Raw genomic sequence first — 144,179 nt, forward strand, 5'->3', positions numbered from 1 at the left:
GGACTATGCCACTCGTTACCCGGAAGCCGTCCCTTTGCGTAACACAGCTACCAAGACGATCGCCAAGGAATTGGTACAAGTGTTTAGTCGGGTGGGAATTCCAAAACAGATACTCACCGACCAGGGGACCCCCTTTATGTCGAGGGTAATGAAGGAGCTCTGCAGGCTCTTACAAATAGACCCGTTGCGTACGTCTGTCTATCACCCTCAAACAGATGGCCTGGTTGAGCGCTTCAACAAAACCTTAAAACAGATGCTCCGGAAGGCGATAGACAAAGATGGGAAGAACTGGGATTACTTGTTACCCTATTTGCTGTTTGCCATTAGGGAAGTTCCCCAGTCTTCCACAGGATTTTCGCCTTTCGAACTGTTGTACGCCCGTCGTCCCCGGGGACTGCTGGACGTCGCAAAAGAAACCTGGGAAGGTCAAGTCACTCCCTTTAAAACGGTGATCGACCATGTAACACAAATGCAGGATCGTATTGCCGCTGTCATGACCATTGTTAGGGACCATATGTTACAGGCCCAGGGAGCCCAGAGGCAAAGTTATGATAGAGGCGCTAAGGTCCGTACATTTGCACCCGGCGATAGGGTGTTGGTCCTAATCCCTACGGTGGATAGTAAATTCCTGGCGAAATGGCAGGGCCCATTTGAGGTCCGAGAAAGAGTTGGTGAAGTGAACTATAAAGTGTACCAGCCGGGTAAGAGAAAACCGGAACAGATTTATCATGTGAATCTGATAAAATCCTGGAAAGACCGCTCTGCCCTAACGGCGGATCTGCCCCGTCCGGTTTGTTCACCTACTGTACCAGAGGTGCAGGTTGCTGAGACTCTCTCAGAACGACAAAAATCTGAGGTTAAGCAATTTTTGTTACAGAACCGACAGTTTTTCTCCGAAAAACCTGGCCGGACGAAGTTGGTGAAACATGAGATTGTCACAGAGCCTGGCGTCACTGTTCATGTGAAGCCCTACCGGATTCCGGAAGCCCGCCGTGAAGCCGTCTCCCGGGAAGTGATGGCAATGTTGGACTTAGGAGTCATTGAGGAGTCACACAGCGCCTGGTCCAGTCCAATTGTGTTGATACCTAAACCGGATGGCTCCATCCGGTTTTGTAATGACTTTAGGAAACTGAATGCAGTTTCTAAATTTGATGCGTACCCTATGCCCCGGGTCGATGAGTTGATCGACCGGCTTGGTAAAGCCCGATACATTACGACCCTGGATTTAACAAAGGGGTACTGGCAGATTCCTCTGGCCGAGGCGGCCAGAGAGAAGACGGCATTTGCTACACCGGAAGGTCTGTTCCAGTATGTCTATATGCCGTTTGGACTTCACGGAGCTCCCGCAACGTTCCAGAGATTGATGGATCGAGTCTTGAGGCCTCACAGACAGTACGCTTCTGCCTACCTGGATGACATCGTAATTTACAGCATGGACTGGGAAACTCATCTCCAGAAGGTACAAGCCGTGATTGATGACCTGCGAGATGCAGGTTTAACGGCAAACCCCAAGAAATGCCACATCGGGGTTGAAGAAGCCCGATACTTGGGCTACGTGATTGGCCGAGGAGTGGTTAAACCCCAGATCGACAAAATACAGGCAATTCAGGGCTGGCCACAACCAGTGAACAAGAAACAAGTGCAGGCTTTCCTGGGGATTGCCGGCTATTATCGCCGGTTCATACCCAATTTTGCAGCCATGGCTACTCCCTTGACGGATCTTACCAAGGGGAAGGGTTCCGTCATGGTAAAATGGACCTCAGCTGCTGAAGAGGCCTTCCACAGCCTGAAACGGGCTTTGTGCTCTCAGCCCGTACTAGTGACTCCTGATTTCAGCAGCGAGTTTGTGGTACAAACTGATGCCTCTGATACTGGTGTCGGAGCTGTACTTTCCCAGGTGAGGGACGGAGTCGAACACCCGGTCCTCTATCTCAGTCGGAAACTGAATGTACATGAGCAGAGGTATGCCGTGGTTGAAAAAGAGTGCCTAGCCATTAAATGGGCTCTCGACTCCCTCAAGTATTACCTGGCTGGTAGGAAGTTTAGGCTGGTCACAGACCATGCCCCTCTCAAGTGGATGCACCTCCACAAGGACCGTAATAGTCGGGTAACCAGGTGGTTCCTTGCCCTGCAGGCTTACTCTTTTACGGTGGAGCACCGACCTGGGGTGCAGATGGGGAACGCCGATGCCCTATCCCGAGTGCACTGTTTCAAAAGTGTTCTTGCTCGACCGGAGTGGTCTGAGCAAGGGGGGGGGATATGTAAGACTCATGCTGGTGTGGTAGATGGAGGCAGGTATATCTCGCCCAGGTGTTTGTCCTATGTGAATTAGGCCACTCAGTATCTTCAGGGTGCTAATGGGTTAATGATTGCAGGAATAAAAGATGACCAGCTGGGTGTTTCCAGTGTCTGCCTGGGGCACACAGATTGCCTGCCTGTGTGAGACAAACGTGAGTGAAGAGCTCTGCTCAAGATCTGTATGATGTTAGCTGGGTGGGAGAAGCCCCCCCAGTTGTTGAGATAGCAACGTATTTGTTTAGTTAGTGCCGGACAGGCTAGGGTTTATTTTTATGTTTTGTTTTTTGTGTTGCTTTCACGTTAATAAATCTGACCTGAGGTCAGCCTGCTCAGAAACCTGCTGTACGCCTCAGATTCAATGCACAAACCACGTGTCCTTTGACCCCAGCAAAGGCGATCCCAGAGTGTTTTGTCACATCCCCTAGACATTTGGGTGATTCTGGACACAGGTGTGGACATGGATATTCAGGGTCTGTGCTCTTCAATGGATAATCTCGTTATAAATGTACAAAAAATTCAAGATACTATTGATCAGAAATCTATGTTAGAACCAAGAATTCCTATTCCTGATTTGTTTTTTGGAGATAGAACTAAGTTTCTAAGTTTCAAAAATAATTGTAAGCTATTTCTGGCCTTGAAACCTCATTCTTCTGGTAATCCTATTCAACAGGTTTTGATTATTATTTCTTTTTTGCGCGGCGACCCTCAAGACTGGGCATTTTCTCTTGCGCCAGGAGACCCTGCATTGAGTAGTGTCGATGCGTTTTTCCTGGCGCTCGGATTGCTGTACGATGAGCCTAATTCAGTGGATCAGGCTGAGAAAAATTTGCTGGCTTTGTGCCAGGGTCAGGATGATATAGAAGTATATTGTCAGAAATTTAGGAAATGGTCAGTACTCACTCAGTGGAATGAATCTGCGCTGGCAGCTTTGTTCAGAAAGGGTCTCTCTGAGGCTCTTAAGGATGTCATGGTGGGATTTCCTATGCCTGCTGGTTTGAATGAGTCTTTGGCCATTCAGATCGGTCGACGCTTGCGCGAGCGTAAATCTGTGCACCATTTGGCGGTACTGCCTGAGGTTAAACCTGAGCCTATGCAGTGCGATAGGACTATGACTAGAGTTGAACGGCAGGAATACAGACGTCTGAATGGTCTGTGTTTCTACTGTGGTGATTCCACTCATGCTATTTCTGATTGTCCTAAGCGCACTAAGCGGTCCGCTAGGTCTGCCGTCATTGGTACTGTACAGTCCAAATTCCTTCTGTCCATTACCTTGATATGCTCTTTGTCGTCGTTTTCTGTCATGGCGTTTGTGGATTCGGGCGCTGCCCTGAATCTGATGGATTTGGATTATGCTAAACGTTGTGGGTTTTTCTTGGAGCCTTTGCGGTGTCCTATTCCATTGAGAGGAATTGATGCTACACCTTTGGCCAAGAATAAACCTCAATACTGGGCCCAGCTGACCATGTGCATGGCTCCTGCACATCAGGAAGTTATTCGCTTTCTGGTGTTGCATAATCTGCATGATGTGGTCGTGTTGGGGTTGCCATGGCTACAAACCCATAATCCAGTATTGGATTGGAATTCCATGTCGGTATCCAGCTGGGGTTGTCAGGGGGTACATGGTGATGTTCCATTTTTGTCGATTTCGTCATCCACCCCTTCTGAGGTCCCAGAGTTCTTGTCTGATTATCAGGATGTATTTGAAGAGCCCAAGTCCGATGCTCTACCTCCGCATAGGGATTGTGATTGTGCTATCAATTTGATTCCTGGTAGTAAATTCCCTAAAGGTCGATTATTTAATTTATCCGTGCCCGAACACGCCGCTATGCGCAGTTATGTGAAGGAATCCCTGGAGAAGGGACATATTCGCCCATCGTCATCACCACTGGGAGCAGGGTTCTTCTTTGTAGCCAAGAAGGATGGTTCGCTGAGACCGTGTATTGATTACCGCCTTCTTAATAAGATCAGTTAAATTTCAGTATCCCTTGCCATTGTTATCTGACTTGTTTGCTCGGATTAAGGGGGCTAGTTGGTTCACTAAGATAGATCTTCGTGGTGCGTATAATCTGGTGAGAATCAGGCAAGGAGATGAATGGAAAACTGCATTCAATACGCCCGAGGGTCATTTTGAGTATCTAGTGATGCCGTTCGGACTTGCCAATGCTCCATCTGTGTTTCAGTCTTTTATGCATGACATCTTCCGTGAGTATCTGGATAAATTCCTGATTGTTTACTTGGATGACATTTTGATCTTCTCAGATGATTGGGAGTCTCATGTGAAGCAGGTCAGAATGGTTTTTCAGGTCCTGCGTGCTAACTCTTTGTTTGTGAAGGGATCAAAGTGTCTCTTCGGTGTGCAGAAAGTTTCATTTTTGGGGTTCATCTTTACCCCTTCTACTATCGAGATGGATCCAGTTAAGGTCCAAGCCATCCAGGATTGGATTCAGCCGACATCTCTGAAAAGTCTGCAAAAGTTCCTGGGCTTTGCTAATTTTTATCGTCGCTTCATCTGTAATTTTTCTAGCATTGCCAAACCATTGACCGATTTGACCAAGAAGGGTGCTGATTTGGTTAATTGGTCTTCTGCTGCTGTGGAAGCTTTTCAGGAGTTGAAGCGTCGTTTTTGTTCTGCCCCTGTGTTGTGTCAGCCAGATGTTTCTCTTCCGTTCTAGGTCGAGGTTGATGCTTCTGAGATTGGAGCAGGGGCGGTTTTGTCACAGAGAGGTTCTGATTGCTCAGTGATGAAACCATGTGCTTTCTTTTCCAGGAAGTTTTCGCCCGCTGAGCGTAATTATGATGTGGGCAATCGAGAGTTGCTGGCCATGAAGTGGGCATTCGAGGAGTGGCGTCATTGGCTTGAAGGAGCTAAGCATCGCGTGGTGGTATTGACTGATCATAAGAACTTGACTTATCTCGAGTCTGCCAAGCGCTTGAATCCTAGACAGGCCCGTTGGTCGTTATTTTTTGCCCGCTTCGACTTTGTGATTTCGTACCTTCCGGGCTCTAAAAATGTGAAGGCGGATGCTCTGTCTAGGAGTTTTGTGCCCGACTCTCCGGGTTTATCTGAGCCAGCGGGTATCCTCAAGGAAGGAGTCATTGTGTCTGCCATCTCCCCTGATTTGCGGCGGGTGCTGCAAAAATTTCAGGCGAATAAACCTGATCGTTGTCCAGCAGAGAAACTGTTCGTCCCTGATAGGTGGACTAATAAACTTATCTCTGAACTTCATTGTTCGGTGTTGGCTGGTCATCCTGGAATCTTTGGTACCAGAGAGTTAGTGGCTAGATCCTTCTGGTGGCCATCTCTGTCACGGGATGTACGTACTTTTGTGCAGTCCTGTGGGATTTGTGCTAGGGCTAAGCCCTGCTGTTCTCGTGCCAGTGGGTTGCTTTTGCCCTTGCCGGTCCCAAAGAGGCCTTGGACACATATTTCGATGGATTTCATTTCTGACCTTCCCGTTTCTCAAAAGATGTCAGTCATTTGGGTGGTCTGTGATCGCTTTTCTAAAATGGTCCATCTGGTGCCCTTGGCTAAATTGCCTTCCTCCTCTGATTTGGTACCTTTGTTCTTTCAGCATGTGGTTCGGTTGCATGGCATTCCTGAGAATATTGTTTCTGACAGAGGTTCCCAGTTTGTTTCAAGGTTTTGGCGAGCCTTTTGTGGTAGGATGGGCATTGACCTATCCTTTTCCTCGGCTTTCCATCCTCAGACTAATGGCCAGACCGAACAAACCAATCAGACCTTGGAAACATATCTGAGATGTTTTGTTTCTGCAGACCAGGATGATTGGGTGTCCTTTTTGCCGTTGGCTGAGTTCGCCCTTAATAATCGGGCCAGCTCGGCTACCTTGGTCTCTCCATTTTTTTGCAATTCTGGGTTCCATCCTCGTTTCTCTTCAGGACAGGTTGAGTCTTCGGACTGTCCTGGTGTGGATTCTGTGGTGGATAGGTTGCAGCAGATCTGGACTCAGGTAGTGGACAATTTGATCTTGTCCCAGGAGAAAGCTCAACTTTTCGCTAATCGCAGACGCCGTGTGGGTCCCCGACTTCGTGTTGGGGATCTGGTTTGGTTATCTTCTCGTCATATTCCTATGAAGGTTTCCTCTCCTAAATTTAAACCTCGTTTTATTGGTCCGTATAGGATTTCTGAGGTTCTCAATCCTGTGTCTTTTCGTTTGACCCTCCCAGACTCCTTTTCCATACATAATGTATTCCATAGGTCGTTGTTGCGGAGATACGTGGCACCTATGGTTCCATCTGTTGAGCCTCCTGCCCCGGTTTTGGTGGAGGGGGAATTGGAGTATATTGTGGAGAAGATTTTGGATTCTCGTGTTTCTAGACGGAAACTCCAGTATCTGGTTAAATGGAAGGGTTATGCTCAGGAAGATAATTCCTGGGTTTTTGCCTCTGATGTTCATGCTTCCGATCTTGTTCGTGTCTTTCATGCGGCTCATCCTGGTCGGCCTGGGGGCTCTGGTGAGGGTTCGGTGACCCCTCCTCAAGGGGGGGGTACTGTTGTGAATTCTGTGGCTGAATTCACTCCTGTGGTCACAAGTGGTACTGCAGCTTCTGAGCTTCCTCCCTCAGGTGTTCTGGTGAGCTCGTTAACTGCTTCATTACTTAACTCCGCCTGATGCTGCTATCCTTGCTACTTGTCAATGTTTCAGTGTTGGATCTGAGCTTCTCCTGATTGTTCCTGTGACCTGCTGCTCTGTATAGCTAAGTGCTTTTTGCTTTTTTGTTGCTTTTTTTCTGTCCAGCTTGTCTTTTGTTTTGCTGGAAGCTCTGAGACGCAAAGGGTGTTAGTTCGGCACGGTGGGTTTTTTTTTGCCCCCTTTGCGTGGTTTTGCTTTAGGGTTTTTTGTAGACTGCAAAGTTCGCTTTACTGTCCTCGCTCTGTCCTAGAATATCGGGCCCCACTTTGCTGAATCTATTTCATCCCTACGTTTTGTCTTTTCATCTTACTCACAGTCATTATATGTGGGGGGCTGCCTTTTCCTTTGGGGAATTTCTCTGGGGCAAGTCAGGCCTATTTTTCTATCTTCAGGCTAGCTAGTTTCTTAGGCTGTGCCGAGTTGCCTAGGTAGTTGTTAGGCGCAATCCACAGCCGCTTTTAGTTGTGTTTAAGATAGGATCAGGTGTGCAGTCTACAGAGTTTCCACGTCTCAGAGCTCGTTCTTGTATTTTTGGGTATTTGTCAGATCACTGTGTGCGCTCTGATCGCTAAGCACACTGTGTTTCTGGATTGCCTTCATAACAGAAGGCATTAGCAAACATAACAGCACTGTATATGATGTCCCTGTGTATATACTATATATGTAGCACTGTATATGATGTCCCTGTGTATATACTATATATGTAGCACTGTATATGATGTCCCTGTGTATATACTATATATGTAGCACTGTATATACTGTCTCTGTGTATATACTATATATGTAGCACTGTATATGATGTCCCTGTGTATATACTATATATGTAGCACTGTATATGCTGTCCCTGTGTATATACTATATATGTAGCACTGTATATGATGTCCCTGTGTATATACTATATGTAGCAGTGTATATGCTGTCCCTGTGTATATACTATATATGTAGCACTGTATATACTGTCTCTGTGTATATACTATATATGTAGCACTGTATATGATGTCCCTGTGTATATACTATATATGTAGCACTGTATATGATGTCCCTGTGTATATACTATATATGTAGCACTGTATATGATGTCCCTGTGTATATACTATATATGTAGCACTGTATATACTGTCTCTGTGTATATACTATATATGTAGCACTGTATATGATGTCCCTGTGTATATACTATATATGTAGCACTGTATATGATGTCCCTGTGTATATACTATATATGTAGCAGTGTATATGCTGTCCCTGTGTGTATATACTATATATGTAGCACTGTATATGATGTCCCTGTGTATATACTATATATGTAGCACTGTATATGATGTCCCTGTGTATATACTATATATGTAGCACTGTATATGATGTCCCTGTGTATATACTATATATGTAGCACTGTATATACTGTCTCTGTGTATATACTATATATGTAGCACTGTATATGATGTCCCTGTGTATATACTATATATGTAGCACTGTATATGTCACTGTGTATATACTATATATGTAGCACTGTATATGATGTCCCTGTGTATATACTATATATGTAGCACTGTATATGATGTCCCTGTGTATATACTATATATGTAGCACTGTATACGATGTCCCTGTGTATATACTATATATGTAGCACTGTATATGATGTCCCTGTGTATATACTATATATGTAGCACTGTATATGATGTCCCTGTGTATATACTATATATGTAGCACTGTATATGATGTCACTGTGTATATACTATATATGTAGCACTGTATATGATGTCCCTGTGTATATACTATATATGTAGCACTGTATATGATGTCCCTGTGTATATACTATATATGTAGCACTGTATATGATGTCCCTGTGTATATACTATATATGTAGCACTGTATATACTGTCTCTGTGTATATACTATATATGTAGCACTGTATATGCTGTCCCTGTGTATATACTATATATGTAGCACTGTATATGATGTCTCTGTGTATATACTATATATGTAGCAGTGTATATACTGTCCCTGTGTATATACTATATATGTAGCACTGTATATGATGTCCCTGTGTATATACTATATATGTAGCACTGTATATGATGTCCCTGTGTATATACTATATATGTAGCACTGTATATACTGTCTCTGTGTATATACTATATATGTAGCAGTGTATATACTGTACCTGTGTATATACTATATATGTAGCACTGTATATGATGTCCCTGTGTATATACTATATATGTAGCACTGTATATGCTGTCCCTGTGTATATACTATATATGTAGCTCTGTATATGCTGTCCCTGTGTATATACTATATATGTAGCTCTGTATATGCTGTCCCTGTGTATATACTATATATGTAGCACTGTATATGCTGTCCCTGTGTATATACTATATATGTAGCACTGTATACGATGTCCCTGTGTATATACTATATATGTAGCACTGTATACGATGTCCCTGTGTATATACTATATATGTAGCACTGTATACGCTGTCCCTGTGTATATACTATATATGTAGCACTGTATATGATGTCCCTGTGTATATACTATATATGTAGCACTGTATATGCTGTCCCTGTGTATATACTATATATGTAGCACTGTATATGATGTCCCTGTGTATATACTATATATGTAGCACTGTATATGATGTCCCTGTGTATATACTATATATGTAGCACTGTATATGCTGTCCCTGTGTATATACTATATATAGCACTGTATATGATGTCCCTGTGTATATACTATATATGTAGCACTGTATATGATGTCCCTGTGTATATACTATATATGTAGCACTGTATATGATGTCCCTGTGTATATACTATATATGTAGCACTGTATATGATGTCCCTGTGTATATAGTATATATGTAGCACTGTATATGCTGTCCCTGTGTATATACTATATATGTAGCACTGTATATGATGTCCCTGTGTATATACTATATATGTAGCACTGTATATGATGTCCCTGTGTATATACTATATATGTAGCACTGTATATGATGTCCCTGTGTATATACTATATATGTAGCACTGTATACGATGTCCCTGTGTATATACTATATATGTAGCAGTGTATATGATGTCCCTGTGTATATACTATATATGTAGCACTGTATATGATGTCCCTGTGTATATACTATATATGTAGCACTGTATATGATGTCCCTGTGTATATACTATATATGTAGCACTGTATATGATGTCCCTGTGTATATACTATATATGTAGCACTGTATATGCTGTCCCTGTGTATATACTATATATGTAGCACTGTATATGATGTCCCTGTGTATATACTATATATGTAGCACTGTATACGATGTCTCTGTGTATATACTATATATGTAGCAGTGTATATGATGTCCCTGTGTATATACTATATATGTAGCACTGTATATGCTGTCCCTGTGTATATACTATATATGTAGCACTGTATATACTGTCCCTGTGTATATACTATATATGTAGCACTGTATATACTGTCCCTGTGTATATACTATATATGTAGCACTGTATATGATGTCCCTGTGTATATACTATATATGTAGCACTGTATATACTGTCCCTGTGTATATACTATATATGTAGCACTGTATACGATGTCCCTGTGTATATACTATATATGTAGCACTGTATATGCTGTCCCTGTGTATATACTATATATGTAGCACTGTATATGATGTCCCTGTGTATATACATGTAGCACTGTATATGATGTCCCTGTGTATATACTATATATGTAGCACTGTATATGATGTCCCTGTGTATATACTATATATGTAGCACTGTATATGCTGTCCCTGTGTATATACTATATATGTAGCACTGTATATACTGTCCCTGTGTATATACTATATATGTAGCACTGTATATACTGTCCCTGTGTATATACTATATATGTAGCACTGTATATACTGTCCCTGTGTATATACTATATATGTAGCACTGTATATACTGTCTCTGTGTATATACTATATATGTAGCACTGTATATACTGTCTCTGTGTATATACTATATATGTAGCACTGTATATACTGTCTCTGTGTATATACTATATATGTAGCACTGTATATGCTGTCCCTGTGTATATACTATATATGTAGCACTGTATATACTGTCCCTGTGTATATACTATATATGTAGCACTGTATATACTGTCTCTGTGTATATACTATATATGTAGCACTGTATATACTGTCTCTGTGTATATACTATATATGTAGCACTGTATATGCTGTCCCTGTGTATATACTATATATGTAGCACTGTATATACTGTCCCTGTGTATATACTATATATGTAGCACTGTATATACTGTCCCTGTGTATATACTATATATGTAGCACTGTATATGATGTCCCTGTGTATATACTATATATGTAGCACTGTATATACTGTCCCTGTGTGTATACTATATATGTAGCACTGTATATACTGTCCCTGTGTATATACTATATATGTAGCACTGTATATACTGTCTCTGTGTATATACTATATATGTAGCACTGTATATACTGTCCCTGTGTATATACTATATATGTAGCACTGTATATGCTGTCCCTGTGTATATACTATATATGTAGCACTGTATATACTGTCCCTGTGTATATACTATATATGTAGCACTGTATATACTGTCCCTGTGTATATACTATATATGTAGCACTGTATATGATGTCCCTGTGTATATACTATATATGTAGCACTGTATATACTGTCCCTGTGTATATACTATATATGTAGCACTGTATATGATGTCCCTGTGTATATACTATATATGTAGCACTGTATATGATGTCCCTGTGTATATACTATATATGTAGCACTGTATACGATGTCCCTGTGTATATACTATATATGTAGCAGTGTATATGATGTCCCTGTGTATATACTATATATGTAGCACTGTATATGATTCAAGATTCAAGATTCAAAGAAGCTTTATTGGCAGGACCAAATACACATCAGTTTTGCCAAAGCAAGTGTATAGAGGCAATAGGGATAGGGACTGAGGGGATGTTGGGTAGGAGCTGTGGGGGGAGGTGGATGGGGCAGATCCAGGTTGGGGGCTATAGTCCATGGCATAGGGGAGGTGGATGGGGCAGATCCAGGTTGGGGGCTATAGTCCATGGCATAGGGGAGGTGGATGGAGCAGGTTCAGGTTGGGGGCTATAGTCCATGGCATAGGGGAGGTGGATGGGGCAGGTCCATTGTGGGGGCTATAGTCCATGGCATAGGGGAGGTGGATGGGGCAGATCCAGGTTGGGGGCTATAGTCCATGGCATCATAGTTCTCTTTCTCGCAGTCTATGGCATTCGCTCACATACCGCGCTGCTATCTCCACCGCTCTCTCTTCTTCTCCCAGCAAGATATATGTTTTCTCTTCCTCCTTCATATATGATGTCCCTGTGTATATACTATATATGTAGCACTGTATATGATGTCCCTGTGTATATACTATATATGTAGCACTGTATATGATGTCCCTGTGTATATACTATATATGTAGCACTGTATATGCTGTCCCTGTGTATATACTATATATGTAGCACTGTATATGATGTCCCTGTGTATATACTATATATGTAGCACTGTATACGATGTCTCTGTGTATATACTATATATGTAGCAGTGTATATGATGTCCCTGTGTATATACTATATATGTAGCACTGTATATGCTGTCCCTGTGTATATACTATATATGTAGCACTGTATATACTGTCCCTGTGTATATACTATATATGTAGCACTGTATATACTGTCCCTGTGTATATACTATATATGTAGCACTGTATATGATGTCCCTGTGTATATACTATATATGTAGCACTGTATATACTGTCCCTGTGTATATACTATATATGTAGCACTGTATACGATGTCCCTGTGTATATACTATATATGTAGCACTGTATATGCTGTCCCTGTGTATATACTATATATGTAGCACTGTATATGATGTCCCTGTGTATATACATGTAGCACTGTATATGATGTCCCTGTGTATATACTATATATGTAGCACTGTATATGATGTCCCTGTGTATATACTATATATGTAGCACTGTATATGCTGTCCCTGTGTATATACTATATATGTAGCACTGTATATACTGTCCCTGTGTATATACTATATATGTAGCACTGTATATACTGTCCCTGTGTATATACTATATATGTAGCACTGTATATACTGTCCCTGTGTATATACTATATATGTAGCACTGTATATACTGTCTCTGTGTATATACTATATATGTAGCACTGTATATACTGTCTCTGTGTATATACTATATATGTAGCACTGTATATACTGTCTCTGTGTATATACTATATATGTAGCACTGTATATGCTGTCCCTGTGTATATACTATATATGTAGCACTGTATATACTGTCCCTGTGTATATACTATATATGTAGCACTGTATATACTGTCTCTGTGTATATACTATATATGTAGCACTGTATATACTGTCTCTGTGTATATACTATATATGTAGCACTGTATATGCTGTCCCTGTGTATATACTATATATGTAGCACTGTATATACTGTCCCTGTGTATATACTATATATGTAGCACTGTATATACTGTCCCTGTGTATATACTATATATGTAGCACTGTATATGATGTCCCTGTGTATATACTATATATGTAGCACTGTATATACTGTCCCTGTGTGTATACTATATATGTAGCACTGTATATACTGTCCCTGTGTATATACTATATATGTAGCACTGTATATACTGTCTCTGTGTATATACTATATATGTAGCACTGTATATACTGTCCCTGTGTATATACTATATATGTAGCACTGTATATGCTGTCCCTGTGTATATACTATATATGTAGCACTGTATATACTGTCCCTGTGTATATACTATATATGTAGCACTGTATATACTGTCCCTGTGTATATACTATATATGTAGCACTGTATATGATGTCCCTGTGTATATACTATATATGTAGCACTGTATATGATGTCCCTGTGTATATACTATATATGTAGCACTGTATATACTGTCCCTGTGTATATACTATATATGTAGCACTGTATATGATGTCCCTGTGTATATACTATATATGTAGCACTGTATATGATGTCCCTGTGTATATACTATATATGTAGCACTGTATATACTGTCCCTGTGTATATACTATATATGTAGCACTGTATATGATGTCCCTGTGTATATACTATATATGTAGCACTGTATATGATGTCCCTGTGTATATACTATATATGTAGCACTGTATATACTGTCCCTGTGTATATACTATATATGTAGCACTGTATATGATGTCCCTGTGTATATACTATATATGTAGCACTGTATATACTGTCCCTGTGTATATACTATATATGTAGCACTGTATATACTGTCTCTGTGTATATACTATATATGTAGCACTGTATATACTGTCCCTGTGTATATACTATATATGTAGCACTGTATATACTGTCCCTGTGTATATACTATATATGTAGCACTGTATATGATGTCCCTGTGTATATACTATATATGTAGCACTGTATATACTGTCCCTGTGTGTATACTATATATGTAGCACTGTATATACTGTCCCTGTGTATATACTATATATGTAGCACTGTATATACTGTCTCTGTGTATATACTATATATGTAGCACTGTATATACTGTCTCTGTGTATATACTATATATGTAGCACTGTATATGCTGTCCCTGTGTATATACTATATATGTAGCACTGTATATACTGTCCCTGTGTATATACTATATATGTAGCACTGTATATACTGTCCCTGTGTATATACTATATATGTAGCACTGTATATGATGTCCCTGTGTATATACTATATATGTAGCACTGTATATACTGTCCCTGTGTGTATACTATATATGTAGCACTGTATATACTGTCCCTGTGTATATACTATATATGTAGCACTGTATATACTGTCTCTGTGTATATACTATATATGTAGCACTGTATATACTGTCCCTGTGTATATACTATATATGTAGCACTGTATATGCTGTCCCTGTGTATATACTATATATGTAGCACTGTATATACTGTCCCTGTGTATATACTATATATGTAGCACTGTATATGATGTCCCTGTGTATATACTATATATGTAGCACTGTATATGATGTCCCTGTGTATATACTATATATGTAGCACTGTATATACTGTCCCTGTGTATATACTATATATGTAGCACTGTATATGCTGTCCCTGTGTATATACTATATATGTAGCACTGTATACGATGTCCCTGTGTATATACTATATATGTAGCACTGTATATGCTGTCCCTGTGTATATACTATATATGTAGCACTGTATATACTGTCCCTGTGTATATACTATATATGTAGCACTGTATATGCTGTCCCTGTGTATATACTATATATGTAGCACTGTATATGATGTCCCTGTGTATATACTATATATGTAGCACTGTATATGATGTCCCTGTGTATATACTATATATGTAGCACTGTATATACTGTCCCTGTGTATATACTATATATGTAGCACTGTATATAATGTCCCTGTGTATATACTATATATGTAGCACTGTATATGATGTCCCTGTACACGATGCAGCCTGTCAGGTGTGGCCGCGGGCAGGAGGTTGGGGAAGGTGAGCTGTCCGTGTCGCTCCCTGAGGTAACCACCTCTGCAGGCAGCCATGTTGGGCGCACGCTGTCTCTCCGGCATTGTCGCCCCTCCTCGCCGCGGCCCGTACACAGGAGGCGGCTCCTCCGCGCTCACAGACACCAACCACTGCCGGCAGCGGCCACCCCGTGCTGTATTATTGTGCCGCCCCTGCAGCCAGTCCTCATCCGCGTCCTCCGAGTCTCCGCCTCTTCCCCGCCCCCTGGACTGTTGGGAGGAGGGTGGGAGAAATCACAGGACCGGACCCTGGTGTGTCAGCCTGGCGGAGGTGGGGAGAGAGCAAAGTGCACGGCCCGGGGCTGCAGTACCGACATGGAGTGATTACCGCCGGACGTCCGCTGACCATGGCCGCCGTGTCCCTCAGAGAGTGAGGCGGACGTGTCCCGGCATCAGCCCTCGGAGGAGCAAGCAACTTATGTGAGGCCGGGGCTCGGAGGACACCCAGGTAAGGGCAGAGCCGGCAGCTGTCCCCGGCCGCCTCCCTCCCGCACCCGGCAGCTGTCCCCGGCCGCCTCCCCCCCGCACCCGGCAGCTGTCCCCGGCCGCCTCCCCCCCGCACCCGGCAGCTGTCCCCGGCCGCCTCCCCCCCGCACCCGGCAGCTGTCCCCGGCCGCCTCCCCCCCGCACCCGGCAGCTGTCCCCGGCCGCCTCCCTCCCGTTGTCCCCGGCCGCCTCCCTCCCGTTGTCCCCGGCCGCCTCCCTCCCGTTGTCCCCGGCCGCCTCCCTCTGACACCCCGCGGCCGTCTCCAGCCGTACATTTCGTTATTGTGCTGGGAAGCCTGACACCAGGCCCGCACCCCGCCGTCCCCGCCCTCCTCCAGCCGTCAGGATGCAGCCTCCCCGGGCCGGGCTGTGGCCGAGGGCTCCCAGGATGGCTGCTGGCAGGAGGCAGAACTTCTCCACAACTTGCGCCCTCCCCGGCTGTCTGGCTGATGTGCTGGAGCCCGGGTACCGTGACGTGCCCCTGCAGGCAGCCACCGCCTCGGTTCCGGATTGCTCAGGTTCACTGGCACTTGCCCTTACTACGCCAGTGGGCTTCCTTATTGGTGTAGCCTGGGTGGTCTAGGACCAGGCATGCGCCCCTAACCCAGTAATAATGCCTCCTGTGTCATCACTGAATAGACCGCAGTCCCCTAATCCAAGCCTGCGCGCGCTGCACCCCTCTCCGCAGAGCGGCTGGCACAGTGACGGCGCTGCACCCCTCTCCGCAGAGCGGCTGGCACAGTGACGGCGCTGCACCCCTCTCCGCAGAGCGGCTGGCACGGTGACGGCGCTGCACCCCTCTCCGCAGAGCGGCTGGCACGGTGACGGCGCTGCACCCCTCTCCGCAGAGCGGCTGGCACGGTGACGGCGCTGCACCCCTCTCCGCAGAGCGGCTGGCACGGTGACGGCGCTGCACCCCTCTCCGCAGAGCGGCTGGCACAGTGACGGCGCTGCACCCCTCTCCGCAGAGCGGCTGGCACAGTGACGGCGCTGCACCCCTCTCCGCAGAGCGGCTGGCACGGTGACGGCGCTGCACCCCTCTCCGCAGAGCGGCTGGCACGGTGACGGCGCTGCACCCCTCTCCGCAGAGCGGCTGGCACGGTGACGGCGCTGCACCCCTCTCCGCAGAGCGGCTGGCACGGTGACGGCGCTGCCCCCCTCTCCGCAGAGCGGCTGGCACGGTGACGGCGCTGCCCCCCTCTCCGCAGAGCGGCTGGCACGGTGACGGCGCTGCCCCCCTCTCCGCAGAGCGGCTGGCACGGTGACGGCGCTGCACCCCTCTCCGCAGAGCGGCTGGCACGGTGACGGCGCTGCACCCCTCTCCGCAGAGCGGCTGGCACGGTGACGGCGCTGCACCCCTCTCCGCAGAGCGGCTGGCACGGTGACGGCGCTGCACCCCTCTCCGCAGAGCGGCTGGCACGGTGACGGCGCTGCACCCCTCTCCGCAGAGCGGCTGGCACGGTGACGGCGCTGCACCCCTCTCCGCAGAGCGGCTGGCACGGTGACGGCGCTGCACCCCTCTCCGCAGAGCGGCTGGCACGGTGACGGCGCTGCACCCCTCTCCGCAGAGCGGCTGGCACGGTGACGGCGCTGCACCCCTCTCCGCAGAGCGGCTGGCACGGTGACGGCGCTGCACCCCTCTCCGCAGAGCGGCTGGCACGGTGACGGCGCTGCACCCCTCTCCGCAGAGCGGCTGGCACGGTGACGGCGCTGCACCCCTCTCCGCAGAGCGGCTGGCACGGTGACGGCGCTGCACCCCTCTCCGCAGAGCGGCTGGCACGGTGACGGCGCTGCACCCCTCTCCGCAGAGCGGCTGGCACGGTGACGGCGCTGCACCCCTCTCCGCAGAGCGGCTGGCACGGTGACGGCGCTGCACCCCTCTCCGCAGAGCGGCTGGCACGGTGACGGCGCTGCACCCCTCTCCGCAGAGCGGCTGGCACGGTGACGGCGCTGCACCCCTCTCCGCAGAGCGGCTGGCACGGTGACGGCGCTGCACCCCTCTCCGCAGAGCGGCTGGCACGGTGACGGCGCTGCACCCCTCTCCGCAGAGCGGCTGGCACGGTGACGGCGCTGCACCCCTCTCCGCAGAGCGGCTGGCACGGTGACGGCGCTGCACCCCTCTCCGCAGAGCGGCTGGCACGGTGACGGCGCTGCACCCCTCTCCGCAGAGCGGCTGGCACGGTGACGGCGCTGCACCCCTCTCCGCAGAGCGGCTGGCACGGTGACGGCGCTGCACCCCTCACCGCAGAGCGGCTGGCACGGTGACGGCGCTGCACCCCTCTCCGCAGAGCGGCTGGCACGGTGACGGCGCTGCACCCCTCTCCGCAGAGCGGCTGGCACGGTGACGGCGCTGCACCCCTCTCCGCAGAGCGGCTGGCACGGTGACGGCGCTGCACCCCTCTCCGCAGAGCGGCTGGCACGGTGACGGCGCTGCACCCCTCACCTCAGGGGCCTTGATGAATTGTAGACCATCGGCCTACAGCTCAGGACACTGGTGGGGCAGGCGGCCGATATTGGTCATGTTTGGGCCTATACACCTCAAAGTGGCAGTTTTCCTGGAGATCAGGACCCCCAGCCAGAAGTCCGGCTCATGTGCGTGGCTGTGGCTCTTCATCACGAGCGATGTCACTTCTTAGGGTTGAGGTAGCAGCAAAGATGAAAGTTGGTAGAATAATAAAATATGGGGAACATAATCCAACAAAACAATCCACATAGTGCTCTGTAAAATCAGTGCTCATCTAGAAAATGGTTTGGGCTCACTGATTCTGATGTGCTGGATGAGCCATCCAAATCTTAGCAAGTGGGGTAAGGGGTAGTAAATATGACTGACCTCCCCTGTCGTGCTCCGCGTATGTCCCCCAGTGTGGTCCTGGCCTCCCTAATGTCTCTCTACTCTTTAATGACCTCTGATACGTTTTTTAACGGCGCTGAGAAATAATTGTATAGCCCCCCCAGCATCAGAAAATGATAAGGTTAGGGGTGTGTTGGCTTAGGGTTGGGTTTAGCGTTGTGCTAGAATTAGGGGGTCCACTGTTTAGGCACATCAGTGGGTCTCCAAACGTGACATGGTGCTCACCATCGATTCCAGCCAATTCTGCATTCAAAAAGTTAAATTGTGCTCCCTCCTGAGCCCTGCCGTGCGCCCAAACAGTGGCTTTCCTTCATATATGGGGTATTGGTGAACTTAGGAGAAATCGCACAATAAATTTGGGTGTCGATTTTCTCCCGATACACTTGTGAAAATAAAAAGGTTTGGGTCTAAAGTACTTTTCACTTTTTTCACAAAAAAAAAAATGTTTGTTTTTTTTTTCCTTCCACATTTCATTAAAGGTAACCTGTCACCCCGTTTTTTCAGTACGAGATAAAAATACTGTTAAATAGGGCCTGAGCTGTGCGTTACTATAGTGTATTTTGTGTACCCTGATTCCCAACCTATGCTGCCGAAATAACTTGCCAAAGTCGCCGTTTTCGCCTGTCAATCAGGCTGGTCAGGTCATATGGGCGTGGCGACATCGCTGTTTCTTCCCCCAGATCTTGCATATCTTTCCGTTGGTGGCGTAGTGGTTTGCGCATGCCCATCTTCTGAATCCACTGGGCAGGAGAAGAAAAAACGCGCAATCTGCGCTATTTCCCTGGTGATCTTTGGGGGCGGCCATCTTCCGGAGGCCGCGCGTGCGCATATGGAGTCCTCTGCTGCCCGGGGCTTCAGGAAAATGGCCGCGGGTGCGCAGATGGAGATCGCGGCGGCCATTTTCCTGAAGCCGAGATGACTCAGAAGATGGGCATGCGCAAACCACTACGCCACCAACGGAAAGATATGCAAGATCCGGGGGAAGAAACAGCGATGTCGCCACGCTCATATGACCTGACCAGCCTGATTGACAGGCGAAAACGGCGACTTTGGTAAGTTATTTCGGCAGCATAGGTAGGGAATCAGGGTACACAAAATACACTATAGTAACGCACAGCTCAGGCCCTATGTAACAGTATTTTTATCTCGTACTGAAAAAACGGGGTGACAGGTTCCCTTTAATTCCTGTGAAGCACCTGAAAGGTTAATATACTTTTTGAATATGGTGGTTTTGAGCACCTTGATGGGTGACGTTTCTAGAATGCTGTCACTTTTGGGTATTTTCTGTCATATTGACCCCTCAAAGTCACTTCAAATGTGAGGTGGACCCTAAAAAAAAAAAAAAAAAAAAAAAAAATGGTTGTGTAAATTTTGTTGGAAAAATGAGAAATCGCTGGTCAACTTTTAACCCTCATAACAAGTTTGAAAATTGCAAAATGTTCAAAATTTTTGCCAAATTTCAGTGTTTTTTCATAAACACAAGCCTTGTCGAATAAATTTTACCTCTAACATGAAATATAATATGTCACGAAACAACAGTCTCAGTCAGTGGGATCCTTGGAAGCGTTCCAGAGCTATAACCTCATGACGTGTCACTGGTCAGAATTGTGAAAATTGGCTCGGTCATTCAGTCCCGACGCGTTTCGTCCACCTGTTAATGTGGATTCATCAGGGGAGATTTAAGTAAATCTTGGAAACTGTAATGAAGATAAGGGGACATAAGTCCTGGGGGGTAACTGTGATCAAGGCAACCCTTCTCCGCATGCAGAGTGCTGTACACTAAACAGAATAATAATAATCTTTAATTTTTTTTATATAGCGCTAACATATTTCGCAGCGCTTTACAGTTTGTGCAAACTTCATCCCGAGGTTCCCATGAAATGCACTTATAAGAAGGGTGCAGGACACTAGAGATGGGAAGTGCACCAATCCGGTAATATCTAAGAGCTTCTGACTGATCATTGTAGGTGAGCTGTGGTTTTCGGCCATTAGTGGTCATTAAAGTGTACTGAGCTGTACTCTTCCGCTCCATACAGTTTACATCCTGCCAGGGTCTAACAGCTAATCGGGCCCCCACCATTGTGAAATTGATGACCTATCCAATGCATAGGCCTTAAATATTCGAGGTTTCCAACAAGTTTGGAGCAAAAGAATATAAATCCTTTATTCGTTATATAGGTATTGATCAGATCTTTCTGTGTTGTGTTTTCATACTATGGCGGACAAGTGTCCAGGATTCGGTTCCGGTCCTGAATTGCTGGCAGTATCCTGCAACGTAGGGACACAATCGTTCTTTCTCTGTGCTGATCTGACTGTAGATCCTGTGACACAGGAAGACGCGGTTAGTCCCTGTAGTGACGCTGCTGACTGTTTGCGTGTAAGTTCCTGTTGAAGGCACAGGAAGCTCATAGAACTGATCCCATTCTTGACAAAATCCTATTTCCTGTGCAGTGCTATTTTTTTATGACCTTTTCATGTGTCCCAGAAACTTCTGCCACGATTCTTCTCCATGTGCACATGCACTAGTCTCCTATGTATGGTCTTGTCCCAGCTCTCGGGGATCTATAGTGCTGTTACTTTGGGTCATTAGGCTCGCAAACCAGCCAGGACTCGTGAACCTAGGCCAAATGTGATTTATATTTTTTTGCATATTGGAGCATATTTATCGATACTGTCTAATTAGTGTACTCTGAGACTAGACAGTGGTAAAATGTGCTGGGTTTATTACAATGGTTAATGCTGTTTGATACATTTGGAACTTCCTTAAAGGGAACCAGACTGTCCATAACCTCTGCTATAGACAATTCCTATAGTCTGAAAGGGTAATTTATGTGCCGTATTATTATTATCTATGCTATTGAACCAGGGCAAGTCCAGCAGGACGTCTCTTCCCCCAGCCTAGTCCTGCCCCGTATCCTTTACTCACTTCGACCCTGGCTTGATTGACCGCTTTATACACTTCTGGTCATGGCAGAAACCCTGGAAATATCATACATGCATGAAAAGTGCTGGCGACGCTACCATGAGCAGGAGGGCATGGAGGCTGCCGGTCATGCCGAGTCAGGTGTGATTATGTTATTCAATTATATAGCGCCATTAATTCCACAGCGCTTTTATAGACATCATCACTGTCCCCATTGGGGCTCACCATCTAAATTCCCTATCCGTATGTCTTTGGAGTGTGGGAGGAAACCGGAGAACCCAGAGGAAACCCACGCAAACACGTAGAGAACATACAAACTCCTTGCAGATGTTGTCCTTGGTGGGGTTTGGACCTCAGCGCTGCAAGGCTGCAGTGCTAACCACTGAGCACCATGCTGCCCGTGATTAGAGGGTCCATGGCACGTGTAGCTGAGTAATTCGGCCCTATTGTTTCCTTACTACACAGACAGGGTGGCAAAGCTATGCAGCCGTGTAGGATGCCGTGGTTTTCATGGTGGATGTTACAAAAATTGATCGTTTGTTGCAGGGCTGTGGAGTCGGAGTCTACATATTTTGGTGGAGTTGGTGTAAAATGAGCCAACTCTGACTCCTAAAATATATAATAAATTGAGTACAGTAGCACAGCGCAGGATGTGCTGTAAATGTTTTCATAATCATTTGGTAAAGCTATGAAATGTCCCTTTATGAACATGCTCACTGGTGGGGTTGGAAGTCAGGGAAATTGAGGAGTCAGTGGGAATCGGTGGTTTGGCTTACCGACTCCACAGCCCTGGTTTGTTGGACAATCCACAGAAAAACTCAAGACCGTTAAACAATTCATTGTTAAGAGTCAATTTGAAAACGGAAGCGACTTCCTTGTGTCCATACCTTTCCAGGAATCGCTAAGTGTTTAGCAGTGGCATGGTTTTTTTATTTTGTGTTTAACACAAGATGGCCCACATTCACCACTAAAATTCTGCACTGGTTTACGTGGTGGCAAGAGTAATGGCACAACACAGGGTGCAATAATCACACACTGTACATGCTGACATCGCTACTGCACTCATAGATTAGAGCGGCAACTATAGGATCGGGACAGTGGCCGCCTCATAGAAATCGGTCTATTTATCGCTGAAATATTTGTAGATTGATTTGTGTACTTCACCAGTAACCGTGCACGTGCCCTGATATTTCAGCCATATTTCTCTAAAGCTATAGAACCTCAAGTTACCTGTGTTTTGCTAATGTCTCTTAAGAGGTTAATAGCTCTGCTTGTTGGAAGAGGAAATAAATCCTGTAATCCTGCTTTTGACCCTCTTCCACATGAATAGTCATAGAGAAGGAGGAGGAAAGGAATTCATTGCCAGGCGCCCCCTCCCTCCTCGCACATCCCTTCATACAAACGCACTGCTGTCCTGTCTGATGACGGCCGAGAACAACTGTTTGGAAGCACTGTGGCTTCTTTCTTCTCCATCTTATTGAATGATTGAAGATGACAGCATGACCATGTTGGTTGGTGACACGGAGGTACAACAGTGACTTGTCAATGGGAAGCCTCCCCTCCAGTGAACCCATGCTTATAAGTTTGGGGCAGGCACTAATATACATTTATTTATTACACCGAGCTTGGCCTAATGCAAACACCATCAACTAATAATCAGAAAAGGGGATCTCCTTATGTACATATTATTTAGAAACAACCATACAGAAAAAGTATGTACATCAGAAAAAGGGATCACCACAACAATCTATAAAGTTCAAGAATATAACAATATTTATTTTAAACACCACACAAAAAACAGTTAAACGGTTAAAAAAAAACCCAACAAAGTGGGTAGAGGTTATGGGTCCACATGAATATATGGTTAATACCAAGAAAGAACACTGCACAGCAAAATTTAAATCACAATTAGTATCCACATAGTCCAATTTTCAGCAACTAGTTATATGCATGCTGTTATATACAAAAAGTGCCAAACCCCAGCACGTTATGCTGATATAAATATCTATCCAAAAAAACTGCATTTATACCCAGGTTGTATACTAGTATCAGGGAAAACCAAAAGTAAGTGAATAATCATCAAGGTTCTCACCCAGAGAAGACCCTCTCCTTTTTACCCAACCTAACAAACAGGTATCCCTTCTGGTATTGGTATGGCAGGCATAGTGGACGTAGTAGGCTGTGTCGGTATTCAGACACCTGCACTTTAGGTGCCTCCGCAGTCCTGGTGCGTCGCTCTGGGGTTGTGATATTTTTTGTGGACAAAAATACTGCATCATCAAGGGAGCAGTGTGAGGAGTTGGAGGCATGAATGGGGCTGGGTGCGGGTGCTCCGCGTCATTCGTGTGGTTGTGGTGGCAGGTTGTTAGGAATACGTGGGGTATGAATTTGTAGTAATGGCATGCGCGGTTTACAAGAGCAGGGCAGCTCTAGTAGAGATTGGATATTATTATTATTATTCATTTTCATAGCACCATTTATTCCATGGCGCTTTACATGTGAATTAATTGTAGGCCAGATTTGTTCTGCAGGCCTGAGTTTGACATGTAGGGGTTAGAAGAAAGCCTTGGTCCAATCTTAGTGTGGCATATTACCTCCACAGCAAAACCGAAGGTGTCAATACTGAAATAGAAACGTTTACATATATCCTCAGTGGGGGGTCTACAGAGACCAGAAGAGGACACGGCTTAGGTGAGCACCATTTCTTTATTTACTTCTAGAAGATTTCTGCCTCAAATCCGACCTCTGTAAATTTACCTTCACACTGGGTTTCCGAAAAGTCCACAGTGTCAAATCCACCCATTTACATCTTGCTATATCCTATTACCACACAACAACAGAGTACGAGGACATGTTGGCTTTGTTGTAGTAGTTCTGGACCCTTCTGTTGAGTTACTTCTTTTCCAGGCCACCTGTATAGAGTTTGATGGATGTGGTTATACTAGACCGGACATCACTTGCATCCACCACAGCCATAGCCATCACATTCCTGCCATCTCACATTTCCCTGCCAGGTTATTGTTTTAGAACTAAATCTTTGAAGTGAGTTCTTTATGAGAACATATTTCATGGTGATCCATCACCATCCTGATTCTGAGACATAAAACACTATTGACTAGCTGCTTTGGGGAAAAGACCTCTTGCAGGTACATGATGGAGGTTCAGCTGGGCATTTCTCAGTAACAAAGAGAACAATTTGACTTTCATGGGACAATAGTAAGAACTTCCATTATGGTATATCAAAAGGCAACCACCTAAATTCCCACTGAAAGTTGCTGCAGTGCATTAGGGCTTGTGCACACGTTGCAAATTTGGTGCGTTTTTGCCGTGCAGATTTGCTAGCAAAATTTGAAGCAATCCTGATGCCAGCAAAGTGAATAGCTTATTTGTGACATGCAGAAAATAATTTGCAGCAGGTCAATGTTCTGTGTTTTTGCCCTGCGTTTTTCACCATTGACTTCACTCAAATCAGTCAAACGCAGGGCAAAACGTGGGTATTCGCAGCTGCGTTTTTCCTGCCAATAGATGCAGACATTTTTGCACTCATTAATTTAATGAGTGCACATAGCCTTAGATGCCATGGCTCTCAGCTGTACTACTCTTCCGGCATAGTGCCATGGCTTCCATTATGGATAGAAAATACAGTAACTTGTACTGCTATGAATGGTGACTACCTGGCAGACTTGTATTTAGCTAATCATTTCTAAATAGTTTTGAATTTAATAATTGTATTAATACAGTTTTTAAATATTAGAATTTCGGTAAAATGAAATCCAAGAATGTCTTCAGTGTTCTATTTTTCCTTTTAATTATGTGGCTGCCTCAATCGCTTTCTGCCTGACAAGTGGTGTGATGTGACCATCCATTCATCCTCACCACACATTGCTGCTTGGTGTGACACTAGCTGCTTATTAATGGTTTTATTGGTATACTGTGTGTTTCAGGTTTTGTGCCGGGATTGTGGCTGTTATCTATTTAATTCCCAGAGTTGACGTATCTATAATTGATTATTTGGAATATACTGGTCTACATATGGTCATAGAGGAAACAGATGGTTCATTTATGTCCGAGAAGAAGAACGTAGATGGGACTTTTGCTGCTGAAAAGTGTGGATGTGGCTGGGAGCGTTGCCAGCCAGGAGTAAAAGCCGACTTTTCAGTTGTGTTAACCTGGTGATCACCCGCATCATTATTTAGCATGGGCTGGAGCTATATTGTTAGTTGTAATTTGGTCCTGAATCACCTGGGCCTCTCTATTACTTGCTAGCGTAGAGGCCTAAATCTGTCTTTTATGTAAATTGTTTTGTTTTTTAAACCTTGTTTTTAATGTGTTTTTATTTCTGTAGCAAAAATGCTTTGGTCGTACATTTTTGTATGAGTCAGTAGGGAAATATCAGATGAAATCATAAACTGCTTTTTTTTTTTTTTTTGTTAGTGGCTGCTTTCACTTGCCTGCTCATCCATTTGAGTTTGCCTCTTGCAGATATATTTTCATACAAACTCAAATGGATGAGCACTAATCTTGGTGTGTTAGATATATTTGACTTTCTCCATGTCTAATCGACCATTGATACTGTGAAATTGGGGTAAAGTGGTTATTGAGACTATGGATGTATATCTGTATTGCTTTAACAATTGAGTCTACAAATAGAGGTAATTTACTATAGTTTTGTCCTACCTGTAACTAAATGTTGGTGTTTGATTCCTAGGATAATGGAGCAATAGCCTACGGTGACAGGTTAATTTTGGTTATTAGGGTTGGGATTGGTGCTCTCCAAGATTAACGTGTCATAAATACTTGTCATGTATCCTTTCTGATCTTTAACTTTGGGTATGGTTGTCTTATGTAATCCCCTTAGTGCTGTAGGAATGATCCTGTATAGTGTGAGCAGCTCCCTATGTGTATACTCGCGGTTACACATTGTTATACAGTATATAGGGCACCTTAGGGACAGCCGTGAGGATGCCAACCTCCGCTGTAGGCAGAGTTTCAGTATAGGAGATGTCAGGGTACATATATAACATCCCATTTTACTCAATCGTTTGCACTTTGTGTTGTTTGTCAATGCACACCATTTTTATAGGTGATTTAAATAGTTAATGTATTAAAAATAAGGTCCCCATTTGATTCCCTACTGATTGAGACCTTGTAACTCAATTTTTCTCCTCCTTTTATACAGACACTAGATGGTGGCCCGATTCTAACGTATTGGGTATTCTAGAATATGTAGGTAGTATATAGCACAGGATACGTACTATATTGCACAGTGACGTAGTATATAACACAACCGACGTAGTATATAACACAACCGACGTAGTATATAGCAGAGCTACGTAGTATATTGCACAGCCACGTAGTATATAACATAGCCACGTAGTGTATAGCACAAGTATGTAGTATATTGGCCAGCCACGTAGTATATTGCACAGGCACGTAGTGTATTGCACAGCATAACAGAGCCCACGCAGTATGTAACACAGCCCACATAGTATATAGCAATGTGGGCACTATACAGTGGGGCAAAAAAGTATTTAGTCAGTCAGCAATAGTGCAAGTTCCACCACTTAAAAAGATGAGAGGCGTCTGTAATTTACATCATAGGTAGACCTCAACTATGGGAGACAAACTGAGAAAAAAAAATCCAGAAAATCACATTGTCTGTTTTTTTAACATTTTATTTGCATATTGTGGTGGAAAATAAGTATTTGGTCAGAAACAAAATTTCATCTCAATACTTTGTAATATATCCTTTGTTTGCAATGACAGAGGTCAAACGTTTTCTGTAAGTCTTCACAAGGTTGCCACACACTGTTGTTGGTATGTTGGCCCATTCCTCCATGCAGATCTCCTCTAGAGCAGTGATGTTTTTGGCTTTTCGCTTGGCAACACGGACTTTCAACTCCCTCCAAAGGATTTCTATAGGGTTGAGATCTGGAGACTGGCTAGGCCACTCCAGGACCTTGAAATGCTTCTTACAAAGCCACTCCTTCGTTGCCCTGGCGGTGTGCTTTGGATCATTGTCATGTTGAAAGACCCAGCCACGTTTCATCTTCAATGCCCTTGCTGATGGAAGGAGGTTTGCACTCAAAATCTCACGATACATGGCCCCATTCATTCTTTCATGTACCCGGATCAGTCGTCCTGGCCCCTTTACAGAGAAACAGCCCCAAAGCATGATGTTTCCACCACCATGCTTTACAGTAGGTATGGTGTTTGATGGATGCAACTCAGTATTCTTTTTCCTCCAAACACGACAAGTTGTGTTTCTACCAAACAGTTCCAGTTTGGTTTCATCAGACCATAGGACATTCTCCCAAAACTCCACTGGATCATCCAAATGCTCTCTAGCAAACTTCAGACGGGCCCGGACATGTACTGGCTTAAGCAGTGGGACACGTCTGGCACTGCAGGATCTGAGTCCATGGTGGCGTAGTGTGTTACTTATGGTAGGCCTTGTTACATTGGTCCCAGCTCTCTGCAGTTCATTCACTAGGTCCCCCCGCGTGGTTCTGGGATTTTTGCTCACCGTTCTTGTGATCATTCTGACCCCACGGGGTGGGATTTTGCGTGGAGCCCCAGATCGAGGGAGATTATCAGTGGTCTTGTATGTCTTCCATTTTCTAATTGTTGCTCCCACTGTTGATTTCTTCACTCCAAGCTGGTTGGCTATTGCAGATTCAGTCTTCCCAGCCTGGTGCAGGGCTACAATTTTGTTTCTGGTGTCCTTTGACAGCTCTTTGGTCTTCACCATAGTGGAGTTTGGAGTCAGACTGTTTGAGGGTGTGCACAGGTGTCTTTTTATACTGATAACAAGTTTAAACAGGTGCCATTACTACAGGTAATGAGTGGAGGAAAGAGGAGACTCTTAACCCCTTCCCGACCTGTGACACAGCGTATGCGTCATGAAAGTCGGTGCCAATCCGACCTGTGACGCATATGCTGTGTCACAGAAAGATCGCGTCCCTGCAGGCCGGGTGAAAGGGTTAACTCCCATTTCACCCGATCTGCAGGGACAGGGGGAGTGGTAGTTTAGCCCAGGGGGGGTGGCTTCACCCCCTCGTGGCTACGATCGCTCTGATTGGCTGTTGAAAGTGAAACTGCCAATCAGAGCGATTTGTAATATTTCACCTAAAAAAATGGTGAAATATTACAATCCAGCCATGGCCGATGCTGCAATATCATCGGCCATGGCTGGAAATACTAATGTGCCCCCACCCCACCCCTCCGATCGCCCCCCCAGCCCCCCGATCTGTGGTCCGCTCCCCTCCGTCCTGTGCTCCGCTCCCCCGTCCTCCTGTCCGCTCCCCCGTGCTCCAATCACACCCCCCCGTGCTCCAATCAAACCCCCCCGCACTCCGATCCCCCCCCGTGCTCCGAACCACCCCCCCTGCACACCGATCCCCCCCCCCTGCACACCGATCCCCCCCCCTGCACACCGATCCACCCGCCCGCACACCGATCACTCTCCCCCATGCTCCGATCCCTCCCCCCCGTGCTCCGACGCCCCCCCGTGCCCTGATCTCCCCCCCCTGTGCCCTGATCTCCCCCCCCTTATACTTACCGATCCTGGCGGGGTCCGTCAGTCTTCTTCCCCGAGCGCCGCCATGTTCCAAAATGGCGGGCGCATGCGCAGTGCGCCCGCCGAATCTGCCGGCCGGCAGATTCGTTCCAATGTGAATTTTGATCACTGTGATATAATCTATCACAGTGGTCAAAATAAAAAAACAGTAAATGACCCCCCCCATTTGTCCCCCATAGATAGGGACAATAATAAAATAAAGAATTTTTTTTTTTTTCACTAAGGTTGGAGTTAGAACTAGGGTTAGGGTTAGGGGTAGGGGTAGGGGTAGGGTTAGGGGTAGGGTTAGGGGTAGGGTTAGGGGTAGGGTTAGGGTTAGGGGTAGGGTTAGGGTTAGGGTTAGGGTTTCGGTATGTGCACACGTATTCTGGTCCTCTGCGGATTTTTCTGCAGCGGATTTGATAAATCCGCAGTGCTAAACCGCTGCGGATTTATGGCAGATTTACCGCGGTTTTTCTGCGCATTTCACTGCGGTTTTACAACTGCGATTTTCTATTGGAGCAGTTGTAAAACCGCTGTGGAATCCGCAGAAAGAAGTGACATGCTGCGGAATGTAAACCGCTGCGTTTCCGTGCAGTTTTTCCGCAGCATGTGTACAGCGATTTTTGTTTCCCATAGGTTTACATTGAAATGTAAACTCATGGGAAACTGCTGCGGATCCGCAGCGTTTTCCAAAGCGTGTGCACATACCTTTAGAATTAGGCTATGTGCACACGGTGCAGATTTGGCTGCGGATCCGCAGCGGATTGGCCGCTGCGGATCCGCAGCAGTGTTCCATCAGGTTTACAGTACCATGTAAACCTATGGAAAACCAAATCCGCTGTGCCCATGGTGCGGAAAATACCGCACGGAAACGCTGCGTTGTATTTTCCGCAGCATGTCAATTCTTTGTGCGGATTCCGCAGCGTTTTACACCTATTCCTCAATAGGAATCCGCAGGTGAAATCCGCAGTAAATCCGCAGGTAAAACGCAGTGCCTTTTACCCGCGGATTTTTCAAAAATGGTGCGGAAAAATCTCACACGAATCCGCAACGTGGGTACATAGCCTTAGGGTTAGGGTTGGGTTGGAATTAGGGTTGTGGTTAGGGTTAGGGGTGTGTTGGGGTTAGGGTTGTGGTTAGGGGTGTGTTGCGGTTAGGGTTGTGGTTAGGGTTACGGCTACAGTTGGGATAAGGGTTAGGGGTGTGTTGGCGTAAGAATTGAGGGGTTTCCACTGTTTAGGCACATCAGGGGGTCTCCAAACGCAACATGGCGCCACCATTGATTCCAGCCAATCTTTTATTCAAAAAGTCAAATGGTGCTCCTTCCCTTCCGAGCCCCGACGTGTGCCCAAACAGTGGTTTACCCCCACATATGGGGTATCAGTGTACTCAGGACAAACTGGGCAACAATTACTGGGGTCCAATTTCTCCTGTTACCCTTGAGAAAATAAAAAATTGCTTGCTAAAACATCATTTTTGAGGAAAGTAAAATAATTTTTTATTTTCACGGCTCTGCGTTGTAAACGTCTGTGAAGCACTTGGGGGTTCAAAGTGCTCACCACATATCTAGATAAGTTCCTTGGGGGGTCTAGTTTCCAAAATGGGGTCACTTGTGGGGGGTTTCTACTGTTTAGGCACACCAGGGGCTCTGCAAACGCAACGTGACGCCCGCAGACCATTCCATCAAAGTCTGCATTTCAAAACGTCACTACTTGACTTCCGAGCCCCGACATGTGCCCAAACAGTGGTTTACCCCCACATATGGGGTATCAGCGTACTCAGGAGAAACTGGACAACAACTTTTGGGGTCCAATTTCTCCTGTAACCCTTGGGAAAATAAAAAATTCTGGGCTAAAAAATTATTTTTGAGGAAAGAAAACGTATTTATTATTTTCACTGCTCTGTGTTATAAACTTCTGTGAAGCACTTGGGGGTTCAAAGTGCTCACCTCACATCTAGATAAGTTCCTTTCGGGGTCTAGTTTCTAAAATGGGGTCACTTGTGGGGGGTTTCTACTGTTTAGCCACATCAGGGGCTCTGCAAACGCAACGTAACGCCCGCAGAGCATTCCATCAAAGTCTGCATTTCAAAATGTCACTACTTGACTTCCGAGCCCCGACATGTGCCCAAACTGTGGTTTACCCCCACATATGGGGTATCAGCGTACTCAGGAGAAACTGTACAACAACTTTTGGGGTCAAATTTCTCCTGTTACCCTTGGGAAAATAATAAATTGCAGGCTAAAAAATCATTTTAGAGAAAATAAAATTTTTATTTTATTTTCATGGCTCTGCGTTATAAACTTCTGTGAAGCACTTGGAAGTTCAAAGTCCTCACCACACATCTAGATTAGTTCCTTTGGGGGTCTAGTTTCCAAAATGGGGTCATATGTGGGGGATCTCCAATGTTTAGGCACACAGGGGCTCTCCAAACGTGACATGGTGTCCGCTAATGATTGGAGCTAATTTTCCATTTAAAAAGCCAATTGGCGTGCCTTCCCTTCCGAGCCCTGCCGTGCGCCCAAACAGTGGTTTACCCCCACATATGGGGTATCAGCGTACTCAGGACAAACTGGACAACAACATTTGCGGTCCAATTTCTCCTATTACCCTTGGCAAAATAGGAAATTCCAGGCTAAAAATCATTTTTGAGGAAAGAAAAATTATTTTTTATTTTCATGGCTCTGCATTATAAACTTCTGTGAAGCACCTGGGGGTTTAAAGTGCTCAATATGCATCTAGATAAGTTCCTTGGGGGGTCTAGTTTCCAAAATGGGGTCACTTGTGGGGGAGCTCCAATGCATAGGCACACAGGGGCTCTCTAAACGCGACATGGTGTCCGCTAACAATTGGAGCTAATTTTCCATTCAAAAAGTCAAATGGCGCGCCTTCCCTTCCGAGCCCTGCCGTGTGCCCAAACAGTGGTTTACCCCCACATATGAGGTATCGGCGTACTCGGGAGAAATTGCCCAACAAATTTTAGGATTCATTTTATCCTATTGCCCATGTGAAAATGAAAAACTGAGGCGAAAAGAATTTTTTTGTGAAAAAAAAAGTACTTTTTCATTTTTACAGATCAATTTGTGAAGCACCTGAGGGTTTAAAGTGCTCAATATGCATCTAGATAAGTTCCTTGGGGGGTCTAGTTTCCAAAATGGGGTCATTTGTGGGGGAGCTCCAATGTTTAGGCACACGGGGGCTCTCCAAACACGACATGGTGTCCGCTAACGATGGAGATAATTTTTCATTCAAAGAGTCAAATGGCGCTCCTTCCCTTCCGAACCTTACCATGTGCCCAAACAGTGGTTTACCTCCACATGTGAGGTATCGGTGTACTCATGAGAAATTGCCCAACAAATTTTAGGATCCATTTTATCCTGTTGCCCATGTGAAAATGAAAAAAATTGAGGCTAAAAGAATTTTTTTGTGAAAAAAAAGTACTTTTTCATTTTTACGGATCAATTTGTGAAGCCCCCGGGGGTTCAAAGTTCTCACTATGCATCTAGATAAGTTCCTTGGGGCGTCTAGTTTCCAAAATGGGGTCACGTGTGGGGGAGCTCCAATTTTTAGGCACACGGGGGCTCTCCAAACGTGACATGGTGTCCGCTAAAGAGTGGAGCCAATTTTTGATTCAAAAAGTCAAATGGCGCTCCTTCCCTTCCAAGCCCTGCCGTGCGCCCAAACAGTGGTTTACCCCCACATATGAGGTATCAGCGTACTCAGGACAAATTGGACAACAACTTTCGTGGTTCAGTTTCTCCTTGTACCATTGGGAAAATAAAAAAAATGTTGCTAAAAGATAATTTTTGTGACTAAAAAGTTAAATGTTCATTTTTTCCTTCCATGTTGCTTCTGCTGCTGTGAAGCACCTGAAGGGTTAAAAAACTTCTTGAATGTGGTTTTGAGCACCTTGAGGGGTGCATTTTTTAGAATGGTGTCACTTTTGCGTATTTTCATCCATATAGACCCCTCAAACTGACTTCAAATGTGAGGTGGTCCCTAAAAAAAATGGTTTTGTAAATTTCGTTGTAAAAATGAGAAATCGCTGGTCAAATTTTAACTCTTATAACTTCCTAGCAAAAAAATATGTTGTTTCCAAAATTGTGCTGGTGTAAAGTAGACATGTGGGAAATGTTATTTATTAACTATTTTGTGTCACATAACTCTCTGGTTTAACAGAATAAAAATTCAAAATGTGAAAATTGCGAAATTTTCAAAATTTTCGCCAAATTTCTGTTTTTATCACAAATAAACGCAGAATTTATTGACCTAAATTTACCACTAACATGAAGCCCAATATGTCACGAAAAAACAATCTCAGAACCGCTAGGATCCGTTGAAGCGTTCCTGAGTTATTACCTCATAAAGGGACACTGGTCAGAATTGCAAAAAACGGCCAGGTCATTAAGGTCAAAATAGGCTGGGTCATGAAGGGGTTAAAGAAGAAGTTACAGGTCTGTGAGAGCCAGAAATCTTGATTGTTTGTTTCTGACCAAATACTTATTTTCCACCATAATATGCAATAAAAATGATAAAAAAACAGACAATGTGATTTTCTGGATTTTTTTTTCTCAGTTTGTCTCCCATAGTTGAGGTCTACCTATGATGTAAATTACAGACGCCTCTCATCTTTTTAAGTGGTGGAACTTGCACTATTGCTGACTGACTAAATACTTTTTTGCCCCACTGTATGTGTGGTTAAAAAATACTTAAAATAAAAAATAAACATATACTCACCTTCCGAAGGCCCCTTGAAGTCCTGGCGCCTGAGTGCAACAGCTTCCAGTCCCAGGGTTGGTATGAGCGCAGGACCTGTGATGACGTCGCGGTCACATGACCGTGATGTCATGGCAGGTCCTTCTCGCATAGCATCCTTAGCACTGGAACCTGCCGTTTGCACTGCCGAGGACAGCGCGCCACGTCGGAGTGTGAGAATAACTTTTTATTTTTTAATAATTATTATTTGGCACATTAGATCTTTTTACTATTGATGCTGCATTGCCCAGCCCGCGTAGTATGTTGCCCAGCCCACGTAGTATGTTGCCCAGCCCGCGTAGTATATAGCAATGTGGACATCATACCCCTGTTAAAAAAAAAATAAAAAATAAAATAAAAAATAGTTATATACTCACCTTCCGTTGGCCCCTGGATTCAGGAAGCATTTACCGACGCTCCTCGCGCGCTCCGGTCTCAAGAGTGCATTGCGGTCTCGCGAGATGACGTAGTGATCTCGCGAGACCGCTGTCATCATCTTGCGAGATCGCAATGCATGGACCGGTCACTGGAGCGTCGCGAGGAGCGGGAAAGGCGCTGGAAGGTGAGTATATGACGATTTTTTATTTTTAACATTAGATCTTTTTACTATTGATGCTGCATAAGCAGCATCAATAGTAAAAACTTGGTCACACAGGGTTAATAGCGGCGGTAACGGAGTGAGTAACCTGCGGCATAACGCGGTCCGTTACCGCTGGCATTAACCCTGTGTGAGCACTGACTGCTGGGGAGTATGGAGCTGGCGCCGGGCACTGACTGCAGGGGAGTAGGGAGGGACTAATCGGACTGTGGCCGTCGCTGATTGGTCGCGGCAGCCATGACAGGCAGCTGGCGAGACCAATCAGCGACTTGGATTCCATGAGAGGCCGCGACCAATGAATAACCGTGACAGACAGGACAGACAAAGACGGAAGTGACACTTAGACAATTATATAGTAGATTACCGCACAAGATCACAGCTGATTCTTTTTCAGATAAAACATTGCTTTAAAACAGGCAGTGAAATGTTTTGCCTCTTTACGGTCAGACACGGCCATTACACAGTACACAGCAGGGCACATTTATAAGATTATCTCAACACAGGAAAAACATTTTCTTTTAAATCACATCCAATTATGTATATTTTTTTAATTCCAAGATCTAGTGAAGAAAATGAATACATCCCCCAGAGGAAGCTGTGAACTCCATGTGAAACGCATGTTGGGGCTCTATTCTTTTGTCCTGGTAACTTTTTGGCTCCATATGTCTGAGTGCAGTATTAGAGATATTACTTGCTTAGAATAATAGAAATGGCACATGTATCCATAGTGATAGTTACATTCACTTTACAGGCAATGCCCGTTTTGCGTTTTTTAACCCTATAGTTTTTCTGCTGTACTTGTCTCCACTGGGACCTGCAATTTTGTCACATTATATAACTTTTCATGCATCTGTCGCTCAGGTATTGTTTTTTTGTTGTTGTCCCTTTTTTATTGTGTGTATTTTATATAGTTGTCAATGTGTATATTTATTTTGCTAAAAACTTTTGTCTTATTGCTACATATTAATTCTTTGGAGGGGCATTAATATCCACCCCCATTTTGGGCCATAATATAGTTTAGGTGGACCTTTTGTAAAAATCTCGCTAATCTATTGCTATTTATAAGATTCTCAGCACATGAACATTTTATTTTAATCACATCCAATTGTTGAAGTTATTATTATTCCTAGATGTAGTGAATAAAATGATCTGTTCATGGGGAAAATAGTTTTAATGCTTCATTTGCATATTAATTCAAATGCTATTTAATGGGGAATAGGGCAACAGAATATGTCAATATGTCAATGGTTTTGCATTTCAAAGACCTCCATGCATGTATATGGGGGAATTGATATTAACCCCTCTGTGACCTTAGACGTACTATCCCGTCGAGGTGCCCTGGGCTTATCTGACCCTGGACGGGATAGTACGTCATAGCCGATCGGCCGCGCTCACGGGGGGAGCGCGGCCGGGTGTCAGCTGCTTATCGCAGCTGACATCCGGCACTATGTGCCAGGAGCGGTCACGGACCGCCCCCGGCACATTAACCCCTGGCACACCGCGATCAAAGATGATCGCGATGTGCCGGCGGTGCAGGGAAGCACCACGCAGGGAGGGGGCTCCCTGCGGGCTTCCCTGAGACCCCCGGAGCAACGCGATGTGATCGCGTTGCTGCGAGGGTCTCACCTCCCTCCCTGCTCCCTCCAGCCCCGGATCCAAGATGGCCGCGGATCCGGGTCCTGCAGGGAGGGAGGTGGCTTCACAGAGCCTGCTCAGAGCAGGCACTGTGAAGCCTGCAGCGCTGCATATCAGATCAGTGATCTGACAGAGTGCTGTGCAAACTGTCAGATCACTGATCTGTGATGTCCCCCCCTGGGACAAAGTAAAAAAGTAAAAAAAAAATTTTCCAAATGTGTGAAAAAAATAAAAAAAAATATTCCAAAATAATGAAAAAAAAAAAAAATATTATTCCCATAAATACATTTCTTCATCTAAATAAAAAAAAAAACCCAATAAAAGTACACATATTTAGTATCGCCGCGTCCATAACGACCCGACCTATAAAACTGTCCCACTAGTTAACCCCTTCAGTAAACACCGTAAGGAAAAAAAAAAAAAAAACGAGGCAAAAAACAACGCTTTATTATCATACCGCCGAACAAAAAGTGGAATAACACGCGATCAAAAGGACAGATATAAATAACCATGGTACCGATGAAAGCGTCATATTGTCCCGCAAAAAACGAGCCGCCATACAGCATCATCAGCAAAAAAATAAAAAAGTTATAGTCCTGAGAATAAAGCGATGCAAAAATAATTTTTTTCTGTAAAATAGTTTTTATCGTATAAAAGCGCCAAACCATAAAAAAATGATATAAATGAGGTATCGCTGTAATCGTACTGACCCGAAGAATAAAACTGATTTATCAATTTTACCAAACGCGGAACGGTATAAGCGCCTCCCCCAATAGAAATTCATGAATAGCTGGCTTTTGGTCATTCTTCCTCACAAAAATCGGAATAAAAAGCGATCAAAAAATGTCACGTGCCCAAAAATGTTTTCAATAAAAACGTCAACTCGTCCCGCAAAAAACAAGATCTCACATGACTCTGTGGACTCAAATAGGGAAAAATTATAGCTCTCAAAATGTGGTAACGCAAAAAATATTTTTTGCAATAAATAGGGTCTTTCAGTGTGTGACGGCTGCCAATCATAAAAATCCGCTAAAAAACTCGCTATAAAAGTAAATCAAACCCCCCTTCATCACCCCCTTAGTTAGGGAAAAATAAAAAAAAATGTATTTATTTCCATTTTCCCATTAGGGCTAGGGTTAGGGCTAGGGCTAGGGCTAGGGCTAGGGTTAGGGCTAGGGTTAGGGCTAGGGTTAGGGCTAGGGTTAGGGCTAGGGTTAGGGCTAGGGTTAGGGCTAGGGCTAGGGTTAGGGCTAGGGTTGGGGCTACAGTTAGGGTTGGGGCTAAAGTTAGGGTTAGGGTTTAGATTACATTTACAGTTGGGAATAGGGTTGGGATTAGGGTTAGGGGTGTGTCAGGGTTAGAGGTGTGGTTAGGGTTACCGTTGGAATTAGGGTTAGGGGTGTGTTTAGAATAGGGTTTCAGTTATAATTGGGGGGTTTCCACTGTTTCGGCACATCAGGGGCTCTCCAAACACGACATGGCGTCCGATCTCAATTCCAGCCAATTCTGCGTTGAAAAAGTAAAACAGTGCTCCTTCCCTTCCGAGCTCTCCTGTGTGCCCAAACAGGGGTTTACCCCAACATATGGGGTATCAGCGTACTCGGGACAAATTGGACAACAACTTTTGTGGACCAATTTCTCCTGTTACCCTTGGGAAAATACAAAACTGGGGGCTAAAAAATAATTTTTGTGGGAAAACAAAAAGATTTTTTATTTGCATGGCTCTGCGTTATAAACTGTAGTGAAATACTTGGGGGTTCAAAGCTCTCACAACACATCAAGATGAGTTCCTTAGGGGGTCTACTTTCCAAAATGGTGTCACTTGTGGGGGGTTTCTACTGTTTAGGTACATTAGGGGCTCTGCAAACGCAATGTGACGCCTGCAGACCATTCCATCTAAGTCTGCATTCCAAATGGCGCTCCTTCCCTTCCGAGCCCTCCCATGCGCCCAAACGGTGGTTCCCCCCCACATATGGGGTATCAGCGTACTCAGGACAAATTGGACAACAACTTTTGGGGTCCAATTTCTCCTGTTACCCTAGGGAAAATACAAAACTGGGGGCTAAAAAATAATTTTTGTGGGAAAAAAATGTTGTTTTATTTTTATGGCTCTGCATTATAAACTTCTGTGAAGCCCTTGGTGGGTCAAAGTGCTCACCACACATCCAGATAAGTTCCTTAGGGGGTCTACTTTCCAAAATGGTGTCACTTGTGGGGGGTTTCAATGTTTAGGCACATCAGTGGCTCTCCAAACGCAACATGGCGTCCCATCTCAATTCCTGTCAATTTTGCATTGAAAAGTCAAACGGCGCTCCTTCCCTTCCGAGCTCTCCCATGCGCCCAAACAGTGGTTTACTGCCACATATGGGGTATCAGCGTACTCAGGACAAATTGGACAACAACTTTTGGGGTCCATTTTCTCCTGTTACCCTTGGTAAAATAAAACAAATTGGAGCTGAAGTAAATTTTTTGTGTAAAAAAGTTAAATGTTCATTTTTATTTAAACATTCCAAAAATTCCTATTAAACACCTGAAGGGTTAATAAACTTCTTGAATGTGGTTTTGAGCACCTTGAGGGGTGCAGTTTTTAGAATGGTGTCACACTTGGGCATTTTCTATCATATAGACCCCTCAAAATGACTTCAAATGAGACGTGGTCCCTAAAAAAAAAATGGTGTTGTAAAAATGAGAAATTGCTGGTCAACTTTTAACCCTTATAACTCCCTAACAAAAAAAAATTTGGTTCCAAAATTATGCTGATGTAAAGGAGACATGTGGGAAATGTTACTTATTAAGTATTTTGTGTGACATATCTCTGTGATTTAATTGCATAAAAATTCAAAGTTTGAAAATTGCGAAATTTTCAAAATTTTCGCCAAATTTCCGTTTTTTTCACAAATAAACGCAGGTACTATCAAAGAAATTTTACCACTATCATGAAGTACAATATGTCACGAGAAAACAATGTCAGAATCACCGGGATCCGTTGAAGCGTTTCGGAGTTATAACCTCATAAAGGGACAGTGGTCAGAATTGTAAAAATTGGCCTGGTCATTGACGTGCAAACCACCCTTGGGGGTAAAGGGGTTAATGACAGTGGAACTGTAATTGTTGTTTTTTTTTTTTTTTTTTTTTTTTATTATTACACCTATTTCTGATCAGGCTGTCTCCCCAGGAATGTGGGCATAGCTTTATTTAATATGGCACGGAAGTGGGAACACTAGGCTACAAATAGCCCTAGTATGTATGACTATTAGTCAGCTGTAGACTTCCTGCAGTAACAGGACAAGATCTCCTTCTCCCAGGCAGGGTGTGGAGTTCCTGATTGTTTTCCTGCTTGCTGTGGTACTGCTTTCCATGCTGACTGCTTGCATGTTACACCAGAGTAAAGGCAGATTTCTTCTGTCTCCCTGGAGTATGTTTCTAACCATGAACTTCGCCTCAGATAAACATTTCTGGCTACACCTTGTTTATTTTGTAGCCTTGTGCTTTTGTTTCCGCTCTTGTTCTGTTTGTTCTTTGTTTGAACACAGCCGTTTCTTTAAGCTCTGTTTCTCTTCCTCCTTCCCCTTTTCTTGTCTATGGTTACTATTACCGTATATACTCGAGTATAAGCCGAGATTTTCAGCCCAAATTTTTGGGCTGAAAGTGCCCCCCTCGGCTTATACTCGAGTCACGGTAGCGGTGGGGTCGGCGGGTGAGGGGCTGAGGGCGCTGGGGTATACTTACCTAGTCCCAGCGATCCTCGCGCTGTCCCTGCCGTCCCACGGGCTTCGGCGCTGCAGTTTCTTCCTCTCTTCAGCGGTCACGTGGGACCGCTCATTACAGAAATGAATAAGCGGCTCCACCTCCCATAGGGGCGGAGCCGCTTATTCATTTCTCTAATCAGCGGTGCCGGTGACCGCTGATAGAGAAAGAAGCTGCAGCGCCGAAGACAGGAGGGGACAGCGCGAGGATCGCCAGGACTAGGTGAGTATAGCATATTCACCTGTCCTCGTTCCAGCCGCCGGGCGCCGATCCATCTTCCCGGCCGGCGCCTCCATCTTCCCGGCGTCTGCGCTCTCTGACTGTTCAGGCAGAGGGCGCGATGACGCATATAGTGTGCGCGGCGTCCTCTGCCTGATCAGTCAGAGCAGAGACGCCGGGAAGATGGAGGCGCCGGAACGAGACGCCGGGAGCTGCAATCAAGGGAGGTGAGTATGTGTTTTTTTTTCTTTATTGCGGCAGCGGCGGCACAAATTTATGTGGAGCATCTATGGGGCACAGTGAACGGTGCAGAGCACCGGATATGGCACAGCACATCTATGGGGCACAGTGAACGGTGCAGAGCACCGTATATGGCACATCTATGGGGCACAGTGAACGGTGCAGAGCACCGTATATGGCACAGCACAGCTATGGGGCACAGTGAACGGTGCAGAGCACCGTATATGGCACAGCACAGCTATGGGGCACAGTGAACGGTGCAGAGCACCGTATATGGCACAGCACAGCTATGGGGCACAGTGAACGGTGCAGAGCACCGTATATGGCACAGCACAGCTATGTATGGGGCACAGTGAACGGTGCAGAGCACCGTATATGGCACAGCACAGCTATGGGGCACAGTGAACGGTGCAGAGCACCGTATATGGCACAGCTAGGGGGCACAATGAATGGTGCAGAGCACCGTATATGGCACAGCACAGCTATGGGGCACAGTGAACGGTGCAGAGCACCGTATATGGCACAGCTATGGGGCACAGTGAACGGTGCAGAGCACCGTATATGGCACAGCTATGGGGCACAGTGAACGGTGCAGAGCACCGTATATGGCACAGCTAGGGGGCACAATGAACGGTGCAGAGCACTATATGGTTCACACCTATGGGGAAATATGAACGGTGCAGAGCACTATATGGCACAGCTATGGGGAAATAATGATCTATTTTTATTTTTGAAATTCACCGGTAAATGCTGCATTTCCACCCTAGGCTTATACTCGAGTCAATAAGTTTTCCCAGTTTTTTGTGGCAAAATTAGGGGGGTCGGCTTATACTCGGGTCGGCTTATACTCGAGTATATACGGTAATATATTTTCACACATTTCTGTGCTTTAATGGTAACCTGTCAAATGTTTCTTTTTTACCGGTAGCCATAGTGGTAGTTTGCAGGTTATGTGAGTTTGTGCACATGTTGGGTGTTTGCCTACAGAAATTTCTTCAGGGTATGTGCACACGTCCGGATTTTTAGCGTTTTTTTTGCGGAATTTCGCTATAAAAACGCTATAATTCCGCATCAAAAACGCTAAAAATATGCATCCTATCATTTAGAATGCATTCCGGATTTTTTGTTCAGATGGATGCGTTTTTTTCCGCAAAAAAAACGCATTCCGCAAAAAAAATGGACATGCTCATTCTTTTTGCGGATTTTTGGCGGATTTCTAAGCCAAAATGACTTTCAGGAAAAAAAAAAAAAAAATCCGCAAAAAACGCGAAAAATCCGCGCGGAAAAAAACGCGATTTTCTGCCAGAATTCTGACGTGTGCACATAGCCTCAAGGTTTATGCATCGCTTACATGCATTTTTTTGCATGCATTTTTGTACAGCAATGAATGCTTTTTTGAGCTAAGTAAAAATATTTGGGAGGAAAAAATGTTTTGTGATGTAATTTCCTGGTTCAACACCCTTTTCATTCACTGGCATCAGGGTAATGGGATTAGGGCCTGGTGTCAGCAGCAGTCCCTGACACCAAGCCTTTGGTTTAGGGTACCGTCACACTATAACATTTCGATCGCTACGACGGTACGATTCGTGACGTTCCAGCGATATCGTTACGATATCGCTGTGTCTGACACGCAGCAGCGATCAGGGATCCTGCTGAGAATCGTACGTCATAGCAGATCGTTTAGAACTTTCTTTCATCGCTGGATCTCCCGCTGTCATCGCTAGATCGGTGTGTGTGACACCGATCTAGCGATGCGATCCAGCGATGCGTTCGCTTGTAACCAGGGTAAACATCGGGTAACTAAGCGCAGGACCGCGCTTAGTTACCCGATGTTTACCCTGGTTACAAGCGTTAAACTAAAAAAAAAAAAACAGCACATACTTACATTCTGGTGTCCGTCAGGTCCCTTGCCGTCTGCTTCCCGCACTGTGACTGCCGGCCGTAAAGTGAAAGCAGAGCACAGCGGCTGTGCTTTCACTTTCACTTTACGGCCGGCAGTCACTGAGTGCGGGAAGCAGACGGCAAGGGACCTGACGGACACCAGAATGTAAGTATGTGCTGTTTGTTTTTTTTTTAGTTTAACGCTTGTAACCAGGGTAAACATCGGGTAACTAAGCGCGGTCCTGCGCTTAGTTACCCGATGTTTACCCTGGTTACCCAGGGACCTCGGCATCGTTGGTCGCTGGAGAGCTGTCTGTGTGACAGCTCCCCAGCGACCACACTACGATTTACCTACGATCACGGCCAGGTCATATCGCTGGTCGTGATCGTAGGTAAATCGTATAGTGTGACGGTACCCTTAGTAATGAAGAGGTATCAAGTGGGTTGATAGTACTGGCAGCTGACATGAAGCCCAGGTTAGTAATGGTGAGGCGTCTGTAAGATACCCCATAGTAAATGTTTGTAAATAAAATACACCCTGAATAAAGTCCTTTATTTGAAAAATAAAAACACACTCCTTTATTAAAACTAAATGTACTATACTCACCAAACGCTTAATCTCCGGTGCCCGTGTCCCCTGTAAAGTCAAAAATAACAAACAACCATGTACTCTTCTGTCCGTCTTAGTCCACGTAATCCAGAGTGTACCGCGGCAATATCTCTTGTAGGACAGTCACATCAAGAGATGTGACTGCTCTAACCAGCCGTCGGCGATACAGTGACAGGAGCGTCATCGCTCCCGCAGTGTATAACGCTGGGCTGCTGTGAGAGGTTACACGAGTTCATCCGCTGATGAGCTTCGGTGATCTGACGGCACCAGAAAGTTCTCACACAGTGGTGGTGGCGTAAGTGAGCTCACTGGAGCTCCTCAACTGATGAACTTGTGACCTCTTTTACGGCAACTCGGCGTTATACACTGTGGGAGCGATGACGCTCCTGTTAGAGTATCGCCGGTGGACGGTTAGCGCAGTCTTATCTCCTGATGTGACTGTTCTACAAGTGATATTGCCATGGTACGCTCTGTGTGTGTATTGCCGATGATCTCACCATAATCGCTCCCCATGCTCCTTTACGGATTTCATGTCCGCCCACATACTGCAGAGTGTCGATCAAGGATTAGTGATTGCAGTACGCTGACTGTTAACAGACTTGGCGTCGCACCAGAGACTTAAGGTCTTCTTAAACTAAATGTTTGGCCCCAATAAAATAATAAAGCCTGTACTCGTCTTCTGTGCTGGCTCCATTCCAGCGTTGTCAGCACTCGCGGGCCTGGGGCTCCTGTGCTGCTGTTGTGACACCGGCACCCATTCAGTGCTGATGTCACTGTCTCCGCCTTCACATAAACTGAACATGAAGAGGAAATCCGGGCTGCAGATGATCCCTGGCTTCCTCTTCATGTTCAGTTTGTCCGAAGGCAGAGACATTGACACTAGCTCTGATTGTGTGCTAGCAGCACATCACAGGCCCAGGGAGAGAGTGCCAACACCGTGCGAATGGCACAGGAGAGGAGTATAAACATAATTATTTTATCAGGGCTGAACATTTAGTTTAAGAAGGGGTTGTCCTAGTAGTGGACAAACCCTATAAGGCACAGGCAGACAGCCTATAAATCAGACCACAGTGATGTCTGTGGGCTCTGCCAACCCGAGCGTGAAAGCTTCATATATTTCTATTCAGCTCTGGTCCAGAGAGCAGCTGCCAGTCCGAGCATTTTGGTTCGATTCATACGGTCGTCCGACTGCACCCTAAAAGCAAGCAGCAGCAGGGAGAATATAATGTCATTTTCGCCCTGTAGTTGCACTTCCAACTAGAGTACTGCAGATTATCAGCAGATTAGCACTGTCAGCAGGTAAATACCATTTCCCTTTAATGGGTGACTATTAAATGTTCACTGCACTGTCAGATGGCTTGGTGTCATTTGAAAGATATTTTGGTAAATGGCATGATTTGTAAGCCGTGACTTGTAGATTCTTTTTTTTTATACCTGAAAAATCTGCACATTATGGCCACTAATTATCTCTTCCTACTGCCTGTTGTCAAGTGTGATCGGTCTCTATTCAGAGAGACCTCCTAGATGGATTCTAAGAGGGCAGGAATTTGTGTCTTCTCTCCTGCCTAATGAACTTTCAGTTCAAGGCAGACAACTATTGGATAATGGTCGGCTCAGTACCGCTGAGATGTGACAGAAGTGAAGTTCTAGCACCTATAAAGATGGCAGAATACTGATGAAGGAACTGCACATGAAAAATAGAATGGATTAGATGTTCCAGACAATAACCGTAGGGATAATTCTTGCTGTTGGGATGAAGGATGTAAGAGCTTAATTTTCTTCAGATTTTGTGTGAACTGACAAATTGACTTTCGTTATTGTGACCTCTCCAAAGCATCAAGATATTTGTCAAATTAGTTGTTGACCTGCTGCATGATCACTATAATGGGGGGTATGTGTATCCCCATGATGTTGGGGTTCCCTTTTGATGGAAGAAGTTAAACTTTGTCCCGTTGTCTAAACAATGGTTTACATTGATCCAAATACTGATGTGGGGTTTACCGGTATCAGTGGTAGCAGTTGGCAGTCCCCACACTCCACACAAATTGCCACACTGGCTTTTTTTTTTCTTTCTGTTACTGCACTATTTGTATAGGTAACGCTAATATTGTATGACAAATCCGATACTTGTCCAGTGGAATCACCATTCTGTATAACCAATAAAGAATACAGGCAGAGGAGTACGAGGCGTCACAGGGAAATTTTGCAGATTCCATAACTTCCTTCCTTTTTTTTCCAGGCTGATTAAAAAAGACAATGAGCGTGCAGGCTTTTTTATTTTTTTTTTATATCCTTCTTGTGGTTGTTGTTTAATCCTTATTTTCAGTTTTGAGTTGAAGGGAATCTGTGAACCCAAAATTGGCCTATAAACTAAGGCCACCAGCATCACGGGCTGGTCTACAGCATTCTGAAATGCTGTAGATAAACCCCCGATGTAACCTGAAAAACAAGTTAGATTATACTCGCCCAGGGGCGGTCCAGTCCCATGGGCGTCGCTGTCCGGGTCCAGCGCCTCCCATCTTCGTACAATGTCTTCCTCTTTTTGTCTTCCTGCTGCAGCTCCTGTGCAGGTGTACTGATTTTCCCTGTTGAGGGCAGAGCAAAGTACTGCAGTGCGCAGACGCCGGGCCTCTCTGACTTTTCCCTGCGCACTGCAGTACTTTGCTCTGCTATGAATATTTTTTTTTTACCTGACGTCTTAAGATTTTTTTTTTATTTTTTTGAAGTACAACTTTAGTTAATTACAAATTATAGGGTTTGAATGTTTTTCTTCATTAGTTAATTTTTTACAGACTTCTAAAGTTTTGAAAAAGCGCAAATTTTGGCCTGGTATCGCTTTACATTGTTTATCATATCTCGGGCTAGAATTAAATAGAATCCGTCACCCCAAAAATCGTATATGAGCTAAGGCCACCGGCATCAGGGGCTTATCTACAGCATTCTGTAATGCTGTAGATAAGCCCCCGATGTAACCTGAAAGTTAAGAAAAACAGATTAGATTATACTCACCCATGGGCGGTCCCGGTTCTGTTCGGGTCCGATGGGTGTCGCGGTCCGGGTCCAGCGCCTCCCATCTTCATACGATGACGTCGTCTTCTTGTCTTCCTGCCACGGCTCCTGCGCAGGCGTACTTTATCTGCCCTATTGAGAGCAGAGCAAAGTACTGCAGTGCGCAGGCGCTGGGCCTCTCTGACCTTTCCTGGCACCTGCGCACTGCAGTACTTTGCTCTGCCCTCAACAGGTCAGACAAATTACGCCTGCGCAGGAGCCGCGGCAGGAAGACAAGAAGAGGACGTCATCGTATGAAGATGGGAGGCGCCGGACCGCGACGCCCATGGGTGAGTATAATCTAACCTGTTTTTCTTACCTTTCAGGTTACATCGGGGGCTCATCTACAGCATTACAGAATACTGTAGATAAGTCCCTGATGCCGGTGGCCTTATCTCATATACGATTTTTGGGGTGACAGATTCCCTTTAAGATAAAGAGGTGGGAGAGGCATCATTTTTCTCAGAACAGTAGCGGCTTTCATTTGATATTTCACAAGACTATATTTCTTTATATTTTGTTTTAGAAATCAAATTCAAAATTTTGATGCTCAATTGTGAAAAAAACGTATATTTTAAATTTGTGAAAACATGCATGTGCGTTACTTGTGTTCTTGTTTATATTTGTGCAGGGATTCAACTTGGGACCGATCACATTTTTAGTTATTTTTTTTAAAGTCTTGAATCATTTGATCTTATGTTTGTGCGAGTTTCTTTCCTTTTCCTTTTCAAATTACAACTTATTGAATTCAAACATTTATATGCAACAATAAAGAAACACAAAAAACAAATACCAAAGTGCCAGAATAAATACATCTTAATCATCATAACACAACTTGCGCAGCATTTTCAACCTGAATGCATTGAACAAACTAAAAGAAAAAAAGGTGATCATATCGTCAAGTGTGATTTTCTAAATATAGTCTCATCCTAATTATATGTTAAAAACAAGATTAATAGAACCAATATTTTGACCACCTATTTATACATGTAACTATTTTTTTTCTATCACTAAACATGTCATTTATGAAGTGTTTAAGAATAGTACAGTAGTTACCGTAAATCCTCATTTTATAAAATATGAACTAATCAAACAATAGTAGGTTTTTACACTGGCCCTTCATCATTAATTTGTCCCTTCTAGTGGGTGAAATGTCATCTTGTCCATAAGCACTTACTAGCAATGGCCATTTCCTTTTGTGTCAGAGTATGTACGGCCTGTCATGGTGTTTGGCTCCATCGTTAATATCTGACTTTTGTAACTTTTACAATGTCTGGTTTTCTTGGATACACAAAGGATGGCGCTGGACCAGAAGGTGCAAAACAGTCAATTCTATTACCGTATATACTCGAGTATAACCCTTCCCCCCCCCCCCCCCCCCTAATTTTGCCACAAAAAAACTGGGAAAACTTATTGACTCAAGTATAAGCCTAGGGTAGGAAATGCAGCAGCTACCGGTGAATTTCAAAAATAAAAATAGATGCTCCATACCGTTCATTATTGCCCCATAAGATGCTCCATATAAAGCTGTGCCACATATAATGCTCCATACATTTCATTATGGCCCCATAGATGATCCATATAAAGTTGTGCCATATATAATGCTCCATACTGTTAATTATTGCCCCATAGATGATCCATATATAGCTGTGCCATATAGAATGCTCTGCACCGTTCATTATTGCCCCATAGATGCTCCTTATAAAGCTGTGCAATATATAGTGCTGCTGCTGCAATTAAAAAAAAAAAAAAAATGACATTCGCCTCTCTTGCTGCCCGCAGCTCCTCAGCGTCCCTCCGCACTGACTGTTCAGGCAGAGGGCAGCGCGCAGATTAGTACGTCATCGCGCCCTCTGACCTGAACAGTCAGCAAGAGGATGGGAAGACGGAGCGGCGCCCGGCGGGTGGAACGTGGACAGATAAATATGTAATACTCACCTGCTCCCGGCGTCCCTGGCTCCTTCTCCCGGACAGCTGGTCTCTGGGTGCTGCAGCCTCTTCCTCTGTCAGCGGTCACCGTTACCGCTCATTAGAGGAATGAATATGCGGCTCCACCCCTATGGGAGTGGAGTCCATATTCATTACTTTAATGAGCGGTCCCACGTGACCGCTGAACAGGGGAAGAGCTGCAGCACCCAAAGACCATGGGACAGGCAGGGGTAGCGCCAGGAGCCCCGGAAGCAGGTGAGTATGCGACAGAACTCTCCCCCCCTCACCCGCCGACCCTGTCGCCGACCGTGACTCGAGTATAAGCCGAAAGGGGAACTTTCAGCCCAAAAATTTGGGCTGAAAATCTCGGCTTATACTCGAGTATATACGGTACTTCATTTTCACAATCCTTGGAGAGTCTAGTAGCCGCCACCAGCGCCAATCATATTCACAGGCTGCCTTCTACCACTTCATGGACTTCATTGTCTTTGCTGAATGGAATAATCCTTGTTTTTATTTTTCCCTATATGGAATGACAGTCCGGTATTGCAGAATCCCTTTGATGGGTTCTGCTTCCTGTAACCGATGTTTTCACAAACTCTCCTCCTCTTTGTAGTCCTGGTTCGTACAATATATGATCTGGATGTTAAGAATATGTTTCTCCCTCCATTTGAGGAGTTTCCTTGGTATTAAGATTTGATGTGAATATGGCCTCTGGAGGCCCGAGCTGCCGGCCTGTCATCTGCTCTGCAGTCACTGTCCACCCCTGGTCATTCTCAGGTTGAGCCCTAACACAGCTTTCTCCTCTGTCCTCTCCTGCTTCTAAGGCTACTTTCACACTAGCGTTTTTTGCAATACGTCGCAATGCGTCGTTTATGGGAAATAACGCATCCTGCAAAGTTGTTTGCAGGATGCGTTTTTGCCCCATAGATTAACATTAGCGTCAGTGCAGAGGACGAGGAAGACACAGCGGCGCCTGGTGGTGGAATGGGGAAAGGTGACTATAGCAAGTGACAGGGACCTGAGCGACGAAAGGCGAGTGCCATTTTTTTATTTTTTTTTTTATTGCGCTTAGTAACCCGATGTTTACCCTGGTTACCCGGGGACCTCGGCATCGTTGGTCGCTGGAGAGCTGTCTGTGTGACAGCTCCCCAGCGACCACACAACGACTTACCAACGATCACGGCCAGGTCGTATCGCTGGTCGTGATCGTTGGTAAATCGTATAGTGTGACGGTACCCTAAGTCACTGTTAGGACTGACCACTGGACTGAAAATGCCAGGAAGAGCAGGGACATAAATGAGTAAAACAAGGGTCATACTGAATCTTTCCTCAGAAAACTATATATTAATCTATTCAGCTCTGTAACATGTCTGCATTTTCATAGTGACCGGTTCCCTTTTCAGTACATAATAATGTATTGATTGATTTTTGAGCAGAGTATGACAAGATTTGCAGTTCCACAACTATATTTTTTTTCGCTTTAACCCCTTGACGATGTATCGCGTAAAAGTACGTCATAAGTTGCCTCCCTGTTTGATGTGGCCTGTTAACATGTTAAATGTCGCTGTCAATCTCTGACAGCGGCATTTAGCATGGTTGCATTGGAAGCACATCACTAAATCCATCCATCGGCACCTGTGCCACATGACTGCGGCTTGCCATTATAACCCGGGGTCTGCAGGAGACCCCTGTGGTTGTTATTGCCGGATTGCTATGAGCTCTTTACTGGCCGGTGCTCATAGCACATGAGCATCTTAGCTACCATATAGCAGGGCTTCGGATCGGATGCGATCAGGTGACCGCAGCTTCTGGTCTCCCATAAAGACTATTGAAGCCCAGTAAAAACTACCAAAAAAAGTAAAAAAAAAATTCACCCTATTCAAAATAAAACAACAAAAAATATACATATTTCGTATCCCAGCGTTCAGAGTTGTTAATAATACAATCTATCAATGTATAAAAAGAATCAATCTGAACAGTAAACAGCGTAGCGTAAAAAAAAAAAAAAAATTAAAACACCAGAATTTTTTTTTTTTTTGTTCGCCGCAACATCGCATTAAAATGCAATAATGGGTGATCGTATCTACCTCCAAAATATCAATAAAGACGTCAGCTCGGTACACAAAAAATAAGCCCTCACCCAGCCCCAGATGATGAAAAGTAGAGACACTATGGGGCTCGTAAAATGGTGACAATTATTTTTTCTTTGACGAACTTTGTATTTTTTTTTCTTCATTAATAAAGAACCAATGCATGTTTGCTATGACCTGAAGAATCATAATGTTAGGTCAGTTTTAGCATTTAGTGAACATAGTAAAAAAATAAATAAATAAAATAATTGTGGTATGGCACTTTTTGTTTTTTGCAATTTCACCGCGCTTTGAACTTTTTCCTGTTTTCCAGTACACTATATGGTAAAAACCAATGGTGTTGTTCAAAAGTACAACTTGTCCCGCAAAAAACAAGCCCTCACTCATCACTCAGCCATATTGACAGAAAATTGAGAAAAAGTTACAGCTCTGGGAAGGTGAGCAAAACCTAAAACTGAAAAATCCAAGGTGATAAAGGGTTAATCTATTTCAGTAGGATCAACCCTCCTAAGCCGTCTATATGGACATGCAGGTCATTGGAAGCTGAATAAAGTGATATCCAGATATCTGCAATCCATGTCTTATTCCAGAGAAATCGTCAATTTCTAATATGTAAATGAGGTGTTCCAGGCTCGTAGCCGATCACTGATCTGCATGAGAAGGGGGAGTTACCAGTGTATTGGCCTCTCTGCTCTCCTGATCTCACTGCAGAGCTGTGTGTGATTATACCAGACACATCTGCAGGTTCCTCCCGGCTTCCATCTCACAATCAGACAGGCTGCAATATTGTTACTATACAGCAGAGCTGCAGCAAATGTGTTTGTAAAGAGACAAAGTTCAGTTCCACTGTTCTGTTGGTTACTAATCTCACACTGGTAACGCCCTCTTTTATTAAAAATAATCTCCGGAGGCAGATTCTCATGCAGATCAGTGTCCGGCTCTGGCACATAGATCTTAACAGCTCATTTACATATAAGAAATATGTAAATTTCTCTGGAATAAAGGTACCGTCACATTAAGCGACGCTGCAGCGATATAGACAACGATGCCGATCGCTGCAGCGTCGCTGTTTAGTCGTTGTGTGGTCGCTGGAGAGCTGTCACACAGACAGCTCTCCAGCGACCAATGATGCCGAAGTCCCCGGGTAAACATCGGGTTACTAAGCGCAGGGCCGCGCTTAGTAACCGATGTTTACCCTGGCTAACATTGTAAATGTAAAAAAAAAAACACTACATACTTACATTCCGGTGTCTGTCGCGTCCCCCAGCGTTAGCTTCCCTGCACTATGTAAGCGCCAGCCGTAAAGCAGAGCGGTGACGTCACCGCTGTGCTCTGCTTTACGGCCGGCCGGCACTGACACAGTGCAGGGAAGCTGACGTCGGGGGACGCGACAGACACCGGAATATAAGTATGTAGTGTTTTGTTTTTTGTTTTTTTGTTTTTTTTTACATTTACAATGGTAACCAGGGTAAATATCGGGTTACTAAGCGCGGCCCTGCGCTTAGTAACCCGATGTTTACCCTGGTTACAAGAGAAGACATCGCTGGATTGGCGTCACACACGCCGATTCAGCGATGTCAGCGGGTGATCCAGCGTCAAAATAAAGTTCTGGCCTTCTAGCTCCGACCAGCGATGTCACGGCAGGATCCTGATCGCTGCTGCGTGTCAAACACAACGATATCGCTATCCAGGACGCTGCAACGTCACGGATTGTTATCGTTCTAAAGTTGCTCAGTGTGAAGGTACCTAAGACAGGGGTGTCAAACTGCATTCCTGGGGGGCTGCAAACAGGTCATGTTTTCAGGATTTCCTTGTACTGCACAGGTGATAATTTAATCACCTACACAAATAATGAGTTGGTGATTAAATTATCACCTGTGCAGTACAAGGAAATCCTGAAAACATGACCTGTTTGCAGCCCTCGAGGAATGCAGTTTGACACCCCTGCCAGAAAATTGGATAAGCCTTCAGTTCAATTACATAGCTAAATCCATAGCAATTTTTAATGTAGAGATTGGCTTGCTGTGAATTTCTAATCTGCTGTGCCGATAAATTTATTCTGCTGGTTATTCACAATACCCCTACTGTAATAAATGCAACTTGCCCATTTGTATAGACCAATGGGGACATACCCCTTATGTGCCACATCGGAGCCACAGTGCGTTAACACGAGGACACTAATATCAAGTCTATGTTTCATGAACACGCATATCACCAGCAACTAATTGATAGTTTCCAACTTCCAAAAACGTTGAACTGCAGCCCGCTGACATTGATTTGACTTGTGCTCTTTCTTTCACATCTAGGTTTCTGTTGAGATTATAATATGTAATGAGGTATTAGATCATTTGAACTATTTACTCAGTGAAAACAAATGGCGTTTGTTCTTGCTCAGTAGCATGTAATCTGCGGTTGGTGATGTACTTTGCACTCAGGTTTTTCTTTAATGCTAATAAGTTGCCATTAATGACTTCCACTTTCTTACTAATCACGTGTCATCGAGCAGTAAAGACTTAACCGGCCGTTTTCTGCACCCTACTTGCTGTTTGCTACATCTAGGAATGTTCATTTTTACCAGTCAAAACAAAGTTATTTCCCACTATTTATAGTAGAACGCAACTTTTTCCTTTTTTTTCTTTTCTTATTTGATAAAAAATGACATGCAGGACTGAACAGGTGTTGGCAAACAATCTTGGGTCTATTCTCCCAATCCTCTACAGGCTTCAGACATGTAAAGGCTTAAAGGGACACTGTCACCTGAATTTGGAGGGAACAATCTTCAGCCATGGAGGCGGGGTTTTTGGGTGTTTGATTCACCCTTTCCTTACCCACTGGCTGCATGCTGGCTGCAATATTGGATTGAAGTTCATTCTCTGTCCTCCGTAGTACACGCCTGCGCAAGGCAAGATTGCCTGGTGAAGGCATGTACTACGGAGGACAGAGAATGAACTTCAATCCAACATTGCAGCCAGCGGGTAAGGAAAGGGTGAATCAAAAACCCCGCCTCCATGGCTGAAGATTGTTCCCTCCAAATTCAGGTGACAGTGTCCCTTTAAGTCTCCAAGTAAGACTGAAGGCAGAGGGGATGATGCATACCTCCCAACCTTTGAAGATGGGAAAGAGGGACAAAGTTTGCGGGACACAACGCTCGCCATGGCAAATTTTAGGTCACGCCCCTGACCACACCCATTCATAATTAGTCACACCCATATCCACGTCCCAACCACACCCATTTAGCACTGCTGATCACACTGTTTCATATACAATAATTATAAACAAAATATGGCCACACAGTGCTCCATACTGTATGACCACAGATGATGCTCCATACTGTATGACCGCACATGATGCTCCATACTGTATAATGACCCCACATGATCAATACTGTATAATGACCGCACATGATGCTCAATACTGTATAATGACCGCACATGATGCTCCATACTGTATGACCCCACATGATGCTCCATACTGTAATGACCGCATATGATTCCATACTGTATAATGGCCCCACATGATGCTCCATACTGTATAATGACCACACATGATGCTCCATACTGTATAATGGCTCCACATGATGCTCCATTCTGTATAATGACCACACATGGTGCTCCATACTGTATAATGGCCACACATGATGCTCCATACTGTATAATGACCACACATGATGCTTCATACTGTAATGACCGCATGTGATTCCATACTGTATAATGGCCCCACATGATGCTCCATACTGTATGACCACACATGATGCTCAATACTGTATAATGACCGCACATGATGCTCCATACTGTATAATGGCTCCACATGATGCTCCATTCTGTGTAATGACCACACATGATGCTCCATTCTGTATAATGACCACACATGATGCTCCATACTGTATAATGACCACACATGATGCTCAATACTGTATAATGACCGTACATGATGTTCTTACTGTATAATGACCGCACATGATGCTCCATTCTGTATGACAGGCCCCACAGTGCTCGATACTGTATAATGACCGCACATGATGCTGCATACTGTATAATGGCTCCACATGATGCTCCATACTGTATAATGACCACACATGATGCTCCATACTGTATAATGACTGCACATGATGCTCCATACTGTATATTGGCTGCACATGATGCTCCATACTTTATAATGACCCCACATGATCAATACTGTATAATGACCGTACATGATGCTCCATACTGTATAATGACCGTACATGATGCTCCATACTGTATAATGACCGCACATGATGCTCCATACTGTATAATGACCGCACATGATGCTCCATACTGTATAATGACCGCACATGATGCTCCATACTGTATAATGACCGCACATGATGCTCCATACTGTATAATGACCGCACATGATGCTCCATACTGTATAATGACCGCACATGATGCTCCATACTGTATAATGACCGCACATGATGCTCCATACTGTATAATGACCGCACATGATGCTCCATACTGTATAATGACCGCACATGATACTTCGTACCATATAATGGCAACACATCGCTACTCCTACACACGCGGCTGCGCTCCGTACAGTTTGCACACGCGGCTGCGCTCCGTACACCTCGCACACACGCGGCTCCGCTCCGTACACCTCGCACACACACGGCTCCGCTCCGTACACCTCGCGCGCACACACGGCTCCGCTCCGTACACCGCGCGCACACACGGCTCCGCTCCGTACACCTCGCGCACACACGGCTCCGCTCCGTACACCTCGCGCACACACGGCTCCGCTCCGTACACCTCGCACACACACGGCTCCGCTCCGTACACCTCGCGCACACACGGCTCTGCTACATCCACACTGTACACCTCCTGACCCCACACAAGGCAGCATACTTGCCTCATCCTGCGGCTGCAGCACCATGTGGCAAGTTGGCAATCGGCACAAGCAGCCGAGTCCTGCAATCCACGGAGGTCCCGATCATGTGACCACTGACTCCTCACCTCCTGTGACTTCATCACAGGTCCTGTGTACAGAAAGCAGGCAGCCATACGGAAGGGTAAGGGCCTGGGGCATGGCTTAACACAAGGGGGCGTGTCGGTCCTGCTGTGTGCGGGATCAGAGCGTCCCGTGCTGGACAGCAGGGCAAAGGCTCAAAACCGGGACAATCCCGCACAATGAGGGACGATTGGAAGCTATGGATGATGTGCTGCAGAACCCCTTATGTAAACCGGTAGTGCAACCCCTATCAATTGGACATTTATGGCATGTCTACCCTTTCAGCTTTAACTATTTTAACCCATTCACATCCTTTCATCTACCCTTACGTCATAGTTGGGGAGGGGTTCCTGACCACTGGTGTGTGTAGGTCATGGCGATCATGCGACCACCATGTCTGAACACATGCTGATCGTGTGAAGGTGCCTGTTGTTTAACCCCCCTCCCTCGCAGCTACGATCGTTTGTGATTAGCTGTTCAATTCTGAACAGCCAATCATAGAAATTTCAATGTTTCTGCAAAAGAAATTGCCAGAAGCATTGAAGTCCAACTATGATCTGTTAACCTTTCCCTCATCCCATTCCCGACATTGTGTCTTGCAGCTGCCGAGTGACTGATCGGTGACACACATCGCTGATCAGCATCCGTGCTCGCTTTTGGCTTAGGACTTATTTTCCTCCCCCTTATGCACCACCTCTGTATGTGCGACCTGCAGCCGCTAATCGGTGGCACACACCGCTGATCGGCATCCCTGCTTGCTTTTGGCTTAGGACTTTTTTTCTTCCTGTGCACCACCTTCGTGCATGTGTCCTACAGCCTTTGATTTTTGACTCACATTACTGATCTGCATTCCAGTTATTTTGTATTTCAAAAAGTGTAAAAAAAAATAATAATAATAATTCAAATTTAGAATAATTTTAAATTAGTTGATAGGGCTAGATTAGGGACAGTAGAAATATACAGTAGTAATTCAATTATACTAAGTGTTTTTTTATTAAAATATAATCGCGATTCGCATTAGTTAATTGTGGGCATTCAGTAATTTGTTTTAACTGACCTCAAATTAGCAACTGTAGTTTCAGAATGTTTTTTTATTTACCCAAATTTTTATGTTTTTATATTTTTATTTATAGATTCTTTTCTTCTATTTTCTTTTTTTTCCCCTTCTATTCAAAATTTAATAAATAAAAAAAAGGTTAACACTAAACAAACAGCTAAATGAAATTTGGTTATCCAACACGCGTACATATATGGAAAACACAGTAGACCCTCACACCACCCACCTGAAAAATAAAATGTCCTGCCCTTCGTATTTAGCCGAGGAGGCATACGCATTGTCTGACACCGATGGTGAGGGAGAGGATGCCGCCTTCCTCTACTTTTCCTCCTTTCTTCCTCCAGTGATGATGAACCCCCATGCAGATGCCCCAGGACAGTAAATGAGGCAACACCCACTTTTAGATACTGATTCTGTGACCCCAACAGGAATCTAATTGGACACTGCCAGCCTAAAAAAAAAACATTTTTTAAAGTCTTCTGCTCTGATGATTTTTTTTTTTTTTATTTAACTTTTTGGTGGCCTAGACAAATGCCTGCGCCCAACTATTTATTGACCCAAATCACACCTAGTCATATGCTAATTGGACCTGACTATCCTGAGAAATCCCAGCGCTGTGTGACTGGTGCGAGAAGTCTGCCATCTACGGTCCAGACTGGACAATGTGGAACGAAGAGGAAGAGTTGCAGGGAGGATGAGTTTGGATGTAGCACCTAGTCAGGTGCCATTAATGACTGGGTTGCTGAGTATAAATGGTCTGCACGCCAAATCGGAGCCTCTTGGTACCAGGAAGGAAAGTGGACTAAGCAAGCACAGGGGAAGACACTGCTTCTGGGTTGACAGACTTTTATACATATTAGTCCATATAAATCTTAACAGAACACATTCAAAGATCTGATACAACAAAAAGGCCCCCCAAGAATATTATTCAGGGCACAGGAATGTTTAGTTCAAACATATAAAGTTTATTTATCCATAAGTAAAACTTCATTTTTTTTAAAAAACATTCATGATACAAAACTTGTGCAAGTACCTCCAATCCAAGTAAGCAACCGGTTTATATGTGCTTAATAATTGGTCCTGACATACATACTGACAGCTGATTTAATACATAACTTATTTTAAGTCAGATTGTTTCATAACATGCTATGCAGGCTCTGAATATATCCTTGCAAGGAGACAGTTTCTAAAGTGCCAATGTGCATAAGTACATGTCTATGTGCAGAGATTTACAGAGAGCTGGCTACAATAATGCTTATATGCGATGGAGTAGTAAATATAACGCTACTACTTTAGCTCATATCTAAGTAAAAAAAATCCCTTCATGATCAGCACATGCCTAATTAGAACAAGAGTTGGTAAGTATATCAAGACATATTCACCTTGCTGAAGCACACACAACACCAGGGACCCCTACGCGCGTTTCTTCTTCGTAACAGGGCTTCATCATTTCCCAGGTGTGGTCCTTCAAACTACAAAGAAAGGAAGGTCACAAAGTTGGAAAGAGTTATAAGAAAGGACACCACTTTGCAATACGACCCCTGGCCTGTGCACAGGACTGTCAAACTGTACCACTCATTCATGGATTACTAATTTTATTTCACATTTACTCTAATTTATTGCATGACTTGATTTACTCTGCACAACTCGCACATGCTGACCTGATGCACTCTACACAACTTACATATGCAACCAGATTATAAAATTCACATACCAGGAAAACACTGGATCAATTCCAATATAGGGTCACTTGTGGGAGGGTTCTACTGTTTTGGCAACTCAGTGGCTTTGCAAATGTGATATGGCGCCCGCAAACAAATTCCATCAAAGTCTGCGCTCCAAAATGTTGCTCCTTCCTTTTGGAGCCCGACAGAGTGTCCAAACAGTAGGTTTCCACCATACATGGGGTATCTGCGAACTCTGGAGAATTTGCACAACAAATTGTATGATCCATTTTCTCCTGTTACTACCCTTGTGAAAATGAAAAATTTGGGGATAAGCAACGTTTTTGTGGGAAAAAATAAAATGTTCATTCCTGTGAAGTAGCTGAAGGGTTTATAACCTTGTTGAATGTGGGTTTGAGCACCTTCAGGGGTGCAATTTTTAAAATGGTTTCACTAGGTTTTTTTTTTTTTTATAATTTACGCCTCTCAAAGTCGCTTCAAATGTAACGTGGTCTCCAAAATAATTAATTTTGTAAATTTTGTTGAAAAAAAAAATTAGAAATTGATCAACTTTTAACTCTTCTAACTTCCTAACAAAAAATATTACCATATGTTTCAAAAATGATACCTTTGTAAACTAGACTTGTTATTTAATAACTATTTTGTGTGACATAACTCTGGTTTAAGGGCATGGAAAATTGCGGCATTTCACTTTTTTTTTTTTTTGCCAAATTTCCAGTGTTTTTATAAAAAAAAAAATCCTAAATTTACCACGAGCATAAAGTACAATGTGTCACAAAAAAACAATCTTTGAGTCAGTGGGATCCGTTGATGTGTTCCAGAGTTAAAACCGCATAAAGTGACAGTGGTCAGAATTGTAAAAGTTGGCCTGATCAGGAAGGTGAAAACAGACTTGCGGGTGAAGGGGTTAAAGAAATAGATATCCTGTATATGAGGGGCAGTCATTAAAGATTTCCCCTGTGAAGATTGTCTTGGATGATTTTTATCCATAGACCACACTCTAATGTTGACATTATGGTGTGTTCATCAATAGCAGAGGGGGGTTGCCCGGGAATTGGAGCTGTTTGCACCAAAGTCCGACCACATTTGAACTGATGCCAGTTCTTGACTATATCATATGATGGGGAATTATTACCATAAACCACTTTCACCTCATCGAACATCTCCTTTGGTGTGCGGCCTTTCAAGTAAAGGAACTTGATGACTGCTCTGCTTTCCACTGGGTCCATTATTTCTCACCACTTTAGCACCTGAAAAATCAAGACCGTTATCAGTTCTGAGCTGCAAATTGGCACGTAACCTATAGAGACTTATATCTTTACATATGTGCAGTTTCAGCATCCTGTGATTAATAGTGGGTCAGGGGAAATATTTCATGAACGCCCCTCGTAATTGTAGATGGGAGAATTCAACCTTATTACTCCGGTGTACAATATTATTTTTTTTTCTAGTTTTCTGTCTAGAAATGTCAAACGAAATCCGTAAGAATCGTAACTTGATTTACAATTTCTTTAAAACCAGGAGTCGACCCCTAGAGAAGTTAGAATAGAAGCTGTTAGTTTCCCATTAGAGCCTGTAGTTTGGCCTGGTCATACAAGCTCCCATTCTTCGCGTAGCAGGTCACTAGGTTAATGTGTTTGTGCGCTTGGTTTCTTATGTTTTTGCTCTATTAATTGTGAGTTTTGAACAAATGTCTTTGCTATTTATAGGCCTGGACTTTTATTAACATTTAATTTGATTTGTTATTTGTGACGTTCTGAACATTGCACATTGAACCAGCTAACGCGCCCTCCCCGCTCTAAATAACACTGCATGCAGATGGAGACCAGACTCCAGATATGTAACACAATGAAACTGGATCCTTCAAGATCTATAGTTTTGGCTTAAAGATCACACATGCAGTACCACCAGTGGTTTCGTTTAAAGTACTGGATTACTGCTATTAGGGGAGCTCGTCATCATGTTTATACATCTAAAAGTAGGGATATTGTATATGTTTTTGTGAATACCCCTGGCACTGACAGACCGCATTCAAGCAGTCCTCGTTCAGAATTACTGGGTAATTGCATCTTCTAGTAGGCTTCCTATCTGAGTCATTTTAGGAATAGCATTTTAGAATAGAGAAGCAGATGATAAAATGTATTCGTCTTCAGCTATATTAATATATCAGTTTTAGATTTTTTTTTCCCTTCTTGTATTCATCATCTGAAAGGAAACTTGACCTTTTATGGCAGGAATATTGGCAAATGCTTGATGATGATGCTTAGCCTACCGTCAGCTTGTCAATCATAACGCATTTTCATAAAAAGCATGCCAGCCAAAAAATATGGTTTCCATAGCAACCTTCATGCCTTTATTTGCTGTGCAAGAAGTTTGATATCTTCATGAGCAGTTATGGTTCTTGTCGGCGGTGCCCTTTTCAAGTGCCAAGTCATTGAACTTTTGTGGTCTTTGCCCTCTGTTCCTTGCAGCCTCAATATATTCAGTCTGAAAAATAGATAAACAAGATGTGTAAAAATACTTTTTTTATATTTTTTTTTTTTTTTTTATGGATTGCGGATGGAATGGATAGAAATGTGACCAGTGGAAAAAGCCCAGATTTGACAAGTCAGCTATATGGCGGGCTCGTTAACTATGAGCAGATGTGAGCGATGCCATCATGTATTTTTTATTTTGCACAGATGTTAATGTCTGCATGGCTGGCATGATAGCAGGATGGTTGGTTTTCTGTGATGAATCGCCCTTGTTCCGCACTTTATTTAGGTGACCCATGAGATAATTGCACAATGTACACTTGGGATTTTGAGCTACTCTCTGTAGTTTGTATAACAGGCTAAATATATTATTTGAAGAATTGTCCAATGATGCTTTATAACTTATGCGTCATTCACAGAGTGCATCGCGGGCTCTAAGGCTCCCAACCAAGGCTTTGAAGATGAGCTGTGAATTCTTGTCCAGTGCGGGGCCAAAACTATTATTTTTCATGAACCCTTAGAAGCCAAACCACTAACATGGCACTTGTTTCTTTATGGTGATGGACAGTAGTTTGTGTCTTGGCAGCACGGCACCTGTGGGGAGTTAGTACGCGAGTCAGGATATGTGCACACGTTCAGGTTTTTTCGCGTTTTTTTCCGCAATAAAAAAGCTATAAAAACACATTTAAAAACGCCTACATATGCATCCTATCATTTAGAATGCATTCTGCAATTTTTGTGCACATGATGCGTTTTTTTCCGAAAAAAAAAAAAAAAAGCAGCATGTTAGTTAATTTTGCGGATTTTTCACATTTTTCCCGCTATATAATGCATTTGGAAAAAAAAGCATGGGGATTTCTGGCAGAAATGTCTGGTTTTTGTCAGGAAATTTCTGCTAGAAAATACTGCCGTGTGCACATACCCTAAAGGTACCGTCACACTTAGCGACGCTGCAGCGATACCGACAACGATCCGGATCGCTGCAGCGTCGCTGTTTGGTCGCTGGAGAGCTGTCACACAGACAGCTCTCCAGCGACCAACGATCCCGAGGTCCCCGGTAACCAGGGTAAACATCGGGTAACTAAGCGCAGGGCCGCGCTTAGTAACCCGATGTTTACCCTGGTTACCAGCGTAAAAAAACAAACAGTACATACTTACATTCAGCTTTCTGTCCCTTGCCGTCTGGTTCCTGCAGTGACTGCTGGCCGTAAAGTGAAAGTGAAAGCACAGCACAGCGGTGAGTCACACAGCGGTGACTCACCGCTGTGGCTGTGCTCTGCTTTCACTTTACGGCCAGCAGTCACTGCAGGAACCAGACGGCAAGGGACAGACAGCTGAATGTAAGTATGTACTGTTTGTTTTTTTACGCTGGTAACCAGGGTAAACATCGGGTTACTAAGCGCGGCCCTGCGCTTAGTTACCCGATGTTTACCCTGGTTACCAGTGAAGACATCGCTGAATCGGTGTCACACACGCCGATTCAGCGATGTCTGCGGGGAGTCCAGCGACGAAATAAAGTTCTGGACTTTCTTCCCCGACCAGCGATCTCCCAGCAGGGGCCTGATCGCTGCTGCCTGTCACACTGGACGATATCGCTAGCGAGGACGCTGCAACGTCACGGATCGCTAGCGATATCGTCTAGTGTGACAGTACCTTTAGCGTTGGTTTGTCATGGTGTTCTCATGGGGTCGGGGTTCTCCATGAAATACTCTTGCTGTTGGAAGATCCTAACAACTCTTGTGTCGTGTTTCTACCCCAGATGTATTTATTGTAAAGGTACCGTCACACATAGCGACGCTGCAGCGATACCGACAACGATCCGGATCGCTGCAGCGTCGCTGTTTGGTCGCTGGAGAGCTGTCACACAGACAGCTCTCCAGCGACCAACGATCCCGAGGTCCCCGGTAACCAGGGTAAACATCGGGTAACTAAGCGCAGGGCCGCGCTTAGTAACCCGATGTTTACCCTGGTTACCATCCTAAAAAGTAAAAAAACAAATGCTACATACTTACCTACAGCCGTCTGTCCTCGGCGCTCTGCTTCTCTGGTCTGGCTGTGAGCGCCGGGCAGCCAGAAAGCAGAGCGGTGACGTCACCGCTCTGCATTCCGGCTGACCGACGCTCACAGCCAGAGCAGGAGGAGTGCAGAGCACAGCGCTGGAGGACAGACGGCTGTAGGTAAGTATGTAGTGTTTGTTTTTTTACTTTTAGGATGGTAACCAGGGTAAACATCGGGTTACTAAGCGCGGCCCTGCGCTTAGTTACCCGATGTTTACCCTGGTTACCAGCGAAGACATCGCTGAATCGGTGTCACACACGCCGATTCAGCGATGTCTACGGGGAGTCCAGCGACGAAATAAAGTTCTGGACTTTCTTCCCCGACCAGCGACAGCACAGCAGGGGCCTGATCGCTGCTGCCTGTCACACTGGACGATATCGCTAGCGAGGACGCTGCAACGTCACGGATCGCTAGCGATATCGTCTAGTGTGACAGTACCTTAAGAAGAAAAAAAAAGTACTGTAATTTCTCGTGCCATAAAGGGATCTGAAAAATGAAAAGTATAAAGAAAAGACTGAACCTTAAACTGAATAAAAAGCTGCAATAAAAACCTTACGGTTAAGTTGTCACAACGCGTTTTTGACTATGCGTTTTTTTGTCGTTTTAAAAAAAAACACGTAAACTGACCTGCAGAGTGTTTGACATCCGTAACATGTCATTTTCTCCTGTGAGTCAGCTGCGGTTTATGTGCAAATGCCCCCCCAAAGAAATTCTGAAAATGCTGAAAATCCGCAGGTAACAAAATGCATGTAAAATGCACATGATTGTATCTATAAGGTTTTGTTAAAGCCAAACGTCAGGAAGTGTAAAAAACAAAGCATTTTTTTTACTATTTAGACAAGACAAAATCTGCCACTTCAAAAAAAAAAAATGCTAAAAACACATTAAAAAAAACCCCCACATAAAATAATGCAATTTAAAAAATACCCAAGTAACCTGATTTACTTGCCCAGCTGGCATCTTCGCACCCTTCTCCATTGATTGACAGGTCTGTGTGTGTACAAAGGGAGAGGACCTGTCGATCAACTGGAGAGGGAATAGGATAAGCCGAACAGAGCCTGCATGGACCAGTCACAGCTTTCTCTGTAGTCTCTTTTCACCCTACGGTCACTGGCCGACTTTTCAAACTTTGTTTTCTCTGAAACGCTGTAGCTTTTCAGAGGAAAACCATATTTGTCTGCAACCTCGTAGCCAGGCTGTCAATCATGCTGCCCATGGTTCTGGCAGCAGAAATCTGATGAGATTCATAATCCTATTCTGAAAGGTATTCACGGGCATCTCTGAAGGAACACTTAAGTTCTACAGGCTAATAATCTACATTGGTTTGAATAAGAAATGTTAATATCCTTCATATATATATTATATATAATTTTTTTTTTTTTTCATAAAAAAGGAACAGCACACCACTACTTATCTCCGGGTGCAGAGCCTCCAGGCGACCTGTCCATTGGTCATCCACATTCCATAAAATTCAAAAAGGCAGCACTCCATTTCTTCTCTCTCTAAGGGGTACTTCCGTCTTTCTGTCCTCAACTTCCGTAACGGAAAACCCGCGTCGCTGATTGGTCTAGCCAGCTGCCTGTCATGGCTGCCGCGACTAATCCGCGACGGGCACAGTCCGATTAGTCCCTCCCTACTCCCCGCAGTTGGTGCCCGTCACCGCTAACAGAGTTAATGCCAGCGGTAACAGACTGCGTTATGCCGTGGGTAACGCACTCCGTTATCGCTGCTATTAACCCTGTGTGTCCCCAACTTTTTACTATTAATGCTGCCTGTGCAGCATCAATATTAAAAAAAAAAAAAAAAAATGTAATGTTAAAAACAATAAAAAACAACCTGCTATTCTCACCCTCTGTAGTCCGCCGAGCCGCACGCGGCTGCCACCATCTTCCGTTCCCAGAGATGCATTGCAAAATTACCCAGAAGACTTGGCAGTCTCGCGAAACCGCTAAGTTATGTGGGTAATTTCGCAATGCATCCTGGGAACGGAAGATGGCGGCAGCCACGCACTCATCGCCTGCGCCAGAGCCTCGCTGGATTGGATCCCGGCAGGTGAGTATATAACTATATTTTTTATTTTAATTATTTTTTTTTAACAGGGATATGTGCCCACACTGCTATATACTACGTGTGCTGTGTAATATACCGCGTGGCTGCTATATACTACCGGCCAGTGTTAGATGCTATGTGGGCTGTGTTATGTACTGCGTGGGCTGTGCTATACATTACGTGGCCAGTGTTATACACTGCGTGGGCAGTTTTATATACTACCTGGCCAGTGTTATATACTGCGTGTGCTGTGCTATATATTACGTGGCCAGTGTTATATACTGCGTGGGCTGTGTTATGTATTACGTGGCCAGTGTTATATACTGCGTGGCCTGTGTTATATACTGCGTGGCTGCTATATACAGCGTGGGCTGTGTTATATGGTACGTGGCCTGTCATATATTGTTTGGGCTGTTATATACTGCGTGGCCACTGTTATATATTGCGTGGCCTGTATTAACGCATTGGGTATTCTACAATGTATATATGTTTATATATAGCAGCCACATAGTATATAGCACAGGCCACGTCGTATTTGTCTGCTATATACTACATGGCTCCTATATACTACGTGGCCTGTGCTATATACTATGTGGCTGCTACATACATACATACATACATACATACATACATACATACATACATACATACATACATATTCTAGAATACCCGATGCATTAGAATCGGGCCACCATCTAGTCTACTATATAATTGTCTAAGGGTCACTTCTGTCTGTCTTTCTGTCCGTCACGGAAATCCCAAGTTGCTGATTGGTCGCGGCAAAATGGCCGCTCCTTACTCCCCGCAGTCAGTGCTCACAAAGGGTTAACGGACCGCGTTATGCCGTGGTGTAACGCACTCCGTTAACGCTGCTATTAGCCCTGTGTGACCAACTTTTTACTATTGATGCTGCCTATGCAGCATCAATAGTAAAAAGATCTAATGTTAAAAAAAAAAAAAAAATCATTATATACTCACCCTCCGTTGGCCCCCTGCATCCAGCGCAATTGCCGGAAGCTCTTATATGCCGCTGTCAGCGTTTGACAGCAGCATTTAAGGGGTTAAAAGCCGCGGGTGGATCGCAATTCCACCCTTGGCTATTCCGGGCACATGTCGGCTGTTCAAAACAGCTGATGTGTGTCGGGAAAGATGTGGGCTCACCGCCGGAGCCCACATCAAAAGGAAGGGGGTCTGACATCGGCGTACTATTACACCCGATCTCAGAAAGGGGTTAGTGCACCCATCGATTTACACCTTTGTAACTATTTTTGGAAATACCGTTTGCTGCCATATGTGCCTGTAAGTGGCGCTATGGTTGCTCTGTCAGTCCGCATCACGTGACCCCGGCTGCAGCCACCACGGAAATCTGCTGATGTCATGCCAACTTCTGCATTTCCTGGTTTTATCCAGGCGGGACCCAGTCGCACACACAAGCCCCCCACCCTCGATTGACTGGGCTGTGGGCTGCCTCCTCACTCTCCTGTCTCCCTCTTTACCAAGACCATGGGGAACGCCAACAATACCACCACACAGAGGGGGAACAGTAGAAGAAACAGCCTTAGCACCCACCCTCCCCCGCAGAACTATAGTCGTGTGCCCATTTTTTTCAATGTGCACCAGAACTCCAGGCACTGCCACTAAATCCCATGGCAGCAAGCTAGGATCTGACCCATGCTCGGTGTACTGTGTGCTCTTTTCTCAGGGTTGTAGCATAGACACCGCCTCATGCTATTCTACAGTACCTCTAGGGGTGAGAGCAATGACAAAATGCAAAAATGTCTGTGGTCACCCCCTGCAGAACCACTCCTTTATAGGGGTTGTCTTACTTTTTGTCTATCATTTCTACCTATTTTCTGTTCCATTTACACAACGTCGGTGGAAATTGATTCACAATCTGTGTTGCGTCATAACTGGACAGGTGGATTTCACAGAAGTGTGATTGACTTGGAGTTGCATTGTGGTGTTTGTGTTCCCTTTTATTTTTTTGAGCAGTGTACATTACATAAAAACCAAAGCAATGAGCTTGGAGAATGAGGTGGTATGCATGCATGCATACATACATACATACATACATACATACATACATACATACATACATACATACATACAGTGTGTAGGAGTATTTTCACACTGTGACCATCTCACATACAAAGCCCAAGAAAAAAACAACATGAGCAAATACCATGTAAAAAGAAAATAGTAATAGTAAGGGTATGTGCACACGTCAGGATTTCTTGCAGAAATTTTCCTGACAAAAACTGGACATTTCTGCCAGAAATCCGCGTGCCTTTTTTCTCGTTTTTTTCATGCGTTTTTGACTCGTTTTTGTGCGTTTTTCGAGCGTTTTTTCCCAAATGCATAGAATAGCGGGAAAAACGCAGAAAATCCGCAAAATTAATGAACATGCTGCTTTTTTTACTGCGATGCGTTTTTTTTCGCACAAAACATGCTGAATGCATTCTAAATGACAGGATGCATAATGTATGCATTTTTAATGAGTTTTTATAGCGTTTTTTCCCGCGAAAACACCTGAACGTGTGCACATAGCCTAAATGTAAATAACAGAGTACGGTATTTAGTTAATACCATTTTGATAATAAAAGCGTAAAAGCTATACCACCGAACAAGGTGTTCCCATCTCTAGTATTAAAACCTCACCTTGTGTCAACCGACCTCAATATAGATAAGGGCAGAGCAGAACAGGGGCCCGACTGTTTAGACACCTGCCGATGGCAAGCTATATAGATTAAACGTCAAGCCAAAAAAGTGGAAGCCATGCCGAACTAATTGGATACTTCTTGTATTACTCTTCTTTGGCTTTGCCAGCTCACACTGTATGGTGCGGTGCTGCTTTTCAAATGTAAGTCTGAGATTCAAAATGGGAATGCATAAACCTATATTGAGAAATCAACTTCGGGTCCACACACAAGCCCATGTGCGATACAGCTAATGTAATTGCAAGTCACATAGGCCGAACGCGCAAAGGTGTATTTGTGGAGGCTGGGGAAGACTGCGATTGGTAAGGATTAAAATACTTGCACTACATACCATATATACTGGAGTATAAGCCGATTTTTTTTTTTTTTTTTTTTTTTTTTTTTTTTTTTTTTTTGTGTGTGTGTTGAAAAAGACCCCCTCGGCTTATACTCGAGAGAGGGTGCCAGAAGACGCTTTTGGAGCAGCAGGTTACAGGAGGCAGGAGCCACCTGCTCCAGCTAAAGCCTGTGCCCGCTGCTAAAGTTAAATGAATATTCACTGCGCTGGCAGTGAATATTCATTTCTCTTTAATAGCGGGCACAGTAGTCGCAGCCGCTGGCTTCCTTCTGCGGCTGGGCGATCACAAATATTCACAGCCTTTCACCCCCATAGGCGTTGAGGACAGTGAATGTTCATCCCCTTAAGTAGTGGTCACACGTGATTGCCTGGCCGCTACAGCTGCTGGAACCGGAACATGCCTGTGAGGCCATGCGTACCAGGCTAGGGATGAGGTGCCATGTATACCAGGCTAGGGTTGAGGAACTGTGTATGCCAGGCTAGGGATGAGGAGCCATGCATGCCAGGCTAGGGATGAGGGAGTCATGCATGCCAGGCTAGGGACGAGGAGCCGTGTATACCAGGCTAGGGTTGAGGAACTGTGTATACCAGGCTAGGGTTGAGGAACTGTGTATACCAGGCTAGGGTTGAGGAACTGTGTATACCAGGCTAGGGTTGAGGAACTGTGTATACCAGGCTAGGTATGAGGGAGCCATGCATACCTGGCTAGGGATGAGGAGCCGTGTATACCAGGCTAGGGTTGAGGAACTGTGTATACCAGGCTAGGTATGAGGGAGCCATGCATGCCAGGCTAGGGATGAGGGAGTCGTGCATGCCAGGCTAGGGAGAAGGGAGCCATGCATGCCAGGCTAGGGATGAGAGGACAATGCATACCTGGCTTATACTCGTCAATAAATTTTTCCATTTTTTTTGCTGTAAAACTAGGTGCCTTGACTTATACTTGAGAATATACAGTACATATTTAGGAGAGATTAGGGGGAACATTTGCTGAGACATATTTTTTTGATGCACAAGGCAGAAAAAGAGATTTAGTTAAAGTATATGGGGCTGTATTATACACGAAAGAGGATGGATATCATTAAAATAATTTGGGTAGAGGGCTATTTTTCTATTTACCGTACATATGGAGCAATGAGTAATGGTAAAATTAAATAGAAGGATTTAATAAAAAATAAAAAAAATGAAATGTGCATACTCTATTTTTCATAAAGGTGCTCTAGTTTGAGTTGTACAAAACCCAAACGTGTATTAAAGCCCTTTTCTGCCATGTGGCACTTGTAGTCGTCGCTGGCCATGCAGTGCTATGGTGTCTTCACACCTGCTGTGTAAATTCTTGGGCCACATGTCTCCATGATGGTGAGAGAAAGCTCTCCTTTTTGTTGGGATCTCCAAATGAAATGTCATCTGTTCCTGACGGAATGGCGTCTTACGTTACATGCCTGTGTTTGGTTAGCTGTGCCCTTTGTCTATATATGCCTTTTGTTACTGCTGACGGAAATAGATGTATATTAAGTCACTGTCATAAATGTTGGAGGCTTTCAAGACTGCCTTGGGGAATGACTTTTAGCCGGCACCTGTTAGGGAGACATTGTTCCTATATCTTTCTTTTTTGAGTGAAAATGGAGAAGAAATGATTTGTTCTGATAGGATTGCTATGGCCACTATTGAGCCGAGTTTTTTTGTCATTAGGATAAGAAGCAGGAACAGCCCCAGAGGTGGCATTAGGCAGCTGAGTGTGAGGGGTATATTAGAGGAAAGGGTTAGCTGCGGTATATACTGGCCTTATTTCTGATGCTAATCCTTGGGCAGAGCTGTGAGACGTCGCACCATTATTACACGAGAAATGTATTACTTAGCTGATAATGAAGTTTAATAGCTTGTCAAGAATACATGCTTACATTATAGCCTTTGGGGTTGGCATCATTTTCCACTCTGCTCTGGCTAGTAGATGGGGTCCCGCCGCTAACAGTTTGATATTTGTATGTTCCAATAAACCATTTAGACAGGTTCTTGATGTAGTTTGATAATTTAACAAACTTCTGTGTATAGAAGGATTCGTTAAAGGCATTCTCTCATCAATAACAGCTCTTCTCAAAATCTGGCCCTGGGGCAATTACCTGAACACTCTGGCCCCTGCTCTTGGCATTCGCAGCTATCATCTGATGTTGCATGGAGGGTCCTGAGCTGTTAGGCACTGTCCGGACAGCAGCCATTGCAGAGGGGGTTATTGCATAATGATGTACAGCCATCCTTGATACCTCATTACAGCTCATGGCCTCCAGAACGGATTCCACTATATATTGGCTTACAGTGGATTTTTCCAGGCAGGCTACCAACATCTGATATCCATTTGCCCAAGTGAGTCATGTGGAGAAGGATTGGGTTCATGCAACAGTAAATGTTAATAAGGAAATTCTTATTTGTATATACACTGCTCAAAAAAGTAAAGGGAGCACTTAAACAGAATATAACTCTCCAAGTAAATCAAACTTCTGTCAAATCAAACTGTCTGAATCTGATTGAACACATCTGGGACATCATGTCTCCCACCATCCACCAACGTCACGTTGCACCACAGACTGTCCAGGAGTTGGCGGATGCTTTAGTCCAGCTCTGGGAGGAGATCCCTCAGGAGACCATCCGCCGCCTCATCAGGAGCATGCCCAGGCATTGTAGGGAGGGAGGTCATACAGGCACGTGGAGGCCACACACACTACTGAGCATCATTTCCTTGTCTTGAGGCATTTCCACTGAAGTTTGATCAGCCTGTAACTTTATTTTCCACTTTGATTTTGAGCATCATTCCAACTCCAGGCCTCCGTGGGATATTAGTTGTGATTTACGTTAATAATTTTTAGTTTTTATTGTTCTCAACACATTCCACTATGTAATGAAAAATATTTAGAATTGAGAGTCCTCAGTGGTTGATACCTTTTAATGGCCAACTGAAAAGATGGTAACAAATTGCAAGCTTTCGAGACTACACAGGTCTCTTCATCAGGCAAAGACTAAAACAAATTCTGAAGAATCACATATTTATGCACAACATAGTATAAAAAAAAAATATATGTTTTTCTATCTACTGGCTTACACCGTACCAAGATATATTTCTTTCCTGTATCACTATGTAATGAATGCAGATTTACAACTGGAATATTTCATTCAGTGATATCTAGGATGTGGGATTTTAGTGTTCCCTTTATTTTTTTGAGCAGTGTATAATTTGTTTACCATTAATGGTGAACACAAAGGTGCGGGCCATTTATTACCATCCCATATTAAAGCTGTAGAAGTGGCAATTATGTGTGTGGAGGGCTTTTCCGATTAAAAGTAAGCCTCTTACATGATAAGACATAGAACTTATTTTCTGGTACTGAAAATAGTGTATACCATATCCCAGCAGTACAGATACAGCCTACGGCTTTGACACGTTTTACATCTTGTATTTTCTACCAATATCCTTTATAAGTTTCCATTATAAACGTTAATGGTTATTGCAGTGTATTAAAAAAGCTCATACAGAGAAATTTGTAGACTTTCCTACAGGCCATTGCCTTCAATAACAGCTCTCTGTAAGCTAAATTGCAATCCTGCGGGTGCCCTGCATTATGTGATCAGCCACTACATCACCGATATTACTGTGGGCTGCACAAATCTATCTCCAGTGTTCGAACTGGCAGTGATTCGACGCAAAGCCACCAATGTCTAGTGGGTGCAGATCCCTGCTATAGACTTGCTCCTATCTCCAGGAGGGGGCCCTGTGTACTGCTGTCAGTATTCTCATTCATTTGCACATCAGGTCTGACCACTGACCAGCTCACAACAGAGACCCGTTCTTTACACGTGTGGGAATTGCACCGAGCTACAACTTGACAACATTTGGACACCTCAAACTAAGACTGCGAGATCATGATTGGAAGGCTAGAAGAAACAACGCAAAGAGAAACACAAGCGACCTGATGGCTTCATACTATAAAGATAACTGCAGAGAAGACTATGGTGGACCTAACTAGACTTCAAGCGATCTTCCTACAGATCGTTCATCCATCAAGTCGCCATGGCTCCAGATAGAGTTGAAGGCCATTTGAAAAAAAAAAAAAAAAATTCAGCCTCAAAATAGCCATAGAGCCAGACAGGGCCTACAGTGTAATCAATGGCATCAATGTGCTCTCACTGCCCAGGAAAGCGTTAGGGGGGTTGCCATCATGTCTCCCAGCTCAGTAGTAGATATTTGAGGTGGCAATGCTGGATAATGGTGACGTCTAACAAATGCGCACCGTGCTGAAAATGACATCTGATTAGATGATTAACCTTCTAGATTAGTCCTTAGACGTAAAGGCTTTTGTCCAAAATAGGACACTTCTAGGGTGTCTGCTGAGCACTGGCTTAGGATTTACACTGAGGCAAAGGGGAGCCTGTTCTTTGATCACCTTGTTATTTTTCAAACCTGATATGGCAAAATAAAAGTAAAAAAAGCTAACTTTCTTACCGTTTTTAAGGTTTTTGCTTGTCATTGCATGGAAATATTTTTGGAAGCGAAGAACATGAGTGGCGTCCAGTTTTTGCCCAACACTATGATTCTGGTTTAATCTGATGATTCTGCACTAACCTGATACTTTGATACAAACTGCAAAAGAATATAACATTTCAGCTGGAAACAGGTGGCTATGGGCAACACTTACAAGACCTTGATCACACTAGCAGTATTTGGTCAGTATTTTACATCAGTATTTGTAGCCAAAACCAGGAGTGGAGCAATTAGAGGAAACGTGTAATAGAAACATATGCACCACTTCTGCATTTATCACCCACTCCTGGATTTGGATACAAATACTGATGTAAAATACTGACCGTGGGCTCTTTGCTTTTTTATGCAATCTTATTTCATAGAAAGTAGCAACAATTTTTAATTGCTTAGTTCTTCAAGGATTAAACAGCCATTCATTTTTATATTCCTTTATTATTATTTTTTTTTGCTTTAGCCAGGTAGGCCCCAGGACTAAACTATATAAGGTTAAGGTATATTTTCTTTCTTTTTTGGTGGTTGGACATGCTAAACTAAACACATGAACACTCATGTTTTCACTTAAATTTGGGGGATGTGATTTCTTTCGTGCATATTCTTGCCAGGTGAACCCAGGTCTTCCAGATTTTTGGCTTACATCAGGCAGAGAGATTGGCTTGGCTTATGTTTGGTCTCCCATTAGACACTAGAAGTATTCCTTATGTCTTTCTCAATTTCCACCTAGTTTTCTTTTGTTTTTTGTTTTTTTTTTATAAGGCAGCACATAGATGATTTTGTAACACAGGACCCCCTTTTAGCTACTGCACTAAATACCAGGTTGTTGTTCTCTGCGAATAAAGCCACAATTTTTCATACAATCTTCCGTTTCCATCCTGTAACCTTAGAAGCACCTTTTTATGTGACCACAGTGTCTCTTTGCTGTTACACTTGGACAGAGTATTCAGCAATTAATAACCTAGAAATACATGGATCACTTTTTTTTGCAGAGATATAATCTAGCCTAGCAAATCCCCTTGGAGTTAGCATTGCCAGGCAGAGATTAAGCAGTTGTTTAGCCGCGGCTGGTGTGACATCAGGACAGATGCTTTTAATTATTGCTACATTTAGTTTGCAGATTTATCACAGGGTTAGGCATTTGGCCTAAAACCCGGGCTTCTTAGTTTGTATCCACTATGCTCAAAGGAAAAAAAAAAAACAAAATCAAGGAAACTGAAGGTAATGACGTACATAACCATTTGCACCTTGTGCAGTCACCTTATTTGGACTCCCAATACTTGACATCTTATTTTAGGTCAAAACTGCTGAATATAATGGAAAGCTGGCAAAGTAGCTGCCCCAGCAAAATGGTCTATCTACACCTTTTTTCTGCAAAGTGGAAGTACAGCCTGGCTCCCTCTTCAGTGTAAGGGTACCATCACACAGTGCAATTTTGATCGCTACGACGGCACGATTCGTGACGTTCGAGCGATATAGTTACGATCTCGCAGTGTCTGACACGCTCCTGCGATCAGGGACCCCGCTGAGAATCGTACGTCGTAGCAGATCGTTTGAAACTTTCTTTCGTCGTCTAGTGTCCCGCTGTGGCGGCATGATCGCATGGTGTAACATATATCGTATACGATGTGCGCATAGTAACCAACGGCTTCTACATCGCACATACGTCATGAAATTATCGATCCAGCGTCGTACATTGCAAAGTGTGACAGCAGTCTACGACGCTGGAGCGATATTGTTACGATGCTGGAGCGTCACGGATCGTGCCGTCGTAGCGATCAAAATGCCACTGTGTGACGGTACCCTAAGGTCTGTTTCCATGTCCTGCAGTGACTGTGAGTGTGGATAAGTATCCGGACTGGCCACAGGTCTCCTGCCCGAACTCAAAAACCTGCTCAGTGGATCCGTGCTTTGCACAGACATCGCTGTCCGTACTCTGACGGTGAATGTCAGACATGAAAAACATGCCTAACGCAGTAATTCCTCCATTTAGGTCTCTTGGATGCTAACATGTATGTTCACACATCACAGATTTGTATGCGGTAAATCCAAAGTGACATTCAGATTTCTGCCTCAAATGTGCGTAAGAATTAGCCTAATTTAAAGGGTAAAACACATTTGGAGATAAGTGGCTAGGTTGCATAGATGATCATATTGATCATGAAGATTTGGAGATTATGTGGAATATACAGTAACATAAGGATGTTAGAGTCTTGTGCTTTTTCCTACAACACGGGGTATTGGGGGAGGCTAACTTTTTTTTTTACTTGTACAAGTGCACGGAGTTACAAAATCCAAATTTACATGCATTGGATGCAAAATGTTTGTGGACTTGGGGAGGATCTGTGCCAAAATCCGCTCATCCAATCCAGAAATTGTGAATTGGGCCTGATTTATCTTATTGGCCAATGCTTTAAATAAAATGTCGATAATTGAGGATAAACCGCAATACCAGACATAACCTGTGGAGATGGGGATCACCATGTCGAAGAGGTACTAGAGGTTGCCTTTATATTTTCTTTTAATTCGTGAGATTATTTTTTTCTTCTACATAATATAAACTTCTAGATACATCCATCAGGCAGTGTTTTCTTATGGACAGTAGTTCTGTTACAATGGGCGCAGAGCACCCTGTCTGGACTGAGATCTGCGGAGCTATATATATATATATATATATATATATATATATATATATATATATATATATATATATATATATATATATATATATATATATATATATATATATAATATTGCCTAAGGGGTACTTCCGTCTGTCGCGGAAATCCCGGGTCGCTGATTGGTCGCGGCCAGCCCCTCCCTACTCCCCTCCAGTCAGTGCCCCCTCCCTACTCCCCAGTCAGTGCCCCCATAGCGGTTTAGCAGTCCGTTACACGGACTGAGTTACACCGCGGCATAACAGTCTGTTAACGCTGCTATTAACCCTGTGTGACCAACTTTTTACTATTCATGCTGCCTATGCAACATCAATAGTAAAAGATCTAATGTTAAAAATAATTTAAAAAAAATAAAAAATCATTATATTCTCACCATGGGCCTTTCCCGCTCCTCGCGACGCTTCGGTCCCAAGAATGCATTTTGGCAATGACCGGAGATGACGTAGCGGTCTCGCGAGACTGCTACATCATCACGTGTTATTGCCGCAATGCATTCTTGGGACCAAAGCGTCGCGAGGAGCATTGCTAAACGCCTGACCTGCATCCAGCGGCCGCCGGAAGGTGAGTATATAACTATTTTATATATTATTTTTTTTTTAACAGGGATATGGTGCCCACACCGCTATATACTGCGTGGGCTGTGTTATATACTGTGTGGGCTGTGTTATATACTGTGTGGGCTGTGTTATATACTGCGTGGGCTGTGTTATATACTGCGTGGCCTTTGCTATATACTACTATACATATTCTAGAATACCCGATGCGTTAGAATCGGGCTGCCATTTAGTTTTTTTTATAATCCTGCAGAATCCGTGAGATAATTAGCATTTTGCATTACCATTATGCTGTTACAGGAAAGATATATATCTTGGTACTGTTAGGCATGCTGTTGGCATTGATGCATGTGCTGTACATGCCGTAGTTGCTGCCTAGTCCTTCCCTGTGAGGGCTGTATTCAGGAGTGTATACCTTTCCTGACATTCCTCCAAACACTTCACAGGTGTCTGCCGCTTTAACTGTTTTTCTGGCAACCTGCAGAACCGGATTGCCAAGGTCATGTATAGAGCACATGCATTCATCTGAGGAGAGGGAAATCTTACTTTCTCCATGTAAATACTGTATGAAATAAGCTATTGAACATGGCAAGAGATGTTCTTGTGGATTAATGCATTGTTCTTGTCCTCCAGTCACTTATAATCCATTCTCTTCTGGTTTGTATAGATATAATGGGCTGTATTAAGAGCAAGGAGGACAAAGGTCCATCAATAAAGTACAGATCGGAACCCAAACAAGAACCTATTACCCAATATGGCGGTGACCCAACACAAGCTGCACAGTCGCCAGCTGCTAAAGGACCACCCACAAACTTCAACAGTCATTCCATGACACCGTTTGGAGGGTCTTCTGGAATTACTCCATTTGGAGGGGCTACTTCTCTATTTTCACCAGTGCCAGTTTCTTACCCCGGAGGGCTGACCGGTAAGTTTTTGAATGTTTTTATTTTTTATTTTTTCATAACCCATAGGCTAAAGTCACGCACAGGTTTACTGTTTTCTCAACACTATTTTGAACCAATATTACGGAGGCCAGATATAACTTTTAAAGTTTAAAGCAGATCATTGAGAAGTCTACAAACACACACAGTTGCTTTGGCCATTTGTGTTTTTTATTTTTATCCCCATTACAGTATTTTTTGGTTTTGACATTAGAACGTTGGAGACAGCATGTTTGATATTTTAGAAATGAAACTGAAACAGAACAAAGCAAAAATATGCCATAATACAGGATTGTAGAAAACAAAGTTTCAAGCCTGAAAATACAATTTAGACTAACAGGCCAGTAGTTAACTTCCTGTCGTATCTGGATTAGAGTTGTCACCGACCGCTCCTGTCTGTGAATTAGCTGCTCCGTGTTCTGTTGACAGTGACAGGGTGTGACTGCCGACGTGCTGCTGATTGAGAGCCCACCTCCCGCAGCAGGAAGCTGGCTGTCAATTAGCATGACATTGGCAGTTACTCACCCCGCCAGCAGAGATTGAAAAGAAGCCACTTCTTTGTCGGCCTGACAAGAGCAAAAGCCGCTAAATTGCCAGCAGGAGCGGTCTGTGCCGCCAGAGGCCTGCTCCTGGTACAGCCAGCAGGTAGTTAGTGACTACCTGCCTTGTTCTTAGGCACAATGTGTTGGTAAAAATAAAACAGGCCCTGATATCCCCTGACCTAGTCCTGTTTGGCTCACTTCCACATTGAGAGGTGAGCAGAGAAGGTGACATCGAGTCTACTAATACTTCACCCATCAATGTGGAAGAGAACCAAGCAGGACTAACCTTTATAATGAGCGTGACAGTGGAAAATAGCCTGCTGCTTAAATCAGGTTTCATGTTGTATGGAGCGAGTGAGTGCCGAAAGTGTTGGCACCCTTGTAATTGTTCCAGAAAATGAAGGATTTCTCCCAGAAAATGTTTGCAATTACATGTTTTTTTTCCCTTTTGTGTGTATTGTAGCACAAAAAAAGAGGCAATTTGGACCTAATTTCTCACAGAACCCCAAAAATGGGCTAGCCAAAATGGTTGGCACCCTCAACTTTAATATTTGGTTGCGCACACCCTTTGGAATAAATAACTGCAATCGCTTCCTATGACATCAACAAGTTTCTTAAACCTCTCAACTGGAATTTTGGACCACTCTTCTTTTGCAAACTGCTCCCAGTCTCTCATATTTGAAGACGCTGGAGGAACCGCCATCTACGTTTTAAACAGTTTTTGTAATAAATTTGAATTTTTATTCCACTTACCTGCTGCTCCGCTGGATTTTAGTGTTTGGTTCTCATATTTGAAGGGAGCCTTCTCCAAACAGCAATTTTAAGATCTCTCCACAGGTGTTCAATGGGATTTATATCTCAACTAGTGATGAGCGAGTGTACTCGTTGCTCGGGTGGTCTCCGTGTATTTGTTAGTGTTCAGAGATTCAGTTTTCATTGCCACAGTTGAATGATTTACAGCTATTAGCCTGCTTGATTACATGTGGGGATTCCCTAGCAACCAGGCAACCCCCACATGTACTCAGGCTGGCTAATAGCTGTAAATCATTCAACTCCGATGATGAAAACTAAACCCCCAGAACACTAACAAATACTCGGAGACCACCTGTGCGTGCTCAGGAATACCCGAGCAACGAGTATACTCGCTCATCACTAATCTGGACCTATTAGTGACCACTTCAGAACTCTACAGCACTTTCTTTCCATCCATTTGTGGGTGTTTTCTGAAGTATGTTTGGGGTCATTGTCCTGCTTGAGGACCCATGACCTAGGGCACAAACCCAGCTCTCGCTACATTGTACACTACAATCTTCAGATTTCATGATGCCTTGCACACAGTAAAGGCACACAGTGCCAGAGGTAGCAAAACAATTACAAGACATCTTTGATCCTCCACCATATTTGACTGTAGGCACTATGTTCTTTTCTTTGTAGGCCTCATTCTGGTTTTGGTAAACGGTAAAATGTTGTGCTTTACCAAAAAGCGCCATCTTGTTCTCATCTGTTCACAACACACTTTCCCAGAAGGATTTTGGCAAAGTGCAGTCTAGCTTTATGTCTCTGAAAGCAGTTGGTTCCTTCTGGGTCTCCTGCCATATCATTGCATTTCATTTGAATGTCACCCAATAGTTAACGGTGACATTGATGCACCGGGAGCCTGCAGGACATCTTGAATTTCTTTGCTACTTGATTGGGGTTGATTATCCACCATCGAGATTATCCTGCGTTGCAACCCTTCATCAGTTTTTCTCTGCCGTCCACGTCCAGGGAGATTATACAGTGCCATGAGTTGTAAACTTCTTAATTTATGTTGCACTTCATGGACAAAGGAACATAAACATCTCTGGAGATGGACTTGTAACCTTGAGATTGTTAATATTAATCAACATTTTTGGTTCTCAAGTCCTCACACAGTTCTCTTCTCCTCATTCTGTTCTCCATGCTTAGTGTGGCACACAGACACACAATGCAAAGATTGAGTAAAATGATCCTCTTTTTATCTGGTTTCACAAAGTTGTCTACTGCCATTTGGAAAAGATGCCAACAATTTTGTCCGGCCAGTTCTTGGAGTTTTGTTATGTCCAATTTAACTTTTAATCTTTTCTGTAATTTTGTTTAATTCCAATACACACAAAGGAAATAAACATTTATATAGCAAAACATGTGTAATTGCAATAATTTTCTGGAAGAAATCCTTCATTTTCTGGAACAACTGCAATGCCAACATTTTATCCATGACGAGAGAGAGAGAGATAGATGAAAGTCCCTTTTATTTCCCATTTATATTGAATCTACTCCTGTCTTTGACTCAGAGCTAGAATAATAACTGAGTGTTTCTATCCTGAAAAACACTTGAAACTCATGGGGGCAGATTCATTTATACTGGCATTCTTCATGTCTGTCTTAACGAAGTGCTTGCTGGAGTATGGTGTGCCGAATTAAGAGTTGCACACCTCTTGTGAGCTTACTACACATTCTCAGTGGTGTGCCAGAATGGGACTAGCATTTCTTGCCTTAAAAACTCCAGTAATTTTGCTAAATTTGATGGTGGGTGTATTCACCTCTGGGCTACTCCCAGTTCCTCTCGTTTTAGCAGAGCAGCTTCAAAATATTGTGAAAATACCACCAGTCACACAATTTTTGTGCAACTCCCGATTTCACAAAAATGTTTGACTTTGAAAAGCATTAAGCATTTTTAGGGTAAGTTCACACAGGGCGTTGTTGCTGCATTTTTTTTTTTTTTTTGCTTTTATGCTAATTTTCAGTTGCTTTTTACAATACCATCAAAGCCTATGAGATTTCAGAAATCTCATGCACACATATTGGTTTTTTGGACATAGAGCATGTCACTTTCAGCCTTTTTGCTGCGTTTTTTCAGCATTTTTCACCCATTGACTTGGTGTTGTAAAAAACGAAGGTATCAATATTTGCTGCGTTTTTTTTCTGCTGAAAATTCAAGGACATTGGCATGGACAAAGAGAAAAAAAAAACACCAAAACCTTTTTTTGACGCAGCTTCTTTCCTGCCAAAAAGATCAGGTTTTGCTGCAGAAAAAAAGCAGCAAAAACGCCCTGTGCGAACTTACCCTTAGTGTGTAACCTGAATGTTGTCATCTGTTTTTCAACAAGGTTGAACTTGAAAAGTGATAGACAAAATCCCATATTTATAAGGTTTGTTCATGATGTAACTTATTGGGTGTAGTGGTGACTGTATCAGACATTTATTTTTGCGAGGACGTTCATGATGTTTTATGATTGTCATAAAACAATAAGTAAGTATCCATTCCCAGAGATGACGATAGTATGGCTTACCCAATTATATTTTGGACTTTAAGGGTCAGAAAGGGTTTAGTTGTTTTTTAGTATGCTTTTTAATATAAGCGCTATATATATATTTTTTGTTATTTGTTGGGTTACCAATGGGATTTTTGCTGCATTTTATGCACGCAATTCAGTGGTTTTATTTTTATAGACAGGTTTTAAAGGGGTTGCTCGGGAATACTTAAATAAATAACTGAAGTAAATGTAATTTATAGATAAAATTGTGATTTGCTAATTAAATGTATTTATCTAGAGAAGTAATCACTACAGAATTAAAGTGTCAGTCATCTTATACTGACAGAAGCCTGTGAGAATGTGCAGTAGGAAGCTTCTTTTGCCTTGACCTGGAGATACTTATATTGTTGTTCAGAAATACAGGACACGTGTGAGCGGCCTCTTGTTACCTCAGCATCTCTGGTATCTCCAGTACTGGATCAGATAGACAGGATGGACAGCAGTGTGAGCAGCCTCTTCTTACCTCAGCACCGCTGGTATCTCCAGTCCTGGGTCGGATGGACAGGATGGACAGCAGTGTGAGCATCCACTTCTTACCTCAGCACCTCTGGTATCTCCAGTACTGGATCAGATACAGGATGGACAGCAGTGTGAGCGACCTCTTCTTACCTCAGCACCTCTGGTATCTCCAGTACTGGATCAGATACAGGATGGACAGCAGTGTGAGGGACCTCTTCTTACCTCAGCACCTCTGGTATCTCCAGTACTGGATCAAATACACGGTGGACAGCAGTGTGAGCAGCCTCTTCTTACCTCAGCATCTCTGGTATCTCCAGTACTGGGTCAGATAGACAAAATGGACAGCAGTGTGAGCGACCTCTTCTTACCTCGGCATCTCTGGTATCTCCAATATTAGATCAGATAGACAGGATGGACAGCAGTGTGAGCGACCTCTTCTTACCTCGGCATCTCTGGTATCTCCAATATTAGATCAGATAGACAGGATGGACAGCAGTGTGAGCGACCTCTTCTTACCTCGGCATCTCTGGTATCTCCAATATTAGATCAGATAGACAGGATGGACAGCAGTGTGAGCAGCCTCTTCTTACCTCGGCATCTCTGGTATCTCCATTAGTACTTGTGGAGCATCTTCATACATACTAAAGGCTGGAGCAGAGCTTCCTACCGTGCATGCTCACAGGCACCCGGCCTAACATTCCAGGGCAGTTAAACAAGCAGTGGCCATTTTAATTGCATGATGAATACCTTCCTAAACAAAATGATTGTGATTTGCTAATTAAATGTATTTAGGAATTTATACTGACATTTTAGCTTTTTCTATTCCCAAAGAACCCCTTTAATAATGTGTTGTCTAAAAAGTGGCTACCATAAAACAAGACTTTTTTTCTTTGTGTTGTCACATTCGACCGTTTTTTGGTCAGCCCTATTAGAGTGCATGTTATCACTGGCAGAGCTAATCGCTATAAGCCCAACTTAAACCCATACATTGGGTGGAGGTTAACCAGGACTATATTTACCGAAGCTGTGCAGAGAGTAGGACGTAAGGGAACATGTTTAACACTTTTGTGCTGCATGTCTGGTGACAATACCGTGTGTTTAGGCAGATCGTAGGATGATTAAAAGGTAGTTATTATGTATTCCTGAAAAGCTAGTATAAGCTGTCATGTGAAGGCTAATAAATAACGATCCCTTGATAAGTCATAACGTCTTCCCTTTGCTTCAGCTCGTTCAGGAGGAAACGCATTCAGTAGATGGCCCTGCCCCTCACATCTCCTCATTCTTCCTGGTGTTTGTGTCTAACCATTGTAATTTTCCGCTGCCATATCCTGTACTGATCCATCAGCGTTGTAGAACATCATCTTCATAGAATCACACCTACGGTCTTTGTTTCCACCCACTTACAGTTGCTTAGCAGTATTTGCAGCGGTGGGGGAGCACAGTAGTGGCCACTGCAAAATCCGATCTTATTTAGTTATTTTTGTTTTACATGATACAACACCCATAGAAATGAATGGGCCTTCCATGTAGTACACACTGATGATGATGGATCATACAGAGGGAGAACTAGTTTTTGTAGCTGCTCGTTACCCTATCTAATAAAGAGGTAATAACTTTAAGATGGGCTGAATATAGCAGACTACCATTTTTATTACAAAGATCATGACATCAAGCAAAAGACTGGATGGTTACCATCAAAAAGTATGATGGTATTGTGTATAAATATAAAATTAGAAAATACTTAGCATTCAGTGCATTCAATTTAAAGGGGGTGGTCCAATACCTATAATGTCCTTTATAGATGCCTATCATAAGCACTTTTGTAATTGGCTGTATTATTAAACTTCTTACACTTCTCCCAATACTGTTATTTGCTGTCTTTTGTTGTTGTGTTTTTGTTTTGTTTTTTTAACTTTTTTTTTTTTACTTTGTTTCATTTGAGAGGAGTCTCCGGAGGTTGGGACTGCACTCCAGAGGTGGTGTTAGAAGCAGTGTGAGTGACACCCCGATGTTGATTCATTTGGGGTGGTGATAGAAGCCGGGTGAGTGACAGCATCGGGGCCCCACAGCTTCTATTACTGCTCTCAAAAGAATTGTCATCAAGGGTCATTGCCTGTGTCACTCACACTGCTTCCATCACCACTCCCTGATGACGAAAGAGCAATGACTGTGATGGCGGCAGCGGTGGATGAAGATGTGGTCACTTCTTGATCACCTCTACTGTACCAGGATGTCATCAGGGGACATTGGTGACAGTAGCTGTGGTAAGTGACCGCAGTGCCACCCCCTCATGACATCCCGTTTTTAGGAAGGGTGATTGATGCTGCAGAAAAGTGAGTGCCGCCCCAGCTTCCTGTGACATACCATTTGATACTCATCTCAAACAAAACACCACAAGAAGTAAAGTTAAAAAAAAAAAAAAAAAAAAACATATTTGAAATGGCAAAATAGGGAGAAGCGTAGACAATTTAATAATAAAGCTAATTCCAAAACGACTTAGTACTTAAAGATAGGTATCCGCTACCCCTTAAAGGCTGAATTCAGACATCCATACATCAGTTTGAATATATTAGTCTCCTGATCCGAAATTGATGACCTCATAGGCCGCCAGTCAATGCATCGTTGCCAGTAATCAGACGGTGATGCCTGTGTGTCTGAATTCGGCCTAATTGTCAGATATAGTCTTTATTTGGAAGGCAGTTTTGTGATACACATTAATAAGGGAAAACCATGTTGACCTACTTTTTACCTTTTAAACATGGTGTGTGATTTATTATAATACAACCGATGTAAAGGGGAAAAAAGAATTGAACATTCATTTCTAAAGTTACCGAATTCTAGTTTGTGCCAATTTCCTACTTTTACAGAGCATGATTTCTGGGTACTGGAGGGATAAAGTGTTCTCTGATCTCAGCTATGGAAAGGAGCGTGCACATATATGAAAACAGTCATTGCTGTATACTTGACGTTGGCTGTTATCTTTTCAGGGGGTGTTACAGTTTTTGTTGCCTTATACGACTATGAAGCTAGAACATCAGAAGATCTTTCCTTCAGGAAAGGTGAAAGATTCCAGATCATCAACAACACGTATGTGACAGCCATGTTTCACAAGTGTTTTCATTAGTGGGATGTCCTGGTTTCCTTCTCTTCCTCTCGTTTCTACAGACTGTAGACATGAACTGGCATATTTCGACCACTTTTCATCTTTTTTTTTTTTTTTGGTTAGCAAAAAAAAAAATCCAATGAAAAATTTATATAAATATATTAGATATTACAAATTCTGGTGGATGAGGAACAAATGGGTGGTATGCTTTTTTCCTTTATGTCAAGCAAATGCAGTGATCTATTATTTAAATCAGGTTTTTATTACATGTACTTAAAAAATAATTTTTTTATTTCTCTTTGCAAATCATGATCTCTATAAAGAAACATTTGTAATCTTGCAATTTTTTTCAAGTGTCTTTTGCAGATTTTTTTGGAGTTGTACTTCCTGTTGTTTCAGGAACCGTTTCCGCAGTCACTCTGTGTGACTCTAATCTTTAGAATCCCCCGCTCACTCGCTGTTCTCTGCGGAGATTCACCGTTTTCTGAGCCGGGAATGGTTGTGATGTATGCAATATGCATACTCCCGGCAGAAACGGTCAAGTGGGCGCAGCCTCGCTCTATTGTGTGGAGTGAGGCCATGCCCACTAGACTGCTTCTCCCCGGGCGTATGCATTTCATGTTCAGCATATCACATACATCACCCCGGTTAATCCCTGCAGCACACAGAACACGCCCAGGGGGATTTATTTTAGACCGGACAGCTTTTCCAATCAGTATAAATTAAAAAAACAAAAAACTATGCGAAGGCAATTCATTATTGGTTTGGGCTGAAATAAGACTTTATGCTGCGCAAAGTAATTGCTAAGTGTGTATTTTACTCCATTTATCTTTCCACCATTACGGTATGTACTAAAAGTGGCGCACTCTTAGCATGCGAGGTTATAGGAGGAGGCAGGTCAGAGCTCTGAGACGGTTTACAAGGGGTCTCCGTGTAGCCGTAGATCGTTGCCACAATTGTCTAATTTGTGCACTACATTAAATCACTGATTTTTCTTAATTCAGGGAAGGAGACTGGTGGGAAGCGAGGTCCATAGCCACTGGAAAAACCGGTTATATTCCCAGTAACTATGTAGCCCCAGCGGACTCGATACAGGCTGAAGAGTAAGTACAATGTTCCGTGTAACCAGCGATAAGCTGATAATTGAAATAAAAAGCTATTACTGCTGTTGGGAATTATGGCACAACGTGGTATATCGCCAAATGCTAAGTTAAATGAGCATAAGAAAGCGATGTCTTGGCATCTGTTCAACAGGGCATGTGTGGAAAACCAAATTCACCCTGATTGACATTGAATAGCCATTTATTGCGTTCAGTTGCCATATATAATTACATAAGAGGCCAATATATAAATGGTCCTGTTCTGGTAATTCCTATTAATCCAGTCATTTATTACATCATGTGTCAATGTATTCTACCTATTTGTTTATTATATTGAATTTCATGGTGTAGCAAATATAAAATTCTTACAGAGGGAGCACTGTTCAAGCAGTATTCCCATCTTCAAGATCCTATCCAAATATATAGTAGGTAAAATATTAACAAATACCTCCAATTAGAAATGTAGTATAGTTCTTCTGATTCGCCATGTCGTTCCTCATGTGCAGGCATTGCAGTGCCTTAGGTATCCATGGTTACAGCCACTAGCAACAAGCTAAAGGTCATTAAATCAGCGGTTGTAACTATGGTTCCCTAAGGTCCTACAATGCCTGCACATAAGGCAAATCAGAAGAACTATACTACATTTCTAATTGGAGGTATTTGGTAAAATTAGTGCTACATATTGGGATAGGATCTTAGTGATGGGAATACCCCTTTTACTCCTTTCTGAATATGTACAGTAAATGGTGACACTTGGCACTTGTATATACTGTCATTCTCCAGCTAAATTTTCTTTTGACCCCATATTAAAGGGATTGTCCAGAATGAGCAACCCCTGCTTAAATCAATTCAGTCCCCATAGAAGAAAAAAACAATGTACCCGTCCCCCTGCAACGATGCTGTCCCAGCAGTATTTTTGCTGGTATTAGCATTGAGTAACATGACATAGACTGCAGTGCCAAAATAATAGAGTATTTCTGAGCTGCAGCTGATTAGCGGTAATATGTCTTCTCTGGAAGGGAAGGGGACTATGTTTATATTGTTTTTATTCTGTGATGTCCCGACTTGATTTAAGCTGGGTTTGTCGATCAGCGGACAGCCTCTTTGTGGATTTATCCCTTCCATCGTGACTGTAGCCTTGCATACCAAAGCCAATGTTGATTTCACCTGGACGTCCAAAGGTAATATTGTAAAGAAAATAACATTTTAATCTGCTGTCAGTGGAAATGTCATCAACCTAAAATGAGCAATGCATTTTTCTAAAGTGAACGGTAATTATAATGTTTCAGCAAACAACATACATAAAAGGATGTCTGAAGGAGACTGATGAATAAGGAGATCTATTACTGCATGCAAATCATGAGACTTGTGCTCCTTTGCTTATTTCTAGGTGGTATTTTGGCAAAATGGGGAGAAAAGATGCAGAGCGATTGCTTCTCAGCCCGGGAAATCAGAGAGGGACGTTTTTAGTGAGAGAGAGTGAAACCACTAAAGGTAATTCTATGTATGCGATATGCAGTGATGTCTGTTCGTGCCTCATTACACAATTTAAATTACAAGGTTTTTTTCAGTGCAAAACAACCAAGTTTACATGAAAAAACACTGGGATTCGTTTATCAAGACTGACGATTCATATGCTAATCTCAAACCTAAAGCCCGCGAGGTTTATTAAAAAGCTTGCATGAATTAATTTGTGCTGGTGTAGATTTCAGCTACTATATTTGCTAGTTTTTTTTATAGTAAATTTATTGCACGTCAGTAGGTCACACCACACAAAAGTGCTTTGTGCAACAGAAGAGGGTAAAAGAAAGTTGCATTTTGTGTAAAGTTGGACTCCTTTGCACCAATTTCATTAGACACCTACCTCTGAGCAAATGTGGTGCATTTGGGAGACTGTGAAAGTAAAAAATGAAATGTCTGCATTCTGTGAGCCACGGGAGATTTACACCATTTTCGTTGTTTCAGCTTAATATATCTTAGGCCGGTTTCACACGTCAGTGGCTCCGGTACGTGAGGTGACAGTTTCCTCATGTACCGGAGCCACTGACACACGTAGACACATTGAAATCAATGCATCTGTGCAGATGTCATTGATTTTTTTGCGGACCGTGTCTCCGTGTGCCAAACACAGAGACATGTCAGTGTTCGTGGGAGCGCACGGATTACACGGACCCATTAAAGTCAATTTGTCAAAGTTGTCCATGTGCAGTCCGTGTGCCGTGCAGGAGACCGCGCTACAGTAAGCGCTGTCCCCCCCCCACTGGTGCTGAAGCCCCATTCATATCTTCCCTGCAGCAGCGTTTGCTGTAGAGAAGATATGAATAATCCTTTTTTTTTTTTTTTTTGTTTCTCGTGTTTAAAATAAAAGCTCCATGTCCCCAAACCCCCTCCCACCCCCTGTGCGCCCGCCCGCTGTTATTAAAATACTCACCCGTCTCCTTCGCTGGCTGGCGCTGCTTCCTGACCAGGCCGCACCTTCCACTGTATGAGCGGTCACGTGGGGCCGCCGATTAGTCATGAATATGCGGCTCCACCTCCCATAGGGGTGGAGCCGCATATTCATTACTGTAAATGAGCGGCCCCACGTGACCGCTCATACAGTAGAAGGTGCGGCCAGGACAGGAAGCAGCGCCAGCGAGGGAGCCGGGTGAGTATTTTAAGAACAGCTGGGGGGCGCACAGGGGGTGGGAGGGGGCTGGGGACATGGAGCTTTATTTTAAACATGAGAAACAAAAAAAAAAGTATTATTCATATCTTCTCTACAGTAAACGCTGCTGCAGGGAAGATATGAATGGCAGCTTCAGCACCAGATGCAGGGGACAGCGCCAAATTTAGCGCTGTCTCCTGCACGGTGCGTGTGGTACCTAGTGGGCACACGGGCGGCACACGTGTGCCACACTGATGTGCCACAGAAACGCACAGGCACACGGACACGGATAATTCCGGTACCGATTTTTCCGGTACCGGAATTATCTGGATGTGTGAGACTGCCTTTAGACTCAAAGATCTGATTATGCTCCTGTTTCCACCTGAAATTTTTGTGCAATTTTTTTGGACATAATTTTTCTACAGATTTTGGTACCTTTTACAACAAATGTTTTCACAGTTAATGTAATGCCTTTTTGTGTTGTAAGACCATGTTTGTTTTGACAAAAAGACAAAAAATGAAATAAACACCATATTCAAACACCTGGTAACCTGTGTATTACAAACACCTACGGTATTTAAATGGGATTTCTTGGGAATACCCATCCACATCCTATTATCCTGGGCTAGGATAAATAATCAAATCAGATGCTATTTACCGTCTAAGGCCACGTTCACACATTCTGTATTTGGTCAGTATTTTACCTCAGTATTTGTAAGCCAAAACCAGGAGTGGGTGATAAATGCAGAAGTGGTGCATTTGTTTCTATTATACTTTTCCTCTATTTGTTCCACTCCTGGTTTAGACTTACAGATACTGACGTAAAATACTGACCAAATACTGAATGTGTGAACGTCCTACTGTATAAATAATTTTTGGGGGGACAGATGGATCTTGGGTAGTAATCGCATGAAAAAAAAAAAAAAACTTTAAAGTTAGCACTAAAAATCTTGTGGGGAAACTACATCCATTTCAGTTACTTGGTAATGATTAGTGATGAGCGAATATACTCGTTACTCGAGATTTCTCGAGCACGCTCAGGTGTCCTCCGAGTATTTTTTAGTGTTCGGGGATTTGGTTTTCCTCAACTCAGCTGAATGATTTACATCTGTTAGGCAGCTTGATTACATGTGGGGATTCCCTAGCAACCAGACAACCCCCACATGTACTTATGCTGGCTAACAGATGTAAATCATTCATCTGCGGTGAGGAAAACTAATTCTCCGAGCGCTAAAAAATACTCGGTCACCCAAGCATGCTCGAGAAATCTCGAGTAATGAGTATATTCGCTCATCACTAGTAGTAATCCGTTCCTGTATTATCATTTTTTACCTTAATTCAACATTGTTATTAGGGAAAGTAGACCATCTACTTTAAAGGGAATCTGTTTGCTGAATTTCACCTCCACAAACTATTTATATGTATCTCTTTCGTAGAGTGATCCAGCAATGCCTTTACGTGGCCAGTCCGTTGCTCTATATCTGAGAAATCCACGTTTGAATTGATATGCAAATGAGACTAAAGTGCTTTTGGCATATGGAAGCACTTCCCAAGCTTTTGTCCCTGCAGTAGTGTTGCTCTAGCGTGCTTAGATAAGGTGCCGACTCCTGCTTGACTCACAGCCTCTATGCCATGTGACTTCAAGCAAAGATGCTGTCAGTCAAGCAGTAGGAGGTGACAATGAGAAGAAAAAAGCTGAAGGCTAGTGTTGAGCAAACGTGCTTCGATAAGGTGTTATCCGAGCATGCTGAGGTGCTAAGAGTATTTTCGGCGTGCTTGAATACTATGTTCCAGTCACTACAGTTGTTCAAGAGCCGCAACACATGCAGGGATTGCTTACATGTGTTGCCGCTGTCAAACAGCCGTGAGACATGCAGCCCGGCGACTTGAACATAGTATTCAAGCACGCCGAAGATACTGTTAGCACCCCCGAGCATGCTCGGATAACACCTTATCGAAGCACGTTTGCTCAACACTAGCCTTCAGCTTTTTCCTTCTCATTGTCACCTCCTACTGCTTGACTGACAGCATCTTTGCTTGAAGTCACATGGCATAGAGGCTGTGAGTCAAGCAGGAGTCGGCGCTCTGCAGGGAAAATGGCTTGATTTGACAGGCTTGGGAAGTGCTTTTCACAAGCCAAAAGCACTTTAGTTCCATTTGCCTATCAATTTAAAAGGCCAATTTCTTAGTAGCTATGTAGTTAGGGGCTCCCACTGCCGGGAGGAAATTAATTCCATTCCCCACAGCAATAAAGTTACAGCCTGCTGTCAGTCAGTGCCGGATCGTTGGCACACTCTACATGGAACGGTCATTGACTCCACTATGACTGAAAGCCGATCGCTGCCGGGGGAATACAGATAATTTCCTCCCGTTAGCCAGGCTCTGTGCCGGCGCTGCACGGTGCGGAAACGGTTTTAACCTGCAGAGTAACACCGTAAGTGCAGGTTAATATCGTTATAGTAAGAACTGACTGATACTGACAGATTGTTCATCAGGTCCACAGTATCAATGTTGATCAGTATCTGAGACCAATGTACAACTACATAGTATTGCTAGGTGTTAAACCTTTTCACGTATTGTACATTAGAGGTTGGAGGGGGTTATGGAACAAAGCATAACTTGCTGATTAATATAGTTGTTTTTTTTTTCAGTGATGGATTAATAAATTCTCTTGCATACATTTTGCTTTGTAGGAGCTTTTTCACTGTCCATCCGGGACTGGGATGAAGTGAGAGGCGACAATGTGAAACACTACAAGATAAGAAAACTTGACAATGGAGGATACTATATCACTACACGGGCACAATTTGAATCACTACAGAAACTTGTAAAACACTACTCTGGTAAGGGCTTAACCCCTCTTTTCACAATTTTTTGGTAGTTGTGGTTTTTTTTCCTCTGTACATTTTTATATAAGATATGTGATACCTACTAGATCATTGACCGTTCAACCACTGAACCCCCAACCAAATGGCAGAACATGAGATTAGTTCTTTATTCAATCTTTATGGGACTCATGAAGATAAGTGTGCCCAACTTCTGCCATTTGGTGGGGTCTCAGCAGTTGGATTTGCTGTTTTCAGTTCTGGATGTGTTGTGTGGTATCTGAAATACTTATTTAAATGTGTTCTCCATTATGCTGGATTAATTTTGCATTAAATGCCACCAATCTTCAAGAGTAAAATCTACTATATAATTGTCTAAGGGGTACTTCCGTCTGTCCTTCTGTCTGTAACGGTTATTCGTTGATTGGTCTCGGCAGCTGCCTGTCATGGCTGCCGCGACCAATCAGCGACGGGCACAGTCCGGAAGAAAATGGCCGCTCCTTACTCCCCGCACTCACTGCCCGGCGCCCGCATACACCCCTCCAGTCTGCCCTCACACAGGGTTAATGGCAGCGGTAACGGGCCGCGGTGTAATGCAGTCCATTAACGCTGCTATTAACCCTGTGTAACCAAGTTTTTTTTTTTACTATTGACGCAGCCTATGCAGCGCCAATAGTAAAAACATTGAATGTTAAAAATAATTAAAAAAAATAAAAAATGATTATATACTCACCTACGCCACCTTTCCCGCTCCTCGCGATGCAACCGGCACGTTCCGGTCACACGGATGGTCTGGCAGAAGGAACTGCCATGACGTCACGGTCATGTGACCGCGACGTCATCACAAGGCCTGCGTGGAAAGGACCTGCCGTGACGTCACGGTCATGTGACCGCTACACGGTCATGTGACCACGACGTCATGACAGGTCCTGCACGACAACGCGCCTGCAGAAGGTGAATATGTTTTTTTTATTTTTTTTCACCTGTGTCATACGTGGCTGGGCAATATACTACATAGCTGGGCAATCTACTACGTGGCTCTGTGCTGTATACTACGTCACTGGGCAATATACTACGTAACTGGGCAATATACTATGTGGCTCTGCTGTATACTATGTCACTGGGCAATATACTACGTGACTGGGTAATATACTACGTGACTGGGTAATATACTACGTGACTGGGCAATATACTACGTGGACATACATATTCTAGAATACCCGATGCGTTAGAATCGGGCAACCATCTAGTCTATATATAATTGTCTAAGGGGTACTTCCGTCTGTCTTTCTGTCTGTCGGCAACTTCCGTCACAGAAATCCCGCGTCGCTGATTGGTCTCGCCAGCTGCCTGTCATGGCTGCAGCGACCAATCCGCAATGGCCACAGTCCGATTAGTCCCTCCCTACTCCCCTGCAGTCAGTGCCTGGCGCCCGCATACTCCCCTCTACTCACCGCTCACACAGGGTTAATGCCAGCGGTAACGGGCTGCGGGTACCGCACTCCGTAACCGCTGCTATTAACCCTGTGTGACCAAGTTTTTACTATTGATGCTGCCTATGCAGCATCAATAGTAAAAAGATCTAATGTTAAAAATAATTTAAAAAAAAACAAAACAACTGCTATACTCACCTTCCGTAGTCCGACGGTGCGCTCGCAGCTGCCGCCAGCTTCCGTTCCCAGAGATGCTTGGCGAAATTACCCAGAAGACTTAGCGGTCTCGTGAGACCGCTAAGTCATTGGATAATTTCGCAGTGCATCCTGGGAACGGAAGATGGCGGCAGCCGCGCGCAAAGGGACCACTTCGCTGGATCCCGGCACGTGAGTATATAACTATTTTTTTTTATTTTAATTATCTTTAATTAACACGGATATGTGCCCACACTGCTCTATACTACGTGGGCAGTGTTATTTAGCGCGTGGGCTGCGTTATATACAGCGTGGCTGCTATATACTACATGGCCAGTGTTATATACTATGTGGGCAGTGTTATTTTCTATGTGGGCAGTGTTATATACCGCGTGGGCAGTGTTATATACCGCGTGGGCAGTGTTGTATACCGCGTGGGCAGTGTTGTATACCGCGTGGGCAGTGTTATATACTGGGTGGGCTGCGTTATATACCGCGTGGCTGCTACCGTGTTTCCCCGAAAGCAAGACCCTGTCTTACATTAATTTTACCCCAAAAAGTCCCACCCTGTCTTACTTTCGGGGGAGGTCTTACATTAGCCGAAAAAAAAATGACAATTTCTTTTTAACCAATAAATCAACATTTATTAACATGCTGAAGAGTCGGTCATCACCAAACAGTAGAATAAAACAAATGTAGCGTATCAAGAATATCTTGTTACTACCGTACACACTACGGTACGGTACTGTACGGTAATTGCCGTATACCCTCTGCCTGCATACCATAACAGTGCCGTATCCCACTGCACACAGCCCCATACCCCATAACAGTGCCGTATCCCACTGCACACAGCCCCATACCCTATACAGTACATGTTTCCCTACTTGGTTTTTAAATGCTGGACGTTTTCCTCTGCGGTGCGGCTGTGGGTGCGGAAGGCCTGTGCTGCAGGGAACGCTGTGCCAATCAGCAGGGAAACAGCGGTGACGTGGGGCTGGGGCGGCCAATTACAGCTCGAGCTGCTGGGCCAATCAGCACTCGAGATGATTGGCCAATCAGCGCTCGAGCCGGGGGCCGGCGGTGACGTGGGGAGCAGGGGCGGCCAATGAGCTGTTGAGCTGGGCGGATTGCGGGGTTAACACGGCGAGTTAACCCCATGAGCACTGGACTCGCCCAGCTGCACCTGAGGACACCTCTGGAGCCTGGGGACCCAATGGGGGACAGCGGCGGCCCAAAGGTAAGGGCCTTACATTTCACAGCGGCCCCCCCAACCCTGCCTTACATTCGGGGGAGGCCTTACATTGGAGGACCCCCCCGAAACCCCCACCCTGTCTTACTTTCGGGGGGGTCCTACTTTCGGGGAAACAGGGTATATACTACGTGGCCAGTGTTATGAACTGCGTAGCCTGTGATAGAGATATATATATATATATATATATATATATATATATATATATATATATATATATATATATATATATATATATATATATATATATATATATATATATATATATATATATATATTATATATATATTACGTGGCCACTGTTATACTGCATGGCCTGTGTTATATACTGCATGACTGCTATATACTGCGTGGGCTGTGTTATATACTGCGTGGCCTGTATTAACGCATCAGGTATTCTACAATATGTAAGTATGTATTTATATAGCAGCCACATAGTATATAGCACAGGCCACTTTGTATTTGTCTATGTACTACATGGCTGCTATATACTACGTGGCCTGTGCTATATACTATGTGGCTGCTATATACATACATACATATTCTAGAATACCCGATGCATTAGAATTGGGCCACCATCTAGTTTAATATAAACATGTAGTATATGCAAGTCAATAATGAATGTTAAAAAGAAATGTCCAGGGATACTTGTCAAAAATGAATGTCATTGGTGTATAATATTATGTATAATGGACCAATACATACAATTAAACCACTTCGTATCACTCTAGATATTCACCAAGATAACTCTGCCTAGAGTAACGCCACGGAACATAGGCATATCATTAACTGAAAACTTCTAACAATGATTACACAAAACCACAAGACTGATTTCTTCAGTGTAACAGTGGCAACATGGCAGTGTCTGTAGTTTACTTAGCACAAGTTTGCTTTAAGCAAGAGGCACCACTAACCAAACATCACCAAGGAGATCAAAATTTACAGTACATGTGAGCAGAGCATTAATCAGAGAGGCAGCACAGAGACCCAAGGTAACTCTGATAGAGCTTCAGAGTTCCCAAGCAGAGACTGGAGTATTTGTCCATATGACTACAATAAGTTGTACACTCCATAGAGGTTGCCTTAATGGCAGAGTGGACAAAATCAAGTCTATACACACACATTGTGAGGCTCGCTTTGAGCTTGTCAAGAGATATGTGGGTGACTCCCGAAATGTATGGAGGAAGTGTGGTCAGATGAGTCCAAAATTGAGCTTTTTGGCCACAAAGATAAATGTTATGTCTGGTGTCAATCGAACACAGCTCATTACCCCAAGAACCCCATCCTCACAGTGAAACATGGTGGGGGCAGCATAATGCTGGATGATTTTTGGCAGAAGGAAAAGAGAAAACTGTTCTAGTTGAGTGGAAGATGGATGGTGCAAAACACAGAGCTATTCTTGAGTAAAACCTGTTTGTCTGTCAGTGACTGAAGACTGGGAATGAAGTTCTTTCCAACAAGACAATGACCCAAAGCATACTGCTGAAGCAACATTCGAGTGGTTAAGGGGAAACGTGTACATTTTTTGGAGTGGCCTAGTCAAAACCCAGACCTTAAGCCAATTGAGAATCTGTGGCCAGACATGAAGATTGCTGTTCACCAGAGGAAATCATCATTCAGGGAACTGGTGGGGGTTTTCCTTGAGGAATGGGCATAAATCCCAGTGGCATGATGTTGAAAGCTCATAGAGACTTATCCAAAGCGGTTTGCCTCAAAAGGAGGCTCTACAAGGTACTGACTTTAGGGAGTGACTAGTCAGTGAATGCACACTGAAGGTTTCAATTATTTTGTCCTATTTGTTGTTTGCTTTACAATAAAAAGAGAACCAAATGTTCAGATTTGTAGGCATGTTCTTTACATGAACTGATGGAAACCCTCAAAAATCCCAGTGACATTCCAGGTTGAGAGATGGCAAAGCACAGAAAATGCCAAGGGGTGAGTGAATACTTTCACAAACCACTGTATAAAATCCTTTAAGGCCCTGTTACATGTTAATCCTAATGTGGTTGGACTGGGTTGGTGCGCACAACATCTTGGTGCATGTTTCACCTCTATCTGGGCTTTGTCAGGAGTACATTAAAAATAGGGGGTACTTGTAGTAAAAGTAATAATGAAGCTCACAAGGGACATGCGCCTCTAACATGACTCCTGGCTCCATAAGGTAGGCGCCCATGCCAGCCTCCCCTATGAAGGCTGGACACCTTCACCCTAAAGTGAAGGTGATAAACATTGTTTTTCTAACTTATTTCTGACACAGTTCATTCACATTTTATGTCATTTAATTCTATCTGAGCATTCATGAAAGGTTTTTTTTTTCTTCATAAAGAACATGCTGATGGCTTGTGCTACAGATTAACAACTGTGTGCCCCACCGTGAAACCGCAGACCCAGGGACTAGCCAAGGATGCATGGGAAATTCCAAGAGAATCCTTAAGACTTGAAGTTAAATTGGGTCAAGGATGTTTTGGTGAAGTGTGGATGGGTAAGTACAAATGTTCTTCTTCTGTATATCCGTGCCAAGCAGCTGGTAAATGTTGCATGTCATCTGCCACTGTCCCCAAGTGTAACCAAAACATAATGCTCCTAAATCTTTGCTAAAGCCAGATGACCTTCCTCATGAAATGAAGATAGTGGTATAAAATATGGCAGTGCTTGTTCAGAGATTCAGCCCCTGCAGCCAGTCTTTAATTTACTAAACACACACATTTCTCCCAAGAAACTTTGAGATAATGTTTCCTTATTGACGTGATTTAAAGCCAGGAGGGGTAAATATGACAATGTGTTTGGGATATGATCTCACTCGGAGTCTTTCTACATCCCAAAGAAATTTATTAAATGCTTTGACCTCATTGATTTTGCATCCAAATAAATCCAATTCTCTTATTTTCAGACTTTGTTCTGACGCCTGTGTTGTATTGATGTGTTCTCATAGTCTTTTGAAGTTAAATAAGCGACTCATCATATTTCCTTTATTATCGATTTACCTATTACTATAGCAACAGCATGTTTTTGTGTATCTCAAATTTTGCATGTTTACTGGGAAATTACTCCTGGATTATGTTGTGAAACTTTGTTGGAAATCTTAGAAACTTTGCATGGATTTACTCCAGTTACTAAGTCCATGATGTTGCTTTATTCACGGCTCCGTATTGTTATTGTGCTAACCCTCTGTACTGTACGCTCCTCGTGGGAAGGTTTGGTGGCTCTATGAAACGTTTCCAAACTATGTGTGATTGATATTCATCTCTTCGGGTCAGTTTTCAGAGGACTCACTGGCGGAACAATATGATCATTGATCAGCAAACTGTTACCGATCAGGCGGGCCAAAGGTAAAGATGCCCACTGAGCGAGCTATACTGGATGGCTCAGTGCGCATAGGCTGCTATTGGTCTCGGCAGTGCGAGTCCTGATTACACAGGATGATGCACCTTGGAGACCAATGATCTTTTACCCAGCACAAAAGATAATTTCACCAATAAATGAGCGTTTTGCCTGTTCTTCCGTTGATCAGCAGCCTGTTAACTCTGCAAGAAAATTGTGAAACTAACATTAAAGGGAACCTGTCACCCCCAAAATCGATGGTGAGGTAAGCTCACCGTCATCAGGGGCTTATCTACAGCATTCTGTAATGCTGTAGATAAGCCCCCGATGTTACCTGAAAGAGGAGAAAAAGAGGTTATATTATACTCACCCAGGGGCGGTCCTGCTCCGATGGGTGTCTCCGGTCCGGAACAGCGCCTCCCATCTTCATTCCATGACGTCCTCTTCTGGTCTTCACGCAATGGCTCCAGCGCAGGCGTACTTTGTCTGACCTGTTGAGGGCAGAGCAAAGTACTGCTGTGCGCAGGCAGCGGAAAGGTCAGAGAGGCCCAGCGCCTGCGCACTGTAGTACTTTGCTCTGCACATGCACCCCCGTGGATTACATTCTTTACATCACATGTGAGCGGTGTTTTTGAAATCCTGTCCACAAGGTTTGCACTATAAATGGCTGGGGGTTTCTGGTATGTATGGACTATTTCCTCATCTAGCCAAGATGAATGGTATTTTTTGCCTCTTTTCCTCTAATAATGATTTTTGTTTTGTATTATAGGAACGTGGAATGGAACAACAAAAGTAGCAATTAAAACACTAAAGCCAGGGACGATGATGCCTGAAGCCTTCCTACAAGAGGCACAGATTATGAAAAAGCTCAGGCATGATAAGTTAGTGCCTCTTTACGCAGTGGTGTCTGAAGAGCCAATCTACATTGTTACGGAGTTCATGACAAAAGGTTGGTCACATCTAACCTAGATAACTTTTGTAGGTATGGAATAGCGTAGTCCTAAGTAGTAACGACTTATTACAAATGCCCTTTTCTGGTGTAAAGATTAAGGGTAAGTTCACACTAGGCGGTTTTTTTTTTTTGGCGGTTTTTTTGCAGCAATTTTTTTTTCTGCTGCAAAACCTGATCTCTTTGCAGGGAAGAAGCTGCAGAAAAAAAGCCTGTTTTCCTTGAGTTTTTTTGCTTTGTTTTTGATGTTTCTTTTTTTGTGTGCAGTTTTTGCTTCAATTTCGTCATGCTAAATTTGTCTCTTGTGCATGCTGATAGTTTAGTGTTGGAAAAAAAAAAGTCCTATTCTATAGAATCCGGTTTTGGCACAACACAAAAAAATGCCGCAAAGCCCGATACCTGCATTTTCGGTGATTTTCTTTTTTTTTTTTTCATTGTTTTTTTTTCACCACTCATTCATTTCAATGGGTAAAAAACGCCAAAAGAAGTGACATGCTCCATTGTGCAAAAAACCATGCAAAGCACAAAATACTGATGACATAAAAAACTACCTGTGTGCATGAGATTTTTGAGATCTCATAGACTTTGCAGGTACTGTAAAATGCAGCTGGAAATATGTATAAAAAAAGAGGCAAAGATGCCCAGTGTGAACTTGGCCTAAAACTTTTCAAAATATACTTTGCAGATGTTTAAAGGGAATCTGTCACCAGGTTTTTTCTATTTAATCCGAGAGCAGCATAATTGTAGGAAAGATCCTGGATTCCATCGATTTATCACTTATTGGGCTGCTGTCTGCAGATTTACCATTTTGAACGGCTGAGCCCTGTTTAGCCCCACGTTCACCACTGGGAGCTTTTTGCGTAAATTGGCAGAAAGCTGCTAATCAGTTGTGTAGGTGGGTTCACAGAGAGCAGTAGGACTATAAAAATGATTAAACACTGATTTTATTGTCGCATCACTGGAATTGGTGTCTCTCTGCATCATGCTGTTTTCATATTACAAAGCAAAATCCTGCTGACAGATTCCTTTGCTAATTGCTTTTTTTCTTCATATTGCTGACCAGGTAGCCTATTAGACTTCCTTAAAGAGGGGGATGGGAAGTATTTGAAGCTTCCGCAGCTGGTTGATATGGCTGCACAGGTAAGTATATTTTTTTTCTCTCTGAATCCTCCTTGGCACGATACCAACAAAACTATACTTTAGTCTGTTCATTTTGTTTCCCTAGATAGCAGATGGCATGGCGTACATTGAAAGGATGAACTATATCCACAGAGACCTCAGAGCTGCTAACATCTTGGTTGGTGACAATCTTGTATGTAAAATTGCTGACTTTGGACTGGCCAGATTGATAGAAGATAATGAATACACAGCAAGACAAGGTATAGCTTCTGTTCTGTTAAGCTTTTTTTATATGTATACTCCTACAGGATATGTGTGTTTAATTGCGCTACACCCGCAACTGTTAACTAGAATCTGACAGCGGAATTTAACTCGCTCTTACAGGAAGCGCGTCACTAATTCCACCGATCAGTGACCCCTTAACATGACCGCGGGTCTCCTGTAGGTCAGCATGACAACTAGAGGTTTGCAGCAGACCTCTGATCTTGTCATTGCCAGATTGCTATGAGCGCCTCCCAGTGGTCGATGCTCATAGCAAGTGAGCATTTCTGCGACACACATGCGGCCTGCTTTATTGCCTGTGTGTAGCAGAGACGATCAAAGTACTGCAGCTTCTAGACTCCCATGGAAACTATTGAAGCATGCAAAAAGTTTAAAAAAAAAAGTTTTTAACCCCTTTCTGACATCGGACGTACTATCCAATCGAGGTGGTATGGGCCCGTGTGACCACCGACGGGATAGTATGTCATCACCTATCAGCCGCGCTCTCTCCCTCTCCCTCTGCCTCTCCCTCCCCTGGCCAGCCACACATGCATGTGATGGAGCATTGTCCTGCATGAAAATCATGTTTTTCTTGAACGATACCGACTTCTTCCTGTACCACCGCCTGAAGAAGTTGTCTTCCAGAAACTGGCAGTAGATCTGGGAGTTGAGCTTCACTCCATCCTCAACCCGAAAAGGTCCCACAAGTTCATCTTTGATGATACCAGCTCATACCAGTATCCCACCTCCACCTTGCTGGCGTCTGAGTCGGAGTGGAGCTCTCTGCCCTTTACGGATCCAGCCTCTGGCCCATCCATCTGGCCCATCAAGAGTCACGCTCATTTCATCAGTCCATAAAACCTTTCAAAAGTCAGTCTTAAGATATTTCTTGGCCCAGTCTTGATGTTTTATAGTCTGTTTTTTAGTCTGTTTTTTAGTCTGTTTCTTGTTCAAAGGTGGTCGTTTTTCAGCCTTCCTTACCTTGGCCATGTCCCTGAGTATCGCACACATTGTGCTTTTTGTTACTCCAGTAACATTGCAGCTCTGAAATATGGCAAAACTGGTGGTAAATGGCATCTTGGCAGCTTCACGCTTGATTTTCCTCAATTCATGGGCAGCTATTTGGCGCCTTTTTTGCCCAACACGCTTCTTGCGACCCTTTTGCCTTGAAATGCTTGATCGTTTGGCAATTTCAAGACTGCTGCATCCCTCTGCAAGACATCTGACAATTTTGGACTTTTCAGAGTCCTTCAAATCTCTCTTCTGACCCATTTTGCCAAAGGAAAGGAAGTTGCCTAATAATTTAGCACACCTTATATAGGGTTTTGATGACACCCCTCCTCATTACAGAGATGCACATCACCTGATTTACTAAATTGGTAGTTGGCTCTCAAGCCTGAACAGCTTGGAGTAGGACATGTATAAAAAGCATCATGTGATCCAAATACAACTTGCTTAATAATTCTGCACACAGTGTAATGACCTGGAGAATCATAGCGGCAGGTCAGTTTTAGCATTTTTTGAACTTTGCAAAAAAAAAAAAAAATTCCACAGGTTTTTTTTTTACAGTTTTCCAGTACTCAATATGGTAAAACCAATGGCGTCGTTGAAAAGTACAGCTAGTCTCTCAAAACACAAGCCCCTCACGTGGCCATTTAAAGGGAACCTGTCACCCCGTTTTTTGAGATTGAGCTATAAATACTGTTAAATAGGGCCTGCGCTGTGTGTTCCTATAGTGTATGTAGTGTACCCCGATTCCCCATGTATGCTGGGAAATAACTTACCAAAGTCGCCGTTTTCGCCTGTCAATCAGGCTGGTCAGGTCGGGAGGGCGTGGTGACATCGCTGGTTCTTCCTCAGCTTTACGTTGGTGGCGTAGTGGTGAACAAGCAGCGCGCGATCTGCGCTGTCATCCCTTTCGTCGGTGGGGGCGGCCATCTTCCTGGGGCCGCGCGTGCGCAGATCGAGTGCTCTTTTGCACGGGGCTTCAGGAAAATGGCCGCGGGATGCCGCGTGTGCGCATTAGAGATCGCGGCGGCCATTTTCCCAAAGCCGAGTTTGCATCTCGGCTTTGGGAAAATGGCCACCGCGATCTCTAATGCGCACGCGCGGCATCCCGCGGCCATTTTCCTGAAGCCCCGTGCAGCAGAGCACTCGATCTGCGCACGCGCGGCCCCAGGAAGATGGCCGCCCCCACCGACGAAAGGGATGACAGCGCAGATCGCGCGCTGCTTGTTCACCACTACGCCACCAACGTAAAGCTGAGGAAGAACCAGCGATGTCACCACGCCCTCCCGACCTGACCAGCCTGATTGACAGGCGAAAACGGCGACTTTGGTAAGTTATTTCTCAGCATACATGGGGAATCGGGGTACACTACATACACTATAGGAACACACAGCGCAGGCCCTATTTAACAGTATTTATAGCTCAATCTCAAAAAACGGGGTGACAGGTTCCCTTTAAAAAAAAAAAAAAAAAAGTTATAGCTCTGGGAAGAAGAGGGAGCAAAAAACGAAAACTGAAAATGGCCCAGAGGTTAAGGGGTTAAAAGGATCCATTAATACATCCGTTAATAATGCAGTTCTATTGTGCTGTTACATACAGTTCTATGAAAAAGTCTGGGCACCTCTATTGATCTTAAGCTTAATGTTTTATAAAAATTGTTTTTTTTTTGCAACAGCTATTTCAGTTTCATATATCTAATAACTGTAGGACACAGTAATGTTTCTGCCTTGAAATGAGCTTTATTGTACTAACAGAAAATGTGCAATCTGCATTCAAACAAAATTTGACAGGTGCATAAGTATGGGCACCCTTATCATTTTCTTGTTTTAAATACTCCTACCTACTTCTTACTGACTTACTAAAGCACTTTTTTTTTTTTGTTTTCTAACCTCATTGAGCTTTGAGCTTCATAGGCAGGTGTATGCAATCATGAGAAAAAATACTTAAAGTGGCCACTTGCAAGTTGTTCTCCTGTTTCAAACTCCTCTGAAGACTGGCATCATGGGCTCCTCAAAACAACTGTCTAATAATCTGAAAACAAAGATTATTCAACATAGTTGTTCAGGGGAAGGATACAAAAAGCTGTCTGAGATTTAACCTGTCAATTTCCACTGTGAGGAACATAGTAAGGAAATGGAAGAACACAGGTACAGTTCTTGTTAAGGCCAGAAGTGGCAGGCCAAGAAAAACATCAGAAAGGCAGAGAAGAAGAATGGTGAGATCAGTCAAGGACAATCCTCAGACCACCTCCAGAGAGCTGCAGCATCAACTTGCTGCAGATGGTGTCACTGTGCATTGGTCAACTATACAACGTACTTTGCACAAGGAGAAGCTGTATGGGAGAGTGATGCGAAAGAAGCCGTTTCTGCAAGCACGCCACAAACAGTTGGCTGAGGTATGCAAAAGCACATTTGGAGAAGCCAATTTATTTTTGGAAGAAGGTCCTGTGGACTGATGAAACCAAGATTGAGTTGTTTGGTCATACAAAAAGGCGTTATGCATGGCGGCCAAAAAAACACAGCATTCCAAGAAAAACACTTGCTACCCACAGTAAAATTTGGTGGAGGTTCCATCATGTTTTGGGGCTGTGTGGCCATTGCCGGCACCGGGAATCTTGTTAAAGTTGAGGGACGCATGGATTCCTCTCAGTATCAGCAGATTCTTGACAATAATGTTCATGAATCAGTGACAAAGTTGAAGTTACGCAGGAGATGGATCTTTCAGCAAGACAGTGATCCAAAACACCGCTCCAAATCTACTCAGGCATTCATGCAGAGGAACAATTACACTGTTCTGTAATGGCCATCCCAGTCCCCAGACCTGAATATCATTGAACATCTGTGGGATTATTTGAAGAGGGCTGTCCATGCTCGGCGACCATCAAACTTAACTGAACTGGAATTGTTTTGTAAAGCGGAATGGTAAAAAATACCTTCATCCAGGATCCAGAAACTCATTAAAAGCTACAAGAAGCGACTAGAGGCTGTTATTTTTGCAAAAGGATATACTAAATATTAATGTCACTTTTCTGGTGGGGTGCCCATACTTATGCACCTGTCAAATTTTGTTTGAATGCAGATTGCACATTTTCTGTTAGTACAATAAACCTCATTTCAAGGCAGAAACATTACTGTGTCCAGCAGTTATTAGATATATGAATCTGAAATAGCTGTTGCAAAAAAAACAATTTTTATAAAACATTAAGCTTAAGATTAATAGGGGTGCCCAAACTTTTTCATATAACTGTATAAAAGTTGGCATGCAGTGGTTTATACATTAGATAAGATAATCTTGCTGAAGCTGAGAAGAGGATCAACTTTTTTTTCAAGGTGCAGATCAGTAGATTGTGAACGTCCGATAAGTTTTATAAACTGTCAGATTGTCTGAGATCGTACAAATAGAGATAAAGCTGCATCACCAGGCTGGAGATCATCCAATGAACGAGCCACACACTCGTTCGTCGGGTGAAATGATCTTTTAGACTTGCTTATAGAGCACTGTTCTTGGCAGCACGTCATCCTTGTGCAAACACCATATGTTGTAGAGAACTATGGCAGCCTGGGTACACAGAAAACCTTGTAATGAGTGCTCTGTGCACATTCAGTGATGGTTTTCAGCCCCATGTGGTGTAAGGTATATCTGCTATAGGCAGCGTTTATGGAATTTCAGTCTTGGTATCTGTTGTCCTAAAATACATTCGTTTTGGTCACACTGATATATTATCATTTTTAGGAGCTAAATTTCCCATCAAGTGGACTGCTCCTGAAGCCGCTTTATATGGGCGATTTACAATAAAGTCTGATGTCTGGTCATTTGGAATCCTCCTGACAGAGCTGGTTACCAAAGGAAGAGTGCCATATCCAGGTACTGTGTCCATCACCTTACTGTGCAAATGGGTTTGTGCTTCTAGAGAAGGACCATTGAGAAAATCCGCAGCTGAATATCGTAGTAGGCAAGTTAACTGAACAGAGTTAGACCTGGTCTAACTACTGATGAGCCACTGAAACACCTACCGTCCATGGGGCAGAGGTGGTAGCTTAGTATTTACAGGCACAGCGATGAGGCTTGTATAAGGGCCACTCACAGATACTTGTAGTGTACCACGCAGGCTTATTAGTGACACCCATACTATTAGATCAGGCCGGCTTCCCAAAACTATATAAGTGCACCCCACAAGGAGAAACTCCCTATTTTCACCACCGACATAGGTCTATTTATTCCTAAAACAATTGGAGATTTTTATCAAGACTGCAATGTTGCTTTATTTTAGATGCAATGGAAATATTTAAAAAAAAATTGGATTTATTGTTTAGGAAACATTTTGTTTTGTGTTTGATTACATGCTTCTGGTAGTGATTCTGTAATAATGGCCATGAATCCTTTCCATAGGGATGGTGAATAGGGAAGTCCTGGAACAAGTGGAGCGGGGCTACAGAATGCCCTGTCCCCAAGGCTGCCCAGAATCCCTGCACGAATTAATGAAGCTGTGCTGGAAGAAGGACCCAGATGAAAGGCCGACTTTCGAATATATTCAGTCCTTTTTAGAAGACTACTTTACTGCTACAGAGCCACAGTACCAACCTGGAGACAATCTATAAGGCTAAAGACTAGACGTCAAATGCACAATTCTGCCAAAAGTATAAGCAAGACTGCATACGTTTTTACCTGTTTCTGCGAGGAGAAGGAGCGTCGTGATCCCTCTGCATGCTTATGGCGAACTGGAAATCCACAATACAGTTGCACAAAACCACTTTGAAAGTATTGTAAATGGACAAATCATGTGCGTCAGAGCAGGTCCCAAAGAAAGGTCTGTTTGGTGTTGATGGTGAGAAAAGCCATTAAGAGTAGCGTCCAGCCCTGTGCTCCAATACAACATTTCACGAAACGGAGGCTCGCTGGACCAAACATTTCATTCCTCTTCAAAAAGTTGTTTGTTTGTTTTTTTAAATTTACTCTAGTAAATGCTAATCCTATCACTGTCCTATACCCAGTCCTAGTAGTAACCACACACTTGTTGGGTTTGCATTGAGCCATGTCATTAAATCGAAATCACTGTAGGTTTTAGGTGTTAAAATATTTCTACAGCGAATTGGACGAACATGAGCTGGTGGGGCACAGTGTGTGCTGTGCTTCCGTGAATTCTCCTTCATGGCGGGGTCAGTGTTGTCCTCTAGGGAGCGGAGCGCCTTATCCTTGCTCTCTGCAGTATCACGGGTTTTGCCTTTTAGAGGCTTTTATACTGCTCTGAACCTCTCTAAAGAATGGCAGTCCAAGGGTATACTTACCGGTGAAAATGGCGACAATGGCCCAGGTTAGGTGAGCATCTGCCGAGTGGTAAGTGGAGATAATCGTGTGTATGCAATCTCTTCCTAGAGTTCTTTTCTGGATCCTTGTTTTTATAGAGAAAGGCTTAATGGGGTGTTAGCGTTAATAATAAAGCATATTCTTTGTAAAATGAGAAGTTATACAACGTCTTGAATATACTTTCCCTGCCAATTTGACCTTTTAAGATCTCTGCCTGCAGCCACACAATAGAAACCTGAATATTACACTACGAAGCTATCTAGGCCGTGTGATGGACACCTATGAGCCCAGCTTGGGGTCGTTCAGTAATCACACCTGTACCTTCTAACATTGTCATACATGTGCACAGCGGCACATGGACAGGACAGATTTTTGACAGTAAGCTGAGATTGTGCAAACCAATGTGAACTGATGCAGAATGTATATTGGAAATTGTGTAAAACATAATGGTCATTTCTATCTGTCGTCACATCAAGCATCCAAATAATGTAGCCCTTGTCCCAACCCATAATGGGGGTTTCTGCGATACCACTTCGGCTTTTCTTTGACTACATCTAATATTGGTGTGAGGTGACTGGAGACAAAATGTGAATGTTTCTACTGACTGTATGCAGACACTCTATTATTTTCTGTGGTGGAAGCATTAGATCCCCGGTGTATACCTGGATGGTCGATATGCTCGTGCAAATTTTCACAATTACGGCTGACACACATCTGGCAATAAATGAACTTTAGTTTCACTGCCCTCTCATGAATATGATTATCTAACAGTAGATTGTGAAGATCTGGTAGATCCTAGATGACATTTGATGATGCGACTTGTTAAGGTTTGATCCGTTCTCTGTATCAGGAAGGCATTTTGTTTACAACCTGAAATGTTCTCTTTCTGTAATGGCGGTGCCATCATTCCGCTTTAATACCTGCATTCTGTTTAACATGGCAAATCTTTTTTTTTTTTTTTTTTTTTTTAAGGGCTTTATACAAAAACTATGGAATTGTATCTTTTTTATAAGTCTTTTGAAAGCCAATTTAACTCTACTTCTGTAAGTTTGTGTATTAAGTAAAGGAGCACAGTGTTTGGCAGGTTCGCTGTCATTCATTGTGTGTTCACAACTAAACAAAATCATGTAATATCGTTTGTATAGTAAAGGATTAAAACACTAATTAGCGCCTTTATTTTAAGTGATTATGATGATGCATATCTAATGGACATGAGAGGTTATCGGTTTATATATTTAACACCATTTTATGTTGAATTTGATGCCTGCAGAACAGCGGGTCATCGGCGTGTAAAATAAAGGAAAATTTTTTTTTACAAAGATTATGCTTGTTGGATAATTTTTCCTGGTGCAATAATGTTTTGTATTTCAATGTTTATTAAATAGGCCACAATTTAGACAAGCACATGGTCCCAGTAGGGGGTGGAGAGGGGTGCCAAGAAGTAACTCTGCTCTTGTCATGGTATGGGACTTGACTTAATATTTTCACCGACTAAAGAAAATCCTCGCTATGCCTTTGTATTTTCATTTCATTACAACCCCCTAGGTAAGGCTGGTTTCAGATGACATTGACACTGCATGTGGACCGCAAAGCGCATAATGACAATGGGTCTCTCAACCGAAAACTTAGACGTTCATGTTTGTCTATAAGGCTGTAAGTTCGGATTGTGAGATCCATTGGCGGTTTGGGCATAGCGGTCCATGTAAAGAAACTGTCAACTACACCCATCTGAACCTGGCCTAATCCAGTGTACTCAACACGAGAGCCCTGGACTACAAATGCTGAAGACCTGAATTGTCCTACATTGACTCTCTGCCCTGGGATCACATAGTCGCGCCACAGTTCTGCCAACGTGCACCAATTCCCTAATGAATGGATAAGTGCAGAGAATTAATATTCAAGTCAGCTAGACATTTCAAGCCTTAAAAACAAATACTAGAAGCTTATGGACCTGTGGAATTGGTAAGTTAAACCACCGACTCCTCAGTTTCACGGACTCCGACCCCACAGCATTGATCACTAATGAGCATGTTCATAAAGTGCACCACAGATGTATCTCAACTAAAAGCCCAGATCCTCAGATCAGGAATAGAACAATCATTTAGAGGACATTTTATAACTTTCCAAAATGATTATGAAATCATTTAAAGCACATCCTGCATTGTACTACTGTACCAAATTGTTTATATATATTTTAGGAGTCTGTCCATTTTATACCTAATTTTATACCTACTCCGACTCCACAAAAATGGACACCGACTCCACAGCCGTGATTACAATGTAAACCTATGGAAAACCAAATCCGCTGTGCCCATGGTGCGGAAAATACCGCTCGGTATTTTCCGCAGCATGTCAATTCTTTGTGCGGATTCCGTAGCATTTTACCCCTGTTCCTGTATAGGAATCCACTGGTGAAATCCGCACAAAAAACAGTGCGTTTTACCTGCGGATTTTTCAAAAACGCACACAAATAAGCAACGTGGGCACATAGCCTTAGGGTTGGAATTAGGGTTAGGGTTGGAATTAGGGTTAGGGGTGTGTTGGGGTTAGTGGAGGAGTTAGAATTGAGGGGTTTCCACTGTTTAGGCACATCAGGGGTCTCCAAACGCGACATGGCACCATCATTGATTCCAACTAATCTTGCATTGAAAAAGTAAAATGGTGCTCCCTCCCTTCCGAGCCCAGACGTGCGCCCAAACACCCACATATGGGGTACCAGCATACTCGGGACAAACTGGACAACAACTATTGGGGTCCAATTTCTCCTGTTACCCTTGTGAAAATAAAAAATTGCGGGCTGAAAAACCATTTTTGAGGAAAGAAAGTTTTTCTTATTTTCACAGCTTTGCGTTATAAACTTCTGTGAAGCACTTTGGGGGTTCAAAGTGCTCACCACACATCTAGATTAGTTCCTTGGGGGGTCTAGTTTTCAAAATGGGGTCACTTGTGGTCGAGCTCCAATGTTTAGGCACATCAGGGGCTCTGCAAATGAGACATGGTGTCCGCTAACGATTGGAGCTAATTTTTCATTCAAAAGTCAAATGGCGCTCCTTCCCTTCCGAGCCTTGCCGTGTGCCCAAACAGTGGTTTACCCCATATATAAGGTATCGTTGTACTCGGGAGAAATTGCCTGACAAATTTTAGGATCCATTTTATCCTGTTGCCCATGTGAAAATGAAAAAATTGAGGCTAAAATAAAATTTGTGTGGAAAAAAATAAGTACTTTTTCATTTTTACGGATCAATTTGTGAAGCACCTGGGTTTTTAAAGTGCTCACTTTGCATCTGTCCACTAAAGATTGGAGCCAATTTTTCATTCAAAAAAATCAAATGGCGCTCCATCCCTTCTGAGCCCTGCCGCGCGCCCAAACAGTGATTCCCCCCACATATGGGGTATCAGCGTACTCAGGACAAATTGGACAATAACTTGCGGGGTCCACTTTCTCCTTTTACCCTTGGGAAAATTGTTGCTGAAAGATGATTTTTGTGACTAAAAAGTTCATATTTTCCTTCCATGTTGCTTTTGCTGCTGTGAAACACCTGAAAGGTTAATAAACTTCTTGAATGTGGTTTTGAGCACCTTGAGGGGTGCAGTTTTCAGAATGGTGTCACTTTTGGGTGTTTTCAGCCATACAGACCCCTCAAACTGGCTTCAAATGTGAGATGGTCCCTAAAAAAATGGTTTTGCAAATTTTGTTGTAAAAATGAGAAATCGCTGGTCAAATTTTAACCCTTAACTTCTAGCAAAACAAAAATTTGTTTCCAAAATTGTGCTGATGTAAAGTAAACATGTGGCAAAAGTAATTTATTAACTATATTGTGTCACAACTCTCTGGTTTAACAGAATAAAAATTTGAAAATTGCGAAATTTTCAACATTTTTGCCAAATTTCCGATAATTTTTGCGTTTATTTGTGAAAAAAAAAAAATCGACCTAAGTTTACTACTAACATGAAGCCCAATATGTCACAAAAAAACTGTCTCAGAATCTCTAGGATCCGTTGCAGCGTTCCTGAGTTATTACCTCATAAAGGGACACTGGTCAGAATTGCAAAAAATGGCCCGGTCATTTAAGGTCAAAATAGGCTGGGTCATGAAGGGATTAATCCCCAGTCTTAAAGGCCTAAACCCACTCTACCCACTTCAACATCAGGAAATGAGCGGGGTCTCATGACGTCACATCTCCAGGTAATGTTACCGTCACCTCCTGGCTCACAAGTGAGCCATTAGAGTAGGGTTTAGAAAAGTGAAGATGTGGAAGCGCATAATGTATGGCTATTCCTTGACTACTTACATATGGAGTAAGTGGTTCAACAAATAAACTCCGGAGACTCAGATCTCCAGAGACGACCTGCCGGAAACACTACCTTGCAAAAGTAATGTGATAGCAGTATAAAACCTGAAAGGTGGATGCATATTACAGCGCTATCCACTGTGCTGAAATTCAGCTTTCATTGATACGCTGATTACAACAGCACCTATCCCGCTGTCAATCAAACAGCGACTGAAAATGCAGTGAGAAGCCCACTGGTGAACTTGCAATCCTAACTTGCATATTAATGGCTAAATTTCACCAGCCACTGCTTGTGTAGGGTTACTGGCAGGAAAAGGATAGTAGAGAACACGTGTATACCTCTGGGTAATACAGAACCAGCCACTGCTTGTGTAGGGTTACTGTCAGGAAAAGGATAGTAGAGAACACGTGTATACCTCTGGGTAATACAGAACCAGACACTGCTTGTGTAGGGTTACTGTCAGGAAAAGGATAGTAGAGAACACGTGTATACCGCTGGGTAATACAGAACCAGCCACTGCTTGTGTAGGGTTACTGGCAGGAAAAGGATAGTAGAGAACATATGTATACCGCTGGGTAATACAGAACCAGCCACTGCTTGTGTAGGGTTACTGTCAGGAAAAGGATAGAGAACGTGTGTATACAGGTCCTTCTCAAAAAATTAGCGCATAGTGTTAAATTTCATTATTTACCATAATGTAATGATTACAATTAAACTTTCATATATTATAGATTCATTATCCACCAACTGAAACTTGTCAGGTCTTTTATTGTTTTAATACTGATGATTTTGGCATACAACTCCTGATAACCCAAAAAACCTGTCTCAATAAATTAGCATATTTCACCCATCCAATCAAATAAAAGTGTTTTTTAATAACAAACAAAAAAACCATCAAATAATAATGTTCAGTTATGCACTCAATACTTGGTCGGGAATCCTTTGGCAGAAATGACTGCTTCAATGCGGCGTGGCATGGAGGCAATCAGCCTGTGACACTGCTGAGATGTTATGGAGGCCCAGGATGCTTCAATAGCGGCCTTAAGCTCATCCAGAGTGTTGGGTCTTGCGTCTCTCAACTTTCTCTTCACAATATCCCACAGATTCTCTATGGGGTTCAGGTCAGGAGAGTTGGCAGGCCAATTGAGCACAGTAATACCATGGTCAGTAAACCATTTACCAGTGGTTTTGGCACTGTGAGCAGGTGCCAGGTCGTGCTGAAAAATGAAATCTTCATCTCCATAAAGCATTTCAGCCGATGGAAGCATGAAGTGCTCCAAAATCTCCTGATAGCTAGCTGCATTGACCCTGCCCTTGATGAAACACAGTGGACCAACACCAGCAGCTGACATGGCACCCCACACCATCACTGACTGTGGGTACTTGACACTGGACTTCAGGCATTTTGGCATTTCCTTCTCCCCAGTCTTCCTCTAGACTCTGGCACCTTGATTTCCGAATGACATGCAAAATTTGCTTTAATCAGAAAAAAGTACTTGGGACCACTTAGCAACAGTCCAGTGCTGCTTCTCTGTAGCCCAGGTCAGGCGCCTCTGCCGCTGTTTATGGTTCAAAAGTGGCTTTACCTGGGGAATGCGGCACCTGTAGCCCATTTCCTGCACACGCCTGTGCACGGTGGCTCTTTCCTCAGGTTCCCCAAGGTCTGGAATCGGTCCTTCTCCACAATCTTCCTCAGGGTCCGGTCTCCTCTTCTCGTTGTACAGCGTTTTCTGCCACATTGTTTCCTTCCAACAGACTTACCATTGAGGTGCCTTGATACAGCACTCTGGGAACAGCCTATTTGTTGAGAAATTTCTTTCTGGGTCTTACCCTCTTGCTTGAGGGTGTCAATGATGGCCTTCTTGACATCTGTCAGGTCGCTAGTCTTACCCATGATGGGGGTTTTGAGTAATGAACCAGGCAGGGAGTTTATAAAAGCCTCAGGTATCTTTTGCATGTGTTTAGAGTTAATTAGTTGATTCAGAAGATTAGGGTAATAGGTCGTTTAGAGAACCTTTTCTTGATATGCTAATTTATTGAGACAGGTTTTTTGGGTTATCAGGAGTTGTATGCCAAAATCATCAGTATTAAAACAATAAAAGACCTGACAAATTTCAGTTGGTGGATAATGAATCTATAATATATGAAAGTTTAATTGTAATCATTACATTATGGTAAATAATGAAATTTAACACTATATGCTAATTTTTTGAGAAGGACCTGTACATAATCGACTTATTTCTCCTAAGGATTTTTCGTGTCTTGTTGCCTTTTGTGCAGACATTCTCTGAAGGAGTGAACACCACGCACCAACCCATTTCCTCAAGTCACCAATGGGCCACACTCCAAAAGCAATGTAAACATATTGACCACAGGATAGAAACCTTAGTCACGAAGTGTATCGTTTAAAAAAAACATCTTTATTTAACATACATAAAACATACAAAATATTGTTAAAATAATGCCTCACAATCAGATAAAAATACTCAATCAGGGTGAGTGGCAACGACTTACAGGTAGGTAATATATTTTATATTTACTTTAGGGCTAGAGGAAGTGGAAGCGAAACGCGCGTCGGGGTGATCAGGGTGTAGTGTGCCACGAGGCAGGACGCAATTAATACAGGTAATATGTACCGGGCAGTGTGCCCATGATTTTTCGAGGTATATGGTTATTTGGGCATGTTAATGGTATGGTGGGTTCCTTCTTACGGCTAAGTTGTTTATAAAAACATGGGGATGGTGCAGTGTGATTGTTCCCCATACTACACTGTCTATACTGAGATACGTATCTCGGATTGTGCTATTTATGGGGATTAACCCGTTGCACAAGTATTAGGATGGGACACGGTTCCGGGGTGCAATATGATTGCTTCCCAGCAGTATACTGTGTGTATTGAGATATTGGTCTCGGGTGCCTGTGTCTATGGGGATTAACCCTCCGTGCGAGGAGTAGGTATATTTGTGCTTCAAATTATATGGTTTTTTTGTGTAGGCACCATCTAAGGTTTTGGTTAGATTGGAGGATCATATCTGTATTGTAATAGGTACTGCTGGGGATATGTATCCATCTAGCCCTAAAGTAAATATAAAATATATTACCTACCTGTAAGTCGTTGCCACTCACCCTGATTGAGTATTTTTATCTGATTTGTGAGGCATTATTTTAACAATATTTTGTATGTTTTATGTATGTTAAATAAAGATGTTTTTTTTAAACGATACACTTCGTGACTAAGGTTTCTATCCTGTGGTCAATATGTTTACATTCTCTGAAGGAGGAATAAAATATCACTTTATGGAAGTCCTTTAAGAAATTAACTACTTTTACTCACTGTACTGGGACACTTTGCTTCACTTTTCAGTGTCTAGTAATATGAGCTTGTGCTGTTAATGGATGTACAGGATGCCTATTACAATTCATGGTCCGCCTCCAAACATACCTATGATGAGCAATGGGCAGGAGTCCTCACATTCGGTCTGTACGCCGCCTTCCATTTGAATTGAGGCTTTGCTTGCTCCAAAATGCTTTGTGAAGGTCATGTTGTGATAATGGTAGCCTTGGGAAAAAAAAATACAGAATCAGTATAATTCTTTATCTGGAAATTTGTTTTTTATTGGTCACCGAGTTGTTTTCTACTCTTTAGCATGTGCAGTGATTTGGAGGTGTAGAACAAGGAAGGCTTTTCTGAAAGCAATGCTGGAGGCCTCCCATCTCTTTTCTGTAAAAGACTGCAGGTTAAATGTCTCCAGCCCGTCATATTTGCCATCACAACAGAAGACTTTGCAGGCACAGCATCCAGCAGCTCTGGTTTTTGGCATTTCAGGATCACAAATATGTAGACTAAAGAATAGTGATGAGCAAGTATGCTCGTTACTCGAGTTTCTCTGAGCATGCTCGGGTAGTCTCTGAGTATTTGTGACTGCTCGGAGATTGTTTGACGCAGCTGCATGATTTGCAGCTGCTTGACAGCTTGAATACATGTGAGGGTTGCCTGTTTGTTAGGGAATTCCAACATATTCAGCCTGTCTAGCAGCCGCAAATCATGCAGCTCAACATAAACTAAATCTCCGAGCACGCTGCAATACTCGGAAACCACCCAATCATGCTCGGAGAAACTCGAGTAACGAGCATACTCGCTCATCACTACTAAAGAACCAAAACTGTAAATCTTAAAGAAATTCACTGCAATCCACCATTACCCTGATACTAACGGAGCTGGCCATTTTATTTTGTTTTAAGAACATTTGTCATTTTCTTATAGGTCAATAGATATGGTAAATTGTTCATGTAGATAATGTCAGATGACAAACTATCAGGATGGTACGAAGGAGAAAGCAACGCATCTCTTCCAGCCGACATTACAATAATCTAATAATTTTGTTTGTTTGCAAAGGTTTGCTGGACTTTTTCACCTCTGAAACAAATCTTAAATTGTCTTATTTTCTCCAAATGCAGGGACTGAACAGTATTCTTACCTAACTCCTAAGACTAGGCCACCTGGATATAGTATTGGATTTGTCCAGATTGCATGTCGCACTAGAATGTGGTCTCACAAAGTATGTGCAACTTATGACATTGAAAAGAATTGTGATGTTTCAAGGAAATCTGTCATCAGGTTTTTGAGAGCAGAATGATGTAGGGGAAGAGACCCTAATTCCAGCGATCCATGAGTTCTCTGAATGCTGATCTCTGTATAATCCTGCCCACAACACTGATTGGTTGCTTTCTGCCTATGCACTGTCTACACAGAAAGCTGCCAATCGGTGGTGGGGTTATACAGAGCTCACGAATATTGAGGCCTACATGGCATCAGGTTTACTAGTCCTCTAGTGATAATTGCTAATGAAACTATTTTTATCAAAACTACAGAAAGTAGCCCAGTAGTGAAGAACGAGTGTACTGGTTGCTCAGGTTTTCCCGAGCATGCTCGGGGGGTCTCCGAGTATTTGTAACTGCTCGGAGATTTAATTTTTGTTGACGCAGCTGCATGATTTACGGCTGCTAGCCAGACTGAGTACATGTGGGGGTTGCCTGGTTGCTAGGGAATCCCCACATGTATTCAAGCTGTCTATCAGCTGTAAATCATGCAGCTGAGGCAACGAAAACTAAATCTCCGAGCACTTACAAATACTCGGAGATTACCCGAGCAACGAGTACACTTGCTCATCATTAGAGCCCAGTAATCGGGGGTCTCTGTTTCTAGACTATGCTACTAGCTAAGGTGCTAACACTCTGGTGCTAGATTCTCTTTAATTGGTATATGGTAATCTGTGAATTCTGTACATAAGACTTTCCGCGAGCTTTCCTTCCATATTGAGATGTCAATGTCAGGCACATCGCTAGTTTTCACACTCTCGAGTGGCCATGGAAACAATAAAGTAATAACATCGAGTGACAGTTTACCAAGAAAGACTTCTGTGAATAATGTCTACATCGTTATCATCGTGCTGTACAGTATGAGTAGAAGAGACAACCTGTCCCCTATGTGGTTTTTTTTTTTTCCAGTCTCTGTGTGTGCGGGGGGGGGGAGGGGGGGCTGCACTAAAGACGGTGACATTGAAGAAATATGCCACTGAGTGATGACATTTCTATAGGACAGTAGTGATGCTCAAGGTTACAAAATGAACAATACTCAGCTCTCCTAATGCATGATTACCGGTTACAATGGTTTAAATCTGCTCCCGAGATAAGGTTTAGCTGAAACAAGCTTTCACGTGATCGCTGTTTAGGTAATTGACTACAGGACTTAATGAGACATTTTAAAAAAAATAAAATGGCATCTTAGTGACAGAAGTTACTCTGCTACATAAATTGTCACTGCCTAAAAGAGGTGATTGCTAGGGAAAAAAATATTCAAATGAGGCTTTAAATCCTCACAGTGTATACAGTTGTGTGAAATAAATAGCAATGTGTTTAACCCCTTCATGACCCAGCCTATTTTGACCTTAAAGACCTTGCCGTTTTTTGCAATTCTGACCAGTGTCCCTTTATGAGGTAATAACTCAGGAACGCTTCAACGGATCCTAGCGGTTCTGAGATTGTTTTTTCGTGACATATTGGGCTTCATGATAGTGGTAAATTTAGGTCAATAAATTCTGCGTTTATTTGTGATAAAAACGAAAATTTGGCGAAAATTTTGAAAATTTCGCAATTTTCACATTTTGGATTTTTATTCTGTTAAACCAGAGAGTTATGTGACACAAAATAGTTAATAAATAACATTTCCCACATGTTTACTTTACATCAGCACAATTTTGGAAACAACATTTTTTTTTGCTAGGAAGTTATAAGGGTTAAAATTTGACCAGCGATTTCTCATTTTTACAACGAAATTTACAAAACCATTTTTTTTAGGGACCACCTCACATTTGAAGTCAGTTTGAGGGGTCTATATGGCTGAAAATACCCAAAAGTGACACCATTCTAAAAACTGCACCCCTCAAGGTACTCAAAACCACATTCAAGAAGTTTATTAACCCTTCAGGTGCTTCACAGCAGCAGAAGCAACATGGAAGGAAAAAATGAACATTTAACTTTTTAGTCACAAAAATTATCTTTTAGCAACAATTTTTTTATTTTCCCAATGGTAAAAGGAGAAACTGAACCACGAAAGTTGTTGTCCAATTTGTCCTGAGTACACAGATACCTCATATGTGGGGGTAAACCACTGTTTGGGCGCACGGCAGGGCTTGGAAGGGAAGGAGCGCCACTTTTTGAATCAAAAATTGGCTCCACTCTTTAGCGGACACCATGTCACGTTTGGAGAGCCCCCACAAGTGACCCAATTTTGGAAACTAGACGCCCCAAGGAACTTATCTAGATGCATAGTGAGCACTTTGAACCCCCAGGTGCTTCACAAATTGATCCGTAAAAATGAAAAAGTACTTTTTTTTTTCACAAAAAAATTCTTTTAGCCTCAATTTTTTCATTTTCACATGGGCAACAGGATAAAAATGGATCCTAAAATTTGTTGGGCAATTTCTCCTGAGTACACCGATACCTCACATGTGGGGGTAAACCACTGTTTGGGCACATGGTAAGGCTCGGAAGGGAAGGAGCGCCATTTGACTTTTTGAATGAAAAATTATCTCCATCGTTACCGGACACCATGTCGCGTTTGGAGAGCTCCTGTGTGCCTAAACATTGGCGCTCCCCCACAAGTGACCCCATTTTGGAAACTAGACCCCCCAAGGAACTTATTTAGATGCCTAGTGAGCACTTTAAACCCTCAGGTGCTTCACAAATTGATCTGTAAAAATGAAAAAGTACTTTTTCTTCACAAAAAAATTCTTTTCGCCTCAATTTTTTCATTTTCACATGGGCAATAGGATAAAATGGATCATAAAATTTGTTGGGCAATTTCTCCCGAGTACGCCGATACCTCATATGTGGGGGTAAACCACTGTTTGGGCACTCGGCAGGGCTCGGAAGGGAAGGCGCGCCATTTGACTTTTTGAATGGAAAATTAGCTCCAATTGTTAGCGGACACCATGTTGCGTTTGGAGAGCCCCTGTGTGCCTTAACATTGGAGCTCCCCCACAAGTGACCCCATTTTGGAAACTAGACCCCCCAAGGAACTTATCTAGATGCATATTGAGCACTTTAAACCCCCAGGTGCTTCACAGAAGTTTATAACGCAGAGCCATGAAAATAAAAAATAATTTTTCTTTCCTCAAAAATGATTTTTTAGCCTGGAATTTCCTATTTTGCCAAGGGTAATAGGAGAAATTGGACCATAAATATTGTTGTCCAGTTTGTCCTGAGTACGCTGAAACCCCATATGTGGGGGTAAACCACTGTTTGGGCGCACGGCAGGGCTCGAAAGGGAAGGCACGCCATTTGGCTTTTTATCAGATAAATTTTTATTGAACATAATAAATGTTATCTATTCATACAACAAAGTGCATTTGTGTTTTTCATTTTAACAAGAAAATATACCCCTTCTCCCCCCTCCCTCCTTCAGATAACCAACCCCAACTTCCCCCCCTCCTCCCCAAGAAGATCATTTTTATTACAGACAAATTGTATTATTAACATTATTTACCACAACCTCTTAATCATTCCCATTTAGCCATGGCTGCCATAGCTTTTGAAAAAACCCCATCCTATTCCTCTTGGTATAAATGCTTTTTTCGAGCTGGACAATATGATTCACCTGTGCGGTAAATTCTCGTCTGGTTGGAGGTTCCTCCCTAATCCAGTATCTCGCAATCACTTTCCTTGCAACGAAGAGCAATCTAGCTATTGCCATTTTGGCAGTTTCATCGGCCGACAACTCCTCCACATACCCAAGTATACAAACCACTGGATCCCTGGGAATCGCACATCCATAAAGCACTCCAATTTGGTTCAACACTGCTACCCAATATGAAAAGAGCCTGGGGCACACCCACAACATGTGGAGCATACCCGCCTCAGTCTGAGTGCACCTAGGGCACTCAGAATCCAATCTCACTCCGGCTTTGAACAACAAGTCGGGTGTCCTATAGACCCTATTAACCACATACAATTGCGAGAGCCTCCCAGGCTCACTCATTGACAATTTAGGTATGTATTCCAGAATAGACCCCCATTTGTCATCGTCTATTTCCCCCAGTTCGGCCTCCCATTTTCCTCTAGCTTTAATCGGGTAATCCTCCAAGAATGTGTGTAGTAAATCCCCATATACTTCCGATATAGCCCCCTTTGTTCCATTGTTATTTAGAATACAGTCTAACATGAGATCTTTCTGAACCACTATGGGCCCCCTCTTCCTCTGTGCCTGAAAAGCGTGCTGAACTCTCCTATATTGATACCATTTCAACCCCGGGAACTGAAATTCCTGCTGGAGGGCATCATAAGACCTAAGACTCCCATTGGGAATCAGTTGTCCTAATAGCCTAATGCCCTTTTCCCTCCATTCTCCCATTCCTTCCATATGGTTAAATTCTTGAAGAGATGAGTTATCCCAGATAGGTGAAAATTCCGTGAAGCCCCCAATTCCCCTAATTCGCTTCAGCATCTGCCATACTCTATGAATTAAATTCATGGTGGGAAAGCCGTTCCCCAATTTCCTAAATAGTCCTGATTCCAGACCCAAACTCAAGGGCCATACCCCGCTAATATGCACCAGACTACTGTGACCCATTTCTTCCACTAACCCTTTCCCCCATCCCCTAAGATGTTGGCTCTGTGCAGCCAGAAAGTATAACCATGGGTTGGGTAACGCAAGCCCCCCCTCATCTTTGGGTCTCTGCAAAGTCTCCTGCCTAATCCTCGGGCTCTTCTTTCCCCACACCAACTCTCCAAACATCGATTTCAGCTTACGGAATGTTCTCATCGGGATCCATACCGGAGAATTATGTAGGACATACAAGATCTGAGGCATCACCACCATCTTAAGGAGATTTACTCTTCCTACCACTGACAAATTTAGCTTACTCCAAGCTGAGATCTTAGTGCGTATCTTAGTTACTAAAGGCTCGAGATTAAGTTCCTCAAATCTAGTTAAGGGAAGAGTTACCTGAATCCCCAAATATTTAAACTGAGTGACCACCCTTAATTTTGTATCTTCTTCCACCTCCCTTGTACAATCCACTTCTCTATCTATCTGCATAACGCTCGATTTGTCCCAATTAATAACTAGCCCTGAAATTTGCCCAAATCTCTCGATTAATGCTATTACATTTCTTAGTGGTTCCCCAGAGCTCTCAAGGAAAAGCAGTATGTCATCTGCATATAAGGCGATTTTTTCCTCCATCTTCCCATATAAAAACCCTTTCACCATTTGAGACCGTCTGATAGTCGCTGCCAGTGGTTCCACCGCCAAAGCAAATAGCAGCGGGGACAACGGGCACCCCTGCCTTGTACCTCTAAAAAGCTGAAAGCTGTCTGACATCATATTGTTCACCCTGATTTTGGCCACCGGAGAGGAGTATAGGAGTCTCACCCATGACACAAAGACTGGCCCAAACCCACAACGACTCAGCACCGACCACAGGTATTGCCATTCTATACTATCAAAGGCCTTGTGTGCATCGAGGGAAACCACCACTCTCTTGCCAGCATTATCAGCCGGTATTTGCATATTAAGAAATAGCCTTCTCAAGTTAATGGCAGTTGATTTATTAGGCATAAAGCCTGATTGGTCCAAATGAACCACTTTTTCTATCACCCGGGTCAGCCTGTTCGCCAGGGCCTTAGCCAGAATCTTGACATCTGTCGTTAGGAGTGATATCGGCCTATATGACTCCGGCAATCTTGGGTTCTTGTCTGGTTTGGGGATGACCACAATAATGGCCTCCCTCATGGAATCAGGCAATATACCCCTCTCCAGTGACTCCTCAAAGACCTCCAACAACTGAGCCATCAGCTCCTCAGCAAAGTTGCCGTATAGTTCGACAGGAATGCCGTCCGCCCCCGGCGCCTTCCCTCCCGCCATGGACCTCAAGGCCCCCTCCAATTCCTCCACCGTAAACGGCCTATCCAACCAGTCTCTATCCTCTGTCTCTATTCTAGGCAAGTCTGCCACCTCTAAAAACCTGTCAATTTCTTCTTCTCCCTGTTCCAATCGTGATGTATATAGTTTGCTGTAAAAACCCTTAAATCCTTCCATAATTTGGGCCCCCTGTGTAACAATACTGCCATTTTCCAATTCTAGGGCATGTACATGTGCCGATTCCCTTTGCGCCGATGCCACCACCGACAGCAGATGCCCCACTTTCTCTCCCTCCGCATAAAATGCCTCTCTTTGGAAATTCCTTGTCCTTTCTGCTCTACGTAAGTGTAACTTATTCACCTCCTCCTGAGCCTTCTTCATACGTTTTATGGTGTCCTGTGAGCGCAGATCATTCAATGCAGCCTCCGCTACCTTCAATTCTTCCATTATCGCTTTATCAGATTCCCTTGTTCGTGTTTTGTGCCTAGATATCTCTCTAAATAATATCCCCCTCAAGAATGCCTTCATGGTATCCCACACCACATATTTCGCTGCACTACCTTTATTAATTTGAAAGAACTCCTCCAGCTCCTCCCCTATCTTTCCCATATCCAGAATTTGCAACCAGAAAGGGTTAATTTTCCACCCCCGCTTAGCTATCTCCCCCTGGCTTTCAATTTTCAGTGTTACCACAAGCGGACTATGGTCCGAGACTACCCTAGCCATATATGCCACCTCCTCCACTAGCCCGTCCATTCCTTCATTGCCCAGGGCCAAATCGATACGAGCCATGTGTCGCCGAATAGCAGGAAAAGCAGTACGTGTCAGTATTACGGACTCTCCACAGATCCCTCCATGCTACTTCTTTCAAATAACTACCAAACGCTGTCTCATTCCCTTCCGCCCTCAGCTGTGCGTGTTGACCCTTATCCCAGTGATCGTTAATAATGTTATTGACATCTCCCAATATAAGCAAAGGAACTCCTCCCCATCTACCGGCTATATTAAGAATTTCCTGCAGTTTTTTCCCCGAGTACGGTGGAGGAATATATACCGACACTACACATATCAGTTTAGCGAATACTTTACACACTAGGAATACATATTGTCCATCACTGTCTATCGTCACCTCCACCTCCTCAAACGGTACGTTCGTGTGCACCAGAATCGACACCCCTCTAGCATAGTTCGAGAACGTCGCATGGTACTCCCTCCTCACCCATCTTTTATGCAGTATATCCACTTTTTCTTTTACTAAATGGGTTTCCTGAAGGCATATCAGCGAGGGCCTCTGTTTCAAGATATATTGCAAAATCGCCGTACGCTTTGTATTGTTTGATAGACCTCTAATGTTCCAGCTCAAAATTTTAACTTTATCTCCCATCATATTGCCAAACAATGAAAATATTCTTCTCCCATCCTTTGATCTTCTTCCCCCCTCCCCTAAACTGACCCCTCCCCCCCCAAACCTCCCCCCCATCCCTCATTATTACAAATTAACCTAAACCTTACCTCTCCCTCCCTCAATAACCTCCTCCCTCACAAAACTCCTACTCCCTCTCTATATGAGAAAAAGGGGAACGTACTAACACTCCTACCAGTGACTTAGAATCCGACACTCACCCACAATAAATTTCCCACTATTCAACAGTCGTTCCCCTCCCCCCGCCCATCTGAAACATAATGTAAAAACAGTTGCGCCGCCGAACACAACCAAAGCGCACTAGTCCTTCAAAACAAGTTACTCCAGTATTCTGTCACAGTGAACCCGTAGCTCAGTTAATTCTGTCAGATGAACACTTTAGACAGAAAATCACTCCTGATCCTCCTCAGCGGTTCCCTTCCGCTTCAATACGCTTCGCGTTCAGATCCAACCAGTGTGACACTTCCTCAGGGCTCTGGAAAAAGTGGACCTTATCCATAGCCACCACGCGTAGTTTTGCCGGATACAGCATAGAATAAGCCAGGCCCAGTTCACGCAGACGTCTTTTAGTCTCTCCAAACTTCATCCTAAGCCTCTGCACAATTGTGGAATAGTCAGGATAGATGGATACTCGATTTCCATCGATGGTTAATTCCTCCATATTCCTGGCCTTCCTCATCAGAATATCTCGGTCTCTATAATTCAGGATTTTAGCCAGAAAGGTCCTTGGAGGGGATCCAGGGGGCAAAGGTCTGGACGGCACCCTGTGCGCTCTTTCAACCGCGAATAACTTAGTGAGACTATCTCCTCCCACCTTAGTTTTCAACCATGTTTCAATAAATTCCGTGGGGTTGTTTCCTTCTGCCTTTTCAGGCACACCAACAATTCTCAAGTTATTCCTACGTGAGCGGTTCTCCAGATCGTCAGTTTTAAGCTCCAACTCTGAAATGCGCTGGATGTATTTTTTCTCCCTTTTAGTCATTTCGGCAATTTGGTCCTCCGCTCCCCCTACACGTTCCTCTAACAGTTCAACTCTCCCCTCCATTTTGTGCATGGCTGAGCGAAACGAGGAGACCTCCCCCTTCAGGCCATCCACCTGAGCAGTTAGGGTTGTTAAAGCAGTCTTGCAGGACAATATAGCAGAGAAAATGTCCCTCAGGGTCGGCTCCGCAGCCTCATCAATACATACAGTTCCCAGCTGTGCTGCACAATCCAGGGCCAGCCCAGCCCCCTTATCTAGTGGGGCATTGCTTATGGCTGGTGTTATGGTGGGTGCTATGCAGGATTCGCTCTCCACCACCTCCCTCTGTGCCCCAGCCTGCTCACCCGTCTGCTCCACTGAGTCCACTGCTCCTCCTGTCACCTCTCCTTCAGCTCCTTGCATCATCCGTCCTGCCTCCTCTGTTCTGGCAAACTGCTCCAGCTTTGCTAGTATTTCTAGCCGCTTCTGGTAAGCAGCGCCTGCCTTTGCCGCCTCCTCCGCTGCGCTGTCGGCGCCATCTTGGGAGCGCGTGCAGCCGGCCACCCCGGCTTCTTTCTGCCTTTTGCGCGTCATTTTCCCCCGGCTCCTGCAGCGCGCTTTTCGCTCTCCCTGCTCCCCGGCCACTCAGGAGCTGCTCCTCCGGTGTTTGGCGTTCGGCGGCGCCTTCAGAATCACTTAAATCTCCGTTCGGGCAGCGGGAGAGGTCCGGCAAGCGTCCTCTCACATCTCCTGCTAGGCCACGCCCCCTGCCATTTGGCTTTTTAAATGGAAAATTAGCTCCAATCATTAGCGGACACCATGTCACGTTTGGAGAGCCCCTGTGTGCCTAAACATTGGAGATCCCCCAGAAATCACCCCATTTTGGAAACTAGTCCACCAAAAGAACTAATCTAGATATGTGGTGAGGACTTTGAACCCCCAAGTGCTTCACAGAAGTTTATAACGCAGAGCCATGAAAATAAAAATAAAAAAATTATTTTCTCAAAAATGATCTTTTAGCCTGCAGTTTTTTATTTTCCCAAGGGTAACAGGAGAAATTTGACCCCAAAAGTTGTTGTCCAATTTCTCCTGAGTACGCTGATACCCCATATGTGGGGGTAAACCACTGTTTGGGCACATGTCGGGGCTCGGAAGTGAAGTAGTGACGTATTGAAATGCAGACTTTGATGGAATGCTCTGTGGGCGTCACGTTGCGTTTGCAGAGCCCCTGATGTGGCTTAACAGTAGAAACCCCCCACAAGTGACCCCATTTTGGAAACTAGACCCCGAAAGGAACTTATCTAGATGTGTGGTGAGCACTTTGAACCCCCATGTGCTTCAGAGAAGTTTATAATGCAGAGCCATGAAAATAATAAATACGTTTTCTTTCCTCAAAAATAATTATTTAGCCCAGAATTTTTTAATTTTCCCAAGGGTAACAGGAGAAATTTGACCCCAATATTTGTTGTCCAGTTTCTCCTGAGTACGGTGATACCCCATGTGTGGAGGTAAACCACTGTTTGGGCACACGTCGGGGCTCAGAAGGGAAGTAGTGACTTTTGAAATGCAGACTTTGATGGAATGGTCTGTGGGCGTCACGTTGCGTTTGCAGAACCCCTGGTGTGCCTAAACAGTAGAAACCCCCCACAAGTGACCCCATTTTAGAAACTAGACCCCCCAAGGAACTTATCTAGATATGTGGTGAGCACTTTGAACCCCCAAGTGCTTCACAGACGTTTACAACGCAGAGCCGTGAAAATAAAAAATCATTTTTCTTTCCTCAAAAATGATGTTTTAGCAAGCATTTTTTTATTTTCACAAGGGTAACAGGAGAAATTGGACCCCAGTAATTGTTGCGCAGTTTATCCTGAGTATGCTGGTACCCCATATGTGGGGGTAAACCACTGTTTGGGCACACGTCGGGGCTCGGAAGTGAGGGAGCACCATTTGACTTTTTGAATACGAGATTGGCTGGAATCAATGGTGGCGCCATGTTGCGTTTGGAGACCCCTGATGTGCCTAAACAGTGGTAACCCCTCAATTCTACCTCCAACACTAACCCCAACACACCCCTAACTCTAATCCCAACTGTAGCCATAACCCTCATCACAACCCTAACCACAACCCTAATTCCAACCCAACCCTAACCCTAAGGCTATGTGCCCACGTTGCGGATTCGTGTGAGATTTTTCAGCATCATTTTTGAAAAATCCGCGGGTAAAAGGCACTGCGTTTTACCTGCGGATTTTCCGCGGATTTCCAGTATTTTTTGAGCGGATTTCACCTGCGGATTCCTATTGAGGAACAGGTGTAAAACGCTGCGGAATCCGCACAAAGAATTGACATGCTGCGGAAAATATAACGCAGCGTTTCCGCGTGGTATTTTCTGCACCATGGGCACAGCGGATTTGGTTTTCCATATGTTTACATGGTACTGTAAACCTGATGGAACACTGCTGCTAATCCGCAGCGGCCAATCCGCAGCCAAATCCGCACCGTGTGCACATAGCCTAATTCTAAAGGTATGTGCACACGCTGCGGAAAACGCTGCGGATCCGCAGCAGTTTCCCATGAGTTTACAGTTCAATGTAAACCTATGGGAAACAAAAATCGCTGTACACATGCTGCGGAAAAACTGCACGGAAACGCAGCGGTTTACATTCCACAGCATGTCACTTCTTTGTGCGGATTCCGCATCGGTTTTACAACTGCTCAAAAAGAAAATCGCAGTTGTAAAACCGCAGTGAAATGCGCAGAAAAAACGCGGTAAATCCGCCATAAATACGCAGCGGTTTAGCACTGCGGATTTATCAAATCCGCAGCGGAAAAATCTGCAGAGGACCAGAATACGTGTGCACATACCGAAACCCTAACCCTAGCCCTAACCCTACCCCTAGCCATAACCCTACCCCTAACCCTAACCCTAACCCTATTCTAACATTAGTGGAAAAAAAAAATCTTTATTTTTTATTGTCCCTACCTATGGGGGTGACAAAGGGGGGGGGGTCATTTATTATTTTTTTTATTTTGATCACTGAGATATAATCTATCTCAGTGATCAAAATGCATTTTGGAACGAATCTGCCAGCCGGCAGATTCGGCGGGCGCACTGCGTATGCGCCCGCCATTTTGGAAGATGGCGGCGACCGGGGAGAAGACAGACGGACCCCGGCAGGATCGGTAAGTATGATGGGGTGGGGGGGAGCACGGGGGGGGGGTTGGAGCATGGGGGGTGGATCAGAGCGCGGGAGGGGTGGAACGGAGCACGGGGGGGTGGAACGGTGCACGGGGGGTGGAACGGAGCACGGGGGGGTGGAACGGAGCACGGGGGGGTGGATCGGAGTGCAGGGGCGGTGATTGGAACACGGGGAGGTGATTGGAGCACGGGGGGAGCGGACAAAAGCACGGGGGGAGCCGGAGCAGTGTACCGGCCAGATCGGAGGGCTGGGGGGACGATGGGTGGGGTGGGGGCACATTATTGTTTCCAGCCATGGCCGATGATATTGCAGCATCGGCCATGGCTGGATTGTAATATTTCACCAGTTATAATAGGTGAAATATTACAAATCACTCTGATTGGCAGTTTCACTTTCAACAGCCAATCAGAGCGATCGTAGCCACGGGGGGGGGGGGGTGAAGCCACCCCCCCTGGGCTAAACTACCACTCCCCCTGTCCCTGCAGATCGGGTGAAATGGGAGTTAACCCTTTCACCCGGCCTGTAGGGACGCGATCTTTCCATGACGCATATGCTGCGTCATGGGTCGGAATGGCACCGACTTTCATGACGCAGCGTATGCGTCAAAGGTCGGGAAGGGGTTAAAACAACTGAGAGAAAGCTCAATTCTCATAATAGCACTTATTTCCACACACAAAGGCAGTGCACATTCACTTCTAAATGAAACAAAATATTAATATTTACACTGAAAATGAAGAAAAATCAAGAATTACGCAGCAAAACAGTGTCTGCATTTTCATTTGCAAACTCGAATATTTACATTATAAAATGAAATTTGCTTCCAGATTTAGCCATTCTGATAATCGCTGACCTAATATTTAGTTGTGTAACCTTTATTTCTGATAACAGCCTTACATCTGTGTGGCATGGAGTCAACTAACATCTGACATCTGCAAACATATTCCGGCCGAAGCTGACTCATCTACATTCCACAGTTCTTTTGCATTCTTGGGTTTTGTATCAAAAACAGCATTTTTGATGTCACTCCACAAATTCTTAATCAGATTGAGGTCTGGGGTTTGGACTGGCCACTTCATAACCTCAATTTCTCTTACCCCATGACGGCACCACGGAGAGAGGGATTTGCCCTCAGGGACAGGAAACCCACAGGTTAAAAAGGCGGGACCTCTCCTCCACCTCAGTTCGGTTTCCTGTCCCTGACGGGGAACCCACAGCTCACCGCTCGTCGAAGGATTCCAGGGACCATCGGACCGAATTCAGGCAGCGGGGGGCCCTGCCGCGGTTCCGGGTGGATATCCTCCCTGAGGACACATTCCGGGGTCGGCGGGCCCTGTTGGTATGTGTGGAGAAGAAGCAGTGAAGAGGATCCTCGGGGGAGTCCAGTGGCTATAGACGCGTTGTTAATTCCATGGAATTTCCATCTAGCTTACGTTTTTCCTCCGATAGCTCTTATTCCCTTGGTCTTGAAGAAAATCAGGGAGGACAGAGCCAAAGTCATATTGATAGCCCCATTCTGGCCGAAAAGAATATGGTTCCCATGGTTACGCCTAATGTCCATAGCGGATCCGTGGGTACTACCAGATATCCCAGACCTTCTGCATCAGGGGCCAGTGAATCACCCACAAATAAAAAGTTTACATATGACGGCCTGGCTTTTGAAAGGGAACTGTTAACAAAAAGGGGTTTTTCTTCTAATCTAATTTCTACCCTGCTGGCCAGTAGAAAACCAATAACCACCAGAGCGTACGGTAAAGTTTGGAAAAAGTTCCTCTCCACTTCAGGGGTTATCCTATCAGAACAAATCCCAATTCAAGAAATTCTAGAATTTCTTCAAAAAGGATTAGAGAAAGGCCTGGCAACAAACACTCTGAAAGTTCAGATTGCAGCATTGGGTGCCCTTTATAACCAGGATTTGGCGGGGAATCACTGGGTAAAAAGGTTTATTAGAGCATCTACTAGGTCCAGACCAATTGTACATCTCACCTCTCCTCCTTGGGATCTGAACCTAGTCCTTTCAGCACTAACTAAAGCACCGTTTGAACCTTTATCTCAGGCTCCATTAAAAATAATATCTTTGAAAACCTGTTTGTTAGTAGCCCTAACCTCAGCTCGCAGGATTAGTGATCTGCAGGCCTTATCAGCTTACCCGCCTCTAACCCAAATATTAGATGACAGAGTAATCCTTAAAACTGATCCTTCTTACCTCCTTAAAGTGGCGTCAAAATTCCACAGATCTCAAGAGATAGCCTTACCATCTTTTTGTCCTAACCCTAAAAACAAAAAAGAGGAAGCTCTACACACACTAGATGTAAAGAGATGCCTAACACACTATCTATCAGCTGCAAGGGAGTGTAGGAAAGGGAGGGCTCTGTTTGTCTGCTTTCAGGGACCAAATAAGGGTCACAAAGCATCGAAGGCCACATTGGCAAGGTGGGTAAGAGACGCCATCAAGATGTCGTATATCTCATCCGGGGAACAAGCTCCAGACACAATTAAGGCCCATTCAACCAGGTCGGTGGCAACCTCTTGGGCAGGACGTGGTGGAGCATCAATAGATCAAATATGTAGAGCAGCCACCTGGTCTTCCCCCTCTACATTCTTCAAGCACTATCAGCTTAATCTATCCTCTCCCTCAGACTTAACTTTTGGTAGGAGAGTTCTTGAGGCAGTCTTCCCACCCTAAATACTCATTCTTTGAAATTCTCTCCGTGGTGCCGTCATGGGGTAAGAGAATATCGTAGTTACTTACCGATAACGGTATTTCTCTGATCCCATGACGGCATCTGTATATTCCCTCCCTTCACGTATGGGTGTCCACACTACTAATATTTTAAGTCACGAGGTGTGCATAAAAAAAAAAAGGAGCTTATATAAGTTATATATGTATAGTTATGTTTTTTTGTGTGTATAATAACCAATTAAGTTACAGCAGAAATTCCCTGCAAGGCTCTGTAAACCAAACTGAGGTGGAGGAGAGGTCCCGCCTTTTTAACCTGTGGGTTTCCTGTCCCTGAGGGCGGATCCCTCTCTCCGTGGTGCCGTCATGGGATCAGAGAAATACCGTTATCGGTAAGTAACTACGATATTTGTCACCCTGGAACCGGGCTGTTGTCTGATTGCTGGTGTGTTTGGGGTCGCTGTCCTGCTGAAACACCTATTTTCCCCTTCTCACATGACCGCACCACCTGAGAGAGGGTATTCACCCATCAAGGGCAGGAAACCTGAATAAAAGGGGCAGTATCTCTCCTCTGCAACAGTTTGGTTACCTGTCCTTGTGGAAACCTGAAAGAGAGTGGTACTTGACTTGGGACGGGTTCACACTTGTGTACCTGGGCTTTTCGGAGGGCTGTGTACTTCCTCCGCTAAGTCCCGCATACTTCAGCATGCGCAACTTGTTGTGTTCCCGTACGGTCAGTGGGCACATCAAAACAATGCATCTGCATACATCCGCATGTCCTGCATACCCAATGTTAAAGATAGGTATGTAGGGCTTAGCGGAGGACATACGCAGCCCTCCGCAAAGCCCCTGAACGCTAATGTGAACTTAGCCTTAGCCAGGATCTGGAGGGTGTCCATGACAGGATGCCTTCCAGAAGGTGAGGTAATACTAGCCAGGAGGCCTCTTGGAGTAAAGTCTCTGGCCGACACAAGGTCCCGGGACTGCGTGCGTTAGGGTTGCAGAAGCTGGGCGGATATCCGGCGTGTCCCGCTGACGTAACGCATCGTAAGCTGCAGCGGCCATCCTGGTCTGCACGTGCGCATGGCTGGCTAAGGCTCACGGCCCCAAACACTGGAAGTATGGGGCCAGATGGAGTTGACCTGGGGCATCCGGTATAAAAGGGATGTGCCCAGGGTTATGGTGGCATTCTGCGTCATTCCTACCATGGATGTGCAGCAGCAGCTACCAGAGCAGCAGCCGACGTGAGCTATTACAGCGTCACCAGCAGCACCATCGCCAGGGACGCAGTAGTGGCAGTAGGGCAAGCAGCAGGACCAGCCTAAAGAGCAAGGTAGGTCACAGGCCCACCTCCAGGAGAGAACGTTCTTCGGAACCAACCCAGCCTCCATCTCTGGTACCCTAGATTGATCAGCTGAATGTTGAGTGATCAACGTGAAAGTTCACCATATTAAACAGGTTCCCTTTCTCTGTGTATTTTTATTTTTTTACTAGGAAAGGCCCCTAAACGTAGCTCGAAGCAGAATAATAAAGTGTGCTCTGTGCAGTGGAAGTTTATCCAGAACGTATAAGACTCTGCTCTGATTGCATACAGCAGACTGTCGCAGAGGAAACCCTCGGGTTTGCTATGGACCTAAAGGCCATAGTTAGACCTGAAGTCCAGGAGTCATTAAAACACCTGATAGGACATAATGAGGTGGGAAAATCGGGACTACAATCATCTGAGTCAGAGCGGATAAGAAGAAGGGCTTTCCCAATGTGGCTCTTCAATACAAGAGTTTCTTTTGTAGGAGGAAGTATAACAGGAACAAACCCATTAGGGTACAAGGCAATTGGAAGGAGAAGAAATATAGGAATGAAGGTTTCATGTTTGGGGGCCCTCGGCAGATTGCCAAAAGCCCTCTAAGTGACTGGCTTCCCCAGGTAGGAGAAAAGTTGTCCCACATCCAACCTGCCTGGGAGGAGATTTCCTCCAATACATGGATCCTGAATATAATAAAAACGGGACTAAAACTGGAATTCAGGTCCATTCCCAGGCAAAGATTCAAAATCTCTTCCCCCAGGACTCTGAAAGAATACCAGGTCCTAGAGGTGGAAGTGTTGGGGTTACTGCAGAAACAGGTTCTGGTGGGGGTGACGGTACAGCAGCAGGGGAAGGGGTTTCATTCCCCCCTGTTCCTGATAAGGAAACATGACCAGTCCTTTAGGACTATTATCAACCTGTGAGGTCTCACCAAGTTTCTGGTCTACAGTCCGTTGAAGATGGAGTCAATAAAATCGGCAATGAAGATCTTGTTCCCAGGTTGCTACATGAGTGTCTTAGATCTGAAGGACGCATACTACCATGTCCCTATCCATCAGAAAGACCAGCAGTCCCTGAGACTAGCTGTATATATATGGACAGACCACTCAAACACTTCCAATACAGGGCTCTACCATTCTCTGTCCATGGCCAAAAGAATTTTCACCAAGATAATACTGGAGGTGACTGCACCTTTCTGAGAACAGAATGTATTGATAGTGCCATATTTTTCTAATCAGCAGGTTGGAGGAGGACTGCAGTTGTCAGCTGAGGCACATCCAGGCTACTCTGACTCAGCTAGGATGGATGATGAATATGGAGAAGTCGGCACTGCAGCCCCTAAAGGTTCAGTCTTTCTTAGGACTTATTTTGGATTCGGAAGAACAAGCCTGTCTTCTACCGGAGGAAAAGAAGAACAGGATTGTAGGCCTTGTGTCAGCAGCGATTACCAAACCGGTCATGTCTCTGATGAAGGCTATGTCTCTACTAGGAACAATGACTTCCTGTATTCTGGCAGTCCAGTGGGCCAAGATTCACTCCAGGACCTTACAACAGGATGGAGAAAGAAGACTCAGAGGTTGTCTAGAAAGGAAGTTATACTTTCCCAAAGAGCAATCGACTCCATGGCTTGGTGGCTGGACTCATGGAATCTGTTGCAGGGAATTCCGTGGTCCTACCAGGTATAAGACGTGATTGTGATGGATGCAAGCACAGAAGGATGGGGAGCATATCTCAGGGATTGCATAGTCCAGGATATCTGGTCAGAGGCAGAAGTCGGCCATTCTTCAAACATGACAGAGCTACTGGCGGTAAAAAGAGCAGTAGTAGAATTCCTTCCCCATCTAAAAAAGACACCACATTCGGGAATGTCAGACAACCGAAGCACTACCAACGCATTTTATCTCTAACTCATCATAGGAGAAAGGACCTAATGGGGGATAATGTATCAGCCGTATTGGTTGGAAAGTACAGTTCCCACACAAACCTGCTGGGAAGGAACTACCTCGTGGAGCTTTCAGCGCCAATGGGCATTAAAAAGCTTAATGCCACTGACAAGATCATCACTTCCGCTGCATCATCTAACCCGTACATGTCACTACTGGAGCACTTTCCTACCACGTGTTTCAGGTTTTGTTTGTCATTTTAAAGCATTAGAAATCTTTTTAGCTGAGCAGCCAATTATTTTCTGCACTTTTTTTATATGTTTTCCCATCTCCAATCAACTTTTTGATGAAATCTATTTCTCCTTGGTACAATGTATGGAACGACCCATTTTACTCAATGAGCAAGGGCTAAAATCAGCAGGTACAACATTTTCTGCCATCCATCTTTAAATAAGGGCCATGATTTAGACCTACGGTTGTGGCCAAAAGTATTGACACCCCTGCAATTCTGTCAGATAATACTCAGTTTTTTCCTGAAAATGATTGCAAACACACATTCTTTGGTATTATTATCTTCATTTAATTTGTCTTAACCCCTTAATGACTGCCAATACGTCTTTTAACTGACCTGAGATATAAGAAAATGGCATCCCCATACAGGTGATAATCCAGCAGCTGTCGGCTGTACACAATAGCTGACAATTTGCTGCATCAGCCACAATCAGTGTTTGCACCGTCCAAATCTGTTTAACCCCTTAAATGCTGCTGTCAATAGTGACTACATCATTATAAATGGTTAACAGAGTGTGGGGGCTTCCTCTTTATCCCAGTTGGTGCCCTCCGATCATGATTGTGTGGTTCTGATGTTTGCCATGGCAATTCACGACCAAATAGCGGCCTTAGAGTCTGACGGCTGTTGTAACCTGCTCAGAAGTTAGTGGCATTTAGGTGGTAAAAATACACATTTTCATTTCTGTCATGCCACTTTGCATTAATTCCTGAAAAGCACCTGAAGGGTTAATAAACTACCTGACAGCAGGTTTCAATATGTCAGGGGGTGCTGTTTTTAAAAAGGTATCACTTTTGGGGTTTTTCCAATATATGGGTCCACTAAAGGCACTTTAAACATGGATAGGTCCCTAAAAACATAAATTTTGTAAATTTCCTTGAAAAAATGAAAAATTACTGCTACATTTTTAAACCTCCTAAAATGCTAACAAAATAAAATAAAATTTTACAAATGGTGCTGAAGTAAAGCGGACATGTGGGAAATGTTATTTATTAATGTTTTGCTGTGGTATGACTATCTGGATTAAAGGGATAATCATTCAAAGTTTGAAAATTGCTAATTTTTTAACATTTTTCTCAAATTTCTGATATTTTTTATAAATAAACACAACACATATAAACCTAAATTTACCATTATCATAAAGTATAATGTGTCACGAAAAAACAGTCTCAAAATCACTGGGATTTGTTGAAGTATTCCAGAGTTATTACTACATAAATTGACACTGGTCAAATTTGACTCCGTCACTAAGGGGTTAAATTAAAAAAACACAAAAGAGAATGAAGCAAAAAGCAAAACATTGATCATTTCACACAAAACTCCAAAAATGGGCCAGACAAAAGTATTGGCACCCTCAGCCTAATACTTGGTTGCACAACCTTTAGCCAAAATAACTGCGACCAACCGCTTCCGGTAACCATCAATGAGTTTCTTACAATGCTCTGCTGGAATTGTAGACCATTCTTCATTGGCAAACTGCTCCAGGTCCCTGATATTTGAAGGGTGCCTTCTCCAAACTGCCACTTTTAGATCTCTCCACAGGTGTTCTATGGGATTCAGGCCTGGACTCATTGCTGGCCACCTTAGAAGTCTCGAGTGCTTTCTCTCAAACCATTTTCTAGTGCTTTTTGAAGTGTGTTTTGGGTTATTGTCCTGCTGGAAGACCCATGACCTCTGAGGGAGACCCAGCTTTCTCACACTGGGCCCTACATTATGCAGCAAAATTTGTTTGTAGTCTTCAGACTTCATAATGCCATGCACACAGTCAAGCAGTCCAGTGCCAGAGGCAGCAAAGCAACCCCAAAACATCAGGGAACCTCCGCCATGTTTGACTGTAGGGACCGTGTTCTTTTCTTTGAATGCCTCTTTTTTTCTCCAGTAAACTCTATGTTGATGCCTTTGCCCAAAAAGCTCTACTTTTGTCTCATCTGACCAGAGAACATTCTTCCAAAACGTTTTAGGCATTTTCAGGTAAGTTTTGGCAAACTCCAGCCTGGCTTTTTTATGTCTCGGGGTAAGAAGTGGGGTCTTCCTGGGTTTCCTACCAATCAGTCCCTTTTCATTCAGGCACTGACAGATAGTACGGGTTGACACTGTTGTACCCTCGGACTGCAGGGCAGCTTGAACTTGTTTGGATGTTAGTCGAGGTTCTTTATACAACATCCGCACAATCTTGCGTTGAAATCTCTTGTCAATTTTTCTTTTCTGTCCACACCTAGGGAGGTTAGCCACAGTGCCATGGGCTTTAAACTTCTTGATGACACTGCGCACATTAGACACAGGAGCATTCAGGTCTTTGGAGATGGACTTGTAGCCTTGAGATTGCTCATGCTTCCTCACAATTTGGTTTCTCAAGTCCTCAGACAGTTCTATGGTCTTCTTTCTTTTCTCCATGCTTAATGTGGTACACACAAGGACACAGGACAGAGGTTAAGTCAACTTTAATCCATGTCAACTGGCTGCAAGAGTGATTTAGTTATTGCCAACACCTGTTTGGTGCCACAGGTAAGTTACAGGTGCTGTTAATTACACAAATTAGAAAAGCATCACATGATTTTTCGAACAGTGTCAATACTTTTGTCCACCCCCTGTTTATGCTTGGTGTGGAATTATATTCAATTTGGCTTTAGGACAATTCTTTTTGTGTTTTTTCATTTAAGACAAATTAAATGAAGATAACAATAACAAAGAAATTGTGTTTGCAATCATTTTCAGGAAAAAACTGAGTATTATCTGACAGAATTGCAGGGGTGTCAATACTTTTGGCCACAACTGTATTTCTTCACAGAATGAATGACCTCACTAATTGAACTCCACACTGCTATTAATTAGACCTCCCTTTCAGTAAATGAGTCAATTACACATGATTAGCAGCATCTATGTCATGACTTGATTTTGTTGGTTGCCCATTACTCACTTACACCTAGTCATTAATTTGTTCCTACTTTGTATGATCTTTAATGGCAAAAACCGTAATTAAACACATTAGTGATGATAGACTGCTATTATTTTGCACCTAACTGTATTTTCATTGTGAAACAGTTCAGAGCTTCTACAAGAAATCTGAGCTTGGAGGGCAGCTTATCTGATCACTGCAGCCTGACTCCTCTGGCCCCTTGATATTTGTTGACATATCTGCAGCGCTGATGCCACAACCAGGGTCAAATTAGTCCAGTCCTCATGAAAGTTATCAGACACTTATGTTTTAGAAGTGTGTCACACAGACATGGGGGCGTTGTACACCACAGAAATTAATGAAATGGCATGTACAGTTGAAACCAGAAGTTTACATACACTATATAAAAAGACACATATACATGTTTTTCTCAATATCTGACATGAAATCAGATTAAACCTTTCCCGTTTTAGGACAGTTAGGATTACCATAATTATTAATGCCAGAATAATGAGAGAGAGATCGAATGTTTTAGGGCATTTGTATTACTTACTGCAAAGTCAAAAGTTTCCATACATTTTATTAGTATTTGGTACCATAGCCCTTAACCTGAATGACTTGGGTCAAACATTTGGGATATCCTTCCACAAGCTTCCCACAATAGTTGGTCGGAATTTGGGCCCATTCCTCCTGACAAAACTGGGGTAACTGATCCAGGTTTGTAGGTCACCTTGCTCGCACCTGACTTTTCTGCTTTGCCCATAAATTTTCAATAGGATTGAGATCAGGGCTTTTATATAGTACTAGATGGCAGCCCGATTCTAAAGAATCGGGAGTCTAGAATCCATATATACTTTATTTATTCAAATGTAAGAATAATACAATTAATAAATAATAGTAAGAAAGAACAAAAATAATAGGCAGTATATGGAGAAAACACCAAACAAAAGTTCAAAATTGGTGTGAAAATGTCACTGAACCACTTCACAACTAAATATATATAGTTTTGGTAAATGGTATTATCATTTTTTTGACGAAATTCGGCAGGAGCTTGAAGAGCAACGTCACTGGGCCCGCCTCCACGCAGTAGAAACTTGCTGTGAGGTAAAAATTCAAAAATCACACCAAAATGGCGGGCGGAGTGTGTCACAGTACGGCACGTTTCTGATTGGTCGCTCGCAGCAGGCGGCAACCAATCAGACACTGGACACTGTTGACGTCACTTAGCTCCGGACATTAGCTCCGGACATTAGCTCCGGACATTAGCTCCGGACATTAGCTCCGGACATTATCTCCGCACATTAGCTCCGGACATTAGCTCCGGACATTAGCTCCGGACAAAGCCACGGAAGTTTGCACAAATTGCAGGAAGTAGTATTCTAGGCAATTAATCTCCGGACATTAGCTCCGGACATTAGCTCCGGACATTAGCTCCGGACATTAGCTCCGGACATTAGCTCCGGACAAAGCCACGGAAGTTGGCACAAATTGCAGGAAGTAGTATTCTAGGCAATTATACAGGGTGGAGCGCGGTAATTTGCTGATTTGGGAATGAAATAAAAAAATTATGATCATTAGAAAAATGTATTTTATATTTTAATTATACTGAACAGTAATGGAATTTTTAAATTACATGGTTTTAAATAGTGTATCTGGCAAATGTCGACCTTCGCTATCCACACACTGCTGCATACGTTTTCTGAAGTTTTCATGAACTCTAACAAGCATGTCCACTGGTATTCTGGCAATTTCAGCTTCAATATTGTTCCTTAGGTCTTCCAAGGTGTTGGGACGGTTGAAATACACCTTAGACTTCAGGTAACCCCAAAGGAAAAAATCGCATGGGGCTAAATCTGGTGAGCGTGCTGGCCAGTTCACATCTCCCCTCAAAGAGATAAGCTGTCCAGGAAACATTTGCCTCAAACAATTCATGGTAACCCTCGCTGTGTGTGCAGTGGCACCATCCTGTTGGAACCATGTATCCTCTAGTTCCATTGCCTCAAGAGCCGGCTGAAAATAATCCTGTATCATAGACAAGTACCGTTCGGAGTTCACAGTTATGGCATGACCATTATCCTGATAAAAGTAAGGACCAATGATGCCTACTCGTGATATGGCGCACCACACAGTGACGCGGTCCGAATGCAGAGGTCTCTCGTGAACTTCTCTGGGGTTTGTTTCACTCCAGTAATGCATATTTTGTTTGTTTACACACCCACTGAGGTGAAAATGTGCCTCATCAGAAAAAAACACAATTGCGTCACGGGGTATCGTTGCTAACATGTCTTCACAAGAGGTCCGCCGTGTCAAATAGTCCCATGCTGACAAATGTTGGACCACGCACATTTTATACGGGTGAAAATTCAGTTCATCATGAAGAATCCGGTGGAGAGAACGTCTTGAAATGCCAAGAGCAAATGATTGCTTCCGAGCAGAGCGTTTCGGAGATTGCAGTACTGCTGCTCTAACTCTCTCGATGTTTTGTGGTGTTGTAATCCTTCTCTCAGGTCCCCTTCGTACACATGACACATTCCCTGCTGTTCTGAATGCATTCACCCAATTTACAATTGATTGCCGTCCAGGAACACGTCCGCGTGGAGGAACAGCGAATTGTAAACGAAAAGCACGCTGCACTGCAATGATCGAGTGGGCATTTGAAAAATACGCTTCAACACAAAATGACCTCTCCTCACGTGTCCACTGCATGATGGCAACTGAAAGGCAGAGGAATACAAATCTCCCATCAGCCACTGTAAGCCACACCCACTCTCCCCTCTCTTCGACCGACAGTGCCGCCACAGCATGCAGTGCAAAAAAGCAAATTACCGCGCTCCACCCTGTATATTAGACTAGATGGCAGTCCGATTCTAAAGAATCGGGAGTCTAGAATCCATATATACTTTATTTATTCAAATGTAAGAATAATACAATTAATAAATAATAGTAAGAAAGAACAAAAAATGGCTGCACTCACCAGCTCTTGACAATTCTTGTTATTTAAGGTACAGTTACACAGGATCCATGAACATGCTTATGAGGGGAGGGATGAAAGACATCAGACGACAACTTTGCGTGTTGTGGCAAATGCCACAACAACGGTTCTTTGCTTAAGAACAATAATGTAAATAATAAATAATATGTATCAATAACTTTGTATATTGGTATGTTCTATGACATTTTAAAATATTTCATTATTATGTGGAAAGGCTCTTAGTACCCATACTGGCGCATACTTGTGTGCCCATCAGGTATTTTCACAGTAATTTTACATCTGATGGGTTGGTATGAAACGTTTTTAATCATCTCTTGGGCTTAGCTAAGCCTTCATTTTAAATAATTCTAATAGGTACAACAGAAATAAAAGCCTTTTTGTGTACCCAAATTTTTTGTGTTTATTTTTACAGAAGTGTAAAATTTAAGAAATCAACGTTCATAGTACACCGATGAGCTAATATAAGCATGCCCATCAACCACATCACGGTAGCCTTTGAACTGATGGGTCCTAACTAACTTATTCCTATTTCTTAATACTCAGACCTCTTTCACATCTGCATGTTTCTGATATTTGCAGAAGTAATGTTAAAAACAATACAACTTCCACACTTGGCACCAAAGAACTGACCTACAACACACTTTCAGCAAGTGCCATGCAATGTAGATGAAGCTTGGAGTTAACTTGCAGTAAATGCAGCAAACGCGGCTTTGGCAATTGCATTAAATGCAGCCACAACAAAAACACTGGTAAGTGGAGATTTTGTGGCGAAAACAGCAGAAACCACATGTGCCGCACCTGCCGCAAGTGAAGTACAAATTCCGTATACATTGCATGCAACTTACAGCAAGAGTGGCGTGGGTCAGCCCTTAGGCAGGAAGTGCAGAAATAGCCTTTTTTCCACCATAAATTCTCCAAATAGCAGAAAAATGTTGATGTGAAAGCAAAATCTCTATTCTTTCCCTATCTATCTAAAAATGTACCTATCTATATATCTATTTCTATGTACAGAACACACCTGAAGATAGAGATGTGTGTGAACAGCCATCCCACCCGTCTCTTACCTGTTCACAAAAACTTCACCCTTTTTAAAAACAAAATGAAATCTCTCAGCAGCTATACTGCTGGAGCTTCAAATACAGGTTCCTATCACCAAATACAGGCATTTGAATGATACACATCTTACATCTTGTACTTAATGTGTGTTCTACTTACCTATAAAAATATGTATTGATATATCATATTTCTAAATTTATGTAGATATGATATAGAGTTATTAACCCTATATGCTAATGAGTACGTATGTTATATACGTATTTCCTACATAAGTACTTAAAATCTATATGTCTATGGCTACACTAATTTTTTTTTATTTATTTTTTTTTTCCTTATCTCTACACATAGAATTTGCCTATTGCTGTCTATGTTATTAGAAAAACTGAATAATGAAAAAAAAGAAAATTAAGTTTAAACTAAAATATTTTTGTACACAATATTACGTGTGAAGACTTTAGTACTATCAGCCAATAATTGTCCTTGAAGTGGTGTATTAACCACTTTAACCCTCACATTGCAACATTGCTTCACCCTGGAAAAAGCAACATACAATTGACCATGGGCAAAAGCAGGTTCTGGTAGATAAATGCCAACTCGATGGAGGGTCTGGCCTTGAGATTTATTTATGGTCATTGCAAATGCGGGCTTGATGGGAAATTGTCTCCGTCTTAATTTAAAAGGTAATCCAGTCTCTGATGGACACAAATCAATTCGTGGAATGAATACCACATTTCCTGCTGCTGACCCACTAATTACTTTAGCCAGTATGATATTGGCATGTAAGGCAGTGACAATGAGCCGCGTACCATTGCAGAGACCTTTGTTCGTGTTCACATTACGTAATAACATGACAATGGTGCCAATTTTAAGTTTCAGCCGATGTGAAGGCATACCAGTTGGTGATAGTGAGTTCAAAAACTCAAGTGGGTATTGATCGAGGTCATCAGCTTCATCAGGATCGATGGAATCATCACTGATATATTCAGTATAGTCACCTATCAATAAATCCATGACTTGGGAATTGACTTTCTCAACGTCCTCATTTTTTGGACATAAAATTGCATGAGATGCAGCTGTATTTATACTTTCGGTGTCATTCACATCAATACAAAGATTATCTCCAAAAATTTCAATTATTAAAGAGCCAGTACATACCATGTCTGGAGGAATTTCAATTACATCATCTGCAAGGTTATGTTCATTAGATAGTTCACCATTTCCCCGTTGAAGCAACCAACTGCTGTAGTGAGGATCAATGGAGCGCATGTTGTTAATAAGTGGCAGGCGAGTAAAATGTTGCCAGTGTTGTGAATATTTTATACAGCTCTCTACAACATCAGTTCTTGTCACATGAGGGATGACAGGAAGACATTGTCTAAAGTCGCCTCCAAAAACAATCACTTTACCTCCAAACGGTGTTTTTTCTTTGTGAGCTACATTTGTTGTCATGACATCACGTAAAACTCTATCAATGACATGCAATGCATATTTGGATAGCATTGCTCACTCATCAATAATAAAGAGTTTAGTGCTGTGCAAATCTTTTGCTGCATCGGTATCATTCTTAATCCTGGAAACAGATGTTTCATTCACAGGAATTGGAATCCCATAAAGAGAATGAATGGTTCGTCCACCTTGTAGCAAGTTGGCGGCAATTCCAGTAGTGGCAGCAGGTGACACAATGTCTCCTTGTCCTCTTAGCTGATGTAGGAGTAGATGATATAGGTACGTTTTTCCGCTGCCACCAGGACCATCAAGGAAAAAACACTTTGCTGTAGAATTAGTGTCTTCTAAAGCTTGAGTGATAGCATCAAAAGCAAAAAGTTGGTCCTCATTTAGAGTAGCTTTCATTTCAGCAGCTGCTGATAACTCATAATCTTTATCATACTGTGGGAGGAGGTGTTGTTTCTTGACTGGACGTGGCAAATTGAAATCAATATAAGTTTTGCCATGAGCTTTAAGAACATGTTGGACATCTGTCATAGCATAGCCTTCACAATTGACACACTCCAGAGTGTCGGAGTGGTATGCATGGCAGTAGTCTTCTACAAAGTGTTCCTTAAATTCATCCCATAAGTCCCGAGGTTTAGCTGGAGGACCAAAAATACAAATGTAGGCAAACATGTGACGTAGCTCTGCTGGCATGTTGAGAATACTGGCATCAAGTAATGTATTTCTCCACAGACTATCATCAAATAGTAAGCCAAGAGCTAATGCCGCATCTTTGAAGGTTTCATGTGTGACTCCGTGTACAGTTTTCATGCTGTCAAAACTGGTTGTACCTTTGACATGTAACAATAACAATCTTAAATAGTAGCGTTCTTGGTCTTTCACACTGACAGTATACATTCGTCCAATCACAGAACCACCTGCTCGCTTTCTAACTTCCCAAGAACCTTCTTTCCAAACATAGTTTTCGGGAATTTCACGGTATAAATAAATATGAGCATGATGGTCGTTCTGATTAAGCTTGAAGTAGGCCATAAGTGTAGAATTTTGATGGAGCTTTTGTTTGATGTTTCCAATAGAGTCATCCTCATGAAAATAGAGTGGCTGAGAATGCGGTAGATGTACAGCAAGGCGAATGATGCTATGAGATTGTTTATGCATTGGATATGAGAATATTCGCCAAGCTGCCTCTGGTGCACTGACATATCTTGAATCCATGAATTGGTGTGTTTCATCATGTTGGATGTTAGTCTGGCAGATTTCAAGATTGGCTTTATCATGTCCTTTGTAGACGTATTTAAATAAATATTTCACAGCCTGAATGGAACCACAAACTTCGACATTTATATGGCACTTGTATTTTAATAGCAGGAACGGATTATATGGAACCACCCACGAATTAGCAATCATGTTAGAATGGTGTTGAAAAGATGGGCCAAAGTGTCTGCGGTAAGTAGGATAGGCGTCCTTAGCTATGATGGTTCTTGGTTGCAAATCTTTAGGGAAACCTTTTGTACACTTCCCCAAATCCATACAGGGAGAATTTGGGTTGTGTTCTCCACACGGACCATGAATCATATGTTGGAGAACAATTTTATGGAGCTGAGGGTAGTGGGTAGGATTGGGAATTTCAGCCCACACTGTATTGTCTATGTCCTCCTCAGTCCTTAATTTGGAGTTGCTGTCCAGAATAATCAAAATGTGAGCGTGTGGAAGGCCACGTTTTTGAAATTCAATTACATGAACCATAGCGCAAACTTTCCCAAATAATCCATTGTTAATGTCTTTTAAGAGTGCTTCCAGTTTTATTTTGAAAACACGTGCCACCAAATCAGGTCTATGTTCCACACGCTGCCAAGGTTCCAAATTCTCAGTAATCTCATTCCATTTCGGATTACAGGTCATGGTGATGAATAGATCAGGATGACCATATTTAGTCACAATAGCCATGGCATCCTAGTACCGCTGCTGCATATTCCTGGGACTGCCTTCAAACGAAGATGGTAAAATGAACGTTTTTCCAATGGGGATGCCCTTCTCAAAGGATTTTTTCTGGAGATGTTCCAGCCCTGGTCTCCGTAAGGGAAAAATAAAGGATAGAGTAAAGCATCTAAATTGCTGTGTAGAATGCTGACCTGTTGTGTTCTTGGCGCCAAAGGATTTTTGGGGTCCGGTTGTAAATGTGTTAAAATATCACGATTAAATGGTGGCTCTCCATTGTCATTTTCAAATACGACAGCAACTTCATTGACAGTTGGATTATTATATCGGCGAGGGTCTTGATTGATCTTGTTTAAGGGCCATGATGATATTTGGCATGAGAGTGCCATTAGCTTCAGCTTTAAGATGTTCTTCATGTTCCACATCTCGTAACATTTTGTAGGCAGCAACAAAGGGATTCACATTGTCTAACTGAAGAGCAATTATACTCATCAAAGTGGGATGACATTTTTGATTTTGTTCACAGTTTAAACGTTGTTCATTCGCGGTAGCGGTATCCAAAATATACAGTTGGGCATAAGCTGGAACTTGATCATCACTGGGATGTAGAGTTCCAGTACGATGATATATTTGTCAATGTATACGGAAACAGTAAGGGCCATGTCCAGGTGGAGGGGATATATTGGCACCCATGGAGGCGAAAGCAAATGAGCTGTTAATACTACGAATATTTTCCATGAGATTCTTACTGAACTCACTCTCCCCTGTCAGCAATCGTTTAAAGACCTCGGGATATTGGGGTATAGGTATATGCACTTTACTCTTGTGACAACACAGAGTAAAATTTTTATCTGCTGGTATCTCAGCATTAAAATGTAATGCTTGACAATGTTCACATAAATAGTTCATAGGACCACAGGAGTGTCCTACTATGGTACTGTCATCATTAGTAAAACCTGTAGGATGTTGAGGTACAGGTTGTGATAACGGAGCATTGGAATGTTTCTGTAAGCCAACATATATAAAGCGTGGACCTGGTAGAGGATCTTCACTGTCCACAGATTCAATCACTGAGGAGTTGGAAGGTGTATCGTGGTCAGAGTTTATTAATATGGAGGTGCAAGCGGTTTTTTTGCGCCATTCACGGCGTGCACCAGCTGCATTTGGTAATGGTTTGTTTGTTGCCTTAGAAGAGTCAGGTGTTAAGCATGTCTTATAAGCAGACTTAACAGTGTGCAGGCGATGGCGTTTATCATTTGGAGTGTAAGTAGGACAGTGTTTGCGCTTACGTGCAGATTTACCAACGGTTAAAGGAGCTTCAAGCTGCACACATTCTATGAATGGAGACAAAGAAGCTGTATTGTGGGCAGAATCTATGACTGAGGACGTGGAAATATTATGTTTGCAACGTTGAGAGCGTGCAGCAGCAGCTTTATTACTTAATCGATTAGTTTTGTCCTCAAAAGACTCATTAGTAATGCGTTTATTGCAAGCAGCATTAACAGTGTCCAGGCGCTTATGTCTGTCCTCTGTAGTCTCGTTAGCACGCTGTTTGTGCTTACGTGCGGCATCGGCGGCTTTTCGCTCTGCATCATTACCATACTTTATATCAGACCTGATCTTACGTGCGCCATCAGCAGCTTTGGACTCTGTGTCATTAGTATACTTAACAGTATCCAGGCGCTTGCATCTATCCTCTGTACTCTTGTTAACACGCTGTTTGCACTTACGTGCGGCATCGACGGCTTTTCGCTCTGCATCATTACTATACTTTATATCAGACCTGATCTTACGTGCGCCATCAGCAGCTTTGGGCTCTGTGTCATTAGTATACTTAACAGTATCCAGGCACTTGCATCTATCCTCTGTACTCTTGTTAACACGCTGTTTGCGCTTACGTCCGGCATCGGCGGCTTTTCGCTCTGCATCATTACCATACTTTATATCAGACCTGATCTTACGTGCGCCATCATAAGCTTTGGACTCTGTGTCATTAGTATACTTAACAATGTCCATGCGCTTGCATCTATCCTCTGTACTCTTGTTAGCACGCTGTTTGCGCTTACGTGCGGCATCGGCGTCTTTTTGCTCTGCATTATTAGTATACTTTCTATCAGACCTAATCTTACGTGCGCCATCAGCAGCTTTGGGCTCTGTGTCATTAGTATCCTTACTATTAGAGCTCATGTTGGCTAAGCTAAACAGCTTTAAGCGTGGTGGTGGCAAACAACAGGTTAATAAGAGGCAGTGTCAGGTAGTAGGAAAATAGCCAGTTAATAATAGGCAATAGTTCTTTGCAGGAATGCAG

The 144,179-nt window shown here is 43.5% G+C and overlaps 1 protein-coding gene across 1 annotated transcript; it reads left to right on the forward strand.

The window, feature by feature from the left end:
* The first annotated feature begins 15,729 nt into the window (after positions 1-15,729).
* Positions 15,730-106,405, forward strand: YES1 (YES proto-oncogene 1, Src family tyrosine kinase). The gene is made up of 12 exons (XM_069731157.1): positions 15,730-16,077; positions 75,968-76,225; positions 83,565-83,664; positions 84,685-84,783; positions 86,171-86,274; positions 90,121-90,270; positions 95,456-95,611; positions 97,220-97,399; positions 98,463-98,539; positions 98,625-98,778; positions 103,520-103,651; positions 104,177-106,405. The coding sequence occupies exons 2-12, from the start codon at positions 75,973-75,975 to the stop codon at positions 104,383-104,385; spliced, it is 1,614 nt and encodes a 537-aa protein (XP_069587258.1). The 5' UTR covers positions 15,730-16,077; positions 75,968-75,972; the 3' UTR covers positions 104,386-106,405.
* Positions 106,406-144,179: the final 37,774 nt, after the last annotated feature.

Source organism: Ranitomeya imitator, chromosome 6 (assembly GCF_032444005.1).
Source record: "Ranitomeya imitator isolate aRanImi1 chromosome 6, aRanImi1.pri, whole genome shotgun sequence".
Taxonomy (NCBI): domain Eukaryota; kingdom Metazoa; phylum Chordata; class Amphibia; order Anura; family Dendrobatidae; genus Ranitomeya; species Ranitomeya imitator.

Excerpts from the sequence above, each read along its gene's own strand:
- YES1 (XM_069731157.1), top strand. The coding sequence starts at position 75,973 with ATGGGCTGTATTAAGAGCAAGGAGGACAAAGGTCCATCAATAAAGTAC. Across the intron at positions 95,612-97,219 it reads TTTTGGTGAAGTGTGGATGG|GAACGTGGAATGGAACAACA; the intron begins GTAAGTACAAAT and ends TTTGTATTATAG. Across the intron at positions 97,400-98,462 it reads TACGGAGTTCATGACAAAAG|GTAGCCTATTAGACTTCCTT; the intron begins GTTGGTCACATC and ends ATTGCTGACCAG.